The 144179-nt window shown below is 47.8% G+C and overlaps 1 protein-coding gene across 1 annotated transcript; it reads right to left on the reverse strand.

Annotated features, from left to right (window-relative positions):
* Positions 1–29157: 29157 nt before the first annotated feature.
* Positions 29158–96282, reverse strand: MPV17 (mitochondrial inner membrane protein MPV17). Its single transcript, XM_075338890.1, has 8 exons — positions 96244–96282; positions 95430–95507; positions 36925–37040; positions 35331–35423; positions 35021–35116; positions 32184–32216; positions 32045–32097; positions 29158–30465 (listed from the first exon to the last, which is right to left on the reverse strand). Exons 2-8 carry the CDS (start codon positions 95500–95502, stop codon positions 30396–30398), a joined length of 534 nt encoding a protein of 177 aa, XP_075195005.1. The 5' UTR covers positions 95503–95507; positions 96244–96282; the 3' UTR covers positions 29158–30395.
* Positions 96283–144179: the final 47897 nt, after the last annotated feature.

Here is a 144179-nt window from a genome sequence, read left to right on the forward strand (position 1 = left end):
TTCTGTGAATCTTCCAGTCTCTCTGTATCTCTGAACACCCTGCTGGTGACACTCTAAGCTCAGTGGCCACTTCTCTGCCTTTCTGTGATTCTTCCAGTCTCTCTGTACAAGCTGCTGGTGACACTCTGTGACACTCTAAGCCCAGTGGCCACTTCTCTGCCTTTCTGTGAATCTTCCAGTCTCTCTGTATCTCTGAACACCCTGCTGGTGACACTCTAAGCTCAGTGGCCACTTCTCTGCCTTTGACTCTTCCAGTCTCTCTGTATCTCTGAACACCATGCTGGTGACACTCTAAGCTCAGTGGCCACTTCCATTTGAGACTCTCCTGCTTGAAGCCTCTGAATGGCGCGATCCTGCTGCTCAATTGTTAGGCGTCGTCTTGGTCTCACAAAATGTGAACAGTGTGATGAGGAGGATGGTTTAAATACCAATTCTAATTGAACCCTGAAATTTATTGGTGATTCACGGAGAAAACACCTTGTGAAGATCTGAGGTTGTGTTTTGTATTAATTATATTAATCATCTTGGCAGTGTAAAGATGCAATCATTTTTATTTCTTATGTGCACAGTCTTACAGCAACCGTAGTAATTATGCTCCACCAGACACCAGATATCAAGACCGTAGTGCGTGTATCCTGCTCCAGCCAGCAACAATAGTCCTTATGCTCTTGGAGATGATGGATATCACGACTGTAGCATGTATATCCAGATCCAGCCAGCAACATTGGTCCTTATGCTCTTGGAGATGATGGATATCACGATTGTAGCATGTATAGCTAGATCCAGCCAGCAACATTGGTCCTTATGCTCTTGGAGATGATGGATATCACGATTGTAGCATGTATAGCTAGATCCAGCCAGAAACATTGGTCCTTATGCTCTTGGAGATGATGGATATCACGATTGTAGCATGTATAGCTAGATCCAGCCGGAAACATTGGTCCTTATGCTCTTGGAGATGATGGATATCACGACTATAGCGCGTATATCCAGATGCAGCCAGCAGCATTGGTCCTTATGCTACTCTAGATGACGGATAACACAACTATAGTGCGTATATCCAGATCCAGACGGCAACTTTTCTTATGATAGTTCCTCAAACAATGGCTAACCCAACCATAGCTCGTGTATCCCTCTACAATCTGCAATCCCTCTACAATCTCTATAGTCCATTCATGGGCACCAGGACCTTGCCACAGCAACACCATCCTCTCCACTTCACAGCAACAACTCTCTCCAAACATGTATCTCCTTGCTTTTCTACCTCTTTTGGGATCAGCCCACTGGATGAGACGTGATCACATCCCACCCCCTTAAACATTTGTTTAATAAAACTCCAAGTATGAAGGAGGGCAGTCACCGGCCAGTCTGCAGGATTGCGCATCAGGGAAGCCACCTACATAGAGGATCAAAGACCCACAGCCCCCCACCAGATGCAGGACAATGAATCCCAGTATAGGCCTTATAACATTACAGTCCATGGAGACCAACTAATATGACAAACTGTTACAACCCCTTCCCTCTTCCAATTGTGTACAGACGAGTGACCTTACACTGACGAGCAAGTCTCTAATAAAACACAACAATAAGATCAATGTAACCAGTGCTCCATGCTGGAAAATGTCCAATATTCTTTAGTTGGTGGCCAGCTCCTCACACCTAATGTGAATTTTGCCATTAAGCTCCTGGCTAGAGAACAGCAAATTGTGGAAAAAGTCCTGAAACATTGAATGGACATGTGCATTCAAAAGTGTAAAGGTCATATTAAGTTCACCTTAAAATATTAGAGGGCATTTTAGAAAATGATACCTCAGATCACTTCCATGCAATCTGGGACCCCTGGATACAATATCATCTCCCTGGTACAACCCGAGAGATTATGTCACTCGCTATGTAAAGTGCAACTGCCTTATTTACGCATGAAGACCACGTTCTAATACACATTTATCTGAAAAATGTCTCCTTGTAGTTAGATTGGTAATGTAACTAGGCAAACACCACTACAGTAGTCACCTTATATACGTTATGTATGTATATGTTAATGTTTATCCTGTATTTTACCCCACACCCCAGTTACTTAATGATCTTGTTACTGAAATTGAGTTACTCTAAGATTGAACACGCTATCTGGTACTGACAAGAAATGAAAATGTCAAATGTATTGCATATGAAGGTTATTAGTTCGAGACACACGATTGTAAGCATTGATTATTTTGGATGTTTAACCTGTCTCTGTTATTATTGTACCTTGCTAAACTCAAATAAAACTGTTGAAACTAAAATATTAGAGGGCATTTTAGGATGATCCTGAAATTTCACCAGAAAGGTAAATATCCCTAACGTTTTGTGAGTAGTGTATGTTCCTCATTCTAATTCACCCTAAATCAAAAACAAAAAACCTTCTACTCACCTTCCTCCACTCCCCCGCTGCACGGCATCCTTTTCTACAGCTGGCGCAGGAGCCGACATCTTACATCGGAGGTTGCACCATGGCGCATTACGTCACTGCCATGCACCATCAGTCACAGGGATGCCAACATCAGCTGCTAGCCTCTGATTGGCTGGCTGCATGGGGGACCCAGAAGCACAGCCGGCTGAAGTAGATGCTGGGGTTGGCAAGCCCCCCTGCAGCACGAGACCAGTTGCGGTCACAAACTATGGTCGCGATTGTTACGCCCGTCTCTCGCCTATCTTTTGTCTGTCTCTCGCTCACCTCTCTCGTTACTTTCTCTCCGATCTTGTGTTTTTCCTATTTTGTATCTCTCATCTCTTTCTCATCTCTTTCTCATCTCACTCATTGCCTTCTCTCCTCTTGTGTGTCTTTTTCCCATGTTGTATCTACCTCTCACTTATCTCTTTACCTCTTCTCCTATCTCATGTGTTTATCCTGTCATGTGTCTGTCTTTACCATCTTTTTTACCTTCTCTCCTCTAGTGTTTCTCTCCTATCTTGCATCTGTTGTTCATCTACTTCTTTACATTATCTTCTCCAATCTTCTGTCTCTCACTTCTCTTTACCTTTTCTCTGATCTTATCTCGGTCTCAATTCTCTCTTTTCTTCTCAACTCTCCAGTCCCTGCCTGTTACCTCCCAACCATCTCTTCTATCTTGTGTCTCTCTCCTACCTTGTTTGCCTTTCACCCATCTCATTTTCTTCTCTCCAGTCTTGTTTCTGTTCATCTCTCTTTACCTTCTCTCGTTTCTTCAGTTTCTCCTATCTTCTGTCTCTTTCCTATCTTGTTTCTATTTTTCCCCTCGCTATCTTCTATCTTGTTTCTGTCTTTCAGCTCTATCTTTACCTTTGATTTTGTGACTCTCTTCTATCTTGTTTCTGTCTCTCACCTCTCTTTACCCTCTCTTGTATCTTCAGTTTCTATGGTATCTTCTGTCTCTTTCCTATCTTGTTTCTATGTTTCCCCTCACCATCTTCTTTTTTCTGTCTTTCACCTCTCTCTTTACCTTTGATTTTGTGACTCTCTTCTATCTTGTTTCTGTCTTTCACCTCTCTCTTTACCCTCTCTTGTATCTTCAGTTTCTATGGTATCTTCTGTCTCTTTCCTATCTTGTTTCTATTTTTCCCCTCGCCATCTTCTATCTTTTTTCTGTCTTTCACCTCTCTCTTTACCTTTGATTTTGTGACTCTCTTCTATCTTGTTTCTGTCTTTCACAGTAGTAAGGGGGCCATATGTCTCGTCAAAAAGAAATCTGACAGGTGCCCTGCCCCTATCAAAGTGTATTAAACACACCCCCTCCCCTCTCCTGATAGGCCCTATATTTTATAGGCTTTTGATTAGGGATTTGATAGTGCAATCCTGATAGTGTAAATGCTTAGGATCCCACTATTTTATTCACGGATTATGAGAAATCTGATTTAGTGTAATTGTTTGGAATCATACCATTTTATTCAGTGTGGTTTTGTTGCAGAATTCATTCTGCTAGTGTAATTTGATTGGGCATATTGTGTATATGGCCAAATTTATTTTATAGGCGTTTGATACAGAATTCATTCTGATAGTGTAATTTGGTTGGGCATATTATGTACATGGCCAATTATACTATTACGCGTCTTATGCTGTAAAGCATTTCTTAAAGCACCCATGTAGAAAGTTTGTGTTTTATACTGTTTGTATAAAAATGAAAGACAGACACACTATCAAAACTTAATAAAAAAGATATGGCTAGTCTATAAAAAGATATAAAATGGTAATGAAATGCTAACAAAGAGCAATAATGAGATATAAAAGTTAATAAAATTATATTAAAGTCAATTAAAGAAAAGATATTTTTCAAGGAATATTTATATTAAAACACACTATCATTTCTACTGCTGGATTTCTGATAGAGAGAATCAGATCTTATTTACTCAGTCATGATATATTTATATTAAAACACTCTTAATATCATTTATACCGCTGAATTTCTGATAGAACCATTCGGGTCTTGATTCGCATCACATCACTTTTATCATGGTGTCTCGGCATTGTGAAAAAATATTACAAAAACAGTATTTCGATCCAAAAAATGTTGGTTCCTTTGGCGGTGCTGAAAGTCTATTCCGTGTAGCATGCAATCAAGGTATTAAAAAGACAGAGGTGCTTAATTGGCTGAATAATCAAGATGCATATACTTTACACAAACCAGTGAGAAAAAAATTCTTAACAAATAAGGTTCTCGTGGCAGATGTTGATATACAGTGGCAAGCTGATCTCGTCAGTATGACTGATTATTCCCGTGAAAATGATGGTATAAGATATATTCTTACAGTTATAGATATCTTATCAAAATTTGCGTGGTGCCTTACCAAACAAGAACGGAACAACTGTTGCCAGATCGCTCGAATTAATATTTGAAAATGATCAACGCATACCAAAGAAATTACAGACGGATCGTGGCAAAGAATTTATGAATAATGCCGTGAAACGTGTATGTAAAATATATAACATTCATCAATTTTTTTACAAACAATATCGTAAAAGCAGCCTTGGTGGAGCAATTTAATCGTACATTAAAAACTCGTATGTGGCGCTATCTCACGTTGCATAACACCTTTAGGTATATTGACATTTTACCTGATCTGGTGTATAGCTATAATCATAGCTATCATACTACAATTCGATGTAGGCCTGTTTATGTGACCAAGCGTAACTCGCTACAAATCTGGAAAAATATTTACGCTTCTACTGTCCGTGCTAAGCCTATTAAACCTTCTTTAAAAATTGGTGATCATGTGAGAGTGTCACAATATAAAGGTATCTTCGCTAAGGGATATGAACAAACGTACACGGATGAAATATTTGTTATTACGGCCATCAACACCAAATTTCAAAAACCCCTCTATAAAATTGCTGATTTAAACGGTGAAGAAATCAGTGGTTCATTTTATAAAGAAGAAATACAAAAAATACCTTTGGATGAGCATTGCATCTACAGAATTGAAAAGGTTTTAAGAAAAAAGCGTATTCGCGGGTCAACGCATTGTCTAGTGAAATGGCTTGGTTACCCGACAACATTTAACAGTTGGATTACAGAAGACCAGCTGACGGACATATAAACCATGGAGGAGGGCTCATTTTATATAACACTACTGTGTAATGCTTCTTCTAAGATGTACCCCGAAAACACGATATCAACTTATACCACTAAATTGGCAAAACCTGTACAGCTTTCTGGGCCCTTTGAAGTTGCGCTCACCGAGATTCAATATCCGCATACATGGTACACGTTTGAGCAGAATGACTGAAATTTCTTTATAGCACGCCGCGGTGATATATTTAAAGAATTTTATTTGAAATCAGGGTTTTATTCAAACATTACTGATCTCATAAGAGCCATTAATGAGCGTATTGATGTTTTGAAGGTGGCACCCGATGGTTTTAAACTTCGATACGATGAGGTAAAGAGAAGTGTTACCATGTCAGATCCAGCGACGATACAATTTGCTCCAGGCCCAAAACTGTCACGTATTTTAGGCCTAAAACCCTTTATTGAGGCCTCTGTAGATAACCCACAGCTGGAGCGGAAGAAGTCGTATGCAGATATAAAAGACGGATTTTATACATTATATGTGTACACAGATATAATTCAACATCAGCTTGTAGGTGACAGCTACGTGCAACTTCTGAGAACTGTTCAGGTAGCTGGTAAGAGCAGCGAAATTGTCACCATTCAGTACACAAGACCCGATTATGTGCCCCATTGTAAACAACATTTCGATTCTGTGACAATCTCTATATTATCAGATCAGGGAACCCCTGTTAAATTCAAGTACGGAAAAAGTATTGTTCGATTGCATCTTAGACCGCGGAGGTGTTGACACAGAAAAATGGTGTCTCAGAGGGTATATGGTGACCCCGCCATCTATGCCAGATATTACATAGTGCAATCGGGTCATGGATTAGAGGGTTTTCGCGGTGATGAGTACATGTATGGTGCCGGTCTTGCCGGAATTTTTAGAGGGCTTTTTAGAAGAGCCGTACCATTATTCAGGAGAGGACTGGAAATAGTAAAGCCTCATGTGAAGACTGCTGTCAAAAACATTGCTAAAGATGCGGTCACATCCCTCTCATCAGCCGTAATGAATCGAATAAACACACCCCCGCAGGAGGGCTCCGGCATAGTTTATATTGCTAAAAAACAACAAAAAAGAAAAAGATGTGTGCGCTATTCACAGCCCCCAATGCTCATGAATAAAAAACCCACCAAGAGACAAAATCGTCAGAAAAGAGTAAGACGCTCTGTGGACGACATCTTCTAATCAACTATAATGGCTTTCGTACATGAAGCTTCTGTAGAGTGCGCAAAATCTGAACTGGATATTTTTGTCATTCCCCCTACGCAAACAAGTATTGAGAAATCGCTTTTTGTAGAAGTACAACCTATTGTGGCTCTGTCGGACAATGCCCCCCTGGAATTTTTCATATCGGGGAGCGGTGAATATTATTATGATCTGAACAATACCCTACTGTACATAAATTGCCGTATCGTGAAACAAGATAATACGGCTATCGACGATGGTGCGCGTGTTGCGTTTATAAATTACTCCCTGACAACATTGTTTAATCAGGTCGATATCACTCTTGGAGATAGCCTCATCTCGCAGTCGGATAACCTCTACAGCTATAGAGCGTACATTGAAACTCTTTTAAATTACAGCACGCAAACACTATCGACTCAGTTTACCGCTGGATTGTTCTATAAAGACACTGCAGGTCATCATAATGATCGGGCCTTGGATGGTCTAAATGCTGGATTTGTCAAAAGAGCGCGTATAACCAGGAACTCTAAGGCGGGCTTTGCACGCTGCGACATCGGTAACAATGTGTTACCGATGCTGCAGCGATAGTCCCGCCCCCGTCGCACGTTCGATATATAGTGAAAGCTGCCGTAGCGATTATTATCGCTACGGCAGCTTTACACGCACATACCTGCCGTGCGACGTCCCTCTGGCCGGCGACCCGCCTCCTTCCTTAGGGGGCGGGTCGTGCGGCGTCACAGTGACGTCACACGGCAGGCGGCCAATTGAAGTGGAGGGGCGGAGATGAGCAGGATGTAAACATCCCGCCCACCTCCGTCCTTCTCATTGCAGCCGGGAGGCAGGTAAGGTGAAGTTCCTCGCTCCTGCGGCTTCACACACAGCGATGTGTGCGGCCGCAGGAGCGAGGAACAACATCGTACCTGTCGCTCCCCCGGCATTATGGAAATGTCGGAGGCTGCAGCGATGATACGATGACGACGATTTTGCGCTCGTTCATCGTATCATCTAGGATTTACACACTACGACATCGCAAGTGACGCCGGATGTGCGTCACTTTCGATTTGACCCCACCGACATCGCACCTGCGATGTCGTAGTGTGCAAAGCCCGCCTAAGACTGTAGATCTATTAGGGCCAATTTTTGGAGATGTATTTAATCAACCAAAGCTCGTACTGAATGGGCTTGACCTCAAGATCAAGTTGTCGAGGAATAAGGACACTTTCTGTTTGATGTCTGGTGATGCGGAGCCGTATAAAGTGCAGATCTTACAAGCGTCACTCTATGTGAAGAGAGTGCAAGTCTCTCCAGCTGTACGTATAGGTCACAGTCAGGCCCTACTAGCCGCAACAGCCAAATACGCTATTGATAGGGCCTGCATGAAAGTATACAGTATTCCAGCCGGCACGCGAATTACAAACCACGAGAACCTCTTTCTTCTTGGGACAAATTCCAAAAACTGTTATATTGGGCTTTGTAGATAATGAAGCCTTTAGCGGATTGTACAATAAAAACCCATTGTGCTTTCACCATTACGATATAAGCCTTGCATCGCTTTACCTGGACGGCCAACCATTTCCCGCCCACCCTTTCCAACCTAATTTCAATGATGACTTAGCCGTCCGCGAATTTATGTCTTTGGCTCATGTTTCTGGCCGTTTAAAATCTGACCATGCTCTGGCGATAGATCGTGAAGAATTTATGGCCGGGTTCACATTGTTTGCATTTGATTTAGCACCAGATCAAGAACCTGGTGGTCATTTCTCGCTCGTTAAATCGGGTAACCTACGTGCTGAAGTGCGGTTTGCGCTACCTACCCCGCATACTGTAAATATGATAGTATATGCCCTCAACACAACTATACTTGAAAGCAACCATAGAAGAGAAGTACTATTTGATTACATCTAATTATGGATAACTTCCAGCTCACAAACCTGTTGAAGTCTGATTATTATACAGAACGCATATTTGCTGGAGTGTTTCCATGTGATTTGCTACTGGCATATAGAGTGACCCAGAGACCCGCTGCCTACATCGTGAATACAGACAGTTCCGGACAAAGTGGGCGACATTGGATATTGATTGTACTTTGCGATGATAAGAAGGCAATATTCTTTGACAGTTACGGATGTTCACCAACAAGTGTTTTATTTCCTGATGAGTTTGTAACCTTCTTAAATAGAAACAGTGAACTATATTGTTTTCAATCCATTCAGATTCAGGACACATTTAGCAAAGTATGCGGACATTACTGTGTTTACGTTTTGTACCATATAGCACGGGGAGTGTCATTCAATAAAATATTACAATGCTTTAGTAATGATTTAAAAGAAAATGACAATATGGTGTCTGATTTTGTCGCGTCTTTTACCAGAGCATTCGATCCATTAAGGCTGTCTTTATAAGCAGCTTTGTATGCCCCTATGCCAAGTAGTCAGAAGTGATCATTGATCGTGTCTTAATAAACTCATTTAATCAACATATATTAACTTTATCTATAAGCAGCTATAGATATTTCTCTGTTTCAATCTGACAACAGATGTATCTCATCTGGCTAGGGCCAGCTTTGAAAGCTAGAGTCTCATTGTATTAGTAAGGGTGTGTGAAGTATTTGATCTCTACATTGAAGGGTAGTTGTAAATGATGGTTGTGATCAGATATGAGGGCCTCTTTGTATCTATATGTACAGGTTTGACTCACTCATTGTAATGGTAAGAAACTTGTCCTCTTGGTAAGGCTGTAATGTGCAACTGAATGTAATTAAATTCTGAGCAATAAACTTTTGAAATTTTGATAGTGTGTCTGTCTTTCATTTTATACAAACAGTATAAAACACAAACTGCTGCAACAAAACCACACTGAATAAAATGGTATGATTCCAAACAATTACACTAAATCAGATTTCTCATAATCAGTGAATAAAATAGTGGGATCCTAAGCATTTACACTATCAGGATTGCACTATCAAATCCCTAATCAAAAGCCTATAAAATATAGGGCCTGTCAGGAGAGGGGAGGGGGTGTGTTTAATACACTTTGATAGGGGCGGGGCACATGTCAGATTTCTTTTTGACGAGACATATGGCCCCCTTACTACTTTTCACCTCTCTCTTTACCCTCTCTTGTATCTTCAGTTTCTATGGTATCTTCTGTCTCTTTCCTATCTTGTTTCTATTTTTCCCCTCGCTATCTTCTATCTTTTTTCTGTCTTTCACCTCTCTCTTTACCTTTGATTTTGTGACTCTCTTCTATCTTGCTTCTGTCTTTCACCTCTCTCTTTACCCTCTCTTGTATCTTCAGTTTCTATGGTATCTTCTGTCTCTTTCCTATCTTGTTTCTATTTTTCCCCTCGCCATCTTCTATCTTTTTTCTGTCTTTCACCTCTCTCTTTACCTTTGATTTTGTGACTTTCTCCTATCTTGTTCGCATTGCTCAAACCACTTCACTTTCTCTCCTATATTTTGGCTGCCTCTCGAGTGTCTTGTCATGGACCTGTGTAAGTTTCTGCATTGCCCACTGTGAGGATTATGCTGAGATGTATGATGAGAATTATGACAAAGTCAGACCGCTGGCATTGTATATACACCCAACACCCTGCAGCATCAATTCCCCTCAGATCTACTCAGCATCTGGGAAGGTGTCAAATCCCAATTAGCCACCTCTAGGCATACCCCCGGATTTGTTGTAGCACCCGGGTGCAGAGAGATACAGAGAACTGGGAGTAGGAGTCCGGTAGAGAAGTTGTGCTTGGACTCAGAACAAAGAGGGGACTCAGGCGGATCCGATGACCCCAGACCCGTTCCGATCGGACCTCCCAGTGCGGAGTTGAGGATCATATTCACTTTGGGATATTATTTTAGACTCAGGACAGGGGGTGGAGAAGTACAGTCATGGCCAAAAGTTTTGAAAATGCTACAAATATTAATTTTTACAAAGTCTACTGCTTCAGTTTTTCTAATGGCAATTTGCAAATACTCCAGAATGTCATAAAGAGTGATCAGCTTAACAGCCAATATTGACTTTGCAAGTAATTGCTAAGAAAATGAACTTTAACCCCAAAACACATTTCAACATCATTGTATTCCTGCCTTAATAGGAGCAGCTAACATTGTTTTAGTGATTGTTCCATTAACACAGGTGTGGGTGTTGATGAGGACAGGGCTGGCGATCAATCAGTCATGATTAAGTAAGAATGACACCACTGGACACTTTAAAAGGAGGCTGGTGCTTGGTATCATTGTTTCTCTTCAGTTAACCATGGTTATCTCTAAAGAAACACGTGCAGCCATTATTGCTCTGCACAAAAATGGCCTAACAGGGAAGAGTATCGCAGCTACAAAGATTACACCTCAGTCAACAATCTATCGCATCATCAAGAACTTCAAGGAGAGAGCTTCCATTGTTGCCAAAAAGGCTCCAGGGCGCCCAAGAAGGACCAGCAAACGCCAGGACCGTATCTTAAAACTGTTTCAGCTGCGGGATGGGACTACCAGCAGTGGCGAGCTAGCTCAGCAATGGCAGCAGGCTGGTGTGAGGGCATCTGCACGCACTGTGAGGCGGAGACTGCTTGAGCAAGGCCTGGTTTCAAGGAGGGCAGGAAAGAAGCCACTTCTCTCCAGAAAATACATCAGGGACCGACTGATATTCTGCAGAAGGTACAGGGAGTGGACTGCTGAGGACTGGGGTAAACTCATTTTCTCAGATGAATCCCCTTTTCGATTGTTTGGGACATCTGGAAAACAGCTTATTAGGAGAAGAAGAGGTGAGCGCTGCCACCAGTCTTGTCTCATGCCAACTGTTAAGCATCCTGAAACCATTCATGTGTGGGGTTGCTTCTCACCCAAGTGAATCGGCTCACTCACAGTCTTGCCTAAAAACACAGCCATGAATAAAGAATGGTACCAGAATGTCCTCCAAGAGCAACTTCTCCCAACTGTCCAAGAGCAGTTTGGCGCCCAACAATGCCTTTTCCAGCATGATGGAGCACCTTGCCATAAAGCAAAGGTGATCACTAAATGGCTCATGGAACAAAACATAGAGATTTTGGGTCCATGGCCTGGAAACTCCCCAGATCTTAATCCCATTGAGAACTTGTGGGCAATCATCAAGAGACGGGTTAACAAACAAAAACCAACAAATTCTGGCAAAATGCAAGCATTGCTTATGCAAGAATGGACAGCTATCAGTCAGGATTTGGTCCAGAAGATGATTGAGAGCATGCCAGGGAGAATTGCAGAGGTCCTGAAGAAGAAGGGGCAACACTGCAAATATTGACATGCTGCATTAACTCATTCTGTCAATAGAACCTTCTGGTCTCATAATATGATTGCAATTATATTTCTGTATGTGATGTAAACATCAGACAAACACAATTAAAAACCAGAGGGCAACAGATCATGTGAAAGTAGCATTGTGGTGTCATTCTCAAAACTTTTGGCCATGACTGTACATCCCTGCGAGGTTAACAGGTGGGAGGGGACAGATAGTTTGTGTGGATTGATAACCTAAATTCAGCCATTTTACTTAGTCTTTACTCGGCGTACTACACACATGTGAGGATGTCCATGAAACCATGGTCCAAAAGTGCCCCACTGTGGCCAGATGCATAAGGTAACTACTCGATCTGTCTATCTGTGACCACGTCTTACCTGAAAATGTATTCTGACACATTAAAATATATATATATTTATATATATAAATATATAAATTATATATAAATATATATATATTTATATATATTTATATATATATATATTTATATATATATATATATATATATTTTATAAATTCTATCTTGTATATATTGTAGTATCTAGTGTGCCCTTAAGGTGATTAAATATATAATTTAATCTTGAGCTATTTCTTTTATCTCGATGCCCAATTCCCATGTCCCTGTGCTCGGCTTAATAGTTATCGAAATCGATTGGTGGCAGCGAGTTTATGCCAAGGATCATTGTGGGGCGACCAGTGAGATCAGGGGAGGATTAGATATATTCCGCTCGCAGGAGTAGGGGGAATATATGACTTACTCTCAAGGCCCTTCAATAATCAGCATAGTAGAATAGAAGCCTCATTGCTTATCGTCTGGCAATTCCACAATTGGCCTGACGATGATGGGGGCGCTAGAGAGCAAGTCTTACCTTTGGGAAAGGGGGGACCCCTTTCTTGACACATATTTGTATTATATGTGATCCATGGAGACAAGACAAAGATCTCTTTGGCTTTAAGGTCTTGATTGTGTCAGGGAGAATGGCCGAAAACAGGAAAGATGTGCGACTTTACACTTGCACCTACCACCAGACTTGTGAATCTGTGATGCAACACAAAAACGTGGCCATCATCAGCCTTAGAGACGCCGAGATTGTATGATTAGGATGAGGCCTGACATCATTATCTTCTCTCCTATCTTGCTTCTGTTCATATCTCTCGTTACCTTCTCTTGTATCTTCAGTTTCTCTGGCATCTTGTCTTTCACCTCTTTATCGTCTCTATCGTCTGTCTCTCTCCTATCTTGTTTCTTTCACCTCTCTTTATCGTCTCTCCTATGGTCTGTCTCTCTCCTATCTTGTTTCTTTCACCTCTCTTTATCGTCTCTTGTATCTTTTGTCTCGCACCTATCTTGGTTCTGTTCATCTCTCTCGTTACCTTCTCTTGTATCTTTAGTTTCTCTGGCATCTTGTCTTTCTCCTATCTTGTGTCTTTCATCTCTCGCTTTACCTTCTCTCCTAGCTTCTGTCTCTCTCCTATCTTGTTTCTTTCACCTCTCTTTATTGTCTCTTGTATCTTCTGTCTCCTATCTTGGTTCTGTCTTTCACCTCTTTATCGTCTCTCTTATGTTCTGTCTCCTATCTTGGTTCTGTCTTTCACCTCTCTTTATCGTCTCTCCTATCGTCTGTCTCTCTATCTTGTTTCTTTCACCTCTTTATCGTCTCTCCTATCGTCTGTCTCTCTCCTATCTTGTTTCTTTCACCTCTCTTTATCCTCTCTCCTATCGTCTGTCTCTCTCCTATCTTGTTTCTTTCACCTCTCTTTATCGTCTCTTGTATCTTTTGTCTCGCACCTATCTTGGTTCTGTTCATCTCTCTCGTTACCTTCTCTTGTATCTTTAGTTTCTCTGGCATCTTGTCTGTCTCCTATCTTGTGTCTTTCATCTCTCGCTTTACCTTCTCTCCTATCTTCTGTCTCTCTCCTATCTTGTTTCTTTCACCTCTCTTTATCGTCTCTCCTATCGTCTGTCTCTCTCCTATCTTGTTTCTTTCACCTCTCTTTATCCTCTCTCCTATCGTCTGTCTCTCTCCTATCTTGTTTCTTTCACCTCTCTTTATCGTCTCTTGTATCTTTTGTCTCGCACCTATCTTGGTTCTGTTCATCTCTCTGGTTACCTCCTCTTGTATCTTTAGTTTCTCTGGCATCTTGTCTTTCTCCTATCTTGTTTCTTTCACCTCTCTTTATCGTCTCTCGTATCTTCTGTCTGTCTCTCTCCTATCTTGGTTCTGTTTATCTCTCTGGTTACCTTCTCTTGTATCTTTAGTTTCTCTGGCATCTTGTCTGTCTCCTATCTTGTGTCTTTCATCTCTCGCTTTACCTTCTCTCCTATCTTCTGTCTCTCTCCTATCTTGTTTCTTTCACCTCTCTTTCTCGTCTTTCACCTCTCTTTATCGTCTCTCGTATCTTCTGTCTGTCTCTCTCCTATCTTGGTTCTGTTTATCTCTCTGGTTACCTTCTCTTGTATCTTTAGTTTCTCTGGCATCTTGTCTGTCTCCTATCTTGTGTCTTTCATCTCTCGCTTTACCTTCTCTCCTATCTTCTGTCTCTCTCCTATCTTGTTTCTTTCACCTCTCTTTATCGTCTCTTGTATCTTTTGTCTCGCACCTATCTTGGTTCTGTTCATCTCTCTGGTTACCTTCTCTTGTATCTTTAGTTTCTCTGGCATCTTGTCTTTCACCTCTCTTTATCGTCTCTCTTATCTTCTGTCTCTCTCCTATCTTGTTTCTTTCACCTCTCTTTATCGTCTCTTGTATCTTCTGTCTCGCACCTATCTTGGTTCTGTTCATCTCTCTGGTTACCTCCTCTTGTATCTTTAGTTTCTCTGGCATCTTGTCTTTCTCCTATCTTGTTTGTGTCTTTCATCTCTCGCTTTACCTTCTCTCCTAGCTTCTGCCTCTTTCCTACTTTGTTTCTGTTTTTCATCTCTTTATCTTCTCTCCTATATTGTCTTATACCTCTCTTTATCTTCTCTCTTATCTTGTCTTTCACCTCTCTATCTTCTGTCTCTTTCCTATCTTGTTTTTGTCTCTCATCTCCTTACCTTCAGTTGTATCTTCAGTTTCTCTAGTATCTTCACTCTCTCCTATTTTATTTCTTTCTCGTCTCTCTTTACCTTTGATTTTGTGACTTTCTCCTATCTTGTGCTCAAAACACTTCACTTTCTCTCCTATATTTTGGCTGCCTCTCTAATGTCTCTTTATCGTCTCTCGTATCTTCTGTCTGTCTCTCTCCTATCTTGGTTCTGTTTATCTCTCTGGTTACCTTCTCTTGTATCTTTAGTTTCTCTGGCATCTTGTCTGTCTCCTATCTTGTGTCTTTCATCTCTCGCTTTACCTTCTCTCCTATCTTCTGTCTCTCTCCTATCTTGTTTCTTTCACCTCTCTTTATCGTCTCTTGTATCTTTTGTCTCGCACCTATCTTGGTTCTGTTTATCTCTCTGGTTACCTTCTCTTGTATCTTTAGTTTCTCTGGCATCTTGTCTGTCTCCTATCTTGTGTCTTTCATCTCTCGCTTTACCTTCTCTCCTATCTTCTGTCTCTCTCCTATCTTGTTTCTTTCACCTCTCTTTCTCGTCTTTCACCTCTCTTTATCGTCTCTCGTATCTTCTGTCTGTCTCTCTCCTATCTTGGTTCTGTTTATCTCTCTGGTTACCTTCTCTTGTATCTTTAGTTTCTCTGGCATCTTGTCTGTCTCCTATCTTGTGTCTTTCATCTCTCGCTTTACCTTCTCTCCTATCTTCTGTCTCTCTCCTATCTTGTTTCTTTCACCTCTCTTTATCGTCTCTTGTATCTTTTGTCTCGCACCTATCTTGGTTCTGTTCATCTCTCTCGTTACCTTCTCTTGTATCTTTAGTTTCTCTGGCATCTTGTCTGTCTCCTATCTTGTGTCTTTCATCTCTCGCTTTACCTTCTCTCCTATCTTCTGTCTCTCTCCTATCTTGTTTCTTTCACCTCTCTTTATCGTCTCTCCTATCGTCTGTCTCTCTCCTATCTTGTTTCTTTCACCTCTCTTTATCCTCTCTCCTATCGTCTGTCTCTCTCCTATCTTGTTTCTTTCACCTCTCTTTATCGTCTCTTGTATCTTTTGTCTCGCACCTATCTTGGTTCTGTTCATCTCTCTGGTTACCTCCTCTTGTATCTTTAGTTTCTCTGGCATCTTGTCTTTCTCCTATCTTGTTTCTTTCACCTCTCTTTATCGTCTCTCGTATCTTCTGTCTGTCTCTCTCCTATCTTGGTTCTGTTTATCTCTCTGGTTACCTTCTCTTGTATCTTCAGTTTCTCTGGCATCTTGTCTTTCACCTCTCTTTATCGTCTCTCTTATCTTCTGTCTCTCTCCTATCTTGTTTCTTTCACCTCTCTTTATCGTCTCTTGTATCTTCTGTCTCGCACCTATCTTGGTTCTGTTCATCTCTCTGGTTACCTCCTCTTGTATCTTTAGTTTCTCTGGCATCTTGTCTTTCTCCTATCTTGTTTGTGTCTTTCATCTCTCGCTTTACCTTCTCTCCTAGCTTCTGCCTCTTTCCTACTTTGTTTCTGTTTTTCATCTCTTTATCTTCTCTCCTATATTGTCTTATACCTCTCTTTATCTTCTCTCTTATCTTGTCTTTCACCTCTCTATCTTCTGTCTCTTTCCTATCTTGTTTTTGTCTCTCATCTCCTTACCTTCAGTTGTATCTTCAGTTTCTCTAGTATCTTCACTCTCTCCTATTTTATTTCTTTCTCGTCTCTCTTTACCTTTGATTTTGTGACTTTCTCCTATCTTGTGCTCAAAACACTTCACTTTCTCTCCTATATTTTGGCTGCCTCTCTAATGTCTTGTGATGGACCTGTGTAAGTTTCTGCATTGCCCACAGTATAGCATCATATATGATTCATAGAGACAAGACAATTATCACAATTATCTCCTCGGCTTTAAGGTCTCGATTGTGTTAAAGGAGTGGTCGCAATGTGTCAGGGAGAATGTCCGAAATAAGGGAAGATGTGTGACTTTACACTTGCACCTACCACCAGACTTGTGAATCTGTGACCCACCACAGTAACGTGGCAATGATCAGCCTCAGAGACCCCGAGATTGTATCATTACAATGAGGCCTGACGTCATTATCTTCTCTCCAATCTTGTTTCTGTTCATATCTGTCGTTGCCTTCTCTCGTACCTTCAGGTTCTCTGGCATCTTCTGTCTCTCTCAAACTTATTTCTGTCTTTCACATCTTTTCTCCTATCTTCTGTCTCTCTCCTATCTTGTTTCTTTCACCTCTCTTTATCGTCTCTCTTATCTTCTGTCTCTCTCCTATCTTGTTTCTTTCACCTCTTTATCGTCTCTCCTATCATCTCTTTATTAGTGATGAGCGAGCATGCTTGTCACTACTCGGTACTCGCACGAGTATCGCTGTACTCGGGCTGCTCGGCGGGGACCGAGTAATCTCGCGATACTCGTGCTTTACTCGTGGTCTTCATTTCTGCATGTTGGCGCTCTTTTGAGAGCCAGCCCTCATGCAGGGATTGGCTGGCAGACCACTGCAATGCCACAGCCCTGTTAGTTGTGGAATTGCATTGATTGGCCGGCCTGCACAGCGTGACCGAGCCTTTATACCGGCGGGCGCGCTGTGCTCTGCTCACAGCTATCCAGACAGTCAGTGTAGGGAGAGTGTCGCTGATTCAGGGAAAGCTTTGCGGCCCTTTATAGCTTTTTCAGTTGCAGGGCTGCAAACAGTGTGACCAAAAGTCCTTCTCAGGACTATTCTAGTTGTATACAGGCAGGCAGGGTATAGCCAGGTCGGAGTACAGTAGCAGAGTCCTTCTCAGGACTATTGTTGCTATATACAGGCAGGGTATAGCCAGGTCTGAATACAGGCTAGTGACCAAAAGAGTCCTTGTCAGGACTATTGTACCAGTATACAAACAGGCAGGCAGGCAGGGTAGTGGTGACCGTATACCAGCCTTCATGCTTGGTTTTTAAAACCGCACGTGTGTGCCTGTTGGTGGCAGCGTACAGGTGCACTTGTGTGCAATTTCCACACACTTTGATATAACGCACAAGTAGTGAATATACACGTCAGCAGTGCACAGCATTGCAAAATGCGCAAGGGCATTGGCAAGGAACAAGGAAGTGGACGTGATGGTGGTGCAGGCAGAGGCCGAGGTCGTGGGCAAGCTCTAATTTCGCCACAAGAAAGGGCCACATCTAGTCGCTCGCACGTCCTGTCCCAAATTCTTGGGGACCGCAGCAGTACACCGCTCTTGAACCAAGACCAGTGTCAACAGGTTGTTAGTTGGATAGCGGATAATGCTTCCAGTCAGATTGGCACCACCACAAACACTCTGTCTTCCACACGGTCAAGTGTCAGTAGCCGTGATACTGCACCGCACATTTCTGAACCTGATCCTCCTTCCTACCACCAGGCTGAGTACACGTCCTCCTCGGACATTAATGATCCCACACTTGGACACTCGGAAGAGCTGTTCACGTTTCCATTCACACATTCTGGCCTCTCGCCAGCTCATATTGAAGTGGGTCATGAGGAGATCGTCTGTACAGATGGCCAAATATTTGAGCAGCCACGTTCTCACGAAGTTGGCAACGTGTCTCAACAAGTGGTGGACGATGATGAGACACAATTGTCAGCAAGTCAGGAGGAGGAGCAGGGTGCGGAAGAGGAAGACGACGTGGTGGATGATCCAGTAACTGACCCAACCTGGCAGGAGGATATGCAGAGCGAGGACAGCAGTGCACAGGGGGAGGGAGGCGTAGCATCACAACAGGCAGTAAGAAGCAGGGTGGTGGCCCCAGGCAGAAGTCAGGCAACCGTTCCCCGGAACAACACGACGACACAAGGTGCCTGTACAAATGTTAGGTCTTCCCGAGTCTGGCAGTTTTTTAAGTTGGATCCAGATGATTCAAAAAAGGCCATTTGCAACACCTGCCGTGCCAGCATCAGCAGGGGTACCAAAACTAGCAGCCTGACCACCACCAGCATGATCAGGCACATGTCAGCCAAGCACCCGACTTTGTGGGAAGTACAACAGAGTCGAGGAGCAGTGCTTGCTGATGTCACTGCTACGTCTTCGCTGGTTGTGCATGCGAGCCAATCCTCTGTCCATGCTGCCTGCGAACGAGCCTCCTCCACTCCTGCACCTGCAGTTGCCTACGCAGAAAGAACACCATCATCAAGCACGTCCTTGTCCCAGCGCAGCGTTCAGTTATCCATTCAGCAAACCTTTGAACGCAGGCGCAAATACACTGCCAACACCCCACATGCCACAGTTCTAAATGCTAACATTTCGCGACTGCTTGCGCTGGAAATGTTGCCTTTTAGGCTGGTGGAGACAGAAGCATTCCGTGACCTGATGGCGGCAGCTGTCCCACGTTACTCGGTCCCCAGCCGCCACTATTTCTCCCGGTGTGCCGTCCCCGCGTTGCATAACCACGTGTCACAAAACATCACACGTGCCCTGAACAACGCTGTTTCACCCAAGGTCCACCTAACCACAGACACGTGGACAAGTGCTTGTGGGCAAGGCCGCTACATCTCGTTGACGGCACACTGGGTTAATATTGTGGAAGCTGGGACCCAGTCTGAGCGAGGGACGGAACACGTCCTTCCCACACCAAGGTTTGCAGGCCCTACCTCAGTCAGGGTTTCACCCACACTCTCCAGCTCCGGAATGTCATGCTCTTCAGCCTCCTCCTCCTCCTGCGCATCCTCATCCACTGTGCCCTCCACACCAGTCACAAGCTGGAAGCACTGCAGCACTGCCTCGGCGAAGCGGCAACAGGCTGTGCTGAAGCTAATCTGCATAGGTGACAAACCCCACAATGCAGAAGAGCTGTGGACAGCTCTGAAACAGCAGGCAGATCACTGGCTCACACCTCTGAACCTAAAGCCAGGAAAGGTCGTGTGTGACAATGGCCGGAACCTGGTGGCGGCTTTGAGGCGAGGCCAGCTGACACATGTTCCATGCGTGGCCCATGTGCTCAACCTCGTGGTTCAGCGGTTTATAAAGTCATACCCAGAGCTGTCTGATCTGCTGGTAAAAGTTCGCCGCCTGTCTGCACATTTTCGAAAGTCACCTACTGCTTCAGCCGGCCTTGCCGGCTTTCAGCGCCGTTTGCATCTTCCGGCTCACAGACTGGTGTGTGATGTCCCCACGCGTTGGAATTCAACTCTGCACATGTTGGTCAGGATATGTGAGCAGAAGAGGGCAGTTGTTGAGTACCTGCATCACCTAAGCCGTCGGGAAATGGGTCAAACTCCACACATAACACCTGAGGAGTGGAGATGGATGTCAGACCTATGTACCATCCTCCAAAACTTTGAGGACTCCACCAAGATGGTGAGTGGTGATGACGCCATTATTAGCGTCACCATACCGCTACTCTGCCTTCTAAAACGGTCTCTGCTGAAAAACAAACATGATGCATTGCAGGCGGAGCGCGATGAGTTGCAGCAAGAAACAGTAGTGGGTGTGGGTGATAACACACAGCCCAGCCTCGTCTCATCACAACGTGCAGTGGAGGACTATGACGAGGAGGAGGATGAAGACATGGAGCAACTCTCCGGCCAAATTGAGGATATGACATGCACACCAGTCATATCCTCGGTTCAGCGTGGCTGGCCAGAGGACAGGGTAGATGAGGAGGAGGAGGAGGAGGAGGAGGAGGAGGAGGACAGCATGTTCAGTCATCTTGTTGGTCAGGCTACTGAAGTCCTGGCTGTTAAGAGTCTGGCGCACATGGCTGACTTTATGGTAAGCTGCCTGTCTCGTGACCCTCGCGTTAAGAACATCTTGGCCGACAATCATTACTGGTTGGTAACACTGTTAGACCCACGCTACAAGGAGAACTTTTTGTCTCTTATTCCCGTGGAGGAGAGGTCAACCAAAATGCAGCAGTTTCGGAAGGCCATACTCACGGAAGTAGGCAAAGCATTCCCCTCACAAAACGCTAGCGGCATAGGTCAGGAATCAGTGGACAACCGAGGCGTACAGCCGAGAGAGGCACAAGTCCAATCCGCCAGAGGTAGGGGAACAGTCTTTAAGATGTGGGACAGTTTTCTCAGCCCCTCACGTACCACAGCCCCTGAGGTGCGGGGTAGTGCCACAAGAAATCCTAAGTTTGCCCAGATGCTGAAGGAGTACCTTGCAGATCGAACAACTGTACTCCGACATTCCTCTGTGCCTTACAATTATTGGGTATCCAAGCTGGACACGTGGCATGAATTGGCTCTCTACGCCTTGGAAGTCCTGGCCTGCCCTGCTGCTAGCGTTTTGTCAGAGCGTGTTTTTAGTGCCGCAGGTGGAATCATTACAGATAAACGCACCCGCCTGTCAACTGAAAATGCTGACAGGCTGACTCTGATAAAGATGAACAAGGGTTGGATTGGGCCAGACTTCACCACACCACCAGCAAATGAGAGCGGAATTTAAAGTTTGCCATGTACCTCCACTCACCCATGGGTACACACTTCTCGACTTTGGATAATCGCTGGACTGCTCCTCCTTCTCCTCATGCGCCACCATGATGATGACCGTTACAAATTGCAATACTTAGGCCTTTGTTTCAGGTATACCCCCAGTGGTAAATTTTTTCGCCCATTCTTTGCAGAATGGACATTACAACGACAGGAGACCCGCTCCTTTGCAATGGGAACAATGTTTTGAGGCCCTCATGCACGTCTCTACCCAGGGACAACGTGGAGCCTCACAATTTTTGGCTGCCCTGCCTAAGGGCTATACTGAAATAGACCCACTTCCTTACAATGGGCACTTCAGGTTTACAGGCCCTCATGCACGTCTCTATCCAGGGACAACGTGGAGCCTCCCAATTTTTGGCTGCCCTGGCAAAGGGCTATACTGAAATAGACCCACTTCCTTACAATGGGCACTTCAGGTTTACAGGCCATCATGCACGTCTCTATCCAGGGACAATGTGGAGCCTCCCAATTTTTGGCTGCCCTGCCTAAGGGCTATACTGAAATAGACCCACTTCCTTACAATGGGCACTTCAGGTTTACAGGCCCTCATGCACGTCTCTATCCAGGGACAACGTGGAGCCTCCCAATTTTTGGCTGCCCTGGCAAAGGGCTATACTGAAATAGACCCACTTCCTTACAATGGGCACTTCATGTTTACAGGCCATCATGCACGTCTCTATCCAGGCACAATGTGGAGCCTCCCAATTTTTGGCTGCCCTGCCTAAGGGCTATACTGAAATAGACCCACTTCCTTACAATGGGCACTTCAGGTTTACAGGCCCTCATGCACGTCTCTATCCAGGGACAACGTGGAGCCTCCCAATTTTTGGCTGCCCTGGCAAAGGGCTATACTGAAATAGACCCACTTCCTTACAATGGGCACTTCAGGTTTACAGGCCATCATGCACGTCTCTATCCAGGGACAATGTGGAGCCTCCCAATTTTTGGCTGCCCTGCCTAAGGGCTATACTGAAATAGACCCACTTCCTTACAATGGGCACTTCAGGTTTACAGGCCCTCATGCACGTCTCTATCCAGGGACAACGTGGAGCCTCCCAATTTTTGGCTGCCCTGGCAAAGGGCTATACTGAAATAGACCCACTTCCTTACAATGGGCACTTCAGGTTTACAGGCCATCATGCACGTCTCTATCCAGGGACAATGTGGAGCCTCCCAATTTTTGGCTGCCCTGCCTAAGGGCTATACTGAAATAGACCCACTTCCTTAAAATGGACACTTAATGTTTTGAGGCCCTCATGCACGTCTCTACCCAGGGACAACGTGGAGCCTCCCAATTTTTGGCTGCCCTGCCTAAGGGCTATACTGAAATACACCCACTTCCTTAAAATGGACACTTAATGTTTTGAGGCCCTCATGCACGTCTCTACCCAGGGACAACGTGGAGCCTCCCAATTTTTGGCTGCCCTGGCAAAGGAAAATACTACAAAGACTCACTTCCTCAAAATGGGCACATTAGACTCAAGAGGCCTTCATGTACGTCTCTTCTCAGGGACATCGGAGTGCCACACAATGTTTTCACGTAAAATCTTTCATGTATTAATCTCAAAAAGTAACATACACCAGCTCTATCTCACTGTTGGGTATGTGCCCTTAACATTTCCGCCATGAAAAATCATTTTGGGGTCATTTTGGAAGGTTTTCTGGTGAGTCCGTAAAAATGGCGTAAAACGCGGACAAAATTGTTCACAGCTGTGACTTTTCAGTGATAAATGCTTCAAGGGGTCTTCCCCATGCTGTTGCCATGTCATTTGAGCACTCTTCTGAGACTTTTGTGACATTTTTAGGGTTTCTCCATGCTGCCGGGGGGTCATTTCACAAAAATACTCGGGTCTCCCATAGGATAACATTGGGCTCGTTGCTCGGGCCGAGTACACGAGTATCTTGGGAGGCTCGGCCCGAGCTTCGAGCACTCGAGCTTTTTAGTACTCGCTCATCACTACTCTTTATCTTTTCTCCTATCTTGTCTTTCACCTCTCTTTATTGTCTCTCCTATCTTGTTTCTGTCTATCATCTCTTTATCTTTTCTCCTATCTTGTCTTTCACCTCGCTTTATCGTCTCTCCTATCTTCTGTCTCATTTCTGTCTTTCACCTCTCTTTATCGTCTCTCCTATCTTATGTCTCTTTTCTATCTTGTTTCTGTCTTTCACCTCTCTTTATTGTCTCTGCTATGTTCTGTCTTCACACCTCTTTATCTTCTCTGGTATCTTCAGTTTCTCTGGTATCTTCTGTCTCTCCTATCTTGTTTCTGTCTTTCACCTCTCTTTATCGTCTCTCCTATCTTCTGTCTTTTTTGTATCTTGTTTCTGTCTTTCATCTCTCTTTACCTTTTCTCGTATCTTCTGTCTCTCTGGTATCTTCTCTCTGTCTCTCTCCTATTTTGTTTCGGTCTTCATCTCTCTCTCTTTACTTTCACTTGTAGATGTACATATAAATCAGTTACCTTTCTCCTTGTGATTATGCCTGGTGCTGGCTCGGCACAAGGGAGGTTCTGTGAAGCAACTGGTTTCCTTGGGACTTCCCACATGTTTACTGAACATGACCTTTATCAAAAGAACCATCTCCAAAATATCTACTTTGGTTTTTAATAACCCATGTACCTTCCACATAAAGCCCACCTGATGACCTATGACAGGGCTGAACATGGGATGTACCTCAGGTTCCAGAGAACTAGGAAAAGGCAGCTTTCCTCATATCTCCACCTCTGAGCATCCCACGCAGAAGATATTACCATCATGTTTCCTGTTATGATTTTATCTATCCATAGCTAGGAAACATGATATATCTATTGTCTTCCAGCGGCTAGTTCATTATGGGCTGATACACACATCCCACAATTAAGGCAAAATTTGTGTTACGTACATCTCGCTGTCCTGAAGCCGAAAATATGCCTGCCATATTTATGTGAGCTGCCTACGCCTCAATTTAATAATTGTTACACGGGTGCCGGTCTGTCTTCAGGTCCCCTTTGAAAATTCTCTGCAACCAGCAATCGCCCACCTACTTCCCTACCTGAATTAGTTTTGTCACCAGAGGGTCTTGCAGTGGACAGGGCTTCTTACTTTCTATGATTAACTTTGTCACCTACCATTTGTTCCAGGATCTTGGTATTGGATTTCTATCCTGAATAGGATGTGTGGAAATATCTATGATTGGTAGATAATTGGCATGTAAGGATCTACCATATTCCTCACACCATGTATCACACACTTCACTACCATTCTCCACCATCACATACACCATGTATCTCACACGTCACTCTCGCCCTCCTCCATCACATATACAGTGTATCACACGTCACTACCACCCTCCTCCATCACATACACCATGATGGAGGCCACCATTAGACAAGGGGTCCATTTGATGGTCCATATAGAAATAGGCCACACTAAGGAGGAAGGGATGAGTGTAATACATGGTGCCTGTGATAAGCATTAGACAGCTCAGCCGACAGTATCATATGAGAGGCTGAGGCTATGTCCGCATGTTGCTTTTTACCTGCTTTTTTGCTGCTTTTTCAACTGCAGCGTTTAATGCCAAAATGGTTGTGTTCTGCTTTTCAAGCAAAGTCTATGGGAATTTGGGTTTCTTGTCCGCACTATGCAGTTCAAACTGCAGCCTTTTTGTTGCAGAACTTTAGTCAAAAACTCAGCTTTGCAGTGCAAAACCCAAATGGCAAAAACAATTGATGTCAATTGTTTTTGCCATTTGGGTTTTGCACTGCAAAGCTGAGTTTTTGACCAAAGTTCTGCAACAAAAAGGCTGCAGTTTGAACTGCATAGTGCGGACAAGAAACCCAAATTCCCATAGACTTTGCTTGAAAAGCAGAACACAACCATTTTGGCATTAAACGCTGCAGTTGAAAAAGCAGCAAAAAAGCAGGTAAAAAGCAACGTGCGGACATAGCCTTAGATACACAGTTAAGACAGTATCACACATGCCAGGATTAGATGCAGAGTTCAGCAGACAGTATCACATAACAGACTTAGATGCACAGCTCAGCAGACTGTATCACGTGAGAGGCTTAGATGCATAGCTCAGACAGTATCACACATGCTAGGATTAGATGCAGAGCTCAGCAGACAGTATCACACATGCTAGGATTAGATGCAGAGCTCAGCAGACAGTATCACACATGCTAGGATTAGATGCAGAGCTCAGCAGACAGTATCACACATGCTAGGATTAGATGCAGAGCTCAGCAGACAGTATCACACATGCTAGGATTAGATGCCATGTAGTCTGTGGATCCCATGAGACGTTTTTGGTGACTTTTTGCTTGGAGGTCATCAGTCGGAGCTGAGCTCCTTCCAGACATGTAATAGATTAATTGCTGCATGACTCGGAGCTGTCACGGTGGATCAGTCAGCGCGCTCAGTGTGGATGATGGCCGGCCCGGTATTAATGCTGACATCCCGACCGCTCATTCACCATTTCAGGGAAGTCAAGGTCATTGATGCTGCTGACAGAAAGATGGACGAGAGCCACTGAGGAGAGATGGACAATGAATCTGAACACGGCATTACAATATTTTGATATCCAACTATCTGCTGTCATTAAAGTAAGTGCCCCCCTCCCTTTATCCCAAACCTGATTGCAGGAGACTGTGGTGTGTTGAGCGCCTGCACACTAAGGATCTTGGAAAAAGCTTCCCATTTGAAGTGCTTTGAGCGGTGTTGGTCAGGTATCACGAGCCTTGGGTCTACACCGAAGTCTGGTGTTCCTACAGAAAGAGGGCACTGAAGGACATAAGATGATGGAAGATGTATTTAAGAAACCAGATCTTCTTACAGGAAGCTCTCACCAACCACCACCCCTGAGGTGACAGCACGGGCGGCCACCATTAGAAATGGGGGCCATGTGATGGTCCATATAGAAAGATGCCGCACTAAGGACCACCCCTGAGGTGACCATTAGAAAAGGAGTCCATGAGATGGTCATATAGAAAGATGCCACACCAAGGACCACCACTGAGGTGACAACACTAGACAAGGTGTCCATGTGATGGGCCATATAGAAAGATGCCGCACTGAGGACCATCACTGAGATGACAGCACAGGAGGCCACTAGACAAGGTGTCCATGTGATGGTCCATAGAGACAGATGCCACACCAAGGACCACCACTGAGGTGACACCACGGGAGGCTACCCTTAGACAAGGTGTCCATGTGATGGTCCATATAGAAAAATGCCGCACTGAGGACCATCACTGAGGTGACAGCACAGGAGGCCACCACTAGACAAGGTGTCCATGTGATGGTCCATATAGAAAAAGGCTACACTAATAAAATGTACAACAGTGGTGCAAGAAGGCCTCCACTATCTAGGATTAAAAGTAAGAGGATAAAAGATGCTGGAAAACATCTGTAAGAAGCCAGTTCTTTATCCCACAGGAAGCTCTCCCACCACTGATGTGACTCTGAGGTGTTCATATAGAAAGAGACCATACTAAGAACACATATGGGAGGGGGGGGGGTAACAGGAGGCCGCCACAATGCAGGAAAACCATTGGAAGACATCTTGAACATGCTAGAACCTCACCCTATAGAAATCCCTGACTCATACTGAGGTCACACTGCAGGAGAAGGCTGGAAGGAAGAAGCATACACCAGACATTGATGCCAGGAGACCACCACTGTCCAGAATTAAAAGTTGCTGGAAAATATATGCAAGGAGCCATAACTTCATGCTGCAGGAACCTCTCAACACTACTATGCAAAAGTTATCAGAAGACCAGACTTCATATTACCAGTGGAACCTAAAAGCTGCAGTGTAAAGCATGGTGATGAAAAGGTTCTGATTAATAGAATCCACTGTAAGTTCTTCATGGTCTCAGAGATGTCTGGCTGAGATTGTGAGTCAGGAGACTGATGCTCAGTAGGAACTTGACCATGTAACATGACAATAACCCACAACATATCTGCTAATGGCTGAGGAGAGAATTTGAGGGATCCTAGATGTCACAACCTGGATATAAAGTCTATCATGATGACGTAGCAGTAAGGGAAACACAAATATATGGCCTAGCTGTAGCCATGAGTAGATGGCAGAAAAGGTCACGTGTGGATGGCTTGTTCTAGTCCTCTCATCCCTCTGGCTGGGGGTCTCTTACCTTATCACATGTGGCCTGTGTTACAGTATATGTGGTGTATGGGGTGGGTGCATGTATACATGTATATTAGGCAGTAGCCACGTGTCCTCCCCACTGCTCGGCTCCTGGCACGGTGTGGCCGGCTGGCAGCATTGCTGTTGATTTCCAGGAGAGAAGAGGGAACAGAACGCTTTCTATTATCTGTGGGTGCGGAGACGGCAGCTTAATGATGGCAGCAAGGCCAGGGACTCGTTCTCCGCTGCGCTCCATAATGGCCTTAATTTCCAATTACAGGCTGAACACCTGAGCACCTGAGCATTGATACACGTGGTGGTGGCACCAGCCAAGCTCTGAGCCCACGTACCTACCCTTGGCCGCCCGGCTAACATGCTCCCCACGCTGCTCTACTTTCTGTCGAAGGAACTTGCTATTCGATCTGCTTCCCATCTGGCTTCCTCACCTCCAGCCCCGTCCCTTACACAGATGGGCTCCACCACTGAACCTTTCTTCTCCACCTCTCTGACCTCCTCTATAATGGCCTTAATTTCCAATTACAGGCTGAACACCTGAGCATTGATGCACATGATGTCGGTACCAGCCAAGCTCTGAGCCCACGTACCTACCCACGGCGGCACGGATAACATGATCCCAACGCTGCTCTACTTTCTGTCGAAGGAACTTGCTATTCGATCTTCTTCCCATTTGGCTTCCTCACCTCCAGCCCCGTCCCTTACACAGATGGGCTCCACCACTGAACCTTTCTTCTCCACCTCTCTGACCTCCTCCATAATCCACTCCTGACCCTTTATCTGTAAACGTCTTCTACGTGTCTTTCATGTCTCAGACTTATTACTTTACCACAACTAACAACGTCATCTAATCCCTCTGGATGTGACCACCAATGATTTCCTAGATGCTCCACAACCTCCACATCCTAAAACGATCCTCGGCTTCTGCAGAGACACCAAGCTTCCTTATAGCTTTCTTTAGGGCGCTCATGTCACAGCTTCCTTCACACTGTGTACGATACTTACATATTAAAATGGAAGGCATCTGAAAGCTGTTACCCAAGTGTATGGGGGCTTCCGGCGCTCTCCCAGCAGGTGAGGACCAGGGTACTGACCTTACATTTGGTGGAGTATAGAGAGGACGCAGGAGAGGAGTCTGACCGCGGCTCTCGCCTGTCCCCATAAGGACACCATCTTGTATAGCGTCACCTTAACCCTAAACGTTCATTAACTCTACACAAATGACACGCACTCCCCCTCAATCCCAAACGCTGACCCCCCTCCAGCTCTCGCATCGTCTCATCTTCAGCTCCACCTATTATGGTAGCTCACATACATGTTTGCACCCAAACTGGCCCTTTCTGGCTCCATACTGCACCCTATGCTAAATTTACAGACGATATGGACACTTCGTCTAAATTTCCTAGCCAGTTATTGAATGTACAGAGTGGTCACCACCTCCTAAACCTTAGGCCGCATGCCTTCAAAGCCTTCCCCCTTTATCGCTTCTAACCAACCCACTGCCCAATAAAACAGAGTTCCTCCAGTTTTTTTGCAGGACTTTATTGCTAAAGAATTACTATTTCTCCTTGTGTAGATTGCCAGGCTGGTATAAGGAGACTTATATGCTATACAATGCTCCTCTGAGTGACGAAGGGGAGTTGAACCCTACTGCCACCTATTGGAAGTAGCAATGCAAGAAGTCAGTACGGATCCTATAAGAAGCCTCACCCTATGATATTGGATAAGAAACCAAACCCTCCATTGTCAGACGTGTTTCGGGGCGTTTGCCTCTCATCAGTACAAGGCAGGAGAATTGATCTGGCTGTATGAGAGGCCTCAGACACAGGTTGTAAGGCAAAACCTGATCAAACATCCCAAAACACGTCCGAAACTGGGTCTTATCCCAAGGCATGTGCTAAAGCTCGTTATAGGGTCCATAATGACTTTATTATTGCTAAATCCATCAGGTAGTGCTGGAGGTCGTCTCCCTCTCTGCAGAGGCAATTTGTATATGTAAATTCCCTAGAGGAGCATTGTATGGCTTATAAGCCGCCCTACATGGGCTTGTCATTCTCCACCGTGAAGACCATTGGACTCTACGTAACAGGCACCCAGCTAAGTCAGAACTCCTGCTCTGCACTGAGGAGGAGGCAACACCCCGAAACCCGCCTCTGCAAATGAAGTCTCTGCTTTTATTTCATGTCCCAAATCATATGCAAGGCTCCCTAAAGGCTTGATATGACTTAAGATTGCTGCTTCCTACAGGTGGCGCTACAGTCCAAATCCTTTTACTTGCTGAAGAAGATATCACATTTATTCTTAAGGAAATATAACAAAATTCCAGCAAATCCCCGAGAACAAACCCTTGAAAGCAGGATCTGGAGGACGAGCTCCCAAAAGAAATGTGGAAGCCTGGAGGCCATGAAATGAATGAGGAGGAAACCTGAGGCCGGACCATTGATGGATCCTGCAGGCAATACTGAGTCCGGACCATTGATGGATCATGCACGCAATAATGGGGCCGGACCATTGATGGATCCTGCAGGCAATACTGAGGCCAGACCATTGATGGATCCGGATAGTAACACAGTGCATAGACCTGATGGATCCCAACAGTAATACTGAATCCAGATAACGGACAGATTCCTAGGACAGAGTCTTTCGTGTAGGGTTATTTCATCAAAGGTTGGACGTCTACATGTGAAGTTCAGCAGATCCGGTCACATTCTTGTACGGAGTCTTACTTCCCTGGACGACACCATTTCTGGAGGTACACGTCTGTGGTCACGCTTGGTTCGCCTTCCAGGATAAGTAGGAGTTCCAGATGATGGCCACAACCTGCACCACCGCCAGCCTGGACATGGAAACAACATCACATGGTGGACTCTCAGCTCTTAATGTTCAGGCTCACTGGACACATGCGCTGGCGGCCATTGTCACACACAGGGAGATCCTCCACAACCATTATTAGGACACTTTGCCTATAAATCTACAAACCTTTCATATATAAAGCTTAAAGCGGTGCATAGTACGCTCATCGCCTACTCCCACCATAGACCCAAGGCCGCTGAGAGCCTCTATTACCATGTGACAGAGCAGCCGGTGGTGCAGAGCTCACAGATACCAGTGCAGTGCTGTAATAGGAGACCCTAGTGTATAACATTCGTCCCTCTGTGTATTCTTTTCACCCCCCACCATGCTGTCTGCCTTTACTACCATGTGACAGATCAGCCGGTGGGGCAGAGCTCACTGATACCAGTGCAGTCCTGTAATAGGAGACCCTAGTATATAACATCCGTCCCTCAGGGTATACCTCCCCATGTTGTCTGACTTTACTACCATGTAACAGATCGGTCGGTGGGGCAGAGGTCACTGATACCAGTGCAGTCCTGTAATAGGAGACCCTAGTATATAACATCCGTCCCTCGGGGTATACCTCCCCATGTTGTCTGACTTTACTACCATGTAACAGATCGGCCGGTGGGGCAGAGGTCACTGATACCAGTGCAGTCCTGTAATAGGAGACCCTAGTGTATAACATCCGTCCCCACAGATCTGCGGACTCCGTAACTGAAGAGTCCAGACCTCCTCTAGTAACATCAGCACAAACACTGCGCCCGCCTTGAGTGTCACAGCCGAGCAGCAATACATTGCCAAGCACAGCGCCGAGCCGGACATCGCCAAGCACAGCGCAGAGCCGGACATCGCCAAGCACAGCGCAGAGTAATGGTAAAGCCAACACCACTAGACTCTGGAGGAGACGCGTTCTGTGCAGGGATGGATCGCAGTTCTCTATCTTCATGTGATGGAGGAGTCTGGGTTGGGTGATGGAGGAGTCTGGGTTGGGTGATGGAGGAGTCTGGGTTGGGTGATGGAGGAGTCTGGGTTGGGTAATGGAGGAGTCTGGGTTGGGTAATGGAGGAGTCTGGGTTGGGTAATGGAGGACGTTACCCCCTGACTGCATTGTGCCCACTGTACAGATGGTGGAGGAGGAGGCTCCGGCCGTTATCAGGGGACGGCCGCAGCACTTTAGCTAAGGGAATTATACAGACATTGTGGGCAATTGTAGCTTCAGCTTCATGGGAACAGTTTGGGGACCTGCCTTTTCCGTCCCCATGACTGCGCCCAGTGCACGAGTTCCATACAAACATGGAGGGGGAGAACAGACACCGCACAGAGCCCAGACTAAAACCCCTTACAATAATGGAGATTGTGAGCCCGGGCTCCCCCAACAGCAGGGTCACCTAACAAATACTTTTCTGGATAAAGGGTCAAATTCCCACAGACGCCTCCAAAATCTTCCACTTTTCTAGGAAGGATTTCTATATCTGCAGTAGGGGGCCGGCTCCATAGTCATGTCTATGGATGTAGAATGTCCCCCCCAGTGCAGGGGTCTGCCCCCATTACCCCTGAGCAGAGAGCCGAACACTCACCGGTAATGCAAGGGGACGAAATAAAAATTTGCCATCTGCACCCCTGGCCATATCTGCAGGGAGGGAAGAAGATCAGAATAAAGTCAGGGGCCACATGTGCAGCGGCCCAGAACCTCCATGATAAAAGCGGAATACTCACATAATAGTTGGTGATTAACGCATCTCTATAGTCCTGCAACACAAGAAAACATAATCAGAGATGAGAGCCAGGAACAGAGACCACTGCCCTAACCATCAGAGAGGCAACCATGCATGACCCATAATCATCAGAGAGAGCAGCAACCATACAGGACCCGTAATCGGCAGAGAGGGCAGCAACCACACAGGACCCGTAATCAGCAGAGTGAGCAGCAACCATACAGGACCCCTAACTGTCAGAGAGGACAGCAACCATACAGGACCCGTTAGCGTGAGAGAGGGCAGCAACCATACAGTACTCCTAACCGTTAGAGAGCCACAATCATACAGGACACGTAATCGTCAGAGAGGGTGGCAACCATGCATGACCCGTAACCGTCAGACACTGGCAACCACGCAGGACCCGTAATCGTCAGAGAGGGCAGCAACCATACAGAACCCAAAAATCGTCAGAGAGCGGCAACCACACAGGACCCGTAATAGAGAAAGCGGCAACCACACAGGACCCCTAATCATCAAAGAGGGCAGCAACCATACAGTACTCCTAACCGTTAGAGAGTGACAATCATACAGGACCCATAATCGTAAGAGAGGGTGGCAAGCATGCATGACCCGTAACCATCAGAGACACCGGCAACCATACAGGACCCCTAACCGTCAGAGAGCGACAACCATGCATGACCTGTAATCAGAGGGCGGCAACCATACAGGACCCCTAGCAGAGAGAGCGGCAACCATGCAGGACCCGTAAACGTCAGAGACACCGGCAACCATACAGGATGCGTAATCATCATCAGAGAGCGGCAACCAAACAGGACTCCTAACCGTCAGAGAGGGCAGCAACCATACAAGACCCCTAACCGTCAGAGAGGGCGGCAACCATGCATGACCCCTAACCGTCAGAGAGGGCTACCCCATACAGGACCCGTAATCGTCAGAGAGCGCGGAAACCATGCAGGACCTGTAATCGTCAGAGAGAGTGGCAACCATACAGGACCTGTAATCTTCATACACTGGCAACCATACAGAAGCCCTACTGTGGAGGCAAGACATAGAGCCCTAAACATCAGAGAGAGCAACAACCATAGAGGACCCCTACACTGGAGGAGAGACCGCTGCCCTAACCATCAGAGAGGGCGGCGGCAATCATACAAGGCCCTTAACCGTCAGAGAGCCGCAACCATACATGACTCCTACTCTGGCAGTGAGACACGGGCCCTCCATATCTAGAGGTAATGCGGCATGTGGTGCCCTCCATATCTGGAGGTAATGCAGCATGTGGTGCCCTCCATATCTGGAGGTAATGCAGCATGTGGTGCCCTCCATATCTGGAGGTAATGCAGCATGTGGTGCCCTCCATATCTGGAGGTAATGCAGCATGTGGTACCCTCTATATCTGGAGGTACTGCAGCATGTGGTACCCTCTATATCTGGAGGTAATATGGCACGCGGTGCCCTCTATATCTGGAGGTAATATGGCACGCGGTGCCCTCTATATCTGGAGGTAATATGGCACGCGGTGCCCTCTATATCTGGAGGTAATACGGCATGTGGTGCCCTCTATATCTGGAGGTAATACGGTACACGATGTCCTCTATATCTGGAGGTAATACGGCACGCGGCGCCCTCTATATCTGGAGGTAATACGGCATGTGGTGCCCTCTATATCTGGAGGTAATGCGGCATGTGGTGCCCTCTATATCTGGAGGTAATATGGCACGCGGCGCCCTCTATATCTGGAGGTAATACGGCATGTGGTGCCCTCTATATCTGGAGGTAATACGGCATGTGGTGCCCTCTATATCTGGAGGTAATGCGGCATGTGGTACCCTCTATATCTGGAGGTAATACGGCATGTGGTACCCTCTATATCTGGAGGTAATACGGCACACGATGTCCTCTATATCTGGAGGTAATACGGTACGCGGTGCCCTCTATATTTGGGAGGTAATACGGTACGCGGTGCCCTCTATATCTGGAGGTAATATGGCACACAATGTCCTCTATATCTGGAGGTAATACGGCATGCGGTGCCCTCTATATTTGGAGGAAATATGGCAGGCGGTGCCCTCAGTATTTGGAGGTAATATGGCAGGCGGTGCCCTCTATATCTGGAGGAAATATGGCAGGCGGTGCCCTCAATATTTGGAGGTAATATGGCAGGCGGTGCCCTCAATATTTGGAGGTAATATGGCAGGCGGTGCCCTCTATATTTGGAGGTAATATGGCAGGCGGTGCCCTCTATATTTGGAGGTAACATGGCAGGCGGTGCCCTCTATATTTGGAGGTAATACGGCACACGATGTCCTCTATATCTGGAGGTAATATGGCACATGGTGCCCCCTATATGTGGAGAAGGGGTGCAGGCTGCCCCCAGATATCCACACCCGTCCCCTCATAGGTTACCCCTTCTTACTCCACCATACATACCAAACAGTTGGAGCCGCTGATGACTTTTCTATATATAATTAGCGGTCATGTCACCCGGAGGAGACATCACATAATTCGGAGATGAAGCCTTACAGCGGGGTCTTCTCGACTCCCCCATTACGTAGGCAGGTTTATAAATAGGGGTCCAGTGTGTCATGTGTGACTTATTTCAGCATCTGCAGCTAATTCTTCGCCATTGTCACATCCCGTAGATACCAGGTCTGGATGTTTGAAGAACTAATATCTTCCACTCACCCCGACCTCTCACCATCGTCATCCAGACACTCTCATCACACTATATTTACACAAATTATACCTTCCAGATGAGGCCTGGAGGATGGTCAAACACACGAAGACCCTGCACCCTCCCCTGGGAACATGATGATCCGGCCTCCATCATGGACATACCCGCTTCAGCTTGTCCCAGATTTCCTCCCGAGAGAGTCCGTTCAACGAGCCAACAATGGTCAGGAAGCATCCGAGAAAGCAAGGAGCAAAGCCACCCTGGAAGAGACAACGTGAGGAACAACGACAGCCAAGAGTCCAAGCCTCAGAATTACTGCAGCAACATCCCAAAAACGCTCCCTCAGGAGTCCCGTCATCCACCCCCCAGCACGGACACCCCCAACTTAAAGTGTCAGTCCTCCATTAACCAGGGGGCAGCACCGAGCATCATCTGACCAAGCGGTGTGGACGGCGACAGTAAAGTGTTTCTTACCTGGTCCAACAGCATTTTCTTCACGGCTGCCGTCTTACTGCTCCCAGAAATAATGCCATCAAGTACTTTGTACCATCCTCCGACTACCGGCCCCTGGGGGGCAAGAGAAGCTCAAATATAATGGCAAATAATCAGCCATACCCATACAAAGCCACCAAATCTACCGCACTGCCACTACGTCCTCCACTCACCTGTACCAGCTCCACTACGTCCTCCACCTCTACACCGGACACCTGTACCAGTGCCACTATGTCCTCCATCTCTACCAGCTCCATTACATCCTCCATCTCTACACCACTCACCTGTACCAGCTCCACTACATCCTTCACCTCTACACCGGACACCTGTACCAGCTCCACTTCGTCCTCCATCTGCACACCACTCACCTGTACCAGCTCCACTACGTCCTCCACCTCTACACCGGACACCTGTACCAGCTCCACTACGTCCTCCACCTCTACACCGCACACCTGTACCAGCTCCACTACGTCCTCCACCTCTACACCGCACACCTGTACCAGCTTCACTACGTCCTCCACCTCTACACCGCACACCTGTACCAGTGCCACTATGTCCTCCATCTCTACCAGCTCCATTACATCCTCCATCTCTACACCGCACACCTGTACCAGCTCCACTACGTCCTCCATCTCCACACCACACACCTGTACCAGCTCCACTACATCCTCCAGCTCTACACCGCACACCTGTACCAGTTCCACTACGTCCTCCACCTCTACACCGCACACCTGTACCAGCTACACTACGTCCTCCACCTTTACACCGCAGAGCTGTGCCACCACCTCTATGATGCACATCTGTACTGCAATACTGTGTTTATCAAGAGATTATGAGAGAAAATTAGTGTGAACAGCCTGGGGGGGTGTCACCCAGACATCCGACTAATATGCCTCGTACAGCTGGGGGGGGGAGGGGTCGGGTCATCTTGCAGATATCCCACCGCTGTTGATCAATCTGTGACTACACCGCACCTTGCAGCCCCACCCTGACATCTGTAATACGTTGGAGACACATGATGCGGCCTCGTCAGTTCTGCAAACGTGACGTTCCGCACCCCCAAGGGGTACATAAAGTCAGCTTGGTGCACTGACACTCCCTGTGCTGTCCTGAGGCCGGAAATATGCCTGGCATTTGTGGGAGCTACGCACACCCTAATTTTATACTTTTTACCCGGGTGCCTGTCCGTCTGTAGGTCCCCTTTGAAGCTTCTCTGAAACTAGCAATTGTCCACCCACTACCCTAGTGGAATGACTTTTGTGACAAGGGGGTCCTACTCTAGACATGGGCTTCCTTCTCACTATAATTCATTTTCACCTCTTACCATTTGTTCCAGAATGGAGGGGGTGGATTTCTATCCTGAATACAGTGACCTCCTGACGCAGGTCAGGATGTGTGTACATATGTATGATCGGCAGGTGACTGGTATAGAGCTGCCATTCTGCTAATTAGTCATTGGGTATCAGGTAATAATGAATAGGGACGGTCATATGGGGACGGTCACAGGGGTAGCGGTCACAGGGGTAGCGGTCACAGGGGGGGGCAGTCACATTTTATACTCAGGTTTGAATGTTACCACAAAGCAGAATCCTATTCCCATCATCTTCATCGTCCGCTCCACGCTGTGACCATGGAGCCCTCTTCTCTCCACCAGCTGCTGAGAGATGACATCACCCACACCAACGAGAGACCCTGCGAGATGAGAGCCATGTTAGGGGACTCCAGTGTATGACATTCCCGTGCTACCTCTAGCGGTCGTACGCCCTCCCCGGCATTCCCGTGCTGCCTCTAGCGGTCGGACGCCCTGCCTGACATTCCCATGCTGCCTCTAGCGGTCGGACGCCCTCCCTGACATTCCCATGCTGCCTCTAGCGGTCAGACGCCCTCCCCAACATTCCCGTGCTGCCTCTAGCGGTCAGACGCCCTCCCCGACATTCCCGTGCTGCCTTTAGCGGTCAGACGCCCTCCCCGACATTCCCGTACTGCCTCTATTGGTCGGACGCCCTCCCCGACATTCCCGTGCTGCCTCTATTGGTCGGACGCCCTCCCCGACATTCCCGTGCTGCCTCTATTGGTCGGACGCCCTCCCCGACATTCCCGTGCTGCCTCTATTGGTCGGACGCCCTCCCCGACATTCCCGTGCTGCCTCTATTGGTCGGACGCCCTCCCCGACATTCCCGTGCTGCCTCTATTGGTCGGACGCCCTCCCCGACATTCCCGTGCTGCCTCTATTGGTCGGACGCCCTCCCCGACATTCCCGTGCTGCCTCTATTGGTCGGACGCCCTCCCCGACATTCCCGTGCTACCTCTAGCGGTCGGACGGCCTCCCCGACATTCCCGTGCTGCCTCTAGCGGTCGGACGCCCTCCCCGGCATTCCCGTGCTGCCTCTACTGTGGGGTAATCTCTATTTTTGATTTCCAGCCTAGGTGGAGCTGCCAGCTGTAGTTTGCAGGCTGCCAAAATTAAGAGGTACCCCACCTTGTTTTTTGGGGAAAATATTTAATTTGGGGCTAAAAACAAAAGGCTAAACACCCTTTAGTGCCAAATGAAAGGCAAAGGGTAAAAGGTTACAAAATGCAGAGGGGTGCGGTATTATATATGTGGTGCACATCTATTATCCATCTTTCTACCTATCCAGCTCCGTCTTTCTGGCTTTTGACTGTATGTAAAATACCATGTTAAAAACGCACATCCGTGTGCGGTCCGTGTGACATTTGTATGAGATACGTGTGCAGTCCATGTGACGCCCATGGAACGTCCGTGTGGGGTCCGTGGGAAGTCCGCGTGACACCCGGGGGCCGTCCGCGTGACACCCGTGGGATGTCCGCGTGCGGGCCGGGTGACACCCGTGGGACGTCCGCGTGCACCCGTGGGACGTCCGCGTGACACCCGGGCTCTTGGATTTATATCAATGGGCGCCCCAGAGAAGCTGTGCCAAGGACAGGACCGGCCGTATGATTGTGAAAGCATCCGCCACCGCCATCTTTACAGGCGCCTCATCCATCGCCGCCATCTTTACAGGCGCCTCATCCACCGCCGCCATCTTTACAGGCGCCTCATCCACCGCCGCCATCTTTACAGGCGTCTCATCCACCGCCGCCATCTTTACAGGCGTCTCATCCACCGCCGCCATCTTTACAGGCGTCTCATCCATGCCAGCAGTGGTTCGGCCATTGCAGACACTGAGGAGCTGCTCTCTGTTTGCGGCTTCCCTCCAGTTCACTCTTCTGCAGGTTTTCAGCCAATGCATTATGGCTGCCACGGTGCACGCTGGAGACAGACACCAGGGATATGTGGCGCCCCAGTGGTTAAGCGCTACAGGGGAATACAACACCTTAACATCAAGGTGCAGTGCCCTTTGGTCACAGGTGAGAGGAAATGCAGAGTCTTATATTAGATTGAGTGACATTGACTCAGCAGCCCCTACCTGCATATTTCTGGGACTGTTTATATAGTAGGTCCATAGGAGGGGTGGAGCCTAGCTGAGCGTGAGACACGACGTGATTGACAGTCAGTTAAGAGTCAGTCAGTAAGGAGTGACAAGAAGAGACAAGAGTAAATTGATGACTGAAAGAAGGGCTAGAAATAACATAGGCCCGATGTCCTGAGCGAGGGTACCCCAAAAGAAAAGAAAGACACAGGAAAAAGGGGTAACCCAGACGGAAAGGGGACCATTTAGGCCTGGCGAGAGCCGGCTGAAGAGTTTAGGTCGACACCGGTATAACGGGACCGAGGAGGTTTGTCAGGATTATCCCCAAACCACTGACTGTTAACCTGGGATCCTAAAATTAGAGGAGTCCCGGTACCTATCAAGAGTCTGACTACTAACCCCAAGGCGAGTTCACAACACTGCTCCGGGATAGATAAAGAAACCGTGCAGCATCAGACCCCTGGGAAAACCAGTGACGAGACTAACGAGTGGGTTAAAGAGGGAGTCTCAGAGCCCTCAGAGCAGAGACCGAGAAAGAGACAAGGAAAGGTTACCTCAGAGAGAGACTCTGTCATCAAATCTCCTCCGAAACCTGTGACCATTGGCCTTCTGGTAACTGAACTGTTTCTGTGTACTGTGCAAAACAAACCAGAAGCCAGTAAAAAGGACTTGTTTAAGCTGATGTGGACTCGGTGTGTCGTCTCTCCGCCATTCGACAGGACCCTGCGACATCAGAGAAGAAGGCAGCCATCACCGCTCGGTCGCTTCCCTTGTGGTCAGCGACCCTCCGCCCTGAGGTAAAATAGCTCCACCTGTGGGGAGCTGAGAGATCTTAAGCTGCCGTCACCATCACCTGAGAGGTCGGCCGCGGGCAGCGCTGGTATATCCCGCTTACCAGACACCACAGGTGGCATCACGAACAGGATCGTACTTAAAAACCAACAACGTGTGCCTAAAAAGAATTTATTGGCTATGTAAAGTGCGCACAGAACCGCCATAGTCATTGTAATTAAACGGCGTTGCTCATTGGTTTGAAATAGGCGCGAGCTACCATAGAAATTGAAGCTGCGCCACACAACAGGTAAAAAGGAGAGCAAAGATAAGTCCCACTCAGCGCTCTGCTCAGACTACCCGAAGTGCAGTGGCTGGTTCCGAAAAGACCAGAGAACTGACAAAAGGCGGGTCTGTCTATGCAAAAGCCTAGTGTGTGTTGAACTTTGACTGTATCTAAAGGCTTTGCAACTAGCCGCAATTAACTAAGGGGGCACCACCATGAGTTAGGACAACGATTCCTGGGTCCCTGCAGAAGGAGGAGCCGCGCCAGTAGCTTCAATAATGACAATAGCCTTGCAGTCTGTGCCCAGAGCAAAATGGTTGCCAATCTATGAAGAGAAACCAGGCACTCTGGCAGCTTTTAAGAGGAAAATATGTGCGGTGCTGGATATGTATGCTTTGATCGGGAAACAGCGAGCCGCTATGGTGCTGGGACAATTAATCGGTGCAGCAGAGCTGGAGGTGGAGTCATGGAAAGATACTGACAGAGACTCCGTAGAAAATGTATTTGCCAAGTTAAAAGCTGCTTTTGAGAAACGCACCCAGGCTGAGTTGAGGATGATATTCTACCAATGTGAACAAGGGCCAAAGGAAACCATCAGAGATTATGCCTTACGTTTACAGGTAGCACTCCGGTCCTTAAAGCAAGTGGATCCAGCAAGTGTGGATGACGAGGATAGAATGCTTGCCGTACAGTTCATAGCTGGCTTGAGGTCAGAAGTCAGTCATCAGTGTACCACCCCGCGGCCTCGGCTGCGAACGCTGAGCCGCTCGGGTCCGGGCTCGCGTGTCGGTGGCTCGAGCGCCTCCGTACCCGGGGGTCACGTCGCTCTGGAAGCGTGTAGTGGCGGTGCACGCAGGGGTTGTGGGGTGGTTGTTTAGGGAAAGTTCATGACGCCACCCACGGGTTGTGGTGATGGTGGACACCACCGCTGCGGTAAAGGTACGGGGAATCCCGGGAGCGGTGTAGGGGCGCAGCTTGGTGTTGACCCCTCCATGGGTAGGGGATGTTGGTCCCGGGGCCCGGTAGTGAAGGCCGGGGTGCAGGGGCAGGGCTGCGGTGCCTGATGGCACTGGTGTACTCACGATTAAACCACACAGAGTCACTGGGGAACCAAACGGGGTGACGAACGGGGCCCGCAGCTGGCTGTAGTTTCTCCAGATCGGTTGGTAATGTCCGCCTTTCTCCTGCACCTTTGTGTGATTTTGGCTACCGTGCCTGGGCACTGGTAGCCCACTCCCCAGCGTGTATGTGTCGTAGGAGCCCATTTGCCCGCAGACGCTGGCCCTTGGATCTCTGGCCTCTGGCGGTGGCTACTATCCGGACGGGTTGGGCTGTTGCCTTCAATCGGGACTTAGGTGGTAATGAACCCCTGTGGTAATGAACCCCTGAGGTCCAGACCACAATCAGTTGATTTGACTATGGTGGTGGCTTATAGCCTAGTCGGGGTTTGAGTACCCTGCCTGGTGCTCCGGTATCCAGTTAGCTCCCCGGTTCGGTTCTGGCGGGCCACTACCTTGTCCCGGTCCCTTACGGTTCCGCTGGTCGTATTCCCGGTCTCCTGCAGGCGGCCACTACCGTCTGCCTGCCTGACTGATCTGGGGTCCTAGGCTCCAAACCAGGCCCCAAGCAGAACTCACTCCTCTCTCCAACCTCTCCAAACTTAATCTCGAACTGCTTGTGTTTTCCTGCCTCAGGCCAGCAGACTGCTCGGAGGGTGTGTCTTTCCGCCTGACTCCGCCCACCTGGTGTGCCTGTCTGACTCTGAGGGAGGCAATCAGGTCTTTTGGTTGACTGATGGTACCTTACTGGGGTGGGGGTGTATGTGGTGTGTGTGTGGAGTGACCTGTGACCCCTGGGGTGTCCAGGGCGTCACATTCCCCCTTGGTTTAATGCAGACCGTTCGCGGGCTGCCCGTCCATCACCGGTTTTATTTTTTTGAAAAGATATAAAACAGGTGAAAAACATTCAAAAAGCATTTTTTTCATTTCTTCCCTTACGGGAGGCACATTACTTAAACCGTTATAAACGGGAACATTTTTATTTTTAACGGGGTACGGGTCCACGTCCTTCCGCTTTCCCATCCAGGCAACCTAGACCTTGATGCTGCCCCTAAGAAACGGGCAGCACCCCTTTTCCCCAGTCCGGAAACAGGAACCTAGCCAGGCTACCCAAGTGGGAACGGGTACGGTACTTCGCACCCGGCAGTCATTCAGAGGCCCCACGTCCAAGGGGACCCCTGACCCGGAGGATGGCCACCGGTTCTGATGGTGACCGGACCCCAGCCTGCTCTGCTGCGGGTCCCTCCTCCAACCAGCCTCTCCAGAGACTGGCAGTTGCGGGAAGGGGTAGTTGGGCAATATTTACAAGCCCAATAGTTATTGGGTGGCTTGCGAGTTCTCAGCCTTGTCTTTAGGGAAAAGGGGGACAACATCAGTCCCAACCGGGACGGGCAATTCAGCAGCCAACGGGCTACCATAAAACAACTGTTGGTACCAACGGGGACTGTCTTTTTGAATCAGGTGAAAGCCTTGGATGATTAATACTCATTCATTCAGATATTTACACAATCAACACATCGCACCCCTAAATAGCAGTTTCCCTGTACCTAAGCGGGGGCCTACCTAGGTTAGGTCGTGTGGACTTTCTGGGCCCAGTGTCATCAGTGGGAGGTAGTGGGACAGAGGGGATAGCTGGCCCCTCTTCCCTGGTGTCAGGTATGGCATGTAGAGACCTACGGGGGCGTAGTATAGGTGCATCCCTGGGCATTGGTTCGGCTGGCTCGCTGGTGGATGTCTCAGTCTCTCTTTCTTCCACGGGTTGTGGAAACGTTTTCACGGGAACAATCACCACGCCATTCTGCATAGGCCAGTCCGCTGGGAAGTCGCCCATTACGGTGTGAATCACCTCCTTTTCCCCGCTCGGCACGGAAGCCGGAGTCCCATCTACCAGCCTTAGGGGATCTGGGCATCTCTTCAGGTGGTCCCTGGAAATGGTAGCCGTGGTCTTCCCCTGGTCGCGACTGATCAGATAGGTCTTTTCATTTTCCCATCCAGTGGGTTGTACGACATATGGGGTCCACTCCCACTGGTCGTCGATCTTATGTGTCTTTCTCTTGCGCTTTAGCACCACATCCCCGGGTACAAAGTGGGCAGCCGGAGCCCGCTTGTTAAAGTGCTGCTCTTGTTTTTCTCGGCTCTGTCGCAGATGTCTTTCCACATACTCCTGGACCTGTCGATACTGCATCTGTCGCTTGGCATCCCAGTGGTTAGTGGAAGAGAGGGCTTCGGGTGCTTCTATGTCCATCTCCAGGTCTACAGGCAGCCGTCCCAGCCAGGCTCTCATTAGATATGCAGGCGTGCACTTGGTGGAGCTACAGGGGATGTTATTGTACATATCCACCAGGTCAGGCAATTTCTCAGACCACAGGTTTCTTTCCTCCAGCGGTAGTGTCTTGAGGAGGTTCAGGACCAGGTGATTCATTTTCTCACACATCCCGTTAGTCTGGGCATGGTATGGCGTAGTCCATATCTTCTTACACCCATACAAGTGACAGAACTCCTGGAACACCTCCGCTTCAAAAGCCGAGCCCTGCTCTGTGAGCACCCTTTCCGGGTAGCCGTGCGGTCGGCAGAAGTAGGCCTGGAAGGCTCTGGCTGCGGTACGGCCCGTCAAGTCTTTAACGGGGACAACCACATGAACCTGGAGTAATGGTCTACGATGGTCAGAGCATATGTGTACCCGCTTCGGCTGGGCGCGAGCTTGACGTGGTCCAGGGCAACCAACTCCAATGGCTGGCGGGTGACGATCGGCTGAAGGGGGGCCTTCTGGCTGGCCTCATCCCGCCTTCTCAGTGTGCAGGGGCCACATTCTCGACACCAGGCCTCCACAGACTCACGCATCCCACTCCAGTAGAACAGCTCTCTCAGCAACATCTCTAGGTTCTTCAAACCGAAGTGCCCTGCACCATCGTGGTAGGCCTTCAGGACCCTGGGTACACTGGCTTGGAGGACCACCACCTGACGAACCTTCTCATGGGTCTTTGGATTGATCATTTCCCGGCACAGCTTCCCCTAATGCAGGTGCAACCTGTCTCTCTCCTTCCACAACCGTTGGGCTTCTGAGGGGGCCACGTGATCCATCCTAGAGGCGCCCTGCGCGATCATGGCTTTAACCAGCTGGACCGCAGATTCCTGGTCCTGGATTTCTTGCCACCCCTGGTTGGGCAGCGGGTCAAGGTTCACCTGCTGTTGGTTAGCGCAGGGCTTCTCATCTCGGAGCCGATGAAAGGCGGGTACCTCGATTTCTTCCAGGTCGTCGTTCTCCACCCAGTCATCAGGCAGGTGCGGCATCCGGGACAGCGCATCCGCATTGGTGTTCTTGCTGCCGGCCCTGTACTTAATAACGAAATCGTAGTTGGACAGTCGAGCCATCCACCGCTGCTCCACGGCACCCAGCTTGGCCGTGTCTAGATGTGTCAACGGATTGTTGTCCGTGTAGACAGTAAACTTTGCCGCTGCGAGGTAATACTTGAACCTTTCAGTTATTGCCCACACAAGGGCTAAGAACTCAAGCTTTAAAAGGAACTGTAATTTTCAGGGTTCCTTTCCGTCGGCCGAAGGTTTCTGCTCGCGTAGGCAATCACCTTTTCTTTCCCATCCTGTAACTGGGACAGGACCGCACCCAGGCCCACATTACTGGAGTCGGTATAGAGGACGAACCAGAGACCATAGTCCGGGTAGGCCAGGATTTCTTCGCCCGTCAGGGCTGTCTTCAATTGGTGGAAGGACTCCTCATGTTTCTCGGCCCAGACAAACGGGGGGCCGGGGGCTCTCCCATTCTTGGTCTGTCCCACGAGGTCTTGCATGGGCGCGGCCATCTTCGTGTACAGCTTGATGAAACGGCAATAGTAGCCCACCAGGCCCAGGAACTGCCTGACTTCTCTCACCGTGGTCGGTTGCGGCCAGCTCTGTATGTCAGCAACCTTCTCCGGATCTACGCCTTCGGCGCTCACCACATGTCCGAGGTATTGCACTTTGGTTTTCAGCAGATGGCATTTTGACGGCTTCAACTTCATCCCATACTTGGAGAGGGCTGCGAACAGTTCTGCCAGGTGCTCCAGGTGAGCCTCGTACGTCTTGGAATACACAATCACATCGTCCAGATACAAAAGGACAGTCTCTAAGTTGAGGTGACCCAAGCTGCATTCCATGAGCCATTGGAAGGTCCCCGGGGCATTGCACAGCCCGAACGGCATACTGTTGAACTCGCAGAGTCCCATGGGGGTAGCGAATGTGGTTTTCTCGCGGTCTTCTAGTGCGACTGTCACCTGCCAGTATCCGCTGGTAAGGTCAAGGGTAGAGAAATAATTAGCAGTTTTTAGTGCAGCCAGCAACTCTTCAATGCGGGGGAGAGGGTAGGCATCTTTATGCGTTATCTGGTTGATCTTCCGGTAAACCACACACATCCTCATGGTACCGTCTTTCTTCTTTACCAGGACCAACGGAGCTGCCCAGGGACTACAACTATCCCGGATGACCCCTGCCTCCTTCATGTTCCTCAACATGTCCTTGGCGCATTGATAATGTGCTGGTGGTATTGGCCTATACCTCTCTTTGATAGGTGCATGTGTGCCTGTGGGGATATGATGTTGAACCCCTTTAATCCTCCCAAAATCTAGCGGGTGCTTGCTAAAAACCTGCCCATACTCCTGTACTAACCTGTATACCCAGTCTTTGTGATGCACTGGGGTAGATTCGGTGCTGACATGTAGCTCTCGGCACCACTCCTGTAGTGGCAGAGATGGAGTGTCACTACTCATGTCAGGTGTAGAGGTAGTGGGGGTGGTCTCATGGATGGCGTGGGGGTCGATGGTGAACAGCTTAGCTATGGTGGCGTAGCGGGGGAGCCTAACTTCTTCCTCCCCGCAATTCAACACTCACAGGCGCTCTCCCCTTTTTGACGTCAATCACCCCTCTTGGCTACCATTACTGTGGGCCAGTGCTCTGAAGGCGAAGGTTCCACCAACTCTGGGTAATTCCATCCCTGGAGGCCTACTGCTGCCCTACACCAAATCATCATTTCGCTTCTTGGCAGGACCACCAGGGGAGCTGCATCCATTACTCGCAACCCACCAATCTCTCCACCCGTCAGGCTCACTTGCTGCTGGTGCAGGAGGGCCCAGATCTCACGTTGCAGGGCCCTCTGCCACCCTCCTCCTGCAGTGGCAGACAGTTGCTGCAGCAAACTCAACACCTCTCCCATACAGTGCTCAATTACATTGGTCCCGAGGACCACTTTTGGGTTACGGTCACTGGACTCATTCAGCACCACAATCATTCCTTGGCGTTTCAGCTGGGTCCGTCCCACAGTCAAGGTCTCTTCCCTGAGTCCCACTTGGGTCATAGGGAGCCCATTGGCCAAAATAACAGTCATGCTATCATCGGGAGGGACGAGTTTGGCCCAATATCGTTGATACAATGAATAAGGCATAGTGGTTACCTGCGATCCAGTGTCCAGCAGGGCCATAATCGGGACACCGTCCACCGCCAGGGAGATGATGGGGCGGCCTCCTACAAACCAGTCTCTCCAATCAGCAGGGCCATGGGGGTCTACTACTAAGGATTGGCCCTTGGCCTCAGGGGTTGCTCGTTTAACGGACATCGCCTAGAGTAATGGCCAGGCTTGTTGCACCTGTAGCACACGGGTGGCCCATACCGCAGGTCGGTGTTCTTCCTCCGCTGCATCCAAGGGACGTCCTCCGGGCTGTCAGCGAGCTGAATCTTCTCCTGGGGCTTGACTCTCGTCGGGAGCTGGAGTGCGGCGAGGATCCGGGTAAGATCTTCAGTCATACGTTGGACACATGAGGCCAGCGCTTCTATTGTTCCGACGGACGTAGCAGGGGCCCGGTAGAGCCAAGGGAGGGGTATCACTGAGACGGGAACGGTTTCAACCGGCCAAGGGGCCGCGTCAGGAGCGCCACCAGTTGATCTTTGCAGGGCCTTGATTGCCCGCTCCTTCAGTACTGTAAAGTCTAAGTCGGCGTGCTCCAGAGTCCATAACCGCAGCTGTTTGCGATCTTCAGCAGATCCCAGTCCCTGTAGAAACTGCTCCAACACCTTGTTGCTGTCGGCGTCGCTGATGGTGTCCACCCGCCTCAGGGTCCGGAGGGTCTTCTGCAAGCGCAGGGCATAGTCTCTGATACTGTCTGTGGGCCGCTGCCGACATTGGTAGAACTGCATCCGCAACTCAGCCTCGGTCCGGGTCTCAAAGGCGGTCTGGAGTTTCTCAAAAATAGTGACTACTGAGGCCCGGTCCATGTCGGTCCAGGTCTCCGTCTCCTGCTCGGCTGCGCCGGTCAGCTGCCCGAGTATCACCATCGCCCGCTGTCTGCCAGTCATGGCATACAGGTCAAGAATTGGGTTTATCTTTTTCCGGAACACCTGTAAAGCATCGGGCTTCCCATCGTACTGGGGTAGCCAAGTAGCACTGGGCACATACGGCAGGGAGATAAGCATTACCTGGGAGACCGCAGGACCTGCGGCCTCCCCCGCTCCTGCGACCGGAGAGAGGGCTGCTACGTTCCCATCGTCGGGCGCCGCCACTCCTGCAGCTGACGCCCCTCCGCCATCTCCGGTAGGCATGGACATCTTCTTCCCGTCCCCCTTTGGTTTTTCTACAGCACTTTTCTCTTTGGGGGTGGGGCTTCACTTTCGCGCCTTCACTGCTCGGGGAAGACGACTTGAGCGGGAAACTTTCGCGCCCACAATGGCGGATCTTCAGATTTTTCAGCGGAACGCCGCTGACGGGAACCACAAGGCGCACTTCTACCGGTAAGTAGACTGGTTTTATCCTGTTCGTGACGGCAGAGGAGTTGATGTGTACCGCCCCGCGGCCTCGGCTGCGACCGCCGAGCCGCTCGGGTCTGGACTCGCGTGTCGGTGGCTCGAGCGCCTCCAGACCCGGGGGTCACGTCGCTCTGGAAGGGTGTAGTGGCGGTGCACGCAGGGGTTGTGGGGTGGTTAATTTGGGAAAGTTCGTGACGCCACCCACGGGTTGTGGTGATGGTGGACACCAACGCTGTGGTAAAGGTACGGGGAATCCCGGGAGCGGTGTAGGGGCGCAGCTAGGTGTTGACCCCTTCGTGGGTAGGGGCTGTTGGTCCCGGGGCCCGGTAGTGAAGGCCGGGGTGCGGTGCCTGATGGCACTGGTGTACTCACGATTAAACCACACAGTCACTGGTGAACCAAACGGGTTGACGAACGGGGCCCGCAGCCGGCTGCAGTTTCTCCAGATTGGTTGGTAATGTCCGCCTTTCTCCTGCACCTTTGTGTGATTTTGGCTACCGTGCCTGGGCACTGGTAGCCCGCTCCCCGGCGTGTATGTGTCGTAGGAGCCCGTTTGCCCGCAGACGCTGGCCCTTGGATCTCTGGCCTCTGGCGGTGGCTACTATCCGGACGGGTTGGGCTTTTGCCTTCAATCGGGACTTAGGTGGTAATGAACCCCTGAGGTCCAGACCGCAATCAGTTGATTTGACTATGGTGGTGGCTTATAGCTTAGTCGGGGTCTGAGTATCCTGCCTGGTGCTTCGGTATCCAGTTAGCTCCCTGGTTCGGTTCCGGCGGGCCACTACCCTGTCCCAGTCCCTTACGGTTCCGCTGGTCGTATTCCTGGTCTCCTGCAGGCAGCCACTACCATCTGCCTGCCTGACTGATCTGGGGTCCTAGGCTCCAACCCAGGCCCCAAGCAGAACTCACTCCTCTCTCCAACCTCTCCAAACTTAATCTCGAACTGCTTGTGTTTTCCTGCCTCAGGCCAGCAGACTCCTCGGAGGGCGTGTCTTTCCATCTGACTCCACCCACCTGGTGTGCCTGTCTGACTCTGAGGGAGGCAATCAGGTCTTTTGGTTGACTGATGGTACCTTACTGGGGTGGGGGTGTATGTGGTGCATGTAGTGACCTGTGACCCCTGGGGTGTCCAGGGCGTCACATCAGCAGGTGCATATGTGGGTCTTAGATCATCCTGATGTTGACTTTGATGCTATAAAAGATAGAGCAATAACAGTATTACAGTACAAGTTGCCGGCCAAGTCAGTGGACTCATCCTGGCAGGTTGATACTTCTCCCGCCGGCATAACAAATGTTTCCAAAGATTTGGTAAAGGTTGTAAACGTGGCTGAGACATCAAACAGAGAGGATGATTTGCGCAACCAAGTACAGCAGCTGACTAAAAAGATGGACTTTGTGTTAACACTCTTGCAGAACCAGCCAGGGTCACCACTACCCAGTAAAATACAGTTAGCCGATTCTCCTGAGGATGTTCCATGGATAAAGAAAAAGGCACATGTCGCCCGTGGAGGGGACCAACAAGTCGCCCGTGGAGGGGACCAACAAGTCGCCCGTGGAGGGGACCAACAAGTCGCCCGTGGAGGGGACCAACAAGTCGCCCGTGGAGGGGACCAACAAGTCGCCCGTGGAGGGGACCAACAAGTCGCCCGTGGAGGGGACCAACGCACCATTCCAACGCAGAGCCATGGACCACACGGATTCTTCAGGACAACCCGTCTGTCTTCGTTGTAACAAGCCAGGCCATTTCACAAGAGGATGTCTTTTAAACCGGCGATTCCTGGGGCCGAGCCTCAGGAATAAGACAGTCGGCCCCGAAAGACTGGCGTAGTCGGTACGTGGGAGGCCGCCCGTACCTTAATATTACACTAGAAGGAATCCCCATGTCAGTTCTTTTGGACACTGGGTCACAAGTAACCACCATCCCACATATATTGTAATAACACTATTGGTCTGATGACGATCTTAGACCCCCAGATTCTAGTTTGGTTATACTAGCAGCCAATGGACTACCACTAAACCAGGTTGGGTTTAGGGAAGTCACATTAAAACTGGGGAGAGTAGAGTTAAAAGACCAAGGATTATGTGTGGTAGAAGATGACCCCAACAACAAATGCCCCCCCATGGTACTTGGAACAAATGTAATTGAACACTGCCTTGGGGAAGTATTGTTTTTGCTGTGACAGATTGCTGTGACTGCTGATCATGGACAGAGGAGAGTGCTACATCGTGAGATTCGAGTCCTGACACACACACAACAGGTAAATCTGTGTGGAGGGGAAATTGGCAGTGTACGGGTTACAGACCAATTTCCTATTATGTTACCACCTAAAAGTGAAATGATGATCTGGTGTCGAGCAGCTATGGGTCTTAGAGGAAAGGAATACCAGGCAGTTGTAGAACCGGTATACTCAGAGCACAGGCCTACGCTGCTGACAGCCAGAGGGGTGATGGATGTACGCAAAGGAAGAGTACCAATTCGTATCATAAACTGTGGGGAAGAGGAAGTAAAATTACCCAGGTACGCTACAGTAGCAAAGCTGTACACTGTCTGTGACAGCCATATACAGGCGATAAAGCCTTTGCCCCCGTCATATCAAGCGGAGGACCACAACTCCAAGGGACAGCTGGAGGAATGGTGTCAGCAGTTACATGTAGGGACTGATACCACCCCTTCCTATCAAAAACATGGAATCTATCGGGTAGCACGAGAATTCGAACAGGTGTTTAGTAAGCATCCGTTAGACTTTGGGAAGGTCGAAGGGGTACGTCATCACATATCCACAGGGAATCATCCCCCAATTAGACATAGACCCGTGCCACCAAAACACTACCAGTGTGCAAAAGAGATGCTGCGGGACATGAGAGAGGCAGGGGTTATAAGAGATAGTTGTAGCCCCTGGGCAGCCCCCTTAGTCCTAGTTAGAAAAAAAGATGGCACTATGAGGATGTGTGTGGATTACAGGGAAATAAATAAGATCACTCACAAAGATGCTTACCCGTTACCCTGTATAGAGGAGTCTCTTGCTGCATTGAGGACTGCTAATTATTTTTATACATTAGATCTCACTAGTGGATATTGGCAGGTCTCCGTGGCAGAGGAAGACCGAGAGAGGACGGCATTTACAACACCAATGGGCCTATGTGAATTTAATAGGATGCCGTTCGGACTATGTAATGCACCAGGAACATTTCAAAGGCTCATAGAATGTTGCCTGGGACACAAGAACTTTGAGACCGTACTCTTGTACCTAGACGATGTAATCGTATACTCCAAGACCTATGAAGGTCACCTGGAACACTTGGCTGAGGTATTTGCATCTCTAGCAAAATATGGAATGAAGCTTAAACCATCAAAATGTCACCTGCTGGGGGGGCGTGGCTTGCTGATGGCCGAGTGAGCTGCACTTGCTGGGAGCTCTGTCCTGAACTTCCCCCATTAGCCTCCATTAGAGCACATTAACATCTCCCTGCTTATGGGCAGATCCAGGAAAGTCACCCGACACCGAGGTGAGATAAAGGAGACACTGAGCAGCATGGATCGTTTCCTCAGCCAGAGCACCTCAGCAGCCGTCAGGAACACTAGATCAATGATGGCGTCTGCCTCCCTCATGGAAAACTCACAGCCCCCGGAAAGTCAAAACACAGACACAGCAGGAGCTGGGGAAATCACAGCAGGACTTCTCCACCGAGGAGGACAATGAGGGAGATCTGCCTAATCTACATGAGATAAGTAAATCTATCAAGGCTTTGCCTACAAAAAAAGATTTGGACAGATTTGCTAGCAGGCTTGAGAATACTTATAAGAAAGAGCTGCAGGCACTGAAGTCTGAATTCACATACAGGGTAGAGGAGGTGGAGAAGTCCCAGGAAGCCATCACTGCTGAGTTGTCCCTACAAAGGAAAATATTACTTAGCCACTCAGCAAAGATTGATGAGCTCACTTCAGGGCAAGAGGACTTAGAGAACCGCAATCGGCGAAATAATGTCCGTATCCGTGGCATCCCTGAAAGTATTGGCACGCCTGAACTGGAGGCCATGGCACAGAAGCTCTTTGCTCAAATTCTGGGAGAACAAAGCTCTGGGCCGATTGAGTTAGACCGCATACATAGGGCCCTGGGTCCCAAATCCCCTCCAGATTCACGTCCAAGGGACATAATATGTAGAGTCCACTTTTATAAGGTAAAGGACTCCATCATGTCCGCGGTGCGGCAGGCAGTATCCATCAACTACCAGGGGTCCCAGGTCCAGATATTACCGGATCTGGCTAGACGCACTCTGCAGCTGCGAAGAGCATTAAAACCCCTGCTCCAACACCTCCAGGACAGAAACATTCCATATAGATGGGGTTTCCCCTTCCAGCTGACAGCGCATAAGGATGGGAAATCAGCAATCTTTCGCAAACTCGGAGATCTGGCTAAGTTCTTGGGGACTTTCGAGCTTCCTATGGTAGCACTGCCGGATTGGCCCTCAGGCCCCCAACTCCCTGTGGAATCCCCAGTATGGCAGCCAGTCCGTCGCCATAGGAGACAAAGAGGTCCTGACAAGAGCAATCCGACAGGGTAGCGGTCCTGTGTAGCATCCCTGTTTCCTACTGGGGATAACCTTCATGGGCCCTTCCGGCATGATAGCCAATTATCCCTGGAGCCACAGGGGAGGGCCTTACCATGAAACTGCATCAAAGGCATCGTTGCAAGTTACTGTGATTTGTTGAAAGTCTTTCTCCTGTCACCTAATATTGCTTCTTTCCAGACTAGCATTGTGTTATTTCACAGGTGTTATCAGAGGTTCTGACATTGGGTCAAGTACTACTTAAACCTCATAGGAGGAAGCAGTAAACTGTTTGTGTTATACATCCACTTGGACCCTCCACCTGGTGGACCTGGTTTGGAGTGTCTTCCCCTAGCCTTTACTGACTGGACCCTGTGGGGCTGGACCGTCTAGAGGCGAAGATTTGGGCCTTTTGAGAAATAAGCCCGGGAGACCCATGTGATTTTCTTGTTTTTTACAATTACTAGAATCTTGTCCCTGATCTGAACACTTTGCTTACCTACCGGGAATGCTGATTGGGGTCAATGCCTAGAATAATAGCCTGTTATGATGTTTACTTTTCTTTAGATGATAAAGTTTTAGCGGGAGCATATAGTTAGTGCGCTTTATAATGATATATCATATTGTATTAGAGGCGGGGGGTAAGGAACGGACTCGCTGCCGTTCTTGGCTTCCTCTAACCCCCCTTAGTGCAAATGGCAATCCATTGCCATGGAAATTTTGCACCACTTAATACTAGGGTTCCTTACCCACCTTTTAGGTCCTTTGACCTAAACCTTGTTCTTTCTTTTCTCTGTCTTTCTTTCTTCTCTATCCTCCCCTCTCACCTGACCGGACCAGCCCCCAGATACCACATCATGCTTCCAGCTGACCTGCATTATGGATAGTGTCAAGTTTTGCTCCTTCAACGTTAAAGGTTTGAATGTCCCTGAAAAAAGAAAACAGATAGCATATTCCTGTCATAAGCAACGGGTGGCCATCTTGATGCTTCAGGAAACTCACTTTAGGTCAGATGCAATTCCTAAGTGTTCCTCGGCTTACTACCCGATTTGGCACCATAGCTCGAATCCTGATGCTAAGTCTAAGGGGGTTTCCGTGGCATTTCATAGGTCCTTCATACCAGAGGTGTTAGACTCCTGTATCGACCCCAAGGGAAGATATATTTTCTTAAAGCTTTCTTGGAAAACCAATATCTTTGTTATTGCTAACATGTACTTTCCTAACCAGGGGCAGGACAGATTCTGTGCAGACGGGAGGAAAATTCTGGAAGATTTTGCGGACTCCTCTCCGGTGATATTAGGAGGCGATTTTAATCTACCAATGAACCCGGCCCTCGATGTGTCCTCGGGTAAGTCGTCCTATCCGGCCTCAGTCATTCAAAGGGTCAAAAAGCACATGCATGGTCTGAGATTGGTGGACATATGGAGGATTCTTCATCCGGACACCAAAGATTACAGCTTCTATTCCTCGGTCCATTCTGTCTATAGCAGAATTGACTCCTTCCACATTTCTCATGCCCTCCTAGACATGACAGTAGAAGCGACCATAGGTAATATAATATGGTCAGACCACGCTCCCATTTACTTATCGATTCAGTTAGGGCCTCGTGTCAAATCAAATTTCACCTGGCGACTGAATGAAAACCTATTACAGGATCAGTTATGCAAAGCGGACCTTACCCAGTCAATTCATAACTTTATTAGAGATCATGAATGTGATACCACTTCTCCTGCAATCCAGTGGGAATCACTGAAATGTGTATTAAGGGGCATTTTGATCTCACATGGTACCCGCCTGAAAAAAGAAAGAGCCATTGAAATAACGCAGTTATCTAACCAGATTGCCTCACTAGAAAGCAAACACATCCTACATCATCTCCTACAACCTACGCACAACTCTCTACAACCAGACATAAATTACTAGAGGTATTAGACCAGAAATCCAGGGGCTTAAGAGAACGTCTCAAAAGCCGCTTTTATCAACTGGGCAATAGAAGTGGGAAGCTTCTTGCAAGGGCCCTCCATCCCCGCTCCATGAATACTTACATCCCTTTCATAAAAGACCCAGGAAGTGATGGTCATTTGCATAGCAACCAGGACATTTTAGCAGGCTTCCGCACGTACTACAAGGCGCTTTATGATATTAGGGGACAATCGGGACACATAGCGACATATGGGACTCAAGATGATGTTAAAGCTTACCTGAAATCCCATAATCTCCCTTCCATCTCAAATGATACCTTACTGGAGCTGGAAGAGGACTTCTCCCTGGAGGAGGTCAATGCGGTAGTCTCAGATTTGAAGTCAGGGAAAAGCCCAGGTCCAGACGGGTTCTCAGCGGGTTTCTATAGACAATTTTCAGAACTTCTAAATCCTCTGTTCCTATCGGTCTGTAGATATATATCTGCAGGGGGTGCGTTCCCTCCCCAGGCGTTGATGGCCCACATCACAGTTATACCAAAACCAGGGAAGGACGCATCTCTTTGCTGCAACTATAGACCGATCTCGCTCATAAATCTAGATATCAAGCTTTATTCTAAAATGATATCAAATAGGTTACGAGACCTTCTTCCCAGACTGGTAAATCCAGACCAGGTGGGTTTCGTGCTCAGAAGAGAAGCCAGGGACAACACCCTGAGGACCATCTCCCTGATTGACGGCGCAAGACGTCACGGGATCCCCATGTGCATCCTGTCGGTAGATGCAGAGAAGGCGTTTGACAGGGTGCACTGGGGTTTCATGTTTCAGGTCCTTAAAAACATAGGGTTGGGAGAGCACATGATGAACAGAGTTACAGCACTCTACTCTTCGCCCACAGCACAAATCAAAATAAATGGCTCCCTCTCAGATTCCTTTACAATATGTAATGGAACAAGACAAGGGTGCCCCCTTTCCCCATTATTATATATTCTGACCATGGAACATCTGGCGGTGGCATTGAGGAGCAATATATCAATTAAAGGGGTTACATTTCACAAACAGGACCATAAATTAGCTTTATTCGCAGATGATCTGCTCCTGTACGTTACCTCTCCACTCATTAGTCTACCCAACATAATGGCTGAATTGCGGAGGTTCGGATCTCTGAGTAATTTTAAAATAAATACTCAAATCCGAAATACTGAATATATCTCTTCCTCCAATGCTGGTGACTCAGCTCAAAGCCTCTCTCCCCTTCAAATGGCAGGTGGATTCATTGACATACCTAGGAATTAAACTGACGGCAGATCCCCTTGACCTCTTTAAATCAAATCACCGCCACATTTCCAGGAAGTTAGAATTAGACCTCAATAACTGGAACAAACTCCAGCTTTCATGGTTTGGGAGGATAAATGCGATCAAAATGGACCTGTTACCGAAGCTGCTTTATTACTTCCAAACCATCCCCTTAGTATTGCCGGCCTCTTTTTTCTCACGTCTGAAATCTAGCATAACCAAATTTGTCTGGGCACATAAACGCCCACGTATTTCCCACAAAATATTGAGTAGATCAAGGGATATGGGAGGAACTGGACTCCCTAATCTCCTTTTGTATAGCTACGCCTCTTTAGGGACGTGCGTTCTGGATCTATTTAACTCAGGTGAAACGAAAAGATGGGTGGAAGCCGAAAGCGCGCAATCTGATGTTGATCCGAAGGTAGTTATTTGGACCAGAGCACCACCCAGCTCCAGCTCTATCACAGTACCCTTTATCACAAAGCAATTGCGGAATTTTATGTCCCGAGGTAATAAATATCTTGACTTGTCCTCCATTCCAGGCCCATTGACACCGGTCCATAGTAATTCAGATTTTCAGGCGGGTTTCCATAGATCAACATTCCTCCATAAAAGGAAGAGTGACCATCCTATTATTCGTGACTTTATCTCAGACACAGGTATTACACCCCTAGATAATTACTCTTCAGATATCACCAAATCTCAAGATATGTGGTTCTTCTTCGAACAGCTGAAAAGTTTTATAGTGTCTATGGCTAGGAGGGTAGACATCTATAGGGCACTCACACCCTTTGAGGCCCTTTGCCTAGCGAAGGATCCTCCAGGCCATACCATTTCGACCTTGTATGACTTGTTTCTCAGATGCAGAGGTGCGAGGGACGGCTTGCCTGGGTACTTTGGGAAATGGGAGAGAGAGTGGGGGAGGTCATTCTCGGCTGAGGAGCGGACCAAAATCCTTCTCTTTATTGGTAAAACTTCGCTGAATGTGATATCACAGGAGAGGTGCTACAAGATCCTATCTAGGTGGTATAGGTGTCCTGTGAGTATCCATGCTGCCTTTCCATCAGCCTCTGATGTGTGCTGGAGATGCCAAAAGGAGAGGGGAACCCTCACTCATATCTGGTGGTCATGTCCCCCGGTGAGATCATTCTGGGAGAGCATTTTCCAGTTACTCAATAAACTCTCCTTGAGGCAGATCCGGCCCACAAAAGAGTTAGCTCTCCTGTCCCTCGGGAATGTTTCTGCTTCAGGATTTAGGAAAGGTTTATTAAGACATTTTTTAACAGCTGCCAGAAACCTAATTCCAAGATATTGGAAGCAAACTAGAATCCCATCACGGGATGAATTCATAGCAGAGTGCAACGAGATCTTCAGGATGGAGACCTTGATAGGTCAGACACTCGGCAACAAGGACAAAGTTGATGCTACGTGGGCCCCGTGGATCATGTTCAGGGACTCACCGGATATGGGTCTATGGATTCACGGGGGGGCAGGTATGTAGGTAATTTTCCATTCTCTTATTTCTGTACCTATAAGGTTAGCCTTGAAAATGTGGTTTTGATGTAGGAGGGCGCGTCCACTCGGGTGGGAACTCTTTGTACCCTTCCCCTTTCATCTTACTTTCCCACGTTTCTGTTGTCTTTACTGTCTCTAAATTCTTCTTCCACCTCCTCTTCTTTAGCTCTTTTTTTTCAACTTGTTCTTCCTATTTCAAACACATACGAATTGTACTTGTTATTTTTGGTCGCCAGTGGCGCAGGTGTAGTCAAAGAACTGTTGTGTTTTTAGCAGCTAGCTTGGATATATACCCTCAGCCTGCGCGCTGTGCAATTGTTTGATTATCTTCTTCTATTCTAATAAACTTTGATTTGAACAAAAAATGTCACCTGCTGAAACCAAAAGTCCAATATCTTGGACATGTAGTTAGTGCAGATGGAATAGCACCAGATCCGGAGAAGATAACAGCTATGCAAGATTGGCAGAGACCAACCACCGTCAGAGAAGTACGCCAGTTCCTGGCTTTGGTAGGTGTGAGGCAAACCCTGGGATATGAAGATGAATTATGACTTCCAGTCATAATCGCTCTCATCACTCCATGGCAGTGCCCCCTCCCTTCTTGTTCTCAGATGTCCAGCATCTGTGAAAGTGTCACATCCTAGCAACACATCCCAGGGCCATCTCCTGTGATATGGAGATTAGGTGATGTGGGAACAATGGACACAGGATGACTCCCTGCCGTGACCCTGTAGTAGGGGCTGCTATCTAGTTAGCAAGCTTGGAAGTATCCAGACAGGACGACTCCAGTAAAAAATGGTTCATATCTCGCAAGCCATATTTCCGATAAATATGGCAACCATAAAAATGGTGTCTCCGCATGCGGACGATGCTGGCACACCCTTTTTATGGGAGCAGGACCTGGGGAAATACCCCAGGCGTGATATCAGCCAATGGGGAACTAGTAGACAAGTCATGAGTCCTCTCGTTCTGTAGCTAAATTCATAGCTGTCCCAATGAGAGCGTCGGCGTCCGCCTACGACGCTCCCAGGCCAAGTTATGGCCATATTCCATGTTGTGGATTTTGTCCATAACTCCAGCCAGGGGTGGAGCAGTGCTCCCTCTGAGGTCACTAAGGTAGGAGGGGACCTGGATTTGCCCAGGTTGATAACCCTACTTCGGCCATTTTCCAGTGTTCTTCTGCTCGGGGGCCTGGTTGGGAAAGACCTGTGAGGGAGTTCCTGGAAACCTGGTCTACAGCGCCCCCCTGTGGCCAGACGCACAAGGTAACTGCTGGAACTGTGTATGCCTGTTTGTAAACCATGCTTTATCTGTAACTGTACTCTGACATATGTATATTCTGTAGATTCCCTATTGTAGATATTGTAGTTTCTAGTGTGCTTTAGGCTGATTAAATTATATAATTAATCTTGGGCTGTTCTGTTATCTCGATCTTGAATCCCACGTCTGTGTGTTCGGCTAATAGTTACCGTGAAGCGGTTGGTGGCAGCGAGTTGTGCCAAGGATTATTGTGGGGAGGCCAGTGAGATTCGGGGAGGTTTTATATATTCCGCCCGCGGAGGTCGGGGGAATATATACCCTACTCTCACCGGGGACCCTTCAATAATCGGCATAAGTAGTATAGCGGCCTCCTGGCTTATTGTCGGGCAATTCCATAATTGGCCTGACTATAAGAGGGGCGCTAGAGAGCGCGTCACGTGCTCTGTCTGTCGGTCGGGAGGTATAAAGGAGGGGTGACCCCCACTTGTTACCCCCCGATTGTGACGTACTGGTAGCCAGCGCGGGGGATTTCTGAGTGACCCCCCCGGTGGTTCGTGACATATTGGTGGCAAGCGGTGGGATCGAGATAATAGTGTGTGTGAGTGTGAGACCCATACTCCCAGACACTAAAGACTGCCTGCAGCAGCTGTGGCTGCTGGGGTCTTCAGACCAGACCAACACTAGAGTGTCAGAGTGCAGATACTGTAAGGTGTGTGGAGGCATCAGGTGTCAGTTCTGTGTCAGTGACCAAAAGTCTGCAACAATGGCTGAGAGCACCAGGAGCAAAGCCAAAGGAATGGCCGATGCTCAGGCCAGAGACGATGAGGAGGTTGTCCACGAGCCCTCCAAGAGCCCGACGCCAGAGAACCGCTCTGCAGAGGACATTGCACAACCTGGCACTGCTGGACAAGATGAGGAGGAGCTCGCCCAAGGGTCCTCAACGAGCCAGATGCCAGTCCTCCGCTCTGAAATGGACAGTGAATCACCAGGCTCCGCAGCGGGCCGCAGATCACCACGTGCCATTCCACCGAGCCTGGGAGGCTCGGATAGCCTTCTTCAAATGGCTATGGCCCTTCTCCAGGCTGGAGACCAGGAGGGCTACAAGGAACTCCTGGCAGAGCGCAGGGCAGAGCGGCAGGCAGCGCATGACGCTGAGGCTGCGGAGCGGCAAGCAGTGCGTGAGGCTGCGGAGCGGCAGGCAGCACGTGAAGAGCGACAGCAACAGGCCGAGCGTGACTACCAGCTGCAGCTAGCTCAGCTCCGGCCCTCATCAGCCACACGTGACCTTCAAGACACCAAACTTCCAAAGGTCCGTGTTGAGGACTTTCCCGTGCTGGAGAAGGATGGAGACTTGGACTCTTTCCTGACTGCTTTTGAACGGACTTGCTTGCAGCACCATCTGGACAAGGACCAGTGGGCCAAATACCTGACCCCCCGTTTAAGGGGTAAGGCCCTGGAAATCCTTGGGGACTTGCCTGCTGAGGCAGATCAGGGCTACAACACCATCAAGCGGGCCCTGATCCAACAGTACAACCTCACTCCGGAGTCCTACCGCAAGAAGTTCCGGACCCTGCAAAAGGGACCAAAGGACTCCTGGGCTGACCACCGGCGGGCACTTGCCCGAGCTGCCGACCACTGGACCCAAGGCCTGCAGCTTTCCACCGGACCGGAGATCCTGGACTTGTTCATCACGGAGCAACTCTTGTGGAACTGCCCTGAGGATCTCCGCCAGTTCATCCGAGACCAGAAGCCAAAGGGATCCACGGCTACAGCTGCCCTGGCCGATGACTACACCAACAATCGGGCTCCTGAGGCCAGGAGAGCAGCCACCAGCAGCACCTGGAGAGGGGGTAAGATGAATTCTACGACTGTCCCACCTGCCCCTAGACTGCAGGGGGTGTCCCCCTCAACTCCCCTCTCCAGGCCCGTGGCAGAACCAAGACGGTGCCACCAGTGCAACCTACCTGGACACTTCAAGGCCATGTGCCCTCAGCGTCCCAAGGCCCCGGCTCCGTCCCAAGGGCCGCCCAAGGTGTATTGTGTGGGTGGGGGTGGTGGTAGGTCCCTGGACAGCTTCCAACCTGTCACCGTCGGCCGGTCTGTGACCATAGGACTGCTAGACAGCGCCTCGGAGGTGACTCTGGTGCGGCCTGACATGGTGTCCCCCCAAGACTTGATCCCGGGAAAAACCCTCGCTGTCTCCGGGATTGGAGGCATTGACCCGGCGCTGCCTGTTGCTGACATTTATGTGGACTGCGCAGGGCGCAGGGCGAGGGGTGAGGGAGGTGGGGGTAACTGATCGGATCCCTGCAAACGTGCTACTTGGGACAGATTTGGGGCAGATAACCTCCCAGTTTGGGCCCCCCCCAAGGGCTGAACCTTCAGCCCGTACTGACATGACTCCTAACAATGTTAATGTGTTATCTATGAATGATGTAAGGGAGGAGGGAGTGAACTCTGATATTTCTGCTTGCATAGACACCATAGACACACACTCAGCTGCAGCTGTGACAGGGGAGGGGGTCAGAGAAAGGTGTGACAATGCCTCTACAAGTAACCAGCCTGTGAGCTGGGATCTGTTGCCCTCTGCAGGGATAAGCAGAGAGCAGGGTGCTGCAGGGGGAGGACCAGTGTGTGGGGTGGGGGCTACCACAGCAAATGTGGGGTCCCCAGAGATTTCACAGCGGGGTTCTGTTGCTGCAGGAGGGGAACAGGCAGGTGAGATTGGGGCCGGTCCAGGAGCGGAAGTGCTCCCAGGTAAGATCTCGGTGCATGGTTCCCCCACAACCGGGGTGTCAGGAAGCCAGGTAGGTCTGCCTGAACCGGCGACTTGGTCAGGAACGGAGGAGGAGCAGGCACGACCCACGGTCGCAGCGGCTGTGGCCGCTGTCACCCGCAGTGGGAGTGCTGGAAGCCAAGGGGCCTCCCGGAGGTCCGATAGCTCTTCCCCTTCTGACCAAGTGGCAGCCGAGTCAGGTGGAGGCCAGGACACAGGTCCCGGGGTACTGACTGAAGATGTGACAGTCTCGTCGATTCTGGCCACATCTAGTCAGGGGTTTCAGGCAGCGTTAGAAGCTGACGACAGCCTGAAAGCTCTTAAGGAGCAGGCGGCACAGCCTCCCTCGGACTCGGACCCGGAGCGAGTGGTCTGGGACCAAGGACGGCTGTACCGGGCCACGGTCCAGCAGGGTTCACCGGAGGCGTGGCCCAGGGACCGACAGTTGGTGGTACCCTATCCGTTCCGGACGGAGTTGTTGCGGATCGCACATGAGATTCCGATGGCCGGACACCTAGGGATCGCTAAGACCAAGGCCAGGTTAAACCAGCATTTCTACTGGCCAAAAATGGGGGCCGATGTGGCTGCCTACTGCCGTTCGTGTGAAACCTGTCAGAGAGTGGGGAAGGCGGGGCCACACCCCAAAGCCCCACTAGTATCTCTGCCAATCATCGATGAGCCTTTCAGGAGGGTGGCTGTGGATCTGGTCGGCCCGCTGGCCATCCCCAGCAGCTCCGGGAAACGCTTCATACTGACGGTAGTGGACTATGCCACCCGGTACCCAGAAGCAGTGGCCTTGTCGTCCATTCGGGCTGACAAGGTGGCCACCGCATTGCTGGAGATTTTCTCCCGAGTGGGTTTTCCCCAGGAAATGCTCACTGACCGGGGGACCCAATTCATGTCCCAGCTGATGGAGGCCCTCTGTAAGCAAGTCCAGGTGCGACATCTGGTGGCCAGCCCGTACCATCCACAGACTAATGGCCTGTGCGAGCGGTTTAATGGCACCTTAAAGCAGATGCTTAAGATGTTGGTCGACTCCCATGGGCGTGACTGGGAGCGGTATCTCCCACACCTGTTATTTGCTTACCGGGAGGTTCCACAGGCCTCAACAGGATTCTCACCGTTTGAGCTCCTGTACGGGCGACGTGTGCGGGGCCCCCTGGCTCTGGTGAAAGAGGCTTGGGAAGGGGATTTGGCCACCCCTGGAGTGTCGGTTATCGAGTATGTCATGCGCTTCCGGGACAAAATGCAGGCCTTGACGCAACTGGTACACGACAATATGGCTCAAGCCCAGGCCGATCAGAAGCGTTGGTACGACCAGAACGCTTGTGAGAGGACCTACCAAGTGGGTCAAAAGGTGTGGGTACTGGTCCCCGTACCACAGGACAAGCTTCAGGCAGCCTGGGAAGGCCCATACCTCGTGTACCAGCAGCTCAACCCTGTGACGTACCTGGTCACCCTGGACCCTGCCCGTGGAAGGCGGAGGCCCTTCCATGTGAACATGATGAAGGCACATCATGAGCGGGAGGCATGTGCGCTCCCCGTGTGCAACCTGCCCGAGGAGGGAGAAGCGGAAACCCTCTTGGATATGCTAGCCCAGGTTAGGGCAGGCGGATCCATTGAGGATGTGGAGGTTGGCCACAAGCTCTTGGAGGACCAACGGTCCCAGCTGTGGGCCACCCTACACCCCTTCCGGGGGTTGTTTACCAACCAGCCCGGAAGGACTAACTTGGCTGTCCATCACGTGGACACTGGGGATCATCCCCCGATCCGGCGTTCAGCATATCGGGTCTCCCTGGAGGTGCAGCAACACATACGCCAGGAGATTGACGAGATGCTGAAGCTGGGGGTGATCCAGGCATCCAACAGCGCTTGGGCCTCGCCTGTAGTCCTCGTCCCTAAGAAGGACCGAACCACTCGGTTCTGCGTGGACTACAGGGGGCTCAATGCTGTCACGGTCGCCGATGCGTACCCAATGCCACGCATCGATGACCTGCTCGATCAGTTGGCCGGGGCTCAGTACCTGACCATCATGGATCTGAGCCGGGGATATTGGCAGATCCCCCTGACTCGCAAGGCCAGGGAACGCTCTGCCTTTATTACCCCATTTGGACTGTACGAGTCCACGGTGATGCCATTCGGGATGAGGAATGCCCCTGCCACTTTCCAGCGGATGGTCAACACCCTGCTCAAGGGACTTGAAGGGTACGCGGCCGCGTACCTGGATGACATTGCCGTCTTCAGTCCCACCTGGGAGGACCACCTAGAGCATCTAGCACAGGTGCTCAGGCGGATCCACCAGGCAGGTTTGACCATCAAGCCGGGAAAGTGTCAGCTGGCCATGAGCGAGGTCCAGTACCTCGGTCACCGGGTAGGCGGGAGAACACTGAAGCCCGAGCCTGAGAAGGTGGAAGCCATCGCATCCTGGCCCACCCCCAGGACCAAGAAGCAGGTGATGTCCTTCTTGGGGACCGCTGGGTACTATAGGAGGTTTGTTCCATGCTATAGTAGCCTGGCAAAGCCCTTGACGGACCTCACCAAGAAGAAGCTGCCCTCTGCAGTCGATTGGACAATGGACTGCGAGACAGCCTTCCGGGCCCTAAAGGACGCCCTGTCCAGCCCGCCCGTGCTACAGGCAGCCGACTTCACGCGGCCGTTTGTAGTACAGACCGACGCCAGTGACTTTGGCCTCGGTGCGGTGCTCAGCCAGGTGGACTCTGCGAGCCAAGAGCACCCAGTCTTGTACCTGAGCAGGAAGCTGTTACCACGGGAAGTGGCCTATTCCACGATGGAAAAGGAGTGCCTGGCCATAGTGTGGGCCCTGCAGCGTCTGCAACCCTATCTATACGGGCGCCACTTCATCGTGGAGACGGACCACAATCCCCTCAGCTGGTTACACACTGTCTCTGGGACGAATGGGCGATTGTTGCGATGGAGCCTTGCGCTCCAGCAATACAACTTCACCATTCGCCACAAAAGGGGCCGGGACCACGGTAACGCAGACGGGCTGTCCCGACAAGGAGAGGTTGCGGACGGGCGCACGGGGGAACACCGGAGTGTGCTGCCCCCTAGCGCCCTCAAAAGGGGGGAGGTGTGAGGCAAACCCTGGGATATGAAGATGAATTATGACTTCCAGTCATAATCGCTCTCATCACTCCATGGCAGTGCCCCCTCCCTTCTTGTTCTCAGATGTCCAGCATCTGTGAAAGTGTCACATCCTAGCAACACATCCCAGGGCCATCTCCTGTGATATGGAGATTAGGTGATGTGGGAACAATGGACACAGGATGACTCCCTGCCGTGACCCTGTAGTAGGGGCTGCTATCTAGTTAGCAAGCTTGGAAGTATCCAGACAGGACGACTCCAGTAAAAAATGGTTCATATCTCGCAAGCCATATTTCCGATAAATATGGCAACCATAAAAATGGTGTCTCCGCATGCGGACGATGCTGGCACACCCTTTTTATGGGAGCAGGACCTGGGGAAATACCCCAGGCGTGATATCAGCCAATGGGGAACTAGTAGACAAGTCATGAGTCCTCTCGTTCTGTAGCTAAATTCATAGCTGTCCCAATGAGAGCGTCGGCGTCCGCCTACGACGCTCCCAGGCCAAGTTATGGCCATATTCCATGTTGTGGATTTTGTCCATAACTCCAGCCAGGGGTGGAGCAGTGCTCCCTCTGAGGTCACTAAGGTAGGAGGGGACCTGGATTTGCCCAGGTTGATAACCCTACTTCGGCCATTTTCCAGTGTTCTTCTGCTCGGGGGCCTGGTTGGGAAAGACCTGTGAGGGAGTTCCTGGAAACCTGGTCTACAGCGCCCCCCTGTGGCCAGACGCACAAGGTAACTGCTGGAACTGTGTATGCCTGTTTGTAAACCATGCTTTATCTGTAACTGTACTCTGACATATGTATATTCTGTAGATTCCCTATTGTAGATATTGTAGTTTCTAGTGTGCTTTAGGCTGATTAAATTATATAATTAATCTTGGGCTGTTCTGTTATCTCGATCTTGAATCCCACGTCTGTGTGTTCGGCTAATAGTTACCGTGAAGCGGTTGGTGGCAGCGAGTTGTGCCAAGGATTATTGTGGGGAGGCCAGTGAGATTCGGGGAGGTTTTATATATTCCGCCCGCGGAGGTCGGGGGAATATATACCCTACTCTCACCGGGGACCCTTCAATAATCGGCATAAGTAGTATAGCGGCCTCCTGGCTTATTGTCGGGCAATTCCATAATTGGCCTGACTATAAGAGGGGCGCTAGAGAGCGCGTCACGTGCTCTGTCTGTCGGTCGGGAGGTATAAAGGAGGGGTGACCCCCACTTGTTACCCCCCGATTGTGACGTACTGGTAGCCAGCGCGGGGGATTTCTGAGTGACCCCCCCGGTGGTTCGTGACAGTAGGATATTACCGGAGATTTATAAGGGGCTATACGAAAATGGCAGCACCTTTACAAGACCTACTGGTAGGCCAAACTAAACGAAGAAGGTCAGAACCGTCATTGGTATGGAGTAAAGAGCAAGAAGATTCCTTCCAACAGATGAAGACAGCTCTGACTGGTGAGGAAATATTGGCATATCCTGATTATAACCTACCATTTGTCCTGTATACCGACACAAGTAATGTAGGCCTAGGAGCAGTATTATCTCAGGTACAAGATGGAAAAGAAAGGGTAATTTCTTATGCCAGCAGGAAACTTCGACCCACCGAAAGAAACCCTGAAAATTATAGTTCTTTTAAGTTGGAGTTTTTGGCCTTGGTCTGGGCCATAACAGAAAGGTTTAAACATTATCTGGCTGCTTCAAAATTCGTCGCCTATACGGATAACAACCCATTGACGCATCTGGACACCGCAAAACTCGGTGCACTGGAGCAACACTGGATGGCCAGATTGTCAAATTTTGATTTTATCATTAAGTACCGGACGGGCCGTAAAAATGCCAATGCTGATGCCCTGTCTAGGAATCCTCAGGCATATCTACCAGGATCAGAAGTAGAGGAGGATGACTTGGAGGAAGTAGAACTCCCAGCTTTCCATAAGAACAGAAAATGGGAAGTGACAGAGACCGTTATCTATCAAAACCAGCAGAATATAGCATTGAACCCATTGCCTCACTATAATTGGAAAGAAACCCAAGATAGTGATCCGGCAGTGAGCCTAGTGAAAAAGCTAGTAACCGAACCAAGCTGCAAACTTGACGAAGATTCTCCACTAGAGGCCAAGCAATTGTGGAAAGAAAGAAGTAGGTTATTTATCCATCAAGATAAACTGTGCAGAAGATATATTAATCCTAGTACACATGAGATGGTTTGGCAAATTGCGGTTCCAAAAAGAGACACCCAAATGGTGTTAGATATGTATCATAATCAATCAGGACATTTTGGATGGAAGAAGTTGGAGATCCTGTTACGTGAAAGATTTTACTGGATTGGCATGAGATCTACTATAGAGAAATGGTGAGAGAGGGGAGCCAGCACGATCTGAAAATGGCATGCATCATATAAAAAGTGCAAATTCAAAGATTTATTCCAACTGTACTGTAATATAAATGAGATTTTTAGCAAATAATTGATCAATTCTTTGAGCCACCCCTGCCAACGTCACGGCAAATCTCAATAGGGGGGTCCTACTCTATATTCTGTATTTCATGTGCCATGCGGCCTCCTAGATAAAGTTAAAAGCAGAACCATAATGGAGCACACATACCTGTAACCTGTATATATAACCGCTTCTATGTTGCAAAAGAGGCAATTGTGGATAGAGGCCAGCCCAGGTCCCAGCATGTGGACTGTAGTTATGCTACAATTCTGGTGACTGACCATCACCATACCATGCACGCCTGATCTTGGTTTGCAATATATTCCTGCTGTTGGTAGCTGTACACATTCAGTTGCCTCACCCCTTTCCACAGGCAATGCTAATTAAGCACCATTCTTGGATCTGGTCCGCCTTTATCAATGGTTGCTGTCTGGCACTGGGAGGATCAGTTGTGATATAGTCCTGGTATGTGTAGAGCTTGCTCCACATGCTGGGACCTGGGCTGCCTCTATCCACTATTGCCTTTTTTGCAACATGGAAGCGGCTATATACAGGTTACAGGTATGTGTGCTCCATTATGGTTCTGCTTTTAGCTTTATCTAGGAGGCCGCATGGCACATGAAATACAGAATATAGAGTAGGACCCCCCTATTGAGATTTGCTGTGACGTTGGCAGGGGTGGCTCAAAAAATTGATCAATTATTTGCTAAAAATCTCATTTATATTACAGTACAGTTGGAATAAATCTGTGAATTTTCACTTTTTATAAGATGCATGCCAATTTCAGATCGTGCTGGCTCCTTTTTCTTTTTTTCTCTATAGAGAAATGGTGTAGAGATTGTGGACCATGCTCATTAAGAAGAAAAGACCGTAACAGTCAGAAGTCACCAGTACAGTCCATAATTACCAAACCGCCATTAGAGCTGGTAGTCCTTGATCACGTCAAGCTCATACCCAGCAGATCCGGTTATACTTATGCTCTTACCATGGTGGACCACTATTCCAGGTTCCTAGTAGTAGCTCCAGGGAAGGACTTAACGGCTCGAACAGCGGCAAAAACATTCCAAGCCTATTTCTGTAGACCACATGGATATCCAGAACGGGTATTAACAGATCAAAGCCCGACTTTTGAGTCTGAACTATTTCAAGAATTCTGTAAATTATACGGATGCAAGAAAATTCGTACTACGCCTTATCATCCTCAGACTAATGGCATGTGAGAGAAAATGAATCACATTGTGATAGAGCTGCTAAAAACTCTGCCCGTGGAGGAGCGGAACAGATGGCCAGAGAAGTTACCAGATCTAGTTGACATGTATAACAACTTTCCAGTAAGCTCAACAAATTGCACCCCTGCATACCTTATGAGAGGAAGACCAGGAAAATTGCCAGTGGATTTGGAGATGGACATAATAGTTCCTGAAGAAAATACCTCAGATGCAGATTGGGAAGTAAAAAGAAAGGAGCAATATCAGAAAATACAGGAATGTGTCGAGAGAAGCCTGGAAAAATCAAAGGAAAAACAAGAGGCAAACTTTAACAAAAGTGCTCAAGGAACACCCTTACTACCAGGTGAATTAGTCTTAAAGAGAAAAAGATGACTGCATAAGTTAGATGATCAATGGGAGGCAGAACCCTACACTGTACAACCATCAAACTTCAACAACCAGAAAACCTGTTTGATTAGTAAAGACAAAGGTGTAATAACAGCAATGGTGTCCAGGGATCATTTAAAGAAATACCCTCAACAGCTGCCACCAGTAGAAAGAATTCCTATTCAGAGAAAAGAAGAGAAAGAAAGAATAGTCAAGACAATTTTAGGAGAACTTCCTGCAGATTGGCCGCAAATAGATGGCGTATACTTGATACCGATGGTGACTTTTCCACGACCCATTGAAACGCCCAGAGCAGAAGAACCACCCGTTGTAATGGAGTCAGAGATTCCTGCAGTCGGTGTACCTGCCATTTCCACTAGGTGAGTAAGTAGACCCTCAAGTATACCAATTTTATGCAGGTCAACATGTATTAACTTTGGCTGTCCACCACTTAGATACAGAGAATAAAATCTAGAAAGTGGAACATGTAAATAGTTGAATAGGTAGATAATAGTAATGTATAAAAGGGGTGAAGGAAGCTGGCATAATGCTGTATAAAAGGGGTGAAGGAAGCTGGTATAAGGCTGTATAAAAGGGGTGAAGGAAGCTGGCATAATGCTGTATAAAAGGGGTGAAGGAAGCTGGCATAATGCTGTATAAAAAGGGGTGAAGGAAGCTGGCATAAGGCTGTATAAAAGGGGTGAAGGAAGCTGGCATAATGCTGTATAAAAGGGGTGAAGGAAGCTGGTATAATGCTCTCTAAAAGGGGTGAAGGAAGCTGGCATAAGGCTGTATAAAAGGGGTGAAGGAAGCTGGCATAAGGCTGTATAAAAGGGGTGAAGGAAGCTGACATAATACTGTATAAAAGGGGTGAAGGAAGCTGGCATAATGCTCTATAAAAGGGGTGAAGGAAGCTGGCATAAGGCTGTATAAAAGGGGTGAAGGAAGCTGGTATAAGGCTGTATAAAAGGGGTGAAGGAAGCTGGTATAATGCTCTATAAAAGGGGTGAAGGAAGCTGGCATAAGGCTGTATAAAAGGGGTGAAGGAAGCTGGTATAATGCTCTATAAAAGGGGTGAAGGAAGCTGGCATAAGGCTGTATAAAAGGGGTGAAGGAAGCTGGTATAATGCTCTCTAAAAGGGGTGAAGGAAGCTGGCATAAGGCTGTATAAAAGGGGTGAAGGAAGCTGGTATAATGCTGTATAAAAGGGGTGAAGGAAGCTGGTATAATGCTGTATAAAAGGGGTGAAGGAAGCTGGCATAATACTGTATAAAAGGAGTGAAGGAAGCTGGTATAATGCTGTATAAAAGGGGTGAAGGAAGCTGGCATAATACTGTATAAAAGGGGTGAAGGAAGCTGGCATAATGCTGTATAAAAGGGGTGAAGGAAGCTGGCATAATGCTGTATAAAAGGGGTGAAGGAAGCTGGTATAATGCTGTATAAAAGGGGTGAAGGAAGCTGGTATAATGCTGTATAAAAGGGGTGAAGGAAGCTGGCATAATACTGTATAAAAGGGGTGAAGGAAGCTGGCATAATGCTGTATAAAAGGGGTGAAGGAAGCTGGCATAAGGCTGTATAAAAGGGGTGAAGGAAGCTGGCATAATACTGTATAAAAGGGGTGAAGGAAGCTGGTATAATGCTCTATAAAAGGGGTGAAGGAAGCTGGCATAAGGCTGTATAAAAGGGGTGAAGGAAGCTGGCATAATGCTGTATAAAAGGGGTGAAGGAAGCTGGCATAAGGCTGTATAAAAGGGGTGAAGGAAGCTGGCATAAGGCTGTATAAAAGGGGTGAAGGAAGCTGGTATAATGCTGTATAAAAGGGGTGAAGGAAGCTGGTATAAGGCTGTATAAAAGGGGTGAAGGAAGCTGGTATAAGGCTGTATAAAAGGGGTGAAGGAAGCTGGTATAAGGCTGTATAAAAGGGGTGAAGGAAGCTGGTATAATGCTGTATAAAAGGGGTGAAGGAAGCTGGTATAATGCTGTATAAAAGGGGTGAAGGAAGCTGGCATAATGCTGTATAAAAGGGGTGAAGGAAGCTGGTATAAGGCTGTATAAAAGGGGTGAAGGAAGCTGGCATAATGCTGTATAAAAGGGGTGAAGGAAGCTGGCATAAGGCTGTATAAAAGGGGTGAAGGAAGCTGGCATAAGGCTGTATAAAAGGGGTGAAGGAAGCTGGCATAAGGCTGTATAAAAGGGGTGAAGGAAGCTGGTATAATGCTGTATAAAAGGGGTGAAGGAAGCTGGTATAATGCTCTATAAAAGGGGTGAAGGAAGCTGGTATAAGGCTGTATAAAAGGGGTGAAGGAAGCTGGTATAAGGCTGTATAAAAGGGGTGAAGGAAGCTGGTATAAGGCTGTATAAAAGGGGTGAAGGAAGCTGGTATAAGGCTGTATAAAAGGGGTGAAGGAAGCTGGTATAATGCTGTATAAAAGGGGTGAAGGAAGCTGGCATAATGCTGTATAAAAGGGGTGAAGGAAGCTGGCATAAGGCTGTATAAAAGGGGTGAAGGAAGCTGGCATAATGCTGTATAAAAGGGGTGAAGGAAGCTGGCATAATACTGTATAAAAGGGGTGAAGGAAGCTGGCATAATGCTGTATAAAAGGGGTGAAGGAAGCTGGTATAATGCTGTATAAAAGGGGTGAAGGAAGCTGGTATAAGGCTGTATAAAAGGGGTGAAGGAAGCTGGCATAATGCTGTATAAAAGGGGTGAAGGAAGCTGGCATAATGCTGTATAAAAGGGGTGAAGGAAGCTGGCATAATGCTGTATAAAAGGGGTGAAGGAAGCTGGTATAATGCTGTATAAAAGGGGTGAAGGAAGCTGGTATAAGGCTGTACAAAAGGGGTGAAGGAAGCTGGTATAAGGCTGTATAAAAGGGGTGAAGGAAGCTGGTATAAGGCTGTATAAAAGGGGTGAAGGAAGCTGGTATAATGCTGTATAAAAGGGGTGAAGGAAGCTGGTATAAGGCTGTATAAAAGGGGTGAAGGAAGCTGGTATAATGCTGTATAAAAGGGGTGAAGGAAGCTGGTATAATGCTGTATAAAAGGGGTGAAGGAAGCTGGTATAATGCTGTATAAAAGGGGTGAAGGAAGCTGGTATAAGGCTGTATAAAAGGGGTGAAGGAAGCTGGTATAAGGCTGTATAAAAGGGGTGAAGGAAGCTGGCATAAGGCTGTATAAAAGGGGTGAAGGAAGCTGGCATAATGCTCTATAAAAGGGGTGAAGGAAGCTGGTATAATGCTGTATAAAAGGGGTGAAGGAAGCTGGTATAATGCTGTATAAAAGGGGTGAAGGAAGCTGGTATAATGCTGTATAAAAGGGGTGAAGGAAGCTGGTATAATGCTGTATAAAAGGGGTGAAGGAAGCTGGTATAATACTGTATAAAAGGGGTGAAGGAAGCTGGTATAAGGCTGTATAAAAGGGGTGAAGGAAGCTGGTATAATGCTGTATAAAAGGGGTGAAGGAAGCTGGTATAATGCTGTATAAAAGGGGTGAAGGAAGCTGGTATAATGCTGTATAAAAGGGGTGAAGGAAGCTGGTATAATGCTGTATAAAAGGGGTGAAGGAAGCTGGTATAATGCTGTATAAAAGGGGTGAAGGAAGCTGGTATAATGCTGTATAAAAGGGGTGAAGGAAGCTGGTATAATGCTGTATAAAAGGGGTGAAGGAAGCTGGTATAATGCTGTATAAAAGGGGTGAAGGAAGCTGGTATAATGCTGTATAAAAGGGGTGAAGGAAGCTGGTATAATGCTGTATAAAAGGGGTGAAGGAAGCTGGTATAATGCTGTATAAAAGGGGTGAAGGAAGCTGGCATAATGCTGTATAAAAGGGGTGAAGGAAGCTGGTATAAGGCTGTATAAAAGGGGTGAAGGAAGCTGGTATAAGGCTGTATAAAAGGGGTGAAGGAAGCTGGTATAAGGCTGTATAAAAGGGGTGAAGGAAGCTGGCATAATGCTCTATAAAAGGGGTGAAGGAAGCTGGCATAAGGCTGTATAAAAGGGGTGAAGGAAGCTGGTATAAGGCTGTATAAAAGGGGTGAAGGAAGCTGGTATAATGCTCTATAAAAGGGGTGAAGGAAGCTGGCATAAGGCTGTATAAAAGGGGTGAAGGAAGCTGGTATAATGCTCTATAAAAGGGGTGAAGGAAGCTGGCATAAGGCTGTATAAAAGGGGTGAAGGAAGCTGGTATAATGCTCTCTAAAAGGGGTGAAGGAAGCTGGCATAAGGCTGTATAAAAGGGGTGAAGGAAGCTGGTATAATGCTGTATAAAAGGGGTGAAGGAAGCTGGTATAATGCTGTATAAAAGGGGTGAAGGAAGCTGGCATAATACTGTATAAAAGGAGTGAAGGAAGCTGGTATAATGCTGTATAAAAGGGGTGAAGGAAGCTGGCATAATACTGTATAAAAGGGGTGAAGGAAGCTGGCATAATGCTGTATAAAAGGGGTGAAGGAAGCTGGCATAATGCTGTATAAAAGGGGTGAAGGAAGCTGGTATAATGCTGTATAAAAGGGGTGAAGGAAGCTGGTATAATGCTGTATAAAAGGGGTGAAGGAAGCTGGCATAATACTGTATAAAAGGGGTGAAGGAAGCTGGCATAATGCTGTATAAAAGGGGTGAAGGAAGCTGGCATAAGGCTGTATAAAAGGGGTGAAGGAAGCTGGCATAATGCTGTATAAAAGGGGTGAAGGAAGCTGGTATAATGCTCTATAAAAGGGGTGAAGGAAGCTGGCATAAGGCTGTATAAAAGGGGTGAAGGAAGCTGGCATAATGCTGTATAAAAGGGGTGAAGGAAGCTGGCATAAGGCTGTATAAAAGGGGTGAAGGAAGCTGGCATAAGGCTGTATAAAAGGGGTGAAGGAAGCTGGTATAATGCTGTATAAAAGGGGTGAAGGAAGCTGGTATAAGGCTGTATAAAAGGGGTGAAGGAAGCTGGTATAAGGCTGTATAAAAGGGGTGAAGGAAGCTGGTATAAGGCTGTATAAAAGGGGTGAAGGAAGCTGGTATAATGCTGTATAAAAGGGGTGAAGGAAGCTGGTATAATGCTGTATAAAAGGGGTGAAGGAAGCTGGCATAATGCTGTATAAAAGGGGTGAAGGAAGCTGGTATAAGGCTGTATAAAAGGGGTGAAGGAAGCTGGCATAATGCTGTATAAAAGGGGTGAAGGAAGCTGGCATAAGGCTGTATAAAAGGGGTGAAGGAAGCTGGCATAAGGCTGTATAAAAGGGGTGAAGGAAGCTGGCATAAGGCTGTATAAAAGGGGTGAAGGAAGCTGGTATAATGCTGTATAAAAGGGGTGAAGGAAGCTGGTATAATGCTCTATAAAAGGGGTGAAGGAAGCTGGTATAAGGCTGTATAAAAGGGGTGAAGGAAGCTGGTATAAGGCTGTATAAAAGGGGTGAAGGAAGCTGGTATAAGGCTGTATAAAAGGGGTGAAGGAAGCTGGTATAAGGCTGTATAAAAGGGGTGAAGGAAGCTGGTATAATGCTGTATAAAAGGGGTGAAGGAAGCTGGTATAATGCTGTATAAAAGGGGTGAAGGAAGCTGGCATAAGGCTGTATAAAAGGGGTGAAGGAAGCTGGTATAATGCTGTATAAAAGGGGTGAAGGAAGCTGGCATAATACTGTATAAAAGGGGTGAAGGAAGCTGGCATAATGCTGTATAAAAGGGGTGAAGGAAGCTGGTATAATGCTGTATAAAAGGGGTGAAGGAAGCTGGTATAAGGCTGTATAAAAGGGGTGAAGGAAGCTGGCATAATGCTGTATAAAAGGGGTGAAGGAAGCTGGCATAATGCTGTATAAAAGGGGTGAAGGAAGCTGGCATAATGCTGTATAAAAGGGGTGAAGGAAGCTGGTATAATGCTGTATAAAAGGGGTGAAGGAAGCTGGTATAAGGCTGTACAAAAGGGGTGAAGGAAGCTGGTATAAGGCTGTATAAAAGGGGTGAAGGAAGCTGGTATAAGGCTGTATAAAAGGGGTGAAGGAAGCTGGTATAATGCTGTATAAAAGGGGTGAAGGAAGCTGGTATAAGGCTGTATAAAAGGGGTGAAGGAAGCTGGTATAATGCTGTATAAAAGGGGTGAAGGAAGCTGGTATAATGCTGTATAAAAGGGGTGAAGGAAGCTGGTATAATGCTGTATAAAAGGGGTGAAGGAAGCTGGTATAAGGCTGTATAAAAGGGGTGAAGGAAGCTGGTATAAGGCTGTATAAAAGGGGTGAAGGAAGCTGGCATAAGGCTGTATAAAAGGGGTGAAGGAAGCTGGCATAATGCTCTATAAAAGGGGTGAAGGAAGCTGGTATAATGCTGTATAAAAGGGGTGAAGGAAGCTGGTATAATGCTGTATAAAAGGGGTGAAGGAAGCTGGTATAATGCTGTATAAAAGGGGTGAAGGAAGCTGGTATAATGCTGTATAAAAGGGGTGAAGGAAGCTGGTATAATACTGTATAAAAGGGGTGAAGGAAGCTGGTATAAGGCTGTATAAAAGGGGTGAAGGAAGCTGGTATAATGCTGTATAAAAGGGGTGAAGGAAGCTGGTATAATGCTGTATAAAAGGGGTGAAGGAAGCTGGTATAATGCTGTATAAAAGGGGTGAAGGAAGCTGGTATAATGCTGTATAAAAGGGGTGAAGGAAGCTGGTATAATGCTGTATAAAAGGGGTGAAGGAAGCTGGTATAATGCTGTATAAAAGGGGTGAAGGAAGCTGGTATAATGCTGTATAAAAGGGGTGAAGGAAGCTGGTATAATGCTGTATAAAAGGGGTGAAGGAAGCTGGTATAATGCTGTATAAAAGGGGTGAAGGAAGCTGGTATAATGCTGTATAAAAGGGGTGAAGGAAGCTGGTATAATGCTGTATAAAAGGGGTGAAGGAAGCTGGCATAATGCTGTATAAAAGGGGTGAAGGAAGCTGGTATAAGGCTGTATAAAAGGGGTGAAGGAAGCTGGTATAAGGCTGTATAAAAGGGGTGAAGGAAGCTGGTATAAGGCTGTATAAAAGGGGTGAAGGAAGCTGGTATAATGCTGTATAAAAGGGGTGAAGGAAGCTGGCATAAGGCTGTATAAAAGGGGTGAAGGAAGCTGGTATAATGCTGTATAAAAGGGGTGAAGGAAGCTGGTATAATGCTGTATAAAAGGGGTGAAGGAAGCTGGTATAAGGCTGTATAAAAGGGGTGAAGGAAGCTGGTATAATGCTGTATAAAAGGGGTGAAGGAAGCTGGTATAATGCTGTATAAAAGGGGTGAAGGAAGCTGGTATAATGCTGTATAAAAGGGGTGAAGGAAGCTGGTATAAGGCTGTATAAAAGGGGTGAAGGAAGCTGGTATAAGGCTGTATAAAAGGGGTGAAGGAAGCTGGTATAAGGCTGTATAAAAGGGGTGAAGGAAGCTGGTATAATGCTGTATAAAAGGGGTGAAGGAAGCTGGTATAATGCTGTATAAAAGGGGTGAAGGAAGCTGGTATAATACTGTATAAAAGGGGTGAAGGAAGCTGGCATAATGCTGTATAAAAGGGGTGAAGGAAGCTGGTATAAGGCTGTATAAAAGGGGTGAAGGAAGCTGGTATAATGCTGTATAAAAGGGGTGAAGGAAGCTGGCATAAGGCTGTATAAAAGGGGTGAAGGAAGCTGGTATAATACTGTATAAAAGGGGTGAAGGAAGCTGGTATAAGGCTGTATAAAAGGGGTGAAGGAAGCTGGCATAATGCTGTATAAAAGGGGTGAAGGAAGCTGGTATAATGCTGTATAAAAGGGGTGAAGGAAGCTGGTATAATGCTGTATAAAAGGGGTGAAGGAAGCTGGTATAATGCTGTATAAAAGGGGTGAAGGAAGCTGGTATAATGCTGTATAAAAGGGGTGAAGGAAGCTGGCATAAGGCTGTATAAAAGGGGTGAAGGAAGCTGGTATAATGCTGTATAAAAGGGGTGAAGGAAGCTGGTATAATGCTGTATAAAAGGGGTGAAGGAAGCTGGCATAAGGCTGTATAAAAGGGGTGAAGGAAGCTGGTATAATGCTGTATAAAAGGGGTGAAGGAAGCTGGTATAATGCTGTATAAAAGGGGTGAAGGAAGCTGGTATAATGCTGTATAAAAGGGGTGAAGGAAGCTGGTATAAGGCTGTATAAAAGGGGTGAAGGAAGCTGGTATAATGCTGTATAAAAGGGGTGAAGGAAGCTGGCATAAGGCTGTATAAAAGGGGTGAAGGAAGCTGGTATAATGCTGTATAAAAGGGGTGAAGGAAGCTGGCATAATGCTGTATAAAAGGGGTGAAGGAAGCTGGTATAATGCTGTATAAAAGGGGTGAAGGAAGCTGGTATAAGGCTGTATAAAAGGGGTGAAGGAAGCTGGTATAATGCTGTATAAAAGGGGTGAAGGAAGCTGGTATAATGCTGTATAAAAGGGGTGAAGGAAGCTGGCATAAGGCTGTATAAAAGGGGTGAAGGAAGCTGGTATAATGCTGTATAAAAGGGGTGAAGGAAGCTGGTATAATGCTGTATAAAAGGGGTGAAGGAAGCTGGTATAATGCTGTATAAAAGGGGTGAAGGAAGCTGGTATAATGCTGTATAAAAGGGGTGAAGGAAGCTGGTATAAGGCTGTATAAAAGGGGTGAAGGAAGCTGGTATAATGCTGTATAAAAGGGGTGAAGGAAGCTGGTATAATGCTGTATAAAAGGGGTGAAGGAAGCTGGTATAAGGCTGTATAAAAGGGGTGAAGGAAGCTGGTATAATGCTGTATAAAAGGGGTGAAGGAAGCTGGTATAAGGCTGTATAAAAGGGGTGAAGGAAGCTGGTATAATGCTGTATAAAAGGGGTGAAGGAAGCTGGTATAATGCTGTATAAAAGGGGTGAAGGAAGCTGGTATAATGCTGTATAAAAGGGGTGAAGGAAGCTGGTATAAGGCTGTATAAAAGGGGTGAAGGAAGCTGGTATAATGCTGTATAAAAGGGGTGAAGGAAGCTGGCATAAGGCTGTATAAAAGGGGTGAAGGAAGCTGGTATAAGGCTGTATAAAAGGGGTGAAGGAAGCTGGTATAATGCTGTATAAAAGGGGTGAAGGAAGCTGGTATAATGCTGTATAAAAGGGGTGAAGGAAGCTGGTATAAGGCTGTATAAAAGGGGTGAAGGAAGCTGGTATAATGCTGTATAAAAGGGGTGAAGGAAGCTGGTATAAGGCTGTATAAAAGGGGTGAAGGAAGCTGGTATAAGGCTGTATAAAAGGGGTGAAGGAAGCTGGTATAAGGCTGTATAAAAGGGGTGAAGGAAGCTGGTATAAGGCTGTATAAAAGGGGTGAAGGAAGCTGGTATAATGCTGTATAAAAGGGGTGAAGGAAGCTGGTATAATGCTGTATAAAAGGGGTGAAGGAAGCTGGTATAATGCTGTATAAAAGGGGTGAAGGAAGCTGGTATAAGGCTGTATAAAAGGGGTGAAGGAAGCTGGTATAATGCTGTATAAAAGGGGTGAAGGAAGCTGGCATAATGCTGTATAAAAGGGGTGAAGGAAGCTGGTATAATGCTGTATAAAAGGGGTGAAGGAAGCTGGTATAATACTGTATAAAAGGGGTGAAGGAAGCTGGTATAATGCTGTATAAAAGGGGTGAAGGAAGCTGGTATAATGCTGTATAAAAGGGGTGAAGGAAGCTGGTATAATACTGTATAAAAGGGGTGAAGGAAGCTGGTATAAGGCTGTATAAAAGGGGTGAAGGAAGCTGGTATAATGCTGTATAAAAGGGGTGAAGGAAGCTGGCATAATGCTGTATAAAAGGGGTGAAGGAAGCTGGTATAATGCTGTATAAAAGGGGTGAAGGAAGCTGGTATAATACTGTATAAAAGGGGTGAAGGAAGCTGGTATAAGGCTGTATAAAAGGGGTGAAGGAAGCTGGTATAAGGCTGTATAAAAGGGGTGAAGGAAGCTGGTATAATGCTGTATAAAAGGGGTGAAGGAAGCTGGTATAATACTGTATAAAAGGGGTGAAGGAAGCTGGTATAAGGCTGTATAAAAGGGGTGAAGGAAGCTGGTATAATGCTGTATAAAAGGGGTGAAGGAAGCTGGTATAATACTGTATAAAAGGGGTGAAGGAAGCTGGTATAAGGCTGTATAAAAGGGGTGAAGGAAGCTGGTATAATGCTGTATAAAAGGGGTGAAGGAAGCTGGCATAATGCTGTATAAAAGGGGTGAAGGAAGCTGGTATAATACTGTATAAAAGGGGTGAAGGAAGCTGGTATAAGGCTGTATAAAAGGGGTGAAGGAAGCTGGTATAATGCTGTATAAAAGGGGTGAAGGAAGCTGGTATAATGCTGTATAAAAGGGGTGAAGGAAGCTGGCATAAGGCTGTATAAAAGGGGTGAAGGAAGCTGGTATAATGCTGTATAAAAGGGGTGAAGGAAGCTGGTATAATGCTGTATAAAAGGGGTGAAGGAAGCTGGCATAATACTGTATAAAAGGAGTGAAGGAAGCTGGTATAATGCTGTATAAAAGGGGTGAAGGAAGCTGGCATAATGCTGTATAAAAGGGGTGAAGGAAGCTGGCATAATGCTGTATAAAAGGGGTGAAGGAAGCTGGCATAATGCTGTATAAAAGGGGTGAAGGAAGCTGGTATAATGCTGTATAAAAGGGGTGAAGGAAGCTGGTATAATGCTGTATAAAAGGGGTGAAGGAAGCTGGCATAATACTGTATAAAAGGGGTGAAGGAAGCTGGCATAATGCTGTATAAAAGGGGTGAAGGAAGCTGGCATAAGGCTGTATAAAAGGGGTGAAGGAAGCTGGCATAATACTGTATAAAAGGGGTGAAGGAAGCTGGTATAATGCTCTATAAAAGGGGTGAAGGAAGCTGGCATAAGGCTGTATAAAAGGGGTGAAGGAAGCTGGCATAATGCTGTATAAAAGGGGTGAAGGAAGCTGGCATAAGGCTGTATAAAAGGGGTGAAGGAAGCTGGTATAATGCTGTATAAAAGGGGTGAAGGAAGCTGGTATAATGCTCTATAAAAGGGGTGAAGGAAGCTGGTATAAGGCTGTATAAAAGGGGTGAAGGAAGCTGGTATAAGGCTGTATAAAAGGGGTGAAGGAAGCTGGTATAAGGCTGTATAAAAGGGGTGAAGGAAGCTGGTATAATGCTGTATAAAAGGGGTGAAGGAAGCTGGTATAATGCTGTATAAAAGGGGTGAAGGAAGCTGGTATAATGCTGTATAAAAGGGGTGAAGGAAGCTGGCATAATGCTGTATAAAAGGGGTGAAGGAAGCTGGTATAAGGCTGTATAAAAGGGGTGAAGGAAGCTGGCATAAGGCTGTATAAAAGGGGTGAAGGAAGCTGGTATAATGCTGTATAAAAGGGGTGAAGGAAGCTGGTATAATGCTCTATAAAAGGGGTGAAGGAAGCTGGTATAAGGCTGTATAAAAGGGGTGAAGGAAGCTGGTATAATGCTGTATAAAAGGGGTGAAGGAAGCTGGTATAAGGCTGTATAAAAGGGGTGAAGGAAGCTGGTATAATACTGTATAAAAGGGGTGAAGGAAGCTGGTATAAGGCTGTATAAAAGGGGTGAAGGAAGCTGGTATAAGGCTGTATAAAAGGGGTGAAGGAAGCTGGCATAATGCTGTATAAAAGGGGTGAAGGAAGCTGGTATAATGCTGTATAAAAGGGGTGAAGGAAGCTGGCATAAGGCTGTATAAAAGGGGTGAAGGAAGCTGGTATAATGCTGTATAAAAGGGGTGAAGGAAGCTGGCATAATACTGTATAAAAGGGGTGAAGGAAGCTGGCATAATGCTGTATAAAAGGGGTGAAGGAAGCTGGTATAATGCTGTATAAAAGGGGTGAAGGAAGCTGGTATAAGGCTGTATAAAAGGGGTGAAGGAAGCTGGCATAATGCTGTATAAAAGGGGTGAAGGAAGCTGGCATAATGCTGTATAAAAGGGGTGAAGGAAGCTGGCATAATGCTGTATAAAAGGGGTGAAGGAAGCTGGCATAATGCTGTATAAAAGGGGTGAAGGAAGCTGGTATAAGGCTGTATAAAAGGGGTGAAGGAAGCTGGTATAAGGCTGTATAAAAGGGGTGAAGGAAGCTGGTATAATGCTGTATAAAAGGGGTGAAGGAAGCTGGCATAAGGCTGTATAAAAGGGGTGAAGGAAGCTGGTATAATGCTGTATAAAAGGGGTGAAGGAAGCTGGTATAATGCTGTATAAAAGGGGTGAAGGAAGCTGGTATAAGGCTGTATAAAAGGGGTGAAGGAAGCTGGTATAATGCTGTATAAAAGGGGTGAAGGAAGCTGGTATAATGCTGTATAAAAGGGGTGAAGGAAGCTGGTATAATACTGTATAAAAGGGGTGAAGGAAGCTGGTATAATGCTGTATAAAAGGGGTGAAGGAAGCTGGTATAAGGCTGTATAAAAGGGGTGAAGGAAGCTGGTATAAGGCTGTATAAAAGGGGTGAAGGAAGCTGGTATAAGGCTGTATAAAAGGGGTGAAGGAAGCTGGTATAATGCTGTATAAAAGGGGTGAAGGAAGCTGGTATAATGCTGTATAAAAGGGGTGAAGGAAGCTGGTATAATGCTGTATAAAAGGGGTGAAGGAAGCTGGCATAAGGCTGTATAAAAGGGGTGAAGGAAGCTGGTATAATGCTGTATAAAAGGGGTGAAGGAAGCTGGTATAATGCTGTATAAAAGGGGTGAAGGAAGCTGGTATAATGCTGTATAAAAGGGGTGAAGGAAGCTGGTATAATGCTGTATAAAAGGGGTGAAGGAAGCTGGCATAAGGCTGTATAAAAAGGGTGAAGGAAGCTGGTATAAGGCTGTATAAAAGGGGTGAAGGAAGCTGGTATAAGGCTGTATAAAAGGGGTGAAGGAAGCTGGCATAATGCTGTATAAAAGGGGTGAAGGAAGCTGGTATAATGCTGTATAAAAGGGGTGAAGGAAGCTGGTATAATGCTGTATAAAAGGGGTGAAGGAAGCTGGTATAATGCTGTATAAAAGGGGTGAAGGAAGCTGGTATAATGCTGTATAAAAGGGGTGAAGGAAGCTGGCATAAGGCTGTATAAAAGGGGTGAAGGAAGCTGGTATAATGCTGTATAAAAGGGGTGAAGGAAGCTGGTATAATGCTGTATAAAAGGGGTGAAGGAAGCTGGCATAAGGCTGTATAAAAGGGGTGAAGGAAGCTGGTATAATGCTGTATAAAAGGGGTGAAGGAAGCTGGTATAAGGCTGTATAAAAGGGGTGAAGGAAGCTGGTATAATGCTGTATAAAAGGGGTGAAGGAAGCTGGCATAAGGCTGTATAAAAGGGGTGAAGGAAGCTGGTATAATGCTGTATAAAAGGGGTGAAGGAAGCTGGCATAATGCTGTATAAAAGGGGTGAAGGAAGCTGGTATAATGCTGTATAAAAGGGGTGAAGGAAGCTGGTATAAGGCTGTATAAAAGGGGTGAAGGAAGCTGGTATAATGCTGTATAAAAGGGGTGAAGGAAGCTGGTATAATGCTGTATAAAAGGGGTGAAGGAAGCTGGCATAAGGCTGTATAAAAGGGGTGAAGGAAGCTGGTATAATGCTGTATAAAAGGGGTGAAGGAAGCTGGTATAATGCTGTATAAAAGGGGTGAAGGAAGCTGGTATAATACTGTATAAAAGGGGTGAAGGAAGCTGGTATAATGCTGTATAAAAGGGGTGAAGGAAGCTGGTATAATGCTGTATAAAAGGGGTGAAGGAAGCTGGTATAATACTGTATAAAAGGGGTGAAGGAAGCTGGTATAATGCTGTATAAAAGGGGTGAAGGAAGCTGGTATAATGCTGTATAAAAGGGGTGAAGGAAGCTGGCATAATGCTGTATAAAAGGGGTGAAGGAAGCTGGTATAAGGCTGTATAAAAGGGGTGAAGGAAGCTGGTATAATGCTGTATAAAAGGGGTGAAGGAAGCTGGCATAATGCTGTATAAAAGGGGTGAAGGAAGCTGGTATAATGCTGTATAAAAGGGGTGAAGGAAGCTGGTATAATACTGTATAAAAGGGGTGAAGGAAGCTGGTATAAGGCTGTATAAAAGGGGTGAAGGAAGCTGGTATAAGGCTGTATAAAAGGGGTGAAGGAAGCTGGTATAATGCTGTATAAAAGGGGTGAAGGAAGCTGGTATAATACTGTATAAAAGGGGTGAAGGAAGCTGGTATAAGGCTGTATAAAAGGGGTGAAGGAAGCTGGTATAATGCTGTATAAAAGGGGTGAAGGAAGCTGGTATAATACTGTATAAAAGGGGTGAAGGAAGCTGGTATAAGGCTGTATAAAAGGGGTGAAGGAAGCTGGTATAATGCTGTATAAAAGGGGTGAAGGAAGCTGGCATAATGCTGTATAAAAGGGGTGAAGGAAGCTGGTATAATACTGTATAAAAGGGGTGAAGGAAGCTGGTATAAGGCTGTATAAAAGGGGTGAAGGAAGCTGGTATAATGCTGTATAAAAGGGGTGAAGGAAGCTGGTATAATGCTGTATAAAAGGGGTGAAGGAAGCTGGCATAAGGCTGTATAAAAGGGGTGAAGGAAGCTGGTATAATGCTGTATAAAAGGGGTGAAGGAAGCTGGTATAATGCTGTATAAAAGGGGTGAAGGAAGCTGGCATAATACTGTATAAAAGGAGTGAAGGAAGCTGGTATAATGCTGTATAAAAGGGGTGAAGGAAGCTGGCATAATGCTGTATAAAAGGGGTGAAGGAAGCTGGCATAATGCTGTATAAAAGGGGTGAAGGAAGCTGGCATAATGCTGTATAAAAGGGGTGAAGGAAGCTGGTATAATGCTGTATAAAAGGGGTGAAGGAAGCTGGTATAATGCTGTATAAAAGGGGTGAAGGAAGCTGGCATAATACTGTATAAAAGGGGTGAAGGAAGCTGGCATAATGCTGTATAAAAGGGGTGAAGGAAGCTGGCATAAGGCTGTATAAAAGGGGTGAAGGAAGCTGGCATAATACTGTATAAAAGGGGTGAAGGAAGCTGGTATAATGCTCTATAAAAGGGGTGAAGGAAGCTGGCATAAGGCTGTATAAAAGGGGTGAAGGAAGCTGGCATAATGCTGTATAAAAGGGGTGAAGGAAGCTGGCATAAGGCTGTATAAAAGGGGTGAAGGAAGCTGGTATAATGCTGTATAAAAGGGGTGAAGGAAGCTGGTATAATGCTCTATAAAAGGGGTGAAGGAAGCTGGTATAAGGCTGTATAAAAGGGGTGAAGGAAGCTGGTATAAGGCTGTATAAAAGGGGTGAAGGAAGCTGGTATAAGGCTGTATAAAAGGGGTGAAGGAAGCTGGTATAAGGCTGTATAAAAGGGGTGAAGGAAGCTGGTATAAGGCTGTATAAAAGGGGTGAAGGAAGCTGGTATAATGCTGTATAAAAGGGGTGAAGGAAGCTGGTATAATGCTGTATAAAAGGGGTGAAGGAAGCTGGCATAATGCTGTATAAAAGGGGTGAAGGAAGCTGGTATAATGCTGTATAAAAGGGGTGAAGGAAGCTGGTATAATGCTGTATAAAAGGGGTGAAGGAAGCTGGTATAATGCTGTATAAAAGGGGTGAAGGAAGCTGGTATAATGCTGTATAAAAGGGGTGAAGGAAGCTGGCATAATGCTGTATAAAAGGGGTGAAGGAAGCTGGTATAAGGCTGTATAAAAGGGGTGAAGGAAGCTGGCATAATGCTGTATAAAAGGGGTGAAGGAAGCTGGCATAAGGCTGTATAAAAGGGGTGAAGGAAGCTGGCATAAGGCTGTATAAAAGGGGTGAAGGAAGCTGGCATAAGGCTGTATAAAAGGGGTGAAGGAAGCTGGTATAATGCTGTATAAAAGGGGTGAAGGAAGCTGGTATAATGCTCTATAAAAGGGGTGAAGGAAGCTGGTATAAGGCTGTATAAAAGGGGTGAAGGAAGCTGGTATAATGCTGTATAAAAGGGGTGAAGGAAGCTGGTATAAGGCTGTATAAAAGGGGTGAAGGAAGCTGGTATAATACTGTATAAAAGGGGTGAAGGAAGCTGGTATAAGGCTGTATAAAAGGGGTGAAGGAAGCTGGTATAAGGCTGTATAAAAGGGGTGAAGGAAGCTGGCATAATGCTGTATAAAAGGGGTGAAGGAAGCTGGTATAATGCTGTATAAAAGGGGTGAAGGAAGCTGGCATAAGGCTGTATAAAAGGGGTGAAGGAAGCTGGTATAATGCTGTATAAAAGGGGTGAAGGAAGCTGGCATAATGCTGTATAAAAGGGGTGAAGGAAGCTGGTATAATGCTGTATAAAAGGGGTGAAGGAAGCTGGTATAAGGCTGTATAAAAGGGGTGAAGGAAGCTGGTATAATGCTGTATAAAAGGGGTGAAGGAAGCTGGTATAATGCTGTATAAAAGGGGTGAAGGAAGCTGGCATAAGGCTGTATAAAAGGGGTGAAGGAAGCTGGTATAATGCTGTATAAAAGGGGTGAAGGAAGCTGGTATAATGCTGTATAAAAGGGGTGAAGGAAGCTGGTATAATGCTGTATAAAAGGGGTGAAGGAAGCTGGTATAATGCTGTATAAAAGGGGTGAAGGAAGCTGGTATAATGCTGTATAAAAGGGGTGAAGGAAGCTGGTATAAGGCTGTATAAAAGGGGTGAAGGAAGCTGGTATAAGGCTGTATAAAAGGGGTGAAGGAAGCTGGTATAATGCTGTATAAAAGGGGTGAAGGAAGCTGGCATAAGGCTGTATAAAAGGGGTGAAGGAAGCTGGTATAAGGCTGTATAAAAGGGGTGAAGGAAGCTGGTATAATGCTGTATAAAAGGGTGAAGGAAGCTGGTATAATGCTGTATAAAAGGGGTGAAGGAAGCTGGTATAATGCTGTATAAAAGGGGTGAAGGAAGCTGGTATAAGGCTGTATAAAAGGGGTGAAGGAAGCTGGTATAATGCTGTATAAAAGGGGTGAAGGAAGCTGGCATAATGCTGTATAAAAGGGGTGAAGGAAGCTGGTATAATGCTGTATAAAAGGGGTGAAGGAAGCTGGTATAATACTGTATAAAAGGGGTGAAGGAAGCTGGTATAAGGCTGTATAAAAGGGGTGAAGGAAGCTGGTATAATGCTGTATAAAAGGGGTGAAGGAAGCTGGTATAATGCTGTATAAAAGGGGTGAAGGAAGCTGGCATAATGCTGTATAAAAGGGGTGAAGGAAGCTGGTATAATGCTGTATAAAAGGGGTGAAGGAAGCTGGCATAATGCTGTATAAAAGGGGTGAAGGAAGCTGGTATAAGGCTGTATAAAAGGGGTGAAGGAAGCTGGTATAATGCTGTATAAAAGGGGTGAAGGAAGCTGGTATAATACTGTATAAAAGGGGTGAAGGAAGCTGGTATAAGGCTGTATAAAAGGGGTGAAGGAAGCTGGTATAATGCTGTATAAAAGGGGTGAAGGAAGCTGGCATAATGCTGTATAAAAGGGGTGAAGGAAGCTGGTATAATGCTGTATAAAAGGGGTGAAGGAAGCTGGTATAATACTGTATAAAAGGGGTGAAGGAAGCTGGTATAAGGCTGTATAAAAGGGGTGAAGGAAGCTGGTATAATGCTGTATAAAAGGGGTGAAGGAAGCTGGTATAATACTGTATAAAAGGGGTGAAGGAAGCTGGTATAAGGCTGTATAAAAGGGGTGAAGGAAGCTGGTATAATGCTGTATAAAAGGGGTGAAGGAAGCTGGTATAATACTGTATAAAAGGGGTGAAGGAAGCTGGTATAAGGCTGTATAAAAGGGGTGAAGGAAGCTGGTATAATGCTGTATAAAAGGGGTGAAGGAAGCTGGCATAATGCTGTATAAAAGGGGTGAAGGAAGCTGGTATAATACTGTATAAAAGGGGTGAAGGAAGCTGGTATAAGGCTGTATAAAAGGGGTGAAGGAAGCTGGTATAATGCTGTATAAAAGGGGTGAAGGAAGCTGGTATAATGCTGTATAAAAGGGGTGAAGGAAGCTGGCATAATGCTGTATAAAAGGGGTGAAGGAAGCTGGCATAATGCTGTATAAAAGGGGTGAAGGAAGCTGGCATAATGCTGTATAAAAGGGGTGAAGGAAGCTGGCATAATGCTGTATAAAAGGGGTGAAGGAAGCTGGCATAAGGCTGTATAAAAGGGGTGAAGGAAGCTGGCATAATGCTGTATAAAAGGGGTGAAGGAAGCTGGCATAATGCTGTATAAAAGGGGTGAAGGAAGCTGGTATAATGCTGTATAAAAGGGGTGAAGGAAGCTGGTATAATGCTGTATAAAAGGGGTGAAGGAAGCTGGCATAATGCTGTATAAAAGGGGTGAAGGAAGCTGGTATAATGCTGTATAAAAGGGGTGAAGGAAGCTGGTATAATGCTGTATAAAAGGGGTGAAGGAAGCTGGTATAATGCTGTATAAAAGGGGTGAAGGAAGCTGGCATAATGCTGTATAAAAGGGGTGAAGGAAGCTGGTATAAGGCTGTATAAAAGGGGTGAAGGAAGCTGGTATAATAATGCTGTATAAAAGGGGTGAAGGAAGCTGGTATAAGGCTGTATAAAAGGGGTGAAGGAAGCTGGTATAAGGCTGTATAAAAGGGGTGAAGGAAGCTGGTATAAGGCTGTATAAAAGGGGTGAAGGAAGCTGGTATAAGGCTGTATAAAAGGGGTGAAGGAAGCTGGTATAATGCTGTATAAAAGGGGTGAAGGAAGCTGGTATAAGGCTGTATAAAAGGGGTGAAGGAAGCTGGTATAATGCTGTATAAAAGGGGTGAAGGAAGCTGGTATAATGCTGTATAAAAGGGGTGAAGGAAGCTGGTATAATGCTGTATAAAAGGGGTGAAGGAAGCTGGTATAATGCTGTATAAAAGGGGTGAAGGAAGCTGGTATAAGGCTGTATAAAAGGGGTGAAGGAAGCTGGTATAATGCTGTATAAAAGGGGTGAAGGAAGCTGGTATAATGCTGTATAAAAGGGGTTGAAGGAAGCTGGTATAATGCTGTATAAAAGGGGTGAAGGAAGCTGGTATAATGCTGTATAAAAGGGGTGAAGGAAGCTGGTATAAGGCTGTATAAAAGGGGTGAAGGAAGCTGGTATAATGCTGTATAAAAGGGGTGAAGGAAGCTGGTTATAATGCTGTATAAAAGGGGTGAAGGAAGCTGGTATAATGCTGTATAAAAGGGGTGAAGGAAGCTGGCATAATGCTGTATAAAAGGGGTGAAGGAAGCTGGTATAATGCTGTATAAAAGGGGTGAAGGAAGCTGGTATAAGGCTGTATAAAAGGGGTGAAGGAAGCTGGTATAATGCTGTATAAAAGGGGTGAAGGAAGCTGGTATAATGCTGTATAAAAGGGGTGAAGGAAGCTGGTATAATGCTGTATAAAAGGGGTGAAGGAAGCTGGTATAATGCTGTATAAAAGGGGTGAAGGAAGCTGGTATAAGGCTGTATAAAAGGGGTGAAGGAAGCTGGTATAATGCTGTATAAAAGGGGTGAAGGAAGCTGGTATAATGCTGTATAAAAGGGGTGAAGGAAGCTGGTATAATGCTGTATAAAAGGGGTGAAGGAAGCTGGCATAATGCTGTATAAAAGGGGTGAAGGAAGCTGGTATAAGGCTGTATAAAAGGGGTGAAGGAAGCTGGTATAAGGCTGTATAAAAGGGGTGAAGGAAGCTGGTATAAGGCTGTATAAAAGGGGTGAAGGAAGCTGGTATAAGGCTGTATAAAAGGGGTGAAGGAAGCTGGTATAATGCTGTATAAAAGGGGTGAAGGAAGCTGGTATAAGGCTGTATAAAAGGGGTGAAGGAAGCTGGTATAAGGCTGTATAAAAGGGGTGAAGGAAGCTGGTATAAGGCTGTATAAAAGGGGTGAAGGAAGCTGGTATAAGGCTGTATAAAAGGGGTGAAGGAAGCTGGTATAAGGCTGTATAAAAGGGGTGAAGGAAGCTGGTATAATGCTGTATAAAAGGGGTGAAGGAAGCTGGTATAATGCTGTATAAAAGGGGTGAAGGAAGCTGGTATAAGGCTGTATAAAAGGGTGAAGGAAGCTGGCATAATGCTGTATAAAAGGGGTGAAGGAAGCTGGTATAAGGCTGTATAAAAGGGGTGAAGGAAGCTGGTATAATGCTGTATAAAAGGGGTGAAGGAAGCTGGTATAAGGCTGTATAAAAGGGGTGAAGGAAGCTGGCATAATGCTGTATAAAAGGGGTGAAGGAAGCTGGTATAAGGCTGTATAAAAGGGGTGAAGGAAGCTGGTATAAGGCTGTATAAAAGGGGTGAAGGAAGCTGGTATAATGCTGTATAAAAGGGGTGAAGGAAGCTGGTATAATGCTGTATAAAAGGGGTGAAGGAAGCTGGTATAAGGCTGTATAAAAGGGGTGAAGGAAGCTGGTATAAGGCTGTATAAAAGGGGTGAAGGAAGCTGGTATAAGGCTGTATAAAAGGGGTGAAGGAAGCTGGTATAAGGCTGTATAAAAGGGGTGAAGGAAGCTGGTATAAGGCTGTATAAAAGGGGTGAAGGAAGCTGGCATAATGCTGTATAAAAGGGGTGAAGGAAGCTGGTATAAGGCTGTATAAAAGGGGTGAAGGAAGCTGGCATAATGCTGTATAAAAGGGGTGAAGGAAGCTGGCATAAGGCTGTATAAAAGGGGTGAAGGAAGCTGGCATAATGCTGTATAAAAGGGGTGAAGGAAGCTGGCATAAGGCTGTATAAAAGGGGTGAAGGAAGCTGGCATAATGCTGTATAAAAGGGGTGAAGGAAGCTGGTATAAGGCTGTATAAAAGGGGTGAAGGAAGCTGGTATAAGGCTGTATAAAAGGGGTGAAGGAAGCTGGTATAAGGCTGTATAAAAGGGGTGAAGGAAGCTGGTATAATGCTGTATAAAAGGGGTGAAGGAAGCTGGTATAATGCTGTATAAAAGGGGTGAAGGAAGCTGGTATAAGGCTGTATAAAAGGGTGAAGGAAGCTGGTATAATGCTGTATAAAAGGGGTGAAGGAAGCTGGCATAATGCTGTATAAAAGGGGTGAAGGAAGCTGGTATAAGGCTGTATAAAAGGGGTGAAGGAAGCTGGTATAAGGCTGTATAAAAGGGGTGAAGGAAGCTGGCATAATGCTGTATAAAAGGGGTGAAGGAAGCTGGTATAAGGCTGTATAAAAGGGGTGAAGGAAGCTGGCATAATGCTGTATAAAAGGGGTGAAGGAAGCTGGCATAATGCTGTATAAAAGGGGTGAAGGAAGCTGGTATAATGCTGTATAAAAGGGGTGAAGGAAGCTGGTATAATGCTGTATAAAAGGGGTGAAGGAAGCTGGTATAATGCTGTATAAAAGGGGTGAAGGAAGCTGGTATAAGGCTGTATAAAAGGGGTGAAGGAAGCTGGCATAAGGCTGTATAAAAGGGGTGAAGGAAGCTGGTATAATGCTGTATAAAAGGGGTGAAGGAAGCTGGTATAATGCTGTATAAAAGGGGTGAAGGAAGCTGGTATAATGCTGTATAAAAGGGGTGAAGGAAGCTGGTATAATGCTGTATAAAAGGGGTGAAGGAAGCTGGTATAAGGCTGTATAAAAGGGGTGAAGGAAGCTGGCATAAGGCTGTATAAAAGGGGTGAAGGAAGCTGGCATAATGCTGTATAAAAGGGGTGAAGGAAGCTGGTATAATGCTGTATAAAAGGGGTGAAGGAAGCTGGTATAATGCTGTATAAAAGGGGTGAAGGGAAGCTGGCATAATGCTGTATAAAAGGGGTGAAGGAAGCTGGTATAAGGCTGTATAAAAGGGGTGAAGGAAGCTGGTATAAGGCTGTATAAAAGGGGTGAAGGAAGCTGGCATAATGCTGTATAAAAGGGGTGAAGGAAGCTGGTATAATGCTGTATAAAAGGGGTGAAGGAAGCTGGTATAATGCTGTATAAAAGGGGTGAAGGAAGCTGGTATAATGCTGTATAAAAGGGGTGAAGGAAGCTGGTATAATGCTGTATAAAAGGGGTGAAGGAAGCTGGTATAATGCTGTATAAAAGGGGTGAAGGAAGCTGGTATAATGCTGTATAAAAGGGGTGAAGGAAGCTGGCATAATGCTGTATAAAAGGGGTGAAGGAAGCTGGTATAAGGCTGTATAAAAGGGGTGAAGGAAGCTGGTATAAGGCTGTATAAAAGGGGTGAAGGAAGCTGGTATAAGGCTGTATAAAAGGGGTGAAGGAAGCTGGTATAAGGCTGTATAAAAGGGGTGAAGGAAGCTGGCATAATGCTGTATAAAAGGGGTGAAGGAAGCTGGTATAAGGCTGTATAAAAGGGGTGAAGGAAGCTGGTATAATGCTGTATAAAAGGGGTGAAGGAAGCTGGCATAATGCTGTATAAAAGGGGTGAAGGAAGCTGGTATAAGGCTGTATAAAAGGGGTGAAGGAAGCTGGTATAATGCTGTATAAAAGGGGTGAAGGAAGCTGGTATAAGGCTGTATAAAAGGGGTGAAGGAAGCTGGTATAATGCTGTATAAAAGGGGTGAAGGAAGCTGGTATAATGCTGTATAAAAGGGGTGAAGGAAGCTGGTATAAGGCTGTATAAAAGGGGTGAAGGAAGCTGGTATAATGCTGTATAAAAGGGGTGAAGGAAGCTGGTATAAGGCTGTATAAAAGGGGTGAAGGAAGCTGGTATAATGCTGTATAAAAGGGGTGAAGGAAGCTGGTATAATGCTGTATAAAAGGGGTGAAGGAAGCTGGTATAAGGCTGTATAAAAGGGGTGAAGGAAGCTGGTATAATGCTGTATAAAAGGGGTGAAGGAAGCTGGTATAAGGCTGTATAAAAGGGGTGAAGGAAGCTGGTATAATGCTGTATAAAAGGGGTGAAGGAAGCTGGTATAAGGCTGTATAAAAGGGGTGAAGGAAGCTGGTATAATACTGTATAAAAGGGGTGAAGGAAGCTGGTATAAGGCTGTATAAAAGGGGTGAAGGAAGCTGGCATAATGCTGTATAAAAGGGGTGAAGGAAGCTGGTATAATGCTGTATAAAAGGGGTGAAGGAAGCTGGTATAATGCTGTATAAAAGGGGTGAAGGAAGCTGGTATAATACTGTATAAAAGGGGTGAAGGAAGCTGGTATAATGCTGTATAAAAGGGGTGAAGGAAGCTGGCATAAGGCTGTATAAAAGGGGTGAAGGAAGCTGGCATAATGCTGTATAAAAGGGGTGAAGGAAGCTGGCATAATGCTGTATAAAAGGGGTGAAGGAAGCTGGTATAATGCTGTATAAAAGGGGTGAAGGAAGCTGGTATAATGCTGTATAAAAGGGGTGAAGGAAGCTGGTATAAGGCTGTATAAAAGGGGTGAAGGAAGCTGGCATAATACTGTATAAAAGGGGTGAAGGAAGCTGGTATAATGCTGTATAAAAGGGGTGAAGGAAGCTGGTATAATGCTGTATAAAAGGGGTGAAGGAAGCTGGCATAATGCTGTATAAAAGGGGTGAAGGAAGCTGGTATAATGCTGTATAAAAGGGGTGAAGGAAGCTGGTATAATGCTGTATAAAAGGGGTGAAGGAAGCTGGTATAATGCTGTATAAAAGGGGTGAAGGAAGCTGGTATAAGGCTGTATAAAAGGGGTGAAGGAAGCTGGTATAATGCTGTATAAAAGGGGTGAAGGAAGCTGGTATAATGCTGTATAAAAGGGGTGAAGGAAGCTGGTATAAGGCTGTATAAAAGGGGTGAAGGAAGCTGGTATAAGGCTGTATAAAAGGGGTGAAGGAAGCTGGTATAATGCTGTATAAAAGGGGTGAAGGAAGCTGGTATAAGGCTGTATAAAAGGGGTGAAGGAAGCTGGTATAAGGCTGTATAAAAGGGGTGAAGGAAGCTGGTATAAGGCTGTATAAAAGGGGTGAAGGAAGCTGGTATAAGGCTGTATAAAAGGGGTGAAGGAAGCTGGTATAATGCTGTATAAAAGGGGTGAAGGAAGCTGGTATAAGGCTGTATAAAAGGGGTGAAGGAAGCTGGTATAATGCTGTATAAAAGGGGTGAAGGAAGCTGGCATAATGCTGTATAAAAGGGGTGAAGGAAGCTGGCATAATGCTTGTATAAAAGGGGTGAAGGAAGCTGGTATAATGCTGTATAAAAGGGGTGAAGGAAGCTGGTATAATGCTGTATAAAAGGGGTGAAGGAAGCTGGCATAATACTGTATAGGGGCCAGGAAGGTGACTCCAGGGCCAAGAGGCCTACAGGGATTATGACTGATATGGAAACTCACCACACTTAGAACTGTTAAACTAAAGCACTCGGAACTGTATATATATAATTTTTTTTTTTGTTGATGCACTTTAAGCGAAGACCGAGCCAGAAGACTGGGTGAGGCAAAGGTTTCTATAACAGCTTACGGCCAATGGACTAATGCTGTATGAGCTGGCGACCTCTTATTCAATTTTTGTAGTTTTTATTTTTAAGACTCTGTTAAAAAACAAACAAACAGTAAATATTACCAACATGTTATGGTTAATTATAAGAAGATGTTTAGCTTAACCTATACCTTGTTGTCACGCTCGAGTACCCCCCATCGAACACCCTGATGGTCCACTCCGCTTCAAGAATACTCACTAAGCTGAGACATTCACAAGAACGGCCCGTCACCCCCGGCAACCAGAACCAACAGCAGGAAAGCCGAGCACTGATTGGCTGCTCTGGTAACATGAAAGCTGAGCCCCGATTGGCTGCTATGGATTTCCTGTAGGAGGGCAGTGTCTTTAGCCCTGAGCGCCATAGAACCACAAGTCTCAGCATGGCTGTGAGAAATCCCTGTAATCTGCTCTGTCTGCCCATTTCACACTGTATGTTCCGGGAAGACGCCCGCCATATTCCTGCGCTCCTCCCCCCCCCTGCGCTGACAGAGTCTGTACAGCACCACAGTATATGTGCCGATACCTGACCCCAAACACTGCCGCGAGAAGCAGAGACCTCTACTGGAGACCAGAGAGACTGCAGACCAGCGCAACGCTCTCTGTTATCAGCCATTACTGGGGGAGGAGACTGCAGGACAGGTGACTACAATTACTCCCTGTTATCAGCCATTACTGGGGGAGGAGACTGCAGGACAGGTGACTACAATTACTCCCTGTTATCAGCCATTACTGGGGGAGGAGACTGTAGGACAGGTGACTACAATTACTCCCTGTTATCAGCCATTACTGGGGAGGAGACTACAATCTATTACTCCCTGTTATCAGCCATTACTGGGGGAGGAGACTGTAGGACAGGTGACTACAATTACTCTCTGCTATCAGCCATTACTGGAGGAGGAGACTGTAGGACAGGTGACTACAATCTAGTACTCCCTGTTATCAGCCATTACTGGAGGAGGAGACTGTAGGACAGGTGACTACAATCTATTACTCCCTGTTATCAGCCATTACTGGGGGAGGAGACTGTAGGACAGGTGACTACAATCTAGTACTCCCTGCTATCAGCCATTACTGGGGGAGGAGACTGTAGGACAGGTGAGTGCAGTGTATTACTCCCTGCTATCAGCCATTACTGGGGGAGGAGACTGTAGGACAGGTGACTACAATCTAGTACTCCCTGCTATCAGCCATTACTGGGGGAGGAGACTGTAGGACAGGTGAGTGCAGTGTATTACTCCCTGCTATCAGCCATTACTGGGGGAGGAGACTGTAGGACAGGTGAGTGCAGTGTATTACTCCCTGCTATCAGCCATTACTGGGGGAGGAGACTGTAGGACAGGTGACTACAATCTATTACTCCCTGTTATCAGCCATTACTGGAGGAGGAGACTGTAGGACAGGTGAGTACAATCTAGTACTCCCTGTTATCAGCCATTACTGGGGGAGGAGACTGTAGGACAGGTGACTACAATCTAGTACTCCCTGCTATCAGCCATTACTGGGGGAGGAGACTGTAGGACAGGTGAGTGCAGTGTATTACTCCCTGCTATCAGCCATTACTGGGGGAGGAGACTGTAGGACAGGTGACTACAATCTAGTACTCTCTGCTATCAGCCATTACTGGAGGAGGAGACTGTAGGACAGGTGACTACAATCTAGTACTCCCTGCTATCAGCCATTACTGGGGGAGGAGACTGTAGGACAGGTGACTACAATCTAGTACTCCCTGCTATCAGCCATTACTGGGGGAGGAGACTGTAGGACAGGTGACTACAATCTAGTACTCCCTGCTATCAGCCATTACTGGGGGAGGAGACTGTAGGACAGGTGAGTGCAGTGTATTACTCCCTGCTATCAGCCATTACTGGGGGAGGAGACTGTAGGACAGGTGACTACAATCTAGTACTCCCTGTTATCAGCCATTACTGGGGGAGGAGACTGTAGAACAGGTGACTACAATCTAGTACTCCCTGCTATCAGCCATTACTGGGGGAGGAGACTGTAGGACAGGTGACTACAATCTAGTACTCCCTGTTATCAGCCATTACTGGGGGAGGAGACTGTAGAACAGGTGACTACAATCTAGTACTCCCTGCTATCAGCCATTACTGGGGGAGGAGACTGTAGGACAGGTGAGTGCAGTGTATTACTCCCTGCTATCAGCCATTACTGGGGGAGGAGACTGTAGGACAGGTGACTACAATCTAGTACTCTCTGCTATCAGCCATTACTGGGGGAGGAGACTGTAGGACAGGTGAGTGCAGTGTATTACTCCCTGCTATCAGCCATTACTGGGGGAGGAGACTGTAGGACAGGTGACTACAATCTAGTACTCCCTGCTATCAGCCATTACTGGGGGAGGAGACTGTAGGACAGGTGAGTGCAGTGTATTACTCCCTGCTATCAGCCATTACTGGGGGAGGAGACTGTAGGACAGGTGACTACAATCTAGTACTCCCTGCTATCAGCCATTACTGGGGGAGGAGACTGTAGGACAGGTGAGTGCAGTGTATTACTCCCTGCTATCAGCCATTACTGGGGGAGGAGACTGTAGGACAGGTGAGTACAATCTATTGCTATCTGTAGTCTCCTCCCCCAGTAATGGCTGATAATCTAGTACTCCCTGTTATCAGCCATTACTGGGGGAGGAGACTGTAGAACAGGTGACTACAATGTAGTACTCCCTGTTATCAGCCATTACTGGGGGAGGAGACTGTAGGACAGGTGACTACAATGTAGTACTCCCTGTTATCAGCCATTACTGGGGGAGGAGACTGTAGGACAGGTGACTACAATGTAGTACTCCCTGTTATCAGCCATTACTGGGGGAGGAGACTGTAGGACAGGTGACTACAATCTAGTACTCCCTGTTATCAGCCATTACTGGGGGAGGAGACTGTAGGACAGGTGAGTGCAGTGTATTACTCCCTGTTATCAGCCATTACTGGGGGAGGAGACTGTAGGACAGTACAATCTATTACTCCCTGTTATCAGCCAGCTGTGAGTGTGGCTGGGGCTCCGGGCAGGCACTGGTGTGTGCGGTTGGTGTATACCTGTGGCGGTCACTCACCGGCAGTGATGATCTGCACCTTCCAGGGATGGAGGGAGAGGAGTCGCTGGTACTGGCGCCACAGTGCGGCCATCAGTCCTGTGCGGAGACACAGCAGGTGACATCAATGCAGGGTGTATACGGCGTATATTGTGTCACTGCGGTGTGTGCACGGTACAGACATAAATATACACATATATATATATTACACACATACAGTATATACAAACACACATATATATATATATATATATATATATATATATATATATACACACACACATACTGTATGTATACACACTATATAAACATACATATATATATACACACACATACTGTATGTATACACACTATATAAACATACATATATATATACACACATACTGTATGTATACACACTATATAAACATACATATATATATATACACATACTGTATGTATACACACTATATAAACATACATATATATATATACACATACTGTATGTATACACACTATATAAACATACATATATATATATACACACACATACTGTATGTATACACACTATATAAACATACATATATATATACACACACATACTGTATGTATACACACTATATAAACATACATATATATATATACACATACTGTATGTATACACACTATATAAACATACATATATATATACACACACATACTGTATGTATACACACTATATAAACATACATATATATATATACACATACTGTATGTATACACACTATATAAACATACATATATATATACACACACATACTGTATGTATACACACTATATAAACATACATATACACACACACACAGAGGAGACTCACAATGTGACTCACTGAGGAGCCTCAGGCAGGAAGTGATGTCACAGGAAGCAGGGCATCATGGGAGCTGTAGTTTTACACTGCTGCTTCCTGAGTAGGCGGTCACATGATATGAGTGAGGGCGGGGCCTGCTGCTGCTCGTGTACACGCCTCCTCCCCCGCAGCAGCTGTAACCCCTGAGTGTCCGGGCAGAGCTGCAGTGCGCTCAGTGCTGCCGTATACCGGGAGATGCCGCGGTGCAGGGTGTAGTTACCGGAGGAGAGTAGACGGCGTCTATATCTCTCTATACACCAGAGCGGGAGCAGAGCGCTGTTTTTGGCCCTGTGCGCACACTGCGTTTTTTTACCTCTAGGCTTTGTTGCAGAATTTTTTGAGAAAAACAATGATCCTGTCCCTTTTCTGCAGGAAGCTGCGGTTTGTCCCTGCGGATTTTTTTGCCTGAAAATCCGCGACTTTCGCGGCAAATCCGCACCCGCGGATTTGCCGCGGATTTTGATGCGGATTTTTTTTTTTTTTTTTCCCCATTCAAAGCCAAAAATCCGCACCAAATCTGCACCAAACAATTGACATGCTGCAGATTTTTCCGGATCAAAATCCGCGGCAAATCCGCCGCGGAAAAATCCGCAGCATGGGCACAGCATTTCCAAAATGCCATTGAAATGGCTTGGAAGTGCTGCTGCTGCAGATTTTCGGCAAATCCGCGGCAAAATCCGCGGTAAATCCGCGGTAAATCCTGTAGCGTGGGCACATAGCCTAAGAAAATTCCGAACCCTCTGAAAGATTTCCGCACCCGTACCAAAATCTGAGTGTGGATTTGGTGCGGAGTGGATTTGGTGGGAATTTGGTGCAGATTTGGTGGGAATTTGGTGCGGATTTGGTGTGGATTTGGTGTAGCTTTGGTGCGGATTTGGTGTGGATTTGGTGTAGCTTTGGTGCGGATTTGGTGTGGATTTGGTGTGGATTTGGTGTAGCTTTGGTGTGGATTTGGTGTAGCTTTGGTGCGGATTTGGTGTGGATTTGGTGTAGCTTTGGTGCGGATTTGGTGTAGCTTTGGTGCGGATTTGGTGTGGATTTGGTGTAGCTTTGGTGCGGATTTGGTGCGGATTTGGTGTAGCTTTGGTGCGGATTTGGTGTGGATTTGGTGCGGATTTGGTGTGGATTTGGTGCGGATTTGGTGTGGATTTGGTGTAGCTTTGGTGCGGATTTGGTGTGGATTTGGTGTGGATTTGGTGTAGCTTTGGTGCGGATTTGGTGTAGCTTTGGTGCGGATTTGGTGTGGATTTGGTGTAGCTTTGGTGTGGATTTGGTGTAGCTTTGGTGTGGATTTGGTGTGGATTTGGTGTAGCTTTGGTGTGGATTTGGTGTAGCTTTGGTGCGGATTTGGTGTGGATTTGGTGTAGCTTTGGTGCGGATTTGGTGTAGCTTTGGTGCGGATTTGGTGTGGATTTGGTGTAGCTTTGGTGCGGATTTGGTGTGGATTTGGTGTAGCTTTGGTGCGGATTTGGTGTGGATTTGGTGTAGCTTTGGTGCGGATTTGGTGTGGATTTAGTGTAGATTTGGTGTGGATTTGGTGCGGATTTGGTGCGGATTTGGTGTGGATTTGGTGTGGATTTGGTGTACATTTGGTGTGGATTTGGTGCGGATTTGCTGCGTTTTTTCCGCGGGTTGGTCCCTGCGTTATTTTACCATTATCTATGGCAAACACTGCAGGTACCTGCGGAAAAGAAGTGACTGCTCATTATTCCGCAGCCGCAGGTAAATCCGCGATATAAGACCCCGGTGTGTGTGCAGCATTTTTATCCCCATAGGTTTTGCTGGGGAATGACTGCAGTAAATCCGCAGCGTGCGCATTTGGTGTAGATTTGGTGGGAATTTGGTGTAGATTTGTTGTGGATTTGGTGTAGATTTGGTGTAGCTTTGGTGCGGATTTGGTGTAGATTTGGTGTGGATTTGGTGTAGCTTTGGTGCGGATTTGGTGTGGATTTGGTGTAGCTTTGGTGTAGCTTTGGTGTGGATTTGGTGTGGATTTGGTGCGGATTTGGTGTGGATTTGGTGTGGATTTGGTGTAGCTTTGGTGCGGATTTGGTGTGGATTTGGTGTGGATTTGGTGTAGCTTTGGTGCGGATTTGGTGTAGCTTTGGTGCGGATTTGGTGTGGATTTGGTGTAGCTTTGGTGTGGATTTGGTGTAGCTTTGGTGTGGATTTGGTGCGGATTTGGTGTGGATTTGGTGTGGATTTGGTGTAGCTTTGGTGTGGATTTGGTGTAGCTTTGGTGCGGATTTGGTGTGGATTTGGTGTAGCTTTGGTGCGGATTTGGTGTAGCTTTGGTGCGGATTTGGTGTGGATTTGGTGTAGCTTTGGTGCGGATTTGGTGCGGATTTGGTGTAGCTTTGGTGCGGATTTGGTGTGGATTTGGTGTGGATTTGGTGTGGATTTGGTGCGGATTTGGTGTGGATTTGGTGTAGCTTTGGTGCGGATTTGGTGTGGATTTGGTGTGGATTTGGTGTAGCTTTGGTGCGGATTTGGTGTAGCTTTGGTGCGGATTTGGTGTGGATTTGGTGTAGCTTTGGTGTGGATTTGGTGTAGCTTTGGTGTGGATTTGGTGTGGATTTGGTGTAGCTTTGGTGTGGATTTGGTGTAGCTTTGGTGCGGATTTGGTGTGGATTTGGTGTAGCTTTGGTGCGGATTTGGTGTAGCTTTGGTGCGGATTTGGTGTGGATTTGGTGTAGCTTTGGTGCGGATTTGGTGTAGCTTTGGTGCGGATTTGGTGTAGATTTGGTGTGGATTTGGTGTAGCTTTGGTGCGGATTTGGTGTGGATTTAGTGTAGATTTGGTGTGGATTTGGTGCGGATTTGGTGCGGATTTGGTGCGGATTTGGTGTGGATTTGGTGTGGATTTGGTGTACATTTGGTGTGGATTTGGTGCGGATTTGCTGCGTTTTTTCCGCGGGTTGGTCCCTGCGTTATTTTACCATTATCTATGGCAAACACTGCAGGTACCTGCGGAAAAGAAGTGACTGCTCATTATTCCGCAGCCGCAGGTAAATCCGCGATATAAGACCCCGGTGTGTGTGCAGCATTTTTATCCCCATAGGTTTTGCTGGGGAATGACTGCAGTAAATCCGCAGCGTGCGCACAGGGCCGATAATGGTAAAAACTGCGCAAAACCACGGGTGCGTTATTACCGCGGTTTTTGCTGCGGGTGCAGTTTTCTGCCAGACGGTGCGGATTTTTTCCAGTGTGCACAGCGGCTTTCTGCCCGTCCAGTCAATAGATTTGACTTAAATAATGCATTGGGCAAAACCAGTAAAAATGCGGCAAAACACATGCATTTTTTTATGCGTTTTTGCAACAAGTGCGTTTTGGTGCGTTGTTTGGATGAAAAATGCATCTTTGTGGTCAAATAAAGGCCAAACTGCACCCGGTCACAGCCGGAAAACCGCTGCATGTGGGGGCGAGTTTACTGCGATTTTACTGCGATTTTTTTTTTTTAAAGGAGAAACAAAATCGGATGATGTATAGATAGAAAGAAGAGATGGATAGATAATAAAGAACAGATAGAAAGAAATAACAGAATAGTTTGATAGAGGGATAGCCAGCATGAACAGCTGGGTTTTTTTGGGGGGGGGGGGTTAAAAAATATTACATGGTATCTCCCTCATTTTTCTAATACCAGCCAAGGTAGAGCAGACAACTGGGGGCTGATATTATTAGGGTGGGAAGATCCATTGTTATTTGGCCCTTTCCAGCCTAATAATAGCAGCCCACAGCTGCCCCAGAAGAGGCACATCCATTAGATGCTCCAATTTTGGCGCTGGACTCGGCTCTTCCCATTGCCCTGGTGCTGTGGCAATCAGGGTAATAAGGGATTAATAACAGCTCACAGCTGCCACTAAGCCCTAGGTTTGTGATGTCAGGCGTCTATGAGACCCCCGCCCCTATCACTAATCTGTAAGTGAAAGTAAATAAACACAAACACCCAAAACTTTATTTGGAATAAAATTCAAAAACTTCCTCTTTCACCACTTTATTAACCCCCAAACAGTCCTGCAGGTCCAAAGTAATCCACACGAGATCCCACGGTGATTCAGCTCTGCTACATCCCTGCCCTGTCACAGCGATCGGCCATAGAGCATGACTGCCCGCTGTGAGTGCACAGAGCTGCGCGATCAGAATGAACTGGGGTGAACCCCTGATGTCACAGCTTCGGGTCCCACAGTAGAGCGTGTGTCGCGGCAGTGACATCACAGGGTCACAGTGGTTCAGGCCGTGACTGAAGTCAGCTGCACAATCAGTCAGTCACGTGAGTCCTCCAGCTTTGGCTCACTTAAGTGGTAGTAGACAATAGACACGCCCACCAGGCTGTGATTGGTTGCAACCAATCACAGACAGGGGGAGGAGTCAATATGTATAAGGCTAATGAGCGGGTTCGGAAGAAGATGAGAGGCAGCGGGAGCAGAGTGACAGCCGGTGATCGGTGAGTGTGTAGTGCTAGGGGAGAAAGAGCGCAAGAGAGACAGACACCGGCACAGGGAAACCGGCACACGGACAGCGGCACAGGAACACAGACACACGGACACCGGCACACGGACACCGGCATATGGACACCGGCACACAGACACCGGCACAGGAACACAGACACGCGGACACCGGCACAGGGAAACCGGCACACAGACAGCGGCACAGGAACACAGACACACGGACACCGGCACACGGACACCGGCATATGGACACCGGCACACAGACACCGGCACAGGAACACAGACACACGGACACCGGCACAGGAACACAGACACACGGACACCGGCACAGGAACACCAGCACACGGACACTGGCACACGGACACTGGCACAGGGACACTGACATGCCAGAATCACTTGAGCTGCCCCTGCAGCGGTCGAACCGCTCAGATCCGGGGTCTGCTGTGGCTCGAGGGTCTCCGGACCCGGGGGCTCGCGACCACTTAAAATGTAAAGGGGGATTATTTACAGGGGATAAGAGTTTGTGACGCCACCCGTTGTTCGCGGTAAGGGGAGTACCGCTGCTGCCGATGGGAGTACCCGGGGGAGATGGAGCGGGGCAGCCAGATGCCGTTCCCTCCACAGGTATGGGAGGCCCTGGGACTCTGGATGGTGGGGTGCAGGGGAGTGTAGTGCAGGTTGGAAGCAGGGGAGGATAGCGTACTCACTCATGTCGTGTTGGTATGGATGCGACCATAAAGCAGACTCTCACGCAAAGGTAAACCAAGTCTCTGGGTACCGCTGCCACTTCAGGGGAGCTCGTCCGGGAGTCCACTCCCGTTGGTATTGCTGATGGTCTGTCACCTGCCTCCATGCACTAGAATTTAGATGTTCTGAGTGACCCCTCGGCTTGAAGCTGTTGGGGTCCCACTACCCACTGTTAAGTAGAGGAGCTGTGCTCTCGATGGCTGACACTTGGGATCTCAGTGGGCCGCATAAACTGGAAAGCCCTATCCCCCTCGTGTTGGTGCCTTCGATCTCTGAGCTCTTGGGGAAAGTCCATAAAGAGACTATCCTCCACAGGTTAATTATCAGGTTGCGTGAAGCTACTCCCTGATCTAGGTCCAGTACCCCGCCATGCTCGGTACTGGTCCGATTACTAGATACTCCGGTGCCGACTGTTCTCCAAAACTAAGCCTGGCACCCCTCTCTAATACCCTGACTGGGTCTCCGACTCTTCCGGTCTCAGACCACCGCCTGCGACCTAGCCAAACGTCCCACGGGGAGCTCCAACTTCCAGCTCCTCTGAGGGCTACTACTCAACTCACTCTAAGCTCTGCTCTGCTCTACACTTCCTCCCTCCCACCTCCCTGCCTGACCACTAGGCGGGTGTCCCAGTTCCAGATAGACCACCCACTGGTGTGCCTGACAGGGTGTGGTGTGAGGTGTGGCTAGGATTTGAATGCTGATAGAACAATACCAACAGTTGGGATCCCAGAACCATGGGGGGTGGAGTCCTGCCCCATAAGGACAGGGGCGCAGTTCCCTGTGACACCCTGAATAGGTCGGGGGCGTCACACACTCCAGCATTGATGTTGTCATTCTGGAATTAAGTTGGTGAGCTGTGTTTTTGTCGACAAAACCGCAGGTAAAACGTGTGCAAAACGCAAACAATTTGATACTAGTCAGACAATGCAGGTGCAGTGGCTACTGACGGGGGAGACCGGTCACCTGGTAGTGCCACCCGAAATCCACCCAAGGCTAGAGAGAGCAAAGGGTTGGCAGAGTAAGGGGACTGCCAGGGAGGTGCCAGGCCCGCAGGGGTAACAGGTCCCAGTGCAGAGATTCATTTAGTTTTTCCTGCCAAACCTGCCTGAGGGGGCATTTCAGACCCACACCATACCACCACAGAGTCCGCAGCCACGTAGCAAAGAGAGGGCCCATAGCTCACAGGAGGCAAGCAGCCGGAGTGACCTGGTCCAGGCTACAAGCAAACGGGCCGAAACGAGGGGAGAACAGGCAGCAGCAACTTCCCTGGGTGACTCCAGCAGGACTGCAAGTCGGGGTCACCCCAAAAACACCAAGGCTAGGAAGGCGAGTCGCTGGTCACCCTCAAAAGTCAGCCTGAAGGATACCTGGTTTCCTCTGGTTCATCCCAGCTACGCCCAGGTTACTCACCCTGCCATCAATTGTGAGTAAAAACCCTGAAAGACTGTCTGGACTGTGCGTGTGAGTCATTCTGCAACCTGTGGTTCCACACACCTACACAGGACCCTGGGGCCTGCCTCACTCTCGGGAGGCCACTACAACTGACTGCACCCACCATCAGCCCCAGGTGTCCCATAATCTGCAGTGGCGGTCACCCTGACCGCAATACCGAGAGTGGCGTCACGAAAATCCAAAAGAGACTTACCCGTGACCAGATTGTCCCTCCACGTGGAGTCCCTGAAGGTAATGCACCGACACAACACCTGTGGGGCTTCACATCTGGTGTCACGAACAGGATAAGGACTAGACTTGTTAAGACAGGTGACCATGTGCCTGGGCGGTCCACTTGAAAAATTGGAAGCGTCGCCATGTTTCCACCACAGAAAGTGCGCCAAAGAACAACAGCTGCTCGCGAAAGAAGAAGTTACCGCCCACAAAGAGGTGTGGCTACCCAGAGAACCCCTGCAGCGTCCTGACCTTGCAAGTGATGGAAGCGGAGTTGTCCAGAGACGGCGGGAAGAAGAAGTCACGAGTCTGCAGCAGAAAGCAAAGGTGAAAGGCTGTGCAGAGGCGATGCTGAGAGGAGAAGAAATGGCGTCTGAATATAAAGATCCAGAGCCAGGCTGCGCTGCCTGGTGGGACTGGGAGCTTGCCCAGTTCTGCGAACGGCTGGAGGCGAGTATGATACAGCAGCTCAGGGAAGGACGTACGGAGCTCCGAGAGATGGCTACAGCGGTGTGGGCTTATAAGAAGTGGACCGCACAACAAACGCCACACCGGGCGGCAACGACTCAGACCCCGATGATGCTGCCGATGGGTGAGTCCTGTGTTGCTCCTGCCCGCTCGAGTGCACCGACCCTGCCAGCGCTGCCATATCTAGAGCCCGCTGCGATGCCCGCTGCGATGCCCGCTGTACGCCACGCTGCCATGCCCGCTCAGACCCCTGCTGCACCCCCGGAGGAGACGCCCGTGCGGATCCCTGCTGAGAGGCCCACGGTCCCCGCAGAGATGCCCAGCCCATCCAGCCAAGACCAGGTCGCAGAAGCGTCTCGTCCGACCTGCCAAGACCAGGCCGCAGAAGCGATGCCCTGCCCGGCAAGACCATTCCGCAGCAGCGATGCCCTGCCTGGCCCGCCAAGACCAGGCCGCAGCAGCGATGCCCTGCCCGGCCCGCCAAGACCAGGCCGCAGCAGCGATGCCCTGCCCGGCCCGCCAAGACCAGGCCGCAAGGCCATCTACCCCGGCCTCCAAGGCCAGAGCAGACAGCGATCCCCAGTCCAAGGAACCGGGTCCTACGTCCCCGCCGGAAGGAGAAGACCCGGAGTTTGTCAAGTTTAAGGCAGATCTGGAGGCGCGGTTCCCCAATGAAATGGTGGACCGCTATCTGCTCCCCAGGCGCTCACCCAGAGTGTCCTCAGAGACTCCCACGGCTGAAGGCCCACTGTCCTGTCTAGAAGAGGAAGGCCTGTCCCCAGCGCTGCCATCCGAGGAGTGCTCAGAAGAACTAAGGGGGAGGGGAGGCCCGGAGGCTGAAGCAGCAATCCCAGAACAGCCGGAGAAGGACGCAGCACCCTGTGAAGCTGAAGGGGGCCTGGAGCCTGAAATGTTGCCATACTCCTGCTGGGATGAGGAGAGCTCGATACCCTCTGAAGATGAACCTCTGGCCATCACCATACCGCGTATATACGTAACCTGGGAACCTGCAGTCACCAAGAGCCCTACAACCAGAGCACAGCGCCGCGCCCGCGCGAAACAGGCCGCCACACAGCAGTCCTCAGATAGGTATAGAGACAAGATTACAGCCAGAGATCTAAGACAAACAGTTCCTAAGAAAAATCTGCCCCCAGGAAAGAGGACCCCTTTGCCACGGTGTTGTAGAGGAATTTAGTTTGAAATCTGGATATGGCTTCATCGTTGCACCTGGTGTCAGAGAGTTCATGTAAAGAAAAGTACAGCAAGTTTTAAAGTTGAAGCAATGTTAAAAGTTCAAGAATGCGCCCACATGAACTTATGTGAGAACCTGTTTATCAAGCACACTTTGCACCAGTTTTTGTGCACTTTAAATACGGACCTTAAGGCGGGCTTTGCACGTTGCAACATCGCAAGCCGATGCTGCGAAGTCGCACGCAATAGTCCCCGCCCCCATCGCAGGTACGATATCTTATGATAGCTGGCGTAGCGAAAATTATCGCTATGCCAGCTTCACATGCACTCACCTGCCCTGCGACCGTCGCTCTGGCCGGCGTCCCGCCTCCTTCCTAAGGGGCGGGTCGTGCGGCGTCATAGCGACATCACACGGCAGGCGGCCAATAGCGGCGGAGGGGCGGAGATGAGCAGGATGTAAACATCCCGCCCACCTCCTTCCTTCCGTAGAGCCGCCGGCGGCAGGTAAGGTGAAGTTCCTCGCTCCTGCAGCGTTATACACAGCGATGTGTGCTGCCGCAGGAACGAGGAACAGCATCGTACCATCGCTGCAGCAAAATTATGGAAAAGTCGGAGCTTGCAACGATGATACGATAACGACGCTTTTGCGCTCGTTTATCGTATCATCTAGAATTTACACACAACGATGTCGAAAGTGACGCCGGATGTGCGTCACTTTCGATTTGACCCCACCGACATCGCACGTGCGATGTTGCAACGTGCAAAGCCGCCCTAAGGCTATGAACTGGCTATAGCCACAAACTCTCGCAGTGTTAATAGTTACCTTGAATGGTACCACCACCAGAGCCAGCCTGTTTATGGGGCCTGGCTCTCCACCACAAAGAGGGTACCCTGTCTGCATCGACTGTGGGAGCCGCCTCTACATCCTGCCAGAAGAGGCCGAAGGCGCGGCTCCAGAAGGCAGGGTATACCCTGTTAACCACCAGACCAAGAAAGCCGCCTCTACATCCTGCCAGAAGGGGCCGAAGGCGCGGCTCAACGGGAGAGGAAGATTGGAGGAAAGGTCTGGGGAAACAGATGGCCCAGACCTGGTTACCAAAAAGACCGGTGACCTGCCTCCTGAGAGGGTTTTGGGTGGGTAACGGACTTGTGGGTGGAGGGTGGTGATGTATGGTACCTGGTATGCTTTAAAATGTTTTAAATGCTTTTACCGTTTTATGCATTTTAAATGTTGTCTTGCTGCTCGAGGACGTGCTGGTGATAACTAAGGGGGAATGTGGCGCCCCTGACCTGGTCAGGCGCCACTGAGTACTGCACCCATGCTGGGGGCAGTACAATACAGGTAATCCAGAAGGCTAACCGAGGTGTGATTACACAGGCGCATAGTAATCAGGTCTCCCACATGGACCTTTGAGTGGACCCCTGGGGAATCCAGGAGGGGGCGTGGCCTCCATCTCCACTCAAGGGGTGTGATAAACAGTCTGGTTGCTAGGTGGGGTGGGCAGGCACAGTGGGGAGAAAGTAGTGAGATCGGTCACCTGGTAGTGCCACCCGAAATCCACCCAAGGCTAGAGATGGGTGGCTGAGTACGGGGACTGCCAGGGAGGTACCAGGCCCGTAAGGGTAACAGGTCCCAGTGCAGAGATTCATTCAGTTTTCCCTGCCAAACCTGCCGGTGGGGGCACTTCAGACCCACACCATACCACCACAGAGTCCGCAGCCATGTAGCAAAGAGAGGGCCCATAGCTCACAGGAGGCAAGCAGCCGGAGTGTCCTGGTCCAGGCTACAAGCAAACTGGCCGAAACGAGGTGAGAACAGGCAGCAGCAACTTCCCTGGGTGACCCCAGCAGGACTGCAAGTCTGGGTCACCCCAAAAACAGCAGGGCTAGGAAGGCGAGTCGGTGGTCACCCTCAAAAGTCAGCCTAAAGGAGTGCCTGGTTTCCTCTGGTTCATCCCAGCTACACCCGGTTACTGACCCTGCTATCAATTGTGAGTAAAACCCCTGAAAGACTGTCTGGACTGTGCGTGTGAGTCATTCTGCAACCTGTGGTTCCACACACCTACACAAGACCCTGGGGCCTGCCTCACTCTCGGGAGGCCACTACAACTGACTGCACCCACCATCAGCCCCAGGTGTCCCCTAATCTGCAGTGGCGGTCACCCTGACCGCAATACCAAGAGTGGCATGATGAAACTCCTAAAGAAGAGACTTACCTGTGACCAGATTGTCCCTTCACGTGGAGTCCCTGAAGGTAATGCACCGCTACACCACCTGTGGGGCTTCACACCAGTAGTATGAAACTTGCCAGGTCCCGCTTCCCACTATGGCTAAGTGTGGGAGCTTGCTCTCAGGGTTCAGGCTTGGGATTTTCTGGACCGTTTTGGATGGAAAGTCCTATCCCCCTCATTGCCCCAGTGCCCCGATTTTGGAGCAGTTGGGAACGAATCTTGAAGGCTCCGTTCTCCATGGGTAAATTATTGGGTTGCATGCAGCTACTCCCTGACCTAGGGTCCATGTACCCCGTCATGCCTTGGTCATAGTATCATAGTTTTTAAGGTTGAGACTGTAAGTCCATCTAGTTCAACCCGTAGCCTAACATGTTGATCCAGAGGAAGGCAAAAAAAAACCCAATGTGGCAAACAAGTTCCAATGGGGAAAAAATGTCCTTCCTTCGTCCACATCCGGCAATCAGACTAGTTCCCTGGATCAATACCCTGTCATAAAATCTAATATACATAACTGGTAATATTACATTTTTCAGGAAAGGCATCCAGGCTCTGCTTAATGTTAGTAGTGAATCCCTCATTACAACATCATGCGGCAGAGAGTTCCATAGTCTCACTGCTCGTACAGTAAAGAATCCTCGTCTGTGATTATGATTAAACCTTCTTTCCTCAAGACGTAGCGGATGCCCCCGTGTTCCAGTCGCAGGCCTAGGTGTAAAGGTCTCTGTACTGTCCCCTCATATATTTATACATTGTGATTAGATCCCCCTAAGCCTTCGTTTTTCCTGTCTTGGTATTGCAGCCCCCCATTCCTCTAATAATCTTGGTGGTCTTCTCTGCACCCTCTCCAGTTCAGCTATGTCCTTCTTATATATCGGTGAGCAGAATTGTACACAGTATATAAGAGCGGTCGCACTAGTGACTTGTACAGAGGTAGAACTATATTTTTTTCATGAACACTTCTACCTCTTTTAATACATCCCATTATTTTATTAGCCCTGGCAGCAGCTGCCTGACACTGTCCACTAAAGTGAAGTTTACCATCCACCCATACACCCAAGTCTTTTTCTGTGTCTGTTTTACCCAGTGTTCTACAATTAAGTACATAATCATAAATGTTATTTCCTCTACCCAAGTGCATGACCTTACATTTATCTACATAAATACATTAACCCGGTGATGGTGCTAGGTCGCCGGCTGTCCTGCTCGACAGATCCAAGCCACGATCCCCTGCGACCGGGGGTCCAGCTCCTCTAGGCCCAGACTACCGTCTGCTACCTAGACAGTTTCCTTATGGGAGTCCCCACTCCCGACCTCCTCAGAGCTCCTCTCAGCTTGAGGGTTCCTCTCCAACCACCACTCAGTACCTCTCTAACTAACTGACTACACTCCTCACCTCCCCATCCCTGACCCCCCCAGGTGGGCAACTCTATACCACTCTGGCCGTCCACTGGTGTGTCTGGTGGGTGTGGTGCAGGGTGTATCTAGGATTTCATTAGCTGAAGTAGGCAACACCATTTGGTTGGGACCCCTTAAAAAAGAGGGAGTTGGATACTGCACGGGTGGGGGGGGGGGGGCAGATTGTGCAGTATCCTGTGACGATCTGATAGTCCAGGGGCGTCACACTGGTTATCACATGGAAAGTGCAATACTGTAACCACAAATGAAAATTGTTAGACATGCTATATAGTATATACAGTACTGTACAATGGTATACAGTACATACAGTCATATGAAAAAGTTTGTGCACCCCTATTAATGTAACCTTTTTTCTTTATAACAATTTGGGTTTTTGCTATTTCAGTGTCATATATCTAATAACTGATGGACTGAGGAATATTTCTGGATTGAAATGAGGTTTATGGTACTAACAGAAAATGTGCAATCCGCATTTAAACAAAATTTGACCGGTGCAAAAGTATGGGCACCCTTATCAATTTCTTGATTTGAACACTCCTAACTACTTTTTACTGACTTACTGAAGCACTAAATTGGTTTTGTAACCTCATTGAGCTTTGCACTTCATAGGCCGGTGTATCCAATCATAGAAAAGGTATTTAAGGTGGCCACTTGCAAGTTGTCCTCCTATTTGAATCTCCTATGAACAGTGGCATCATGGGCTCCTCAAAACAACTCTCAAATGATCTGAAAACAAAGATTATTCAGCATATCATAAGAAAACCAATTTTAGACCAAAAGTCATAAGTAATGGCTCCACTCACTTAGCAACAAAACCTATAAAGAACCATGAATGAACGAGCCTAATAATTAAAAATATATTTTTTATTGAGTAATTATTTAAAACATAAACATATAGAAGACAAAATGAGGTCACAATCAGATACCGTCAGGTGATCACAATTACTGGTCTATAAATGGCATGAATGCACAACAGGTATGTGTCAGAAAAACCTATACCTCAAAAAAGCATAGTGAAATGACATGGAGATATGAATCAGAAGAAGAGTGGCCCCTATTAAAAATAGAGGAAATCCACGTTAGTACTAGAAAAATACAACACATATTAATACCACATAAAGCTGCCCCAATGAAGACGAATACTGTAAAGGGGGTGTTGGAGGAAGCTATTGCGAAACACGTGTAGGGGTATCACCTCACCCTCAGGTTGTTATCTTCCCGGTATCTTGTGTCTTATCTTTATGGCTGGCTCCTATGGCTTTTGGCTATACTCTGTAGGACTACCATTTTGTGGATACTATGGGCATTAGGGGTTTTTTCTCTGTCTTCGCATTATTACTGCATTGTGGCTTTGGGAATAGGGCTTTACAGCACTAGCTCCGGTTGGGGCAGTCTCATTTTTTTCTGCCAGCTTTTGATTTTTCCATTGCCACTTCTTAATTAATTTTTTGGTATCCTGCGATTGGGGTTCATCTCCCTCCAGCCTGACCTATATCCTTTCTTTTTCTTTTCACATGATGGTCATCACCTCATTTTTCTGCTGGCCTTTCATTACAAGTCATGTGTGTTCATCGCCATCTAATGGATATAATGGGCATTGGCCTTTAATTATCTTTTTGCTTCTGCATTTTTTGCATTCTTTCAGCTGCTGACATAGGCTTTACAGTATTCGTCTTCATTGGGGCAGCTTTATGTGGTATTAATATGTGTTGTATTTTTCTAGTACTAACGTGGATTTCCTCTATTTTTAATAGGGGCCACTCTTCTTCTGATTCATATCTCCATGTCATTTCACTATGCTTTTTTGAGGTATAGGTTTTTCTGACACATACCTGTTGTGCATTCATGCCATTTATAGACCAGTAATTGTGATCACCTGAGGGTATCTGATTGTGACCTCATTTTGTCTTCTATATGTTTATGTTTTTAAATAATTACGCAATAAAAAATATATTTTTAATTATTAGGCTCGTTCATTCATGGTTCTTTATAGGTTTTGATTATTCAACATAGTTGTTCAGGGGAAAGTACAAAAAGTTGTCTCAGAGATTTAACCTGTCAGTTTCCACTGTGAGGAACATAGTAAGGAAATGGAAGAACACAGGTACAGTTCTTGTTAAGCGCAGAAGTGGCAGGCCAAGAAAAATATCAGAAAGGCAGAGAAGAAGAATGGTGAGAACAGTCAAGGACAATCCACAGACCACCTCCAAAGACCTGCAGCATCATCTTGCTGCAGATGGTGTCACTGTGCATCGGTCAACAATACAGCGCACGTTGCACAAGGAGAAGCTGTATGGGAGAGTGATGCGAAAGAAGCCGTTTCTGCAAGCACGCCACAAACAGTCGCCTGAGGTATGCAAAAGCACATTTGGACAAGCCAGTTACATTTTGGAAGAAGGTCCTGTGGACTGATGAAACAAAGATTGAGTTGTTTGGTCATACAAAAAGGCGTTATGCATGGAGGCAAAAAAACACGGCATTCCAAGAAAAGCAGTTGCTACCCACAGTCAAATTTGGTGGAGGTTCCATCATGCTTTGGGGCTGTGTGGCCAATGCTGGCACCGGGAATCTTGTTAAAGTTGAGGATCACATGGATTCAACTCAGTATCAGCAGATTCTCGACAATAATCTGCAAGAATCAGTGACGAAGTTGAAGTTACGCAGGGGATGGATATTTCAGCAAGACAATGATCCAAAACACCGCTCCAAATCTACTCAGGCATTCATGCAGAGGAACAATTACAATGTTCTGGAATGGCCATCCCAGTCCCCAGACCTGAATATCATTGAAAATATGTGGGATGATGTGAAGCGGCGGTCCATGCTCGGTGACCATCAAACTTACCTGAACTGGAATTGTTTTGTAACCAGGAATGGTCAAATATACCTTCATCCAGGATCCAGGAACTCATTAAAAGCTACAGATAGCCACTAGGGGCTGTGATTTCTGCAAAAGGAGGATCTACAGAATATTAATGTCACTTTTATGTTGAGTCCCACGGCTTTCAGTACCATCTCTACGCTGATGACACACAGATCTACCTCTCTGGACCTGACATCACCTCTCTACTAACCAGAATCCCACAATGTCTGTCTGCTGTTTCATACTTATTCTCTGCTCGATTCCTAAAACTGAACATGGACAAAACAGAAGAATTCATTATTTTTCCTCCTCCTCACGCATTGCCCCCAACCGACCTATCCATCAATGTCAATGGCTGCTCACTTTCCCCAGTGCCACGTGCTCGCTGTCTGGGAGTAATCCTAGACTCTGATCTCTCTTTCAAGCCTTCTTCACCTCCTGCCCCCTCCAACTCAAAAATATTTCCCGGATCAGTACATTCCTTTCCCAAGAAGCTGCAAAAACCCTAGTGCATGCCCTTATTATCTCCCGCCTGGATTATTGCAACCTCCTGCTCTGTGGCCTCACTTCTAACAGTCTCGCACCCTTACAATATATTCTAAACTAAGAAACAACAAAGAGCCAGCACCAATGTGCACTAAGGCATCAAATATTCCAAACTGCATTATAAAATTTTTTTTGAGATTTTTGGCAAAAAATTGCAATTTCTTGAGCTGCTTCGCCACGTCACGGCAAATCTCATTTGAAGCAGTCCTACACTAAAATATTTTTATAAAATGTGCCATGCGGCCTCACATATAAATAGCAGAACTGCTCTCAGCAGCACTCACCTGGTCTATTGCAGTCCCGTACCCATGACTGAGTCATGGCTGTGGGCGGGACAGGTCCAAGCAAATGCTGCATGAAGTATATATAGCCTGTGGACAAAGCCTGATGACCCAATAAAAAATTTTTTTGAGATTTTTATAATGCAGTTTGGAATATTTGATGCCTTAGTGCACATTGGTGCTGGCTCTTTGTTGTTTCTTTGTTGAATTGGTCGGTGGTTGACCTCCACCTTGCTATGCACCCCAATTTGGGATGTATTCCATCTGTATAGATTTTGGCGTTTGGTGACTGTTCACATTGGGTCATCAGGCTTTGTCCACAGGCTATATATATACTTCATGCAGCATTTGCTTGGACCTGTCCCGCCCACAGCCATGACTCAGTCATGGGTACGGGACTGCAATAGACCAGGTGAGTGCTGCTGAGAGCAGTTCTGCTATTTATATGTGAGGCCGCATGGCACATTTTATAAAAATATTTTAGTGTAGGACTGCTTCAAATGAGATTTGCCGTGACGTGGCGAAGCAGCTCAAGAAATTGCAATTTTTTGCCAAAAATCTCAAAAAAAATTTTTATAATGCAGTTTGGAATATTTGATGCCTTAGTGCACATTGGTGCTGGCTCTTTGTTGTTTCTTTGTTGAATTGGTCGGTGGTTGACCTCCACCTTGCTATGCACCCCAATTTGGGATGTATTCCATCTGTATAGATTTTGGCGTTTGGTGACTGTTCACATTGGGTCATCAGGCTTTGTCCACAGGCTATATATATACTTCATGCAGCATTTGCTTGGACCTGTCCCGCCCACAGCCATGACTCAGTCATGGGTACGGGACTGCAATAGACCAGGTGAGTGCTGCTGAGAGCAGTTCTGCTATTTATATGTGAGGCCGCATGGCACATTTTATAAAAATATTTTAGTGTAGGACTGCTTCAAATGAGATTTGCCGTGACGTGGCGAAGCAGCTCAAGAAATTGCAATTTTTTGCCAAAAATCTCAAAAAAAAAAATTTTTATAATGCAGTTTGGAATATTTGATGCCTTAGTGCACATTGGTGCTGGCTCTTTGTTGTTTCTTTGTTGAATTGGTCGGTGGTTGACCTCCACCTTGCTATGCACCCCAATTTGGGATGTATTCCATCTGTATAGATTTTGGCGTTTGGTGACTGTTCACATTGGGTCATCAGGCTTTGTCCACAGGCTATATATATACTTCATGCAGCATTTGCTTGGACCTGTCCCGCCCACAGCCATGACTCAGTCATGGGTACGGGACTGCAATAGACCAGGTGAGTGCTGCTGAGAGCAGTTCTGCTATTTATATGTGAGGCCGCATGGCACATTTTATAAAAATATTTTAGTGTAGGACTGCTTCAAATGAGATTTGCCGTGACGTGGCGAAGCAGCTCAAGAAATTGCAATTTTTTGCCAAAAATCTCAAAAAAAATTTTTATAATGCAGTTTGGAATATTTGATGCCTTAGTGCACATTGGTGCTGGCTCTTTGTTGTTTCTTTGTTGAATTGGTCGGTGGTTGACCTCCACCTTGCTATGCACCCCAATTTGGGATGTATTCCATCTGTATAGATTTTGGCGTTTGGTGACTGTTCACATTGGGTCATCAGGCTTTGTCCACAGGCTATATATATACTTCATGCAGCATTTGCTTGGACCTGTCCCGCCCACAGCCATGACTCAGTCATGGGTACGGGACTGCAATAGACCAGGTGAGTGCTGCTGAGAGCAGTTCTGCTATTTATATGTGAGGCCGCATGGCACATTTTATAAAAATATTTTAGTGTAGGACTGCTTCAAATGAGATTTGCCGTGACGTGGCGAAGCAGCCCAAGAAATTGCAATTTTTTGCCAAAAATCTCAAAAAAATTTTTTTATAATGCAGTTTGGAATATTTGATGCCTTAGTGCACATTGGTGCTGGCTCTTTGTTGTTTCTTTGTTGAATTGGTCGGTGGTTGACCTCCACCTTGCTATGCACCCCAATTTGGGATGTATTCCATCTGTATAGATTTTGGCGTTTGGTGACTGTTCACATTGGGTCATCAGGCTTTGTCCACAGGCTATATATATACTTCATGCAGCATTTGCTTGGACCTGTCCCGCCCACAGCCATGACTCAGTCATGGGTACGGGACTGCAATAGACCAGGTGAGTGCTGCTGAGAGCAGTTCTGCTATTTATATGTGAGGCCGCATGGCACATTTTATAAAAATATTTTAGTGTAGGACTGCTTCAAATGAGATTTGCCGTGACGTGGCGAAGCAGCTCAAGAAATTGCAATTTTTTGCCAAAAATCTCAAAAAAAATTTTTATAATGCAGTTTGGAATATTTGATGCCTTAGTGCACATTGGTGCTGGCTCTTTGTTGTTTCTTTGTTGAATTGGTCGGTGGTTGACCTCCACCTTGCTATGCACCCCAATTTGGGATGTATTCCATCTGTATAGATTTTGGCGTTTGGTGACTGTTCACATTGGGTCATCAGGCTTTGTCCACAGGCTATATATATACTTCATGCAGCATTTGCTTGGACCTGTCCCGCCCACAGCCATGACTCAGTCATGGGTACGGGACTGCAATAGACCAGGTGAGTGCTGCTGAGAGCAGTTCTGCTATTTATATGTGAGGCCGCATGGCACATTTTATAAAAATATTTTAGTGTAGGACTGCTTCAAATGAGATTTGCCGTGACGTGGCGAAGCAGCTCAAGAAATTGCAATTTTTTGCCAAAAATCTCAAAAAAAATTTTTATAATGCAGTTTGGAATATTTGATGCCTTAGTGCACATTGGTGCTGGCTCTTTGTTGTTTCTATATTCTAAACTAAGCTGCCCGGCTCATCCACCTGTCCCCTCGCTACTCCCCGACCTCTCCTCTCTGCCAATCCCTTCACTGGCTTCCCATTGCCCAACGACTCCAGTTCAAAACCCTAACCATGACCTACAAAGCCATCCACAACCTGTCTCCTCCTTACATCTCTGACCTAGTCTCCCGGTACCTACCTGCACGCAACCTCAGATGTGAGGACAAGATCTCCTTCTCTGCTCCTCTCTTATCTCCTCTTCCCACAATCGCATCCAAGATTTCTCCCGTGCCTCCCCCATACTCTGGAATGCTCTACCTCAGCACATCAGACTCTCGCCTACCTTGACAAGCTTCAAAAGGAACCTGAAGACCCACCTCTTCCGACAAGCCTACAACCTGCCGTAATCCTCAGTCTGATACAGCGCCGCACAATCAGCTCTACCCTCACTTACTGTATCCTCACCCATCCCTTGTAGACTGTGAGCCCTCGCGGGCAGGGTCTTCCATCCTCCTGTACCAGTCTGTGCCTTGTTTTGTTTATGATTATTGTACTTGTCCCTATTATGTATACCCCTTTCACATGTAAAGCATCATGGAATAAATGGCGCTATAATAATAAATAATAATAGGGAAGAACAGGCCTTCCAGTGTCTGAGACATCTCCCTCCCAGTGTTCCTTCAGAAGAGTGAGAGAACCACGGACCTTCCGTCCAAACAGTAGTTCAAAGGACGAGAACCCTGTGGACTCCTGGGGAACCTCCCGATAGGTGAAGAGGAGATGTGGCAATTATTTTTCCCAGTCCTTTTCAATGTCAGCAAACGCCCGCAGCATATTTTTGAGGGTTCCATTAAAGCGTTTGTGACGACACAGACTTTTTCAATGTGTGTCGTGGGTTAAATTTCTTACATTAGCCAGACGTATTGTCCTTCTGTGTGTTAACTCATGCTTGCTAAACTATTGTTTCTGCCAGGCCCTTCTGAGCGTGCATTGTAATTTAGTTGTGTATTACTAATCTAATGTCTCAACACGTCAGACTATCCCCTACCCTTGCAAACTTCAAACGGAACCTGAAAACCCACCTGTTCAGAAATGCCTACAATCTACAATGAACTCACTGCCGCCCAACCACCGTGCGGAGCTGCTGCCCGACCACTGTGCGGAGCTGCTGCCCGACCACCGTGCGGAGCTGCTGCCCGACCACCGTGCGGAGCTGCTGCCCGACCACCGTGCGGAGCTGCCGCCCAACCACCGTGCGGAGCTGCCGTCCAATCTACACCCCACCTACTGTTTCCTCCCCATAATCCTATAGAATGTAAGCCCGCAAGGGTAGGACCCTCTTCCCTCTGTACTAGTCTGTCTATTGTAACTAGTGTATGTATTCTGTATGTAACCCCCTTCTCATGTACAGCACCATGGAATTAATGGTGCTCTATAAATAAATAATAATAATAATAATAATAATGTAAATTACCTCAGTGGCCATTGTCTAGTTCTGGATTGCAGACTACATGTAAATATCCTCAGTCTTTCTGTCCACATCATGTAACTGAACATTATCCACGCAGCTTGAAATTCATCCAATAAGAGAAGCAACCTTGTACAACCAATCCAATAAGGGCACAGTATATCCTAAGGGAAGGCGCGGGCTATGAAAGGGGACTTCTTGGCGTCACCAGTGTTGATGGATGTTGCATGATCCAGTCTAAGCTCTTAGGAGCTGGCTAGGGGATCAGAACCAGGATGCCTTGTGGACTCGGTCTAGGGACTTTGGCTCCGACTAGAGGATCACTTGGCTACATAGCTTCAATTTAGGGACTTCGATTCCGATTGGAGACCATAACCGCAGTCTAGTGATTTCGACTCTGGCTGCCAGGATTATATCATATCATCATACCAGAGACTACTTAAGGAAGAAACCCAGGTTGGGACAATTTGGTCACCTGACTACAGACTTTGCGGACCTCAGCCAGCTTCCTAAATCTGGCGTTATTCCATTCTCAGTGGGTGCCCGCCGAAAGCGGGGTGCTGCTGGATTGGAGTAAGTAGCCCTGGAAGCTCTGAGGCACGGACATTCTAATCCCTGGTGAGCCAGCGGAAGGGTGAAACTCTGTTGCCTGTTACATTTGTGTGATTTGCTGGTTATGTGCTATGTGCCGCTAATTGTTTGGGGATCCAATAAATATTGTGATTCCCTCACCCTGTGTTGTCGCAGTAGTGTTCCGCCCATGGTTAAGGAGGTCGGGCGTTCAGTTGGGATGAGCCCTGGGCCAGACAGTCATATCAAGCAGTTACCTTATGCGTCTGGCTACAGGGGGCGCCGTTCGACCAGGGTTTCATGAACTTCCTCACATGCGTATCGTAGACATGACCCCCGAGTAAAGACCATGTGCAGATCCCTGCACCTACTTTTATCTGTTCTGTCTCGGGCTCATACGGCACCCCCTCGTGACATCATCCTGGCTGGGAATTCCCTCCCCCTGCTGCTGGCTGAGAATAATCTAACATTATATTTCCCAGCATAACTCTGCCCCTGAGCTACTCACACGGACGATATGACCCTCACTTTTATCGTTGTGAATTGATATTTGTTTTGATAGGAAATATGAGGGTCCTGCGGGCTTCCTGTGGCCAGTTATTAATTATGGAGGGCTACGCACATCATACAGTTTTGCCAAAATATGTGTTACGTGTGTCTGGCCCTCAGGAACATGAACATATGCCTGTCTTGTTGGTGGGGGCGATGTACCCCCCAATATCGAAACTCTACTGAGGGTTCCAAATTGTCTGGAGGAGACCTTTGAAATTAGGTTATAAACTTGGAGCTTCCCTCCTACCTCCTGTGTAGGACAATTCGCTCCTCAGGGGGTGTGCTGGATCAAGGGCTGTCCTATTTGGATTTTGACACCTTGAGTTTTACATTTGCTGGGTCTTCCTTTCCCTTACTGTTCTCAGGCCTAACTAGCTCATCTAATTTCCTCAAGTTAATTAGCATACTGATTGAAGCCTCCTTAGGCTTCAAGGCCCAGTCACACACAACTAGAGACCATGGTCGTACCTTGACAAGATGGCGGCTATAGGAATATGGCTTAATAGATCAGAATATATCCCTATGTCCTCACAATCTGTATGGAGGAGTGACCTGAAAGATCTGGAGAAGATCTGAATGGAGGAGTGACCTGAAAGATCTGGAGAAGATCTGTATGGAGGAGTGACCTGAAAGACCTGGAGATCTGTATGGAGCAGTGACCAGAAAGATCTGGAGAGGATCTGTATGGAGGAGTGACCTGAAAGATCTGGAGAAGATCTGTATGGAGAAGTGACCTGAAAGATCTGGAGAAGATCTGTATGGAGGAGTGACCTGAAAGATCTGGAGAAGATCTGTATGGAAGCGTGACCTGAAAGATCTGGAGAAGATCTGTATGGAGGAGTGACCTGAAAGATCTGGAGAAGATCTGTATGGAGGAGTGACCTGAAAGATCTGGAGAAGATCTGTATGGAGGAGTGACCTGAAAGATCTGGAGAAGATCTGTATGGAGGAGTGACCTGAAAGATCTGGAGAAGATCTGTATGGGGGAGTGACCTGAAAGATCTGGAGAAGATCTGTATGGAAGCGTGACCTGAAAGATCTGGAGAAGATCTGTATGGAAGCGTGACCTGAAAGATCTGGAGAAGATCTGTATGGAGGAGTGACCTGAAAGATCTGGAGAAGATCTGTATGGAGGAGTGACCTGAAAGATCTGGAGAAGATCTGTATGGAGGAGTGACCTGAAAGATCTGGAGAAGATCTGTATGGAGGAGTGACCTGAAAGATCTGGAGAAGATCTGCATTGAGTATGACCTGAAAGATCTGGAGAAGATCTGTATGGAGCAGTGACCTGAAAGATCTGGAGAAGATCTGTATGGAGGAGTGACCTGAAAGATCTGGAGAAGATCTGTATGGAGGAGTGACCTGAAAGATCTGGAGAAGATCTGTATGGAGGAGTGACCTGAAAGATCTGGAGAAGATCTGTATGGAGGAGTGACCTGAAAGATCTGGAGAAGATCTGTATGGAGGAGTGACCTTAAAGATCTGGAGAAGATCTGCATTGAGTATGACCTGAAAGATCTGGAGAAGATCTGTATGGAGTAGTGACCTGAAAGATCTGGAGAACATCTGTATGGAGGAGTGACCTGAAAGATCTGGAGAAGATCTGTATGGAGGAGTGACCTGAAAGATCTGGAGAAGATCTGTATGGAGGAGTGACCTGAAATATCTGGAGAAGATCTGTATGGAGGAGTGACCTGAAAGATCTGGAGAAGATCTGTATGGAGGAGTGACCTGAAAGATCTGGAGAAGATCTGTATGGAGGAGTCTCTGAAACCCCTGCTGCAGTGTATGTAAAACTGGTCATGAATAGAGATGAGCGGACCCATGAAAGTTCGGTTCGGCGGCTTCAGACGGATTTTAGATAAAGTTCGGTTTGGGACCTGGACTTGACCTGAACCCCAATGAAAGTCAGTAATTAGGCATTTCGGGCCACGCTGTTGTTGCTCCCAGTGCAAGTCATTCAAACACTGCAAGTGGCTCGCACAGGGCTGAGCACTGAGTGTACCCGAGCACTGAGTGTACCCGAGCACAGCGATGCTCGCGCAAATGGTTTGCATACGTAAAGTATCCGAACTATGTTTTTTTTTGTATGGTCTGTGTTTCATACAAACACCGGACATCGAGGTCGCTCATCTCTGGTCATGAAATCCCGGACACGTTCGACCTCTGTGACTGTAAACAAAGGTTTCGACCAAATATTCATCTGTTTTTCTATTGTAGAAAATACTTATTTTATGCAAAAATCCTAGAATGTGATTTTGTGGATTATTTTATTCTGTCACAGTGACGTTTAATAGTCACAGCCCACTCCATTCTGTGTAGGGGGGAAACTGCAAAATCGGCAGCGGGTGAAATCCTTATGTTCCCCCTGTAGATACTTGTATACTGAGCGCTCACTCTGATCTTGTCATGTATTGCACTGATTGATGACGCCATTTTTGCTGTCCTGTGATTTGTAAGTCACTTTTGCGTTGCCTCTCTCTGCGTCGTTGCCTCCTCCGAATCTTTTCTCCCTGTAGCGTAGTCAGCAGGACGCGACACGCCAGCGTGGAAATGGCAAATCAGTCCGTAACCGAGTCCACCAGGGGCAACACGCCCCAGGGGCTATTCTCAGTAACCTCCTAATGTATACGGGTGACATCCTGATGTGGGACTGGCTGGGAAGACTCAACATCATGCCTCACATGCATCCTATGACACCTGCCTTACAGGCAGAGATGACCCTGCTGACCCTGGACGGAGAGGCCTGACAGACTGTCATGTTTTGCCAACCGCGAGCCCAATATATAGGTCCTTAAGATTTAAGACATTGTTCAGCCCAGGTGAAGGCATTTAGGTAGGGAACCAGCAAAGAGATACGCACTGACGCTGGCTGCTGGGCTCACCGAAAACTGGACCTTTTTATGAGCTAAGTGTCTCCATTTTTCAATGTATTTCCTTAGCAGTAACGCATGTCCACATTCCTACATTCAGTGTAGGCATACCTTAAAGTCTCAGAGTGCAGCTGTATTATTAGTTGTTACAGTACATTTCATGTTTAGTTTGTACCTGTTCACATTTGTCTGTTAGGATGTGCCGTCAGTTTTCTCATTTTAGATCCCAGATAAGGCCTTAGCTATATTGCCTCCAGAAGAAGACCAGACTACGCCGGTTGAGGCCCTAAGCACAGATTATGGCGATCGAGTCCCTAAGCCCAGACTAAGCCAGTCAAAGCCCTTAATCCAGACTATGTTGGTCAAGGCACTAAACCCAGACTACAGCAGTCAAGGCACTAAACCCAGACAACGCTGGTCAAGACCCTAAGCCCAGACTACGGTGGGCAAGACCCTAAGCCTAGACTATACTGGTAAAGATACTAAGCTCAGACTATGGTAGTCAAGGCCCTAAGCCCAGACTATGCCGGTCAATACCTTACAGCCAGACTATGGCAGTCAAGACCCTAAGCTCATACTACAGCGGTCAGGAACCTAAGCCTAGACTAAGCCAGTCAAGACCCTAAAGCCAGACCACGGCAGTCAAGACCTTAAGCTCAGACTATGGCAGTCAAGAACCCAAGTTAAGATTACGTCGGTCAAGAACCTAAGCCCAGACTACGGCAGTCACGACCCTAAGTTCTGACCATGGTGGTCAAGATCGTAAACCCAGAGTACAGAGGTCAAGACCCTAAGCTCAGATTTTGCTGGTCAAAAACCTAAACTCAGACTACGGCGGTTAAGCACCGAATATTGAATAGCAACTCCAGAAGCTGATGAGAGTGAAGCGGGTCGGTGCTTCTTGCTTAGACGTATGGTCCTTAGTGGGAGAGGGTTAATCACTAATATTGCACTTACTTTCTTCACAGTCCCGTTAGTGCCGCAGTATGTAGACGTTGCACTGACTGACGCCGAGGAGACAGGGACTCTTCTCAGACAAACACTAACTACCATTGATGTTAGAAATATCCGTTACTTGGCTTATAGAAGATGGAGTATTGGGATTTGCAATTAGTAGCACTTGTGCAGCGTATACAGTGTGTCCATCCATATCCTGTATACATCACACCTATATACAGTGTGTCCCCCCATATCCTGTATACACCGCACCTATATACAGTGTGTCCACCCATATCCTGTATACACCGCACCTATATACAGTGTGTCCACCCATATCCTGTATACACCGCACCTATATACAGTGTGTCCACCCATATCCTCCTGTATACACCGCGCCTATATACAGCGTGTCCACCCATATCCTGTATACACTGCACCTATATACAGTGTGTCCACCCATATCCTGTATACACCGCACCTATATACAGTGTGTCCACCCATATCCTGTATACACCACACCTATATACAGTGTGTCCACCCATATCCTGTATACACCACACCTATATACAATGTGTCCACCCATATCCTGTATACAGCGCACCTATATACAGTGTGTCCACCCATATCCTGTATACACCGCACCTATATACAGTGTGTCCACCCATATCCTGTATACACCGCACCTATATACAGTGTGTCCACCCATATCCTGTATACACCGCACCTATATACAGTGTGTCCACCCATATCCTGTATACACCGCACCTATATACAGTGTGTCCACCCATATCCTGTATACACCGCACCTATATACAGTGTGTCCACCCATATCCTGTATACACCGCACCTATATACAGTGTGTCCACCCATATCCTGTATACACAGCACCTATACACAGTGTGTCCACCCATATCCTGTATACACCGTACCTATATACAGTGCGTCCACCCATATCCTGTATACACAGCACCTATACACAGTGTGTCCACCAATATCCTGTATACACTGCACCTATATACAGCGTGTCCACCCATATCCTGTATACACCGCACCTATATACAGTGCGTCCACCAGTATCCTATATACACCGCACCTATATACAGTGTGCCACCCATATCCTCCTGTATATACCGCACCTATATACAGTGTGTCCACCCATATCCTATATACACCGCACCTATATACAGTGTGCCACCCATATCCTCCTGTATATACCGCACCTATATACAGTGTGCCACCCATATCCTCCTGTATATACCGCACCTATATACAGTGTGTCCACCCATATCCTGTATACACCGCACCTATATACAGTGTGCCACCCATATCCTCCTGTATACACCGCACCTATATACAGTGTGTCCACCCCTATCCTGTATACACCGCACCTATATACAGTGCGACCACCCATCTCCTGTATACACCGCACCTATATACAGTGCGTCCACCCGTATCCTGTATACACCGCACCTATATACAGTGTGTCCACCCATATCCTGAATACACCGCACCTATATACAGTGTGCCACCCATATCCTCCTGTATACACCGCACCTATATACAGTGTGTCCACCCATATCCTGTATACACCGCACCTATATACAGTGTGTCCACCCCTATCCTGTATACACCGCACCTATATACAGTGTGTCCACCCATATCCTGTATACACCGCACCTATATACAGTGTGCCACCCATATCCTCCTGTATACACCGCACCTATATACAGTGCGTCCACCCATATCCTGTATACACCGCACCTATATACAGTGCGTCCACCCATATCCTGTATACACCGCACCTATATACAGTGTGCCCACCCATATCTTGTATACACCGCACCTATATACAGTGTGTCCACCCATATCCTGTATACACTTCACTTATATACAGTGTGTCCACCCATATCATGTATACACCGCACCTATATACAGCGAGTCCACCCATATCCTGTATACACCGCACCTATATACAGCGTGTCCACCCATATCCTGTATACACCGCACCTATATACAGTGTGTGCACCCATATCCTGTATACACTGCACCTATATACAGTGTGTCCACCCATAGCCTGTATACACCGCACCTATATACAGCGTGTCCACCCATATCCTGTATACACCGCACCTATATACAGCGTGTCCACCCATATCCTGTATACACCGCACCTATATACAGCGTGTCCACCCATATCCTGTATACACCGCACCTATATACAGTGTGTCCACCCATATTCTGTATACACCGCACCTATATACAGTGTGTCCACCCATATCCTGTATACACCGCACCTATACACAGTGTGTCCACCCATATCCTGTATACACCGCACCTATATACAGCATGTCCACCCCTATCCTGTATACACCGCACCTATATACAGTGTCCACCCATATCCTGTATACACCGCACCTATATACAGTGTGTCCACCCATATCCTGTATACACTGCACCTATATACAGCGTGTCCACCCATATCCTGTATACACTGCACCTATATACAGCGTGTCCACCCATATCCTGTATACACTGCACCTATATACAGCATGTCCACCTATATCCTGTATACACCGCACCTATATACAGTGTGTCCACCCATATCCTGTATACACCGCACCTATATACAGCGTGTCCACCCATATCCTGTATACACCGCACCTATATACAGTGTGTCCACCCATATCCTGTATACACCGCACCTATATACAGTGTGTCCACCCATATCCTGTATACACCGCACCTATATACAGTGTGCCACCCATATTCTCCTGTATACACCGCACCTATATACAGTGTGTCCACCCGTATCCTGTATACACCGCACCTATATACAGTGTGTCCACCCATATCCTGTATACACCGCACCTATATACAGCGTGTCCACCCATATCCTGTATACACCGCACCTATATACAGTGTGTCCACCCATATCCTGTATACACCGCACCTATATACAGTGTGTCCACCCATATCCTGTATACACCGCACCTATATACAGTGTGCCACCCATATCCTCCTGTATACACCGCACCTATATACAGTGTGTCCACCCGTATCCTGTATACACCGCACCTATATACAGTGTGTCCACCCGTATCCTGTATACACCGCACCTATATACAGTGTGCCACCCATATCCTCCTGTATACACCGCACCTATATACAGTGTGTCCACCCATATCCTGTATACACCGCACCTATATACAGCGTGTCCACCCATATCCTGTATACACCGCACCTATATGCAGTGTGTCCACCCATAGCCTGTATACACCGCACCTATATACAGTGTGTCCACCCATATCCTATATACACCGCACCTATATACATTGTGTCCACCCATATCCTGTATACACCGCACCTATATACAGTGTGCCACCCATATCCTCCTGTATACACCGCACCTATATACAGTGTGTCCACCCATATCCTGTATACACCGCACCTATATACAGTGTATCCACCCATATCCTGTATACACCGCACCTATATACAGTGTGTCCACCCATATCCTGTATACACCGCACCTATATACAGTGTGTCCACCCATATCCTGTATACACCGCACCTATATACAGCGTGTCCACCCATATCCTGTATACACCGCACCTATATACAGTGTGTCCACCCATATCCTGTATACACCGCACCTATATACAGTGCGACCACCCATCTCCTATATACACCGCACCTATATACAGTGCGTCCACCCATATCCTGTATACACCGCACCTATATACAGTGTGTCCACCCATATCCTGAATACACCGCACCTATATACAGTGTGCCACCCATATCCTCCTGTATACACCGCACCTATTTACAGTGTGTCCACCCATATCCTGTATGCACCGCACCTATATACAGTGTGTCCACCCCTATCCTGTATACACCGCACCTATATACAGTGTGTCCACCCCTATCCTGTATACACCGCACCTATATACAGTGTGTCCACCCCTATCCTGTATACACCGCACCTATATACAGTGTGTCCACCCATATCCTGTATACACCGCACCTATATACAGTGTGTCCACCCCTATCCTGTATACACCGCACCTATATACAGTGTGTCCACCCATATCCTGTATACACCGCACCTATATACAGTGTGTCCACCCCTATCCTGTATACACCGCACCTATATAGAGTGCGTCCACCCATATCCTGTATACACCGCACCTATATACAGTGTGTCCACCCAAATCCTGTATACACCGCACCTATATACAGTGTGTCCACCCATATCCTATATACACCGCACCTATATACAGTGTGTCCACCCATATCCTATATACACCGCACCTATATACAGTGTGTCCACCCATATCCTGTATACACCGCACCTATATACAGTGTGCCACCCATATCCTCCTGTATACACCGCACCTATATACAGTGTGTCCACCCATATCCTGTATACACCGCACCTATATACAGTGTATCCACCCATATCCTGTATACACCGCACCTATATAGTGTGTCCACCCATATCCTGTATACACCGCACCTATATACAGTGTGTCCACCCATATCCTGTATACACCGCACCTATATACAGCGTGTCCACCCATATCCTGTATACACCGCACCTATATACAGTGTGTCCACCCATATCCTGTATACACCGCACCTATATACAGTGCGACCACCCATCTCCTATATACACCGCACCTATATACAGTGCGTCCACCCATATCCTGTATACACCGCACCTATATACAGTGTGTCCACCCATATCCTGAATACACCGCACCTATATACAGTGTGCCACCCATATCCTCCTGTATACACCGCACCTATTTACAGTGTGTCCACCCATATCCTGTATACACCGCACCTATATACAGTGTGTCCACCCCTATCCTGTATACACCGCACCTATATACAGTGTGTCCACCCCTATCCTGTATACACCGCACCTATATACAGTGTGTCCACCCATATCCTGTATACACCGCACCTATATACAGTGTGTCCACCCATATCCTGTATACACCGCACCTATATACAGTGCGTCCACCCATATCCTGTATACACCGCACCTATATACAGTGTGTCCACCCATATCCTATATACACCGCACCTATATACATTGTGTCCACCCATATCCTGTATACACCGCACCTATATACAGTGTGCCACCCATATCCTCCTGTATACACCGCACCTATATACAGTGTGTCCACCCATATCCTGTATACACCGCACCTATATACAGTGTATCCACCCATATCCTGTATACACCGCACCTATATACAGTGTGTCCACCCATATCCTGTATACACCGCACCTATATACAGTGTGTCCACCCATATCCTGTATACACCGCACCTATATACAGCGTGTCCACCCATATCCTGTATACACCGCACCTATATACAGTGTGTCCACCCATATCCTGTATACACCGCACCTATATACAGTGCGACCACCCATCTCCTATATACACCGCACCTATATACAGTGCGTCCACCCATATCCTGTATACACCGCACCTATATACAGTGTGTCCACCCATATCCTGAATACACCGCACCTATATACAGTGTGCCACCCATATCCTCCTGTATACACCGCACCTATTTACAGTGTGTCCACCCATATCCTGTATACACCGCACCTATATACAGTGTGTCCACCCCTATCCTGTATACACCGCACCTATATACAGTGTGTCCACCCCTATCCTGTATACACCGCACCTATATACAGTGTGTCCACCCATATCCTGTATACACCGCACCTATATACAGTGTGTCCACCCATATCCTGTATACACCGCACCTATATAGAGTGCGTCCACCCATATCCTGTATACACCGCACCTATATACAGTGTGTCCACCCATATCCTGTATACACCGCACCTATATACAGTGTGTCCACCCATATCCTATATACACCGCACCTATATACAGTGTGTCCACCCATATCCTATATACACCGCACCTATATACAGTGTGTCCACCCATATCCTGTATACACCGCACCTATATACAGTGTGCCACCCATATCCTCCTGTATACACCGCACCTATATACAGTGTGTCCACCCATATCCTGTATACACCGCACCTATATACAGTGTATCCACCCATATCCTGTATACACCGCACCTATATACAGTGTGTCCACCCATATCCTGTATACACCGCACCTATATACAGTGTGTCCACCCATATCCTGTATACACCGCACCTATATACAGCGTGTCCACCCATATCCTGTATACACCGCACCTATATACAGTGTGTCCACCCATATCCTGTATACACCGCACCTATATACAGTGCGACCACCCATCTCCTATATACACCGCACCTATATACAGTGCGTCCACCCATATCCTGTATACACCGCACCTATATACAGTGTGTCCACCCATATCCTGAATACACCGCACCTATATACAGTGTGCCACCCATATCCTCCTGTATACACCGCACCTATTTACAGTGTGTCCACCCATATCCTGTATACACCGCACCTATATACAGTGTGTCCACCCCTATCCTGTATACACCGCACCTATATACAGTGTGTCCACCCCTATCCTGTATACACCGCACCTATATACAGTGTGTCCACCCATATCCTGTATACACCGCACCTATATACAGTGTGTCCACCCATATCCTGTATACACCGCACCTATATACAGTGCGTCCACCCATATCCTGTATACACCGCACCTATATACAGTGTGTCCACCCATATCCTGTATACACCGCACCTATATACAGTGTGTCCACCCATATCCTATATACACCGCACCTATATACAGTGTGTCCACCCATATCCTATATACACCGCACCTATATACAGTGTGTCCACCCATATCCTGTATACACCGCACCTATATACAGTGTGCCACCCATATCCTCCTGTATACACCGCACCTATATACAGTGTGTCCACCCATATCCTGTATACACCGCACCTATATACAGTGTATCCACCCATATCCTGTATACACCGCACCTATATACAGTGTGTCCACCCATATCCTGTATACACCGCACCTATATACAGTGTGTCCACCCATATCCTGTATACACCGCACCTATATACAGCGTGTCCACCCATATCCTGTATACACCGCACCTATATACAGTGTGTCCACCCATATCCTGTATACACCGCACCTATATACAGTGCGACCACCCATCTCCTATATACACCGCACCTATATACAGTGCGTCCACCCATATCCTGTATACACCGCACCTATATACAGTGTGTCCACCCATATCCTGAATACACCGCACCTATATACAGTGTGCCACCCATATCCTCCTGTATACACCGCACCTATTTACAGTGTGTCCACCCATATCCTGTATACACCGCACCTATATACAGTGTGTCCACCCCTATCCTGTATACACCGCACCTATATACAGTGTGTCCACCCCTATCCTGTATACACCGCACCTATATACAGTGTGTCCACCCATATCCTGTATACACCGCACCTATATACAGTGTGTCCACCCATATCCTGTATACACCGCCATTAACTTGAGAACGGCAGCAGCTATAGGCATAGAAGTGGTGTCTAGGTATAATAAAGTAGTCATGCACTACGCAATGAAACTACCTATAGCGCCACCTGGTGGAAAACAACGGAGTTAGCATTTTTATCTCGAAAACGGAACGAGACAGAGAAAAAAGTGAATTACAAAGTTGTAGGGCATCATGAATTCAATACGAACCCACACCTTGCATACAGAAATGCTATGATATGAAATCCATGACCCCCCAAACATTGAATGCTGGTCACGCATATGGTGCTCATTAGTGGCCCCCGTCAGCTGCAATGCACATCTGGCCTCTGCACAGCATACCGCATCTTGCTGCAATGCACATCTGGCCTCTGCACAGCATACTGTATCTGGCTGCAATGCACATCTGCACTCTGCACAGCATACTGTATCTGGCTGCAATGCACATCTGGCCTCTGCACAGCATACTGTATCTGGCTGCAATGCACATCTGCACTCTGCACAGCATACTGTATCTGGCTGCAATGCACATCTGGCCTCTGCACAGCATACTGTATCTTGCTGCAATGCACATCTGGCCTCTGCACAGCATACTGTATCTGGCTGCAATGCACATCTGGCCTCTGCACAGCATACTGTATCTTGCTGCAATGCACATCTGGCCTCTGCACAGCATACTGTATCTTGCTGCAATGCACATCTGGCCTCTGCACAGCATACTGTATCTGGCTGCAATGCACATCTGGACTCTGCACAGCATACTGTATCTGGCTGCAATGCACATCTGGCCTCTGCACAGCATACTGTATCTTGCTGCAATGCACATCTGGCCTCTGCACAGCATACTGTATCTGGCTGCAATGCACATCTGGCCTCTGCACAGCATACTGTATCTTGCTGCAATGCACACCTGGCCTCTGCACAGCATACTGCATCTGGCTGCAATGCACATCTGGCCTCTGCACAGCATACTGTATCTTGCTGCAATGCACATCTGGCCTCTGCACAGCATACTGTATCTGGCTGCACTGCACATCTGGCCTCTGCACAGCATACTGTATCTGGCTGCAATGCACATCTGGCCTCTGCACAGCATACTGTATCTGGCTGCAATGCACATCTGGGCTCTGCACAGCATACTGTACCTGGCTGTAATGCACATCTGGCCTCTGCACAGCATACTGTATCTTGCTGCAATGCACATCTGGCCTCTGCACAGCATACTGTATCTGGCTGCAATGCACATCTGGACTCTGCACAGCATACTGTATCTGGCTGCAATGCACATCTGGCCTCTGCACAGCATACTGTATCTGGCTGCAATGCACATCTGGCCTCTGCACAGCATACTGTATCTGGCTGCAATGCACATCTGGCCTCTGCACAGCATACTGTATCTGGCTGCAATGCACATCTGGCCTCTGCACAGCATACTGTATCTGGCTGCAATGCACATCTGGGCTCTGCACAGCATACTGTATCTGGCTGCAATGCACATCTGGCCTCTGCACAGCATACTGTATCCTGCTGCAATGCACATCTGGCCTCTGCACAGCATACTGTATCTTGCTGCAATGCTCATCTGGGCTCTGCACAGCATACTGTATCTTGCTGCAATGCACATCTGGCCTCTGCACAGCATACTGTATCTGGCTGCAATGCACATCTGGCCTCTGCACAGCATACTGTATCTTGCTGCAATGCACATCTGGCCTCTGCACAGCATACCGTATCTGGCTGCAATGCACATCTGGCCTCTGCACAGCATACTGTATCTTGCTGCAATGCTCATCTGGGCTCTGCACAGCATACTGTATCTTGCTGCAATGCACATCTGGCCTCTGCACAGCATACTGTATCTGGCTGCAATGCACATCTGGCCTCTGCACAGCATACTGTGTCTGGCTGCAATGCACATCTGGCCTCTGCACAGCATACTGTATCCTGCTGCAATGCACATCTGGCCTCTGCACAGCATACTGTATCTTGCTGCAATGCTCATCTGGGCTCTGCACAGCATACTGTATCTTGCTGCAATGCACATCTGGCCTCTGCACAGCATACTGTATCTGGCTGCAATGCACATCTGGCCTCTGCACAGCATACTGTATCTTGCTGCAATGCACATCTGGCCTCTGCACAGCATACTGTATCTGGCTGCAATGCACATCTGGCCTCTGCACAGCATACTGTATCTGGCTGCAATGCACATCTGGCCTCTGCACAGCATACTGTATCTTGCTGCAATGCACATCTGGACTCTGCACAGCATACTGTATCTGGCTGCAATGCACATCTGGCCTCTGCACAGCATACTGTATCTGGCTGCAGTGCACATCTGGCCTCTGCACAGCATACTGTATCTGGCTGCAATGCACATCTGGCCTCTGCACAGCATACTGTATCTGGCTGCAATGCACATCTGGCCTCTGCACAGCATACTGTATCTGGCTGCAATGCACATCTGGCCTCTGCACAGCATACTGTATCTGGCTGCAATGCACATCTGGCCTCTGCACAGCATACTGTATCTGGCTGCAATGCACATCTGGCCTCTGCACAGCATACTGTATCTGGCTGCAATGCACATCTGGCCTCTGCACAGCATACTGTATCTGGCTGCAATGCACATCTGGCCTCTGCACAGCATACTGTATCTGGCTGCAATGCACATCTGGCCTCTGCACAGCATACTGTATCTGGCTGCAATGCACATCTGGCCTCTGCACAGCATACTGTATCTGGCTGCACGCTGTGCAATATGGTACGGGACACGTTTGCACAAGCATCTGTGATACATCGTCGTAGGTCCTGCAATGTTGGTGGAGGGGTCGCATACACCTGCTGTTTGATGTGACCTCACAGAAAGAAGTCAGGTGAGCGTGGAGGCCACTCCATGCAGCCACCATACCCAATGCCTTGTAGGAAGGTCTTCATGAGGTATCGCTTTACGTCCGCAGCTTTGTGAGTGTTACACGTTCTAATCACAGCATTTCTGTGTAAGGTGTGGACTCGGATGGAATTGATGAGGCCCAAAACTTTGTAATTCACTTTTTTTCTCTATCTCGTTCCGTTTTCAAGATAAAAATGCTAACTCCGTTGTTTTCCACCAGGTGGCGCTATAGGTGGTTTCATTGCGTAGCGCATGGCTACTTTACTATACCTAGACACCACTTCTATGCCTATAGCTGCCACCGTTCTCAAGTTAATGGCGGTGGACAGGATATGGGTGGACACGCTGTATTTTTGTGAGTATATATATACTAGAAGGTGGCCGGATTCTACGCATCGGGTATTCTAGAATTTACGTATTGTGTAGTTCATGTATGATTTTTGTTATATATATATATATATATATACAGTGCCTACAAGTAGTATTCAACCCCCTGCAGATTTAGCAGGTTTACACATTCGGAAGTAACTTGGCATTGTGACATTTGGACTGTAGATCAGCCTGGAAGTGTGAAATGTTATTTCTATTTTTATTTTTTTTTTAAATTGTGAAAAGTTTATTCAGAGGTCATTTATTATTCAACCCCTCAAACCACCAGAATTCTGTTTGGTTCCCCTAAAGTATTAAGAAGTATTTCAGGCACAAAGAACAATGAGCTTCACATGTTTGGATTAATTATCTCTTTTTCCAGCGTTTTCTGACTAATTAAGACCCTCCCCAAACTTGTGAACAGCACTCATACTTGGTCAACATGGGAAAGACAAAGGAGCATTCCAAGGCCATCAGAGACAAGATCGTGGAGGGTCACAAGGCTGGCAAGGGGTACAAAACCCTTTCCAAGGAGTTGGGCCTACCTGTCTCCACTGTTGGGAGCATCATCCGGAAGTGGAAGGCTTATGGAACTACTGTTAGCCTTCCACGGCCTGGACAGCCTTTGAAAGTTTCCACTCGTGCCGAGGCCAGGCTTGTCCGAAGAGTCAAGGCTAACCCAAGGACAACAAGGAAGGAGCTCCGGGAAGATCTCATGGCAGTGGGGACATTGGTTTCAGTCAATACCATAAGTAACGTACTCCACCGCAATGGTCTCCGTTCCAGACGAGCCCGTAAGGTACCTTTACTTTCAAAGCGTCATGTCAAGGTTCGTCTACAGTTTGCTCATGATCACTTGGAGGACTCTGAGACAGACTGGTTCAAGGTTCTCTGGTCTGATGAGACCAAGATCGAGATCTTTGGTGCCAACCACACACGTGACGTTTGGAGACTGGATGGCACTGCATACAACCCCAAGAATACCATCCCTACAGTCAAGCATGGTGGTGGCAGCATCATGCTGTGGGGCTGTTTCTCAGCCAAGGGGCCTGGCCATCTGGTCCGCATCCATGGGAAGATGGATAGCACGGCCTACCTGGAGATTTTGGCCAAGAACCTCCGCTGCTTCATCAAGGGTCTTAAGATGGGTCATCATTTCATCTTCCAACAAGACAACGACCCAAAGCACACAGCCAAGAAAACCAAGGCCTGGTTCAAGAGGGAAAAAATCAAGGTGTTGCAGTGGCCTAGTCAGTCTCCTGACCTTAACCCAATTGAAAACTTGTGGAAGGAGCTCAAGATTAAAGTCCACATGAGACACCCAAAGAACCTAGATAACTTGGAGAAGATCTGCATGGAGGAGTGGGCCAAGATAACTCCAGAGACCTGTGCCGGCCTGATCAGGTCTTATAAAAGACGATTATTAGCTGTAATTGCAAACAAGGGTTATTCCACAAAATATTAAACCTAGGGGTTGAATAATAAATGACCCACACTTTTATGTTGAAAATGTATTAAAATTTAACTGAGCAACAAAACTTGTTGGTTTGTAAGATTTATGCATCTGTTAATAAATCCTGCTCTTGTTTGAAGTTTGCTCTAACTTATTTGCATCTTATCAAGCCTGCTAAATCTGCAGGGGGTTGAATACTACTTGTAGGCACTGTATAATCTGCAGGGGGTTGAATACTACTTGTAGGCACTGTACAATCTGCAGGGGGTTGAATACTACTTGTAGGCACTGTACAATCTGCAGGGGGTTGGATACTACTTGTAGGCACTGTACAATCTGCAGGGGGTTGGATACTACTTGTAGGCACTGTACAATCTGCAGGGGGTTGAAGACTACTTGTAGGCACTGTACAATCTGCAGGGGGTTGGATACTACTTGTAGGCACTGTACAATCTGCAGGGGGTTGAAGACTACTTGTAGGCACTGTACAATCTGCAGGGGGTTGGATACTACTTGTAGGCACTGTATAATCTGCAGGGGGTTGGATACTACTTGTAGGCACTGTACAATCTGCAGGGGGTTGGATACTACTTGTAGGCACTGTATAATCTGCAGGGGGTTGGATACTACTTGTAGGCACTGTACAATCTGCAGGGGGTTGGATACTACTTGTAGGCACTGTACAATCTGCAGGGGGTTGGATACTACTTGTAGGCACTGTATAATCTGCAGGGGGTTGGATACTACTTGTAGGCACTGTACAATCTGCAGGGGGTTGAAGACTACTTGTAGGCACTGTATAATCTGCAGGGGGTTGGATACTACTTGTAGGCACTGTACAATCTGCAGGGGGTTGGATACTACTTGTAGGCACTGTATAATCTGCAGGGGGTTGGATACTACTTGTAGGCACTGTACAATCTGCAGGGGGTTGAAGACTACTTGTAGGCACTGTATAATCTGCAGGGGGTTGAATACTACTTGTAGGCACTGTATAATCTGCAGGGGGTTGAAGACTACTTGTAGGCACTGTATAATCTGCAGGGGGTTGAATACTACTTGTAGGCACTGTATAATCTGCAGGGGGTTGAAGACTACTTGTAGGCACTGTATAATCTGCAGGGGGTTGAATACTACTTGTAGGCACTGTATAATCTGCAGGGGGTTGAAGACTACTTGTAGGCACTGTATAATCTGCAGGGGGTTGAAGACTACTTGTAGGCACTGTATAATCTGCAGGGGGTTGAATACTACTTGTAGGCACTGTAGATGTTGTTGTGTGTAGTTACCAAGTGTTTGTGTAGGGGCTGTAAATGTTCTGGGTGTTGTCTGGGTGTGACGGGGGGTGAGAGCGGTGTTGTATGTGTGTTGCGTGTGTTGCGTTGTTTGCGGAGCGCTGTGTGTCTGTAGCGTTGTGTGTGTGTGTGTTGCGCGGTTTGTGTGGGTGTGGTGTGTTTTGGGGGGAGGTATGTTTTGTGCAATGTGTGTTGTGCGGTATGTGCGTATATTTATGTATGCCGCGGTGTTTGTGTGTTGGGTGTTGTGTGTGTGCGGCGTTGTCTGTGTGTGTGGGTGTCTGTGTATGGCGGTGTTTGTGGTTCCCAGTGTGTGTGTGGTGTGTTGTCTGTGTGTGTTGGGGGGAGGTGTGCACCCCCCATCGTGCTCCATCCCCCATGCTGCGCACCCCCCATCGTGCTCCATCCCCCATGCTGCCCACTCCCCATCGTGCTCCATCCCCTATGCTGCGCATTCCCCATCGTGCTCCATCCCCGATGCTGCGCACCCCCCATCATGCTCCATCCCCCATGCTGCGCACTCCCCATCGTGCTCCATCCTCCATGCTGCGCACTCCCCATCGTGCTCCATCCTCCATGCTGCGCACTCCCCATCGTGCTCCATCCCCCATGCTGCGCACCCCCTATCGTCCTACATCCCCCATGCTATAATAGTTCTCCTATTATACTCAGAGAGGAGTATAATAGGAGGACTGTAATAGGAGGAGTAGTCCTGGGGGGAGATATGCCAATCCCTATCATACGTATATATAGCCTGGGTCTCAGCTTCCCATACACGGTAAGTTTTGTAACTGCATGAGAGGACACACACGAGCTCGGGACCCCAACGTAGAGAAATACTTTGGCGTAGTGTTGGGGTCTATTGCATTGATCAATTCAGTAGCTACATTTCTCTTGATTCATATGTTCATGGCAGTAATGCAGGTTCCATTTTTCACATTTTCACTCTTACATATAGCTATTGAATTTTTCATGTCAGTATTCACACAGCAGTTTCTGCTATTCCATGTATTCCCCTTCCATAGTCACTGGTGTGCATACCTTATCTCCCCATAAGAGTATAATGCCGGCTCCCTGCACATGTGTACCGGGAGCCGGAGTACGCTGGTAACTATGATACACATCGGGTAACTAAGAGACCTAAGTTACCCGATGTGTATAATGGTTACCAGCGTTCACCGGCTCCGTCACGATCCCAGCAGCGCAAGGTTATGTCTGGCGATGCATGCGGAGGGCCGGGGCGAGTGGCCAATCCATGCGGAGGGCGGGGCCAGGCTGAGGCGAGCGACCAATCCGTTTGGGGGGGCGGAGCCGAGGCGAGCGACCAATCCGTGCGGGGGGGCGGGGCCATGGCGAGCCCAGTGGCCAATCAGCTTTGTGTCACCGTAAGGACACAATTTTGGAGCAAGACAGACAGACAGACAGAATAAGGCAATTATATATATATATAGATACTGAGTACTCACTGATGATCTTGTCATCTATTGTACTGATTGATATTGAACGCCTTTTCTGCTATCCTGTGATTTGAGTCACTTCAGCGTTTCTTTTCTCTGCGTCTTTGCATCCTCAACCTTCTCTTCAAGTGTATAGACCCCCACGGGACCCCATGATAAGATCTACCCCAGGTCGTCATCTGTGGGGCTCCAAGGTAATGGGATGTAATGTGCCGCATGTGGGGGCCACAGCCTCCCAGATAGGGGCCCCTCGTGTCTGCGCCTGTATCTCATCCTACTGTATGTGACTGTTTCACCTGTGGGGAAGATCAAAGCCAGTAATGACTCTCATCAGGAGGACATTTATAGACTGGTCATTAGCGGCCATTACTCGGAGGATCACCCGTCATTAGCGGCCATTACTCGGAGGATCACCCGTCATTAGCGGCCATTACTCGGAGGATCACCCGTCATTAGCGGCCATTACTCGGAGGATCACCCGTCATTAGCGGCGATTACTCAGAGGATCACCCGTCATTAGCGGCCATTACTCGGAGGATCACCCGTCATTAGCGGTGATTACTCGGAGGATCACCCGTCATTAGCGGCCATTACTCGGAGGATCACCCGTCATTAGCGGCCATTACTCGGAGGATCACCCGTCATTAGTGGCCATTACTCGGAGGATCACCCGTCATTAGCGGCCATTACTCGGAGGATCACCCGTCATTAGCGGCGATTACTCAGAGGATCACCCGTCATTAGCGGCCATTACTCGGAGGATCACCCGTCATTAGCGGTGATTACTCGGAGGATCACCCGTCATTAGCGGCCATTACTCGGAGGATCACCCGTCATTAGCGGTGATTACTCGGAGGATCACCCGTCATTAGCGGCCATTACTCGGAGGATCACCCGTCATTAGCGGCCATTACTCGGAGGATCACCCGTCATTAGTGGCCATTACTCGGAGGATCACCCGTCATTAGCGGCCATTACTCGGAGGATCACCCGTCATTAGCGGCCATTACTCGGAGGATCACCCGTCATTAGCGGCCATTACTCGGAGGATCACCCGTCATTAGCGGCCATTACTCGGAGGATCACCCGTCATTAGTGGCCATTACTCGGAGGATCACCCGTCATTAGTGGCCATTACTCGGAGGATCACCCGTCATTAGCGGCCATTACTCGGAGGATCACCCGTCATTAGCGGCCATTACTCGGAGGATCACCCGTCATTAGCGGCGATTACTCGGAGGATCACCCGTCATTAGCGGCCATTACTCGGAGGATCACCTGTCATTAGCGGCCATTACTCGGAGGATCACCCGTCATTAGCGGCCATTACTCGGAGGATCACCCGTCATCTGCTCACTCCATGAGACAAGTTTACCTCCTTCCACAATAAACTTGTGTTCCTGCCTGAAGTATGTGACCAGATGATGAGGCCACTGCTGTACAGCGATACACTATAAGTTACCGCTATAGAAATCACAGCAACAGCAAAGTATTCAGCCCCTGAAGTTAGGACCTTGTAGGACCAACTTCCCATCTTGCATTAGTATTCAGCCCCCGGAGTCGGTACTTTGTAGGACCACCTTTGTCTATTTTGGGGGTCTCTCCAGCTTTGCACATATTGAAGTGACATTTTCCTCTTCTTTTATCACTCAATGAATTGGATGGAGACGTCTATGATCTCGGTGGATTTGGGTCTGGACTGTGACTCGGCCGCTCACACAGGAATATGCTGTGATCTGAACCCTCCATTGTAGCTCTGAAGGATGTTGGGGGTTGTTGTCCTGATGGAAGGTGAACCTTCGCCCCGATCTCACGTCTTCTGCAGCCTCTAACAGGTTTTCCTCCAGGATTGCCCTGTAATTAGCTCCATCCATCTTCACCTCTCACCAGCCCCTGCCCTTGCTGAAGAAAAGCCTCCCCACAGCAGGATGCAGACTCCACCATGTCTGACGGTGGGGATAGTAATTGCATGCTTAGTTTTCCCACCACACCTAATGTTTTGCATTTATCCCCAAAAGTTCTACTGTGGTCTCCTCTGACCAGAGCCCCTTGTCCCACTGCTCACTGTGTCTTCTTCATGGCTTTTTCTTGCTGTGCTTCTAAAAAGGGAAGATTTGTAGAGTCTTCGACTAAGTCGTCACTATGGACAGATTCTCCTCCTGATCTGTGATCTCTACACGTCCTTTGGACAGATTCTCCCCCTGAGCTGTGATCTCTGCTCGTCCTGAGAACAGATTCTCCCACTGAGCTGTGATCTCTGCTCGTCCTGTGGACAGAGTCTACCCCTGAGCTGTGATCTCTGCTCACCTGTGGACAGGTTCTCCTCCTGAGCTGTGATCTATGTTCGTCCTGTGGACAGATTCTCCTCCTGAGCTGTGATCTCTGCTCATCCTGTGGACAGATTCTCGCACTGAGCTGTGATCTCTGCTCGTCATGTGGACAGATTCTCCCACCTGAGCTGTGATCTCTGCTCGTCCTGTGGACAGATTCTCCACCCTGTGCTATGATCTCTGCTTGTCCTGAGGACAGATTCTCCTCCTGAGCTGTGATCTCTGCTCGTCCTGTGGACAGATTCTTCACCCTGTGCGGTGATCTCTGCTCGTCCTGTGGACAGATTCTCCACCCTGTGCTGTGATCTCTGCTCGTCCTGTAGACAGATTCTCCCACTGAGCTGTGATCTCTGCTCGTCCTGTGGACAGATACTCCACCCTGTGCTATGATCTCTGCTTGTCCTGAGGACAGATTCTCCTCCTGAGCTGTGATCTCTGCTCGTCCTGTGGACAGATTCTCCCCTGAGATGTGATCTCTGCTTGTCCTGTGGACAGATTCTCATCCTGAGCTGTGATCTCTGCTCGTCCTGAGGACAGATTCTCCTCCTGAGCTGTGATCTCTGCTCGTCCTGTGGACAGATTTTCCTCCTGAGCTGTGATCTATGTTCGTCCTGTGGACAGATTCTCCTCCTGAGCTGTGATCTCTGCTCATCCTGTGGACAGATTCTCGCACTGAGCTGTGATCTCTGCTCGTCATGTGGACAGATTCTCCCACCTGAGCTGTGATCTCTGCTCGTCCTGTGGACAGATTCTCCACCCTGTGCTATGATCTCTGCTTGTCCTGAGGACAGATTCTCCTCCTGAGCTGTGATCTCTGCTCGTCCTGTGGACAGATTCTTCACCCTGTGCGGTGATCTCTGCTCATCCTGTGGACAGATTCTCCACCCTGTGCTGTGATCTCTGCTCGTCCTGTAGACAGATTCTCCCACTGAGCTGTGATCTCTGCTCGTCCTGTGGACAGATTCTCCTCCTGAGCTGTGATCTCTGCTCGTCCTGTGGACAGATTCTCCCCTGAGATGTGATCTCTGCTTGTCCTGTGGACAGATTCTCATCCTGAGCTGTGATCTCTGCTCGTCCTGAGGACAGATTCTCCTCCTGAGCTGTGATCTCTGCTCGTCCTGTGGACAGATTCTCCTCCTGAGCTGTGATCTCTGCTCGTCCTGTGGACAGATTCTCCTCCTGAGCTGTGATCTCTGCTCGTCCTGTGGACAGATTATCCTCCTGAGCTGTGATCTCTGCTCGTCCTGTGGACAGATTCTCTTCCTGAGCTGTGATCTCTGCTCGTCCTGTGGACAGATTCTCATCCTGAGCTGTGATCTCTGCTCGCCCTGTGGACAGATTCTCCCCGTGAGCTGTGATCTCTGCTCGTCCTGTGGGCAGATTCTCTTCCTGAGCTGTGATCTCTGCTCGTCCTGTGGACAGATTCTCCCCCTGAGCTGTGATCTCTGCTCGTCCTGTGGACAGATTCTCTTCCTAAACTGTGATCTCTGCTCGTCCTGTGGACAGATTCTCATCCTGAGCTGTGATCTCTGCTCGCCCTGTGGACAGATTCTCCCCGTGAGCTGTGATCTCGGCTCGTCCTGTGGGCAGATTCTCCCCTGAGCTGTGATCTCTGCTCGTCCTGTGGACAGATTATCCTCCTGAGCTGTGATCTCTGCTCGTCCTGTGGACAGATTCTCCTCCTGAGCTGTGATCTCTGCTCGTCCTGTGGTCAGATTCTCCTCCTGAGCTGTGATATCTGCTCGTCCTGTGGACAGATTCTTCACCCTGTGCTGTGATCTCTGCTCGTCCTGTGGACAGATTATCCTCCTGAGATGTGATCTCTGCTCGTCCTGTGGACAGATTATCCTCCTGAGCTGTGATATCTGCTCGTCCTGTGGACAGATTCTCCCCCTGAGCTGTGATATCTGCTCGTCCTGTGGACAGATTCTTCACCCTGTGCTGTGATCTCTGCTCGCCCTGTGGACAGATTCTCCCCGTGAGCTGTGATCTCGGCTCGTCCTGTGGGCAGATTCTCCCCTGAGCTGTGATCTCTGCTCGTCCTGTGGACAGATTCTCCCCCTGAGCTGTGATATCTGCTCGTCCTGTGGACAGATTCTTCACCCTGTGCTGTGATCTCTGCTCGTCCTGTGGACAGATTCTCCACCCTGTGCTGTGATCTCTGTTCGTCCTGTAGACAGATTCTCCCACTGAGCTGTGATCTCTGCTCGTTCTGTGGACAGATTCTCCTCCTGAGCTGTGATCTCTGCTCATCCTGTGGACAGATTCTCCCCCTGAGCTGTGATCTCTGCTCGTCCTGTGGACAGATTCTCCCCCTGAGCTGTGATCTCTGCTCATCCTGTGGACAGATTCTCCCCCTGAGCTGTGATCTCTGCTCATCCTGTGGACAGATTCTCCCCTGAGTTGTGATCTCTGCTCGTCCTGTGAACAGATTCTCCCACTGAGCTCTGATCTCTGCTCGTCCTGTGGACAGATTCTCCCACTGAGTTGTGATCTCTGCTCGTCCTGTGGACAAATTCTCCACCCTGTGCTATGATCTCTGCTTGTCCTGAGGACAGATTCTCCTCCTGAGCTGTGATCTCTGCTCGTACTGTGGACAGATTCTTCACCGTGCTGTGATCTCTGCTCGTCCTGTAGACAGATTCTCCACCCTGTGCTGTGATCTCTGCTCGTCCTGTAGACAAATTCTCCCACTGAGCTGTGATCTCTGCTCGTCCTGTGGACAGATACTCCACCCTGTGCTATGATCTCTGCTTGTCCTGAGGACAGATTCTCCTCCTGAGCTGTGATCTCTGCTCGTCCTGTGGACAGATTCTCATCCTGAGCTGTGATCTCTGCTCGTCCTGAGGACAGATTCTCTTCCTGAGCTGTGATCTCTGCTCGTCCTGTGGACAGATTCTCCCCCTGAGCTGTGATCTCTGCTCGTTCTGTGGACAGATTCTCCTCCTGAGCTGTGATCTCTGCTTGTCCTGTGGACAGATTCTCCTCCTGAGCTGTGATCTCTGCTCGTCCTGTGGACAGATTCTCCTCCTGAGCTGTGATCTCTGCTCGTCCTGTGGACAGATTCTCCCCCTGAGCTGTGATCTCTGCTCATCCTGTGGACAGATTCTCCCCCTGAGCTGTGATCTCTGCTCGTCCTGTGGACAGATTCTCCCCCTGAGCTGTGATCTCTGCTCATCCTGTGGACAGATTCTCCCCCTGAGCTGTGATCTCTGCTCATCCTGTGGACAGATTCTCCCCTGAGTTGTGATCTCTGCTCGTCCTGTGAACAGATTCTCCCACTGAGCTCTGATCTCTGCTCGTCCTGTGGACAGATTCTCCCACTGAGCTGTGATCTCTGCCCGTCCTGTGTACAGATTCTCCCCCTGAGCTGTGATCTCTGTTCGTCCTGTAGACAGATTCTCCCACTGAGCTGTGATCTCTGCTTGTCCTGTGGACAGATTCTTCACCCTGTGCTGTGATCTCTGTTCGTCCTGTAGACAGATTCTCCCCCTGAGCTGTGATATCTGCTCGTCCTGTGGACAGATTCTTCACCCTGTGCTGTGATCTCTGCTCGTCCTGTGGACAGATTCTCCACCCTGTGCTGTGATCTCTGTTCGTCCTGTAGACAGATTCTCCTCCTGAGCTGTGATCTCTGCTCGTACTGTGGACAGATTCTTCACCGTGCTGTGATCTCTGCTCGTCCTGTGGACAGATTCTCCACCCTGTGCTGTGATCTCTGCTCGTCCTGTAGACAGATTCTCCCACTGAGCTGTGATCTCTGCTCGTCCTGTGGACAGATACTCCACCCTGTGCTATGATCTCTGCTTGTCCTGAGGACAGATTCTCCCCCTGAGCTGTGATCTCTGCTCGTCCTGTGGACAGATTCTCCCCCTGAGCTGTGATCTCTGCTCATCCTGTGGACAGATTCTCCCCCTGAGCTGTGATCTCTGCTCATCCTGTGGACAGATTCTCCCCTGAGTTGTGATCTCTGCTCGTCCTGTGAACAGATTCTCCCACTGAGCTCTGATCTCTGCTCGTCCTGTGGACAGATTCTCCCACTGAGTTGTGATCTCTGCTCGTCCTGTGGACAGATTCTCCACCCTGTGCTATGATCTCTGCTTGTCCTGAGGACAGATTCTCCTCCTGAGCTGTGATCTCTGCTCGTACTGTGGACAGATTCTTCACCGTGCTGTGATCTCTGCTCGTCCTGTAGACAGATTCTCCACCCTGTGCTGTGATCTCTGCTCGTCCTGTAGACAGATTCTCCCACTGAGCTGTGATCTCTGCTCGTCCTGTGGACAGATACTCCACCCTGTGCTATGATCTCTGCTTGTCCTGAGGACAGATTCTCCTCCTGAGCTGTGATCTCTGCTCGTCCTGTGGACAGATTCTCATCCTGAGCTGTGATCTCTGCTCGTCCTGAGGACAGATTCTCTTCCTGAGCTGTGATCTCTGCTCGTCCTGTGGACAGATTCTCCCCCTGAGCTGTGATCTCTGCTCGTTCTGTGGACAGATTCTCCTCCTGAGCTGTGATCTCTGCTTGTCCTGTGGACAGATTCTCCTCCTGAGCTGTGATCTCTGCTCGTCCTGTGGACAGATTCTCCTCCTGAGCTGTGATCTCTGCTCGTCCTGTGGACAGATTCTCCCCCTGAGCTGTGATCTCTGCTCATCCTGTGGACAGATTCTCCCCCTGAGCTGTGATCTCTGCTCGTCCTGTGGACAGATTCTCCCCCTGAGCTGTGATCTCTGCTCATCCTGTGGACAGATTCTCCCCCTGAGCTGTGATCTCTGCTCATCCTGTGGACAGATTCTCCCCTGAGTTGTGATCTCTGCTCGTCCTGTGAACAGATTCTCCCACTGAGCTCTGATCTCTGCTCGTCCTGTGGACAGATTCTCCCACTGAGCTGTGATCTCTGCTCGTCCTGTGGACAGATTCTCCACCCTGTGCTGTGATCTCTGTTCGTCCTGTAGACAGATTCTCCCACTGAGCTGTGATCTCTGCTTGTCCTGAGGACAGATTCTCCTCCTGAGCTGTGATCTCTGCTCGTACTGTGGACAGATTCTTCACCGTGCTGTGATCTCTGCTCGTCCTGTGGACAGATTCTCCACCCTGTGCTGTGATCTCTGCTCGTCCTGTAGACAGATTCTCCCACTGAGCTGTGATCTCTGCTCGTCCTGTGGACAGATACTCCACCCTGTGCTATGATCTCTGCTTGTCCTGAGGACAGATTCTCCTCCTGAGCTGTGATCTCTGCTCGTCCTGTGGACAGATTCTCATCCTGAGCTGTGATCTCTGCTCGTCCTGAGGACAGATTCTCTTCTTGAGCTGTGATCTCTGCTCGTCCTGTGGACAGATTCTCCCCCTGAGCTGTGATCTCTGTTCGTCCTGTGGACAGATTCACCCCCTGAGCTGTGATATCTGCTCGTCCTGTGGACAGATTCTCATCCTGAGCTGTGATCTCTGCTCGTCCTGTGGACAGATTCTCCCCCTGAGCTGTGATCTCTGCTCGTCCTGTGGACAGATTCTCCCCCTGAGCTGTGA

This window comes from Anomaloglossus baeobatrachus, chromosome 3 (genome assembly GCF_048569485.1).
Source record: "Anomaloglossus baeobatrachus isolate aAnoBae1 chromosome 3, aAnoBae1.hap1, whole genome shotgun sequence".
Classification (NCBI taxonomy): Eukaryota; Metazoa; Chordata; class Amphibia; order Anura; family Aromobatidae; genus Anomaloglossus; species Anomaloglossus baeobatrachus.

Bases quoted from the DNA above. Each gene is read 5' to 3' on its own strand.
- MPV17 (XM_075338890.1), bottom strand. From the start codon at position 95,502: ATGGCCGCACTGTGGCGCCAGTACCAGCGACTCCTCTCCCTCCATCCC. The intron at 37,041-95,429 runs GTGAGTGACCGC...CTCATCTCGCAG, and splicing joins GGTGCAGATCATCACTGCCG to GGTCTCTCGTTGGTGTGGGT. The intron at 32,217-35,020 runs GTATGTCCATGA...CTTGTGTTGCAG, and splicing joins TCTGGGACAAGCTGAAGCGG to GACTATAGAGATGCGTTAAT.